General features: G+C 36.7%; 5 protein-coding genes and 1 non-coding gene across 8 annotated transcripts; all 6 read right to left on the bottom strand.

Moving 5' to 3' along the window:
* Positions 1-14,675: 14,675 nt before the first annotated feature.
* Positions 14,676-22,025, bottom strand: Ensa (endosulfine alpha). Its single transcript, XM_047550828.1, has 4 exons — positions 21,829-22,025; positions 19,696-19,821; positions 18,019-18,185; positions 14,676-15,255 (listed from the first exon to the last, which is right to left on the bottom strand). The coding sequence occupies exons 1-4, from the start codon at positions 21,883-21,885 to the stop codon at positions 15,240-15,242; spliced, it is 366 nt and encodes a 121-aa protein (XP_047406784.1). The 5' UTR covers positions 21,886-22,025; the 3' UTR covers positions 14,676-15,239.
* A 14,549-nt stretch (positions 22,026-36,574) lies between these two features.
* Positions 36,575-73,882, bottom strand: Golph3l (golgi phosphoprotein 3 like). 3 transcript variants are annotated; one of them, XM_047528569.1, is made up of 6 exons: positions 73,726-73,881; positions 73,144-73,280; positions 71,161-71,355; positions 55,647-55,778; positions 53,028-53,142; positions 36,576-39,707 (listed from the first exon to the last, which is right to left on the bottom strand). In XM_047528569.1, exons 3-6 carry the CDS (start codon positions 71,341-71,343, stop codon positions 39,280-39,282), a joined length of 858 nt encoding a protein of 285 aa, XP_047384525.1. In that variant the 5' UTR covers positions 71,344-71,355; positions 73,144-73,280; positions 73,726-73,881; the 3' UTR covers positions 36,576-39,279. The 3 variants fall into 3 exon arrangements, with proteins under 3 accessions (XP_047384512.1, XP_047384525.1, XP_047384517.1); XM_047528561.1 differs by lacking the exon at positions 73,144-73,280 and having other exon boundaries at positions 36,577-39,707; positions 73,726-73,882; XM_047528556.1 differs by lacking the exons at positions 73,144-73,280; positions 73,726-73,881 and having other exon boundaries at positions 36,575-39,707.
* A 1,306-nt stretch (positions 73,883-75,188) lies between these two features.
* Hormad1 (HORMA domain containing 1) lies at positions 75,189-104,733 on the bottom strand. Its single transcript, XM_047517885.1, has 15 exons — positions 104,677-104,733; positions 103,412-103,471; positions 102,487-102,631; positions 100,750-100,813; positions 99,707-99,743; positions 88,769-88,789; positions 88,480-88,506; positions 85,951-86,018; positions 85,082-85,233; positions 82,846-83,105; positions 81,112-81,178; positions 80,798-80,874; positions 79,961-80,044; positions 77,791-77,859; positions 75,189-75,430 (listed from the first exon to the last, which is right to left on the bottom strand). The coding sequence occupies exons 2-15, from the start codon at positions 103,442-103,444 to the stop codon at positions 75,350-75,352; spliced, it is 1,185 nt and encodes a 394-aa protein (XP_047373841.1). The 5' UTR covers positions 103,445-103,471; positions 104,677-104,733; the 3' UTR covers positions 75,189-75,349.
* Positions 93,683-94,336, bottom strand: LOC124959428 (grpE protein homolog 1, mitochondrial-like). Its single transcript, XM_047517895.1, has one exon. It carries the CDS (start codon positions 94,334-94,336, stop codon positions 93,683-93,685), a length of 654 nt encoding a protein of 217 aa, XP_047373851.1.
* A 6,274-nt stretch (positions 104,734-111,007) lies between the features above and the next one.
* Positions 111,008-136,805, bottom strand: Ctss (cathepsin S). The gene is made up of 8 exons (XM_047517892.1): positions 136,648-136,805; positions 134,641-134,767; positions 130,730-130,852; positions 127,926-128,075; positions 126,186-126,413; positions 124,631-124,796; positions 120,612-120,714; positions 111,008-111,217 (listed from the first exon to the last, which is right to left on the bottom strand). The coding sequence occupies exons 2-8, from the start codon at positions 134,764-134,766 to the stop codon at positions 111,118-111,120; spliced, it is 996 nt and encodes a 331-aa protein (XP_047373848.1). The 5' UTR covers position 134,767; positions 136,648-136,805; the 3' UTR covers positions 111,008-111,117.
* Positions 136,200-136,268, bottom strand: Trnaa-ugc (transfer RNA alanine (anticodon UGC)). Its single transcript has one exon. It is a non-coding gene; the product is annotated as a tRNA-Ala (tRNA).
* Positions 136,806-144,179: the final 7,374 nt, after the last annotated feature.

Raw genomic sequence — 144,179 nt, 5'->3', positions numbered from 1 at the left:
CAAACATGGAATATCTTATTCTAATTAGGATCCCAGTCTTGTGGATGTACATGATATTAAGATTCACTGTGCTGTATTCATATATGTACAGATGAAAGTTATGTTAGTTTTGAGACTGGCTTTGAACTTGCACTCTTTCTGCCTCAGCCTCCTGAGCCACTGGAATTACAGGCATGTGCCATTGTGCCCAGGTTATATATTTAACTTCATTTTAACAAATTCTATATAAAGTTTGTTTTGTCATTATTCCCATATTGCAGATGAAGGAACTGAGGTTCAAAAACTTAAATAATTCTGTTCTTAAACTGTGACTTCTGAGGAAAAGGAGATGTTTAAGAGTATCACTGGTGGGTGGGAAGTGGCAACTGGGAGCAGGAATGAGAAACATAAAAATGTGGAGTGAATAGAAGAGACAGGGAAACATCAAATTAAGAGAGAGGGAAAAAAAATGCAGGTCCTAGGAAGAACTGCTGTTCACTCCAAAACACTCAATCGAAACATATTCTAGATGTGTTTAAATTATTTAATCTCCATAGCAACCATCTGTTGTCTTGTCTTTCTATGACAATATAGTTTGTGGTGCCTAAATTTAGGCACTGGTGAGGATGGTATGAGTATAGGCTAAGGGAAGTAAGTGGGACCACTAAGTTAAGAGGAAATAATACTGAAAATACAGAATCCCTTGGTATGCCCTCATTTATCGCTTCCTTCAGCACATCCTCAAGGTAGGAAAAATCTTTTTTTTTTTTTTTTTTTTTTTTTAGGTGCTGAGGATTAATTGCAGGGCCTCACACATGCTAGTCAAGCACTCTGTCACTGAGCTGAACCCCAGTCCAGAAAGGGCTTTAGGCCCTGATTCATAGCTAAGCCTTGCACATATTTTGTCTTATTTTTACCAGTTATGTAAATTCCTATCCAACTGGGGGATCCCCTTAGTGCAAGAGGGGAAGGGTAGAAGCTTTTGCTTCCCATTTTCACCCCAGGTGCCACTTTCAGGGCTACTGAGAGTAGAGAGAGGTTGGAGGATCTGATCCAATGCAGGTGTGGTAGCCTCAGGGGGAAAGGTAGGGAAGAGAAGCAAGGTACAGGGGTCAGGAATAATAGCGGTGCTATATGAACTAAATGGGTCCAGGCCTGAGTTAGAAGAGTCAGCCTTAGTGGTTCTCAAGCAGGGAATTCCATAGAGCATTTGGCAATACCTGGAACTTTTTGTTTGCTTTTGTGGTACTAGGGATCAAACCCAGGACCTTGGCATATGCTAGGTAAGCACTCTACCACTGAGCCACATCTCCAGACATCCCAGGAACTTTTTTGATTGCACCAACAAAGCAACTCATGGGTAGAAGACAGAGATGCTGTTAAACATTCTGAAATGCATAGTGCAGCCCCCACAACAAAGAATTTTCTCAAGAATGAGAAACCCAGGTGGTGGCACACACCTGTAGTCCTAGTAGTTCTGGAGGCGGAGGCAGGATTGCAAGTTCAAAGCCAACCTCAGCAACTTAGTGAGACTTCCCTTTCCGCCCCGCTCAAAAAAAAGAAAAAAGGAGGCCTGGGGATGTGGCTCAGTGGTTAAGTGCCCCTGGGTTCAATCCCCAGTACCACTAAAAAACAAAACAAAAAAAGAACAATGAGGAAACCCTGAGTTAAGAATGGATCAGGAGATCAGGAGGTCTATCCTTGGTCCACTGTAGGAGCATCATTGGTAAGTCAAACTACAGAAAGGGAATACCAGATGTCTACTTATTTCCCTGGGCTCTGAGTTCCTCTCACACTTCCAAAAGAAGTATGAGAATTCTAACAAAAATAATCTAAACTGGAGTCCAAATTTACTTTGAAATTAGCTTCTAAGGAGGGCCTTAAGTATAGGAAAAGCTACCTAACAGAGCTGTGTAACCACACAGAAGGTATGAACTTTAGATCTTGGTTTCACCATTTGTAAAACAAGTATAAAACTCAATAGTTAGTTCCAAAATTCTGTATTTTTGGATATTTCTTTTCTTTCTTTTTTTTAAAGAGACAAGCCCAGGCTGATCTCAAACTCCTAGGCTCAAGTGATCCTCCTGCCTCAGCATTCCAAGTACTGGAACCACAGGCTTATGCAACCATGCCCATCATTTCCTGTAACTAGCTGTACCCAGTTTGGGTCAATGGAAAAGGAAATGACTCAGAAATGCAATAGCAGCAGCTTGAGGATGACTCAGACTTCCCTAATTATACAAGGCACTTCAGACATGGACCTAAATGTCAAACCAGGACTCATGATCGCTGAATGATGCCAGGACTTCCGTTTGTGTAGTTGAGTAAGTGGTATCCCCATGGAGTGATTTTAGTAACAGTAAGTTGCCTCTGCCAAAAAAATTCCCCTGTAAGTCTGCTGATGTTTCAGTTTCAACTATGAGAGTTTTATATCTGGTTAAAAATATAAATACTCTAAATAATTTGATGCCACGAATTGAATTTGGGACTATACAGCAGGTAAGTGGCACTAGATCAAGAATGATGCTTGAGCTGGGTGTGGTAGCACACCCTTGTAATCCCAGGGGCTTGAGAGGCTGAGACAGGAGGATCACAAGTTTAAGACCAGCCTCAGCAGCTTAGTGAGACCCTAAGCAACTTAGTGAGATTATCTCAAAATAAAAAATTCTGAAAAAGGGGTAGGGATTTAGCTCAGTGAAAGCCCCCCACCCAGGTTAAATCCCCAATATAAGAAATAAAATAAAATAAAGAAAAAGAGGGCTGGGGAGATAGCTCAGTCGGTAGAGTGCTTGCGTTGCAAGCACTAGTCCCTGGGTTCAATCCCCAGCACCGCAAAAAAAAAATAAATAAATAAATAAAAAGAAAAAGAAAAATTATGTTTGTTGGCTGGGGGTATAGCTCAGTGGCAGAGCACTTGATAAGCATGCATAAGGCCTTGGGCTTCAATTCCTAGCAACAGTAAGAAAGAATACCTATCTGTTCTTTAAAAAAAGAAAATTCTTTTTGTTACTGGGGATTGAACCCCAGGGGATGCTCTACCACTTAGCTATATCCCCAGCCCTCTTGATTTCTTGAGACAGGGTTTTGCTAAACTGCCCAACTGACCTTGAACTTGTAATCTTCCGAGCTCAGACTTGCAGCATGCAGCAGAATTTATTCTTTATTGATGGGTATGTGGTCCTAGTATTTAATACATGGATAATATGAGAAAAGTTCATATCTGTGAACTAAATTTTATCAGTTCAGTCTTTTCAATCTAAATATTATAATAAAACTTTAATTACTGAGAGTTCATATTTTAATTTCTATTACCCGTCCATGATAAATGTCAGAACAAGTTTCAAAAAACTCTTACCTAAATACTAAATTCTGTCACTAACATATTCTTTTATGTGGTGCTGAGAATCAAACCCAGTGCCTCACACATGCTAGGCAAGCACTCTACCACCAAGCCACAACCCCAGCCCTGAACTGCAGTTTATTTATTGTTTCCTACCTAAATATGAAGTGCCTCTATCACTAAACTGAAATTTATTTGAAATTTATTATCGTTGTTTGTGGTGCCAGGGATTGAACCCAGGACCTCCTACATGCTAGGCAAGCACTCAACCACTGAGTCACACTCCCAGCCCTTCATTTTCTTTTTTTTTTTTTTTTTGGGGGGGGGGTTGTGTAACTGGGGACTGAACTCGGGAGTGCTTTACCATTGAGCTACACCCCCAGTCCTTTTTATTTTTTGGGACAGGGTCTCTCTGAGTTGCAAAGGTCTGCCTTGAACTTGGGATCCTCCTCCCTCAGCCTTCTGAGTTGGTGTCTGCCACTATTCCTAGCTACTGTATATTTAACAGTAAAAAGAACACAAAAAATTTATCTCATGACTAATGCATGGGAGTATGAGACTGCTAGCTGCAGTTTATACCAAAAATTTTTTTTTTTTTTAAGGATTTTTAAATTATTTTTAAATAGAAACTCTTTTAAAAAAATTTTTTATTAGTTATAGATGGTAACAATACCTTTATTTTATTTATTTATTTTTATGTGGTGCTAAGGATTGAACCCAGTGCCTCACACATGCTAGGCAAGTGTTCTACCACTGAGCCACAACCCCAACCCCTAAAATATTTCTTACTTGAAGAAGTCACAACCACAATGTGGTTATCAGTAGTTAATGCTGTCTCTTTTCCTGTCTTAAGAACTCTTGTTCTTTTGCAGTACTGAGGAAGGTCAAATCCAATTCCTTGCACATGCTACAAGTATACCATGAGCTACATCCCCAGCCCAAGAAGACATTTTAACCTCTATAGAGAAAGCCATCCCTTGGCTGATAATGTGAGCATTTGGCTCATGTAGAAATTTTTCAAAAGGTAGTGATGGCATTGCCTGAAGAGTAATCTTCCTTATTCTCTCATTAAAGGTTTTATTTTCCTGCTTACTTATCCACTGCTATTGCCATCCAGAGACTATTTAAAGAAGTCATACTTTTTTTTTCTTTACTTGGTACTGGGGATTGAACCCAGGGTTGCTTTACCACTGAGCTACATCCGACCCCAAGCCCCTTTTTGAGACCGTGTTTGTCTAAGTAGCTGAGGCTGGCTTGTAACTTTGAATGTTTCTGCCTCAGTCTCTTAAGTCATTAGGATAATAGGTGTGTGCCACAGAGTCTAGTTCAAAGCCTTTATTTTTTCTGAATGTTTACATATTAATCTGAACTTGTTAGTGAGCAATTCATTCTTCCCATATATATTTATTGAGCACTTATATGCTAAACACTATTTTTGTTATTTATTTTTGCACACGCTAGGCAAGTACTCTCCCACTACATGACGTCCCCAGCCCCATTTGAAAATTTGAGTCAGGGTCTTAAATTACCAAGGCTGGCCACCAACTTGCAATCCTCCTGCCTCAGCCTTATGAGTAGCTAGGATTACAGGTTTGTACCACTATACCTGGCCAAACACTATTCTTCTTTTTTTTTTTTTTGGGTACTGGGAATTGAATCCAGAAACATTTTATCACTGAGCTACATCCCAGTTCTTTTTATTTTTTGAGACAGGGTCTCCCTAAGTTGCTGAGGGCCTCACTAAGATTCTGAAACTGGCCATCAACTTGGGATCTTCCTGCCTCAGCTTCCCAAGTTGCTGGCATAGGTGTATGCCACCGTGCCTAGCCAAATACCATTCTTGATGCTGGGATTTTATCAATGAAGAAGACAAAGTTCTTGTTCTCATGAAATTTTCATTCTAGGAAGAAAGCAATGAAGAAGAAAACAACATAATTGTTTCCAATATAATTGTAGCAGAAAGTGATGGGGATAGGATGATTTGATAGCATAATCAGACTGGCCTCTCCAAAGAAGAGTTATTCAAGTAGAGTCCTGAATATAGTGAAGAGGCATGAATCTAGGGGAAACACATTCCAGGTAAAGGGACCACCAAGTGTAAAGGCAGTATAAAGAACAAGTTTACTATATTTAAAGAGCAAGTGTGTTTTGAGCATAGTTTGGCTAAAGCAGAGAAACAAAATATAGGAAGAGGCAGGGACTAAAAGCACAGAAGAGGCCAAGCCAAGGAATTTGGTTTTATTTTGATTTTATCCCAAGTAGAAAGCCACTGGAAGGTGTTTTGTTATTATTGTTTGTTGGTTTTTGTGGTACTGGGGATTGAATCTAGGACCTTGAACATGCTAGGCAAGCACTCTACGACAGAGTTCTTTTATTATCTATCTATCATTTAGTTTATTTATTTGCTGTACTGTGGATTGAATTTAGGACCACTTCCACTGACCTATATCCACAGCCACACCCCCTCACTTTTTTTGCATTGCTCGCAATGCAAAATTGGACCTTGCACACGTTAGGCAAGCACTCTGCCACTAAGCTATATCCCTAGACTTTTTTTTTTTTTTTTTGGAGTGGGGATTAAATCCAGGGGCACTTTACCACTGAGTTACAGCCCCAGTTCTTTTTAGTTTTTATTTTGAGACAGGGTCTCACTAAGTTGCTTCGGGCTTTGCTAATTTGCTGAGGCTGGCCTCCAACTTGCAATCTTCCTACCTCAGCCTCCTGAGTCACTGGGATTACAGGTGAATGCCACAACACCCAGCTCTCCCAGCCTTTATTTTTTGAGTCAGGCTCTTGCAAAATTGCCCAGGTTGACCTCAAACATGCAATCTTCCTGCTTCAGCCTCCCAGGTAGCTGGAATTGCAGTGTACAACACCATACCTGGCTCATTGGAAGGTTTTGATCAGGGAGTGATGTGATCTCGTGTATGTTTGTTTAATTATTACTATTGTGGTACTGGAGAATTAAACCCAGAGGCAGTCTACTACTGAGCTACATCCCAGCTTTTTTTATTCTTTGAGATAGGGTCTTGTTAAGTTGCTGATGCTGGCCTGGAACCTGCTGGCCATTCTTGAATTTGTAGTTCTCCTGTCTCAGCTTCCCAGCTCGCTGAGAATATAGGCATCTGCCACTGCATCTAGCTTGGTGTGTTTTAAAAAGTACACTGTCGGGCTGGGGATATGGCTCAGTTGGTAGAGTGCCTGCCTCGCATGCACAAGGCCCTGGGTTCAATCCCCAGCACCGAAAAAAAAAAAAGTACACTGTCTATAATGTTGACAATAAACTATGTTGGTGTAAGAACAAGTCAGTTAGGAGGCTACTACAGCAATCGAAGTGAGAAGGAGGTAGCAGCATTGGAGACAGTTATCTCCAATAGTTTGTGTTTGAGATTAATGTCTGAATATAGCATGTAAGAGTAAAAAAAAAATTCTTTAGTCAGACATGATGGCATACTACAGTAACCCCAGTGACTCGGGAGACTGAGGCAGGAGGGTCTCTCTGGAAAAGTTAGGTATATGGTAATGACATCGATAGAGACAAGGAAGACTGAAATAAATCAATTTGTTCAAGAAAGAGTACTGGGACTGTGGTTGTAGCTCAGTGGTAGAGTGCTTGCCTGCCATGGCTGAGGCACTGGGTTTGATTCTCAGCACCACATATAAGTAAATAAAAAATAAAGGTCCATCAACAACTAAAAAAATTAAAAAAAAAAAAAAAAGAAAAGAAAGAATACTTCACACAGGGTGTGGTGGCACACACCTGTAATCCCAGAGACTCGGGAGGTCAAGGTGGGAGGATTTCATGTTTAAGGCCAGCCTCAGCAATTCAGGGAAACCCTCAGCAACATAGCAAGACTCTGTCTCAAAAAACAAAAATTAAAACTAAAAAGAGCTGGGGATATTGCTCAGTGGTAGGGCACCCTCGGTTCAATCCCTAATACCACATACACAAGAAAGGGTACTTCAGGGCTATGGTTGTGGCTCAGTGGTAGAGTGCTTGCCTAACACGTGTGAGGCACATCGCCACTGAGTCACATCCCCAGTTGTGTTTCTTTTTTTTTTTTTTTTTGCGGTACTGGGGATCGAACCCAGGGCCTCGTGCTTGCAAGGCAAGCACTCTACCGACTGAGCTATCTCCCCAGCCCCACCAGTCATTTTTTACATTTTATTTAGAGACAGGGTCTAAATTCCTTAAGGCCTCACTAAGGAAGGCCTCACTAAGCTGAGGCTGCTGCTTTTTTTTTCTTTTGTGGTGCTGGGGATTGAACCCAGGACCTTGTGCATGCAAGGCACACATTCTATATCCCCAGCCCCTGAGTCTGGCTTTGAACTCATGATACTCCTGTCTTAGCCTCCTGAGCCACTGGGATTACAGGTGTGTGTCACCACACCCAGCCTATCTTCCATCTTTATAATCATTGAACCCTGCCCCAAATGCAGAACCCTCCCACTCACTTATACTTTCATCCCCTCATTTCTCTGATGTTTACCCCCTACCCCTCAACATATTTACAGTTTCTCCTAGGAAGGACACTGCTTATTGGCTGACCTAAGGATTCTCCCACCCCCTATATCAGAAAGTGGGGGAATTGAGATACACAGCCTCCTGGTATGATTTCTAGACCACTGTTCCTCCAATATGTTTATTTCTATATTTTGTGGTGCTAGGAATTGAACCCAAAACCTTGAACATGCTAGGCAAGACCTCTACTAAATTGCTGAGACTGACCTTGAACTTGTGATCTTCCTGCCTCAGCCTCCTAAATTGCTGGGATTACAGGTGTGCACTACTGGTTCCAGACCACTCAAAATCTTTTTGTTTTTGGTACTGGGGAATGAGCCCAGGGGCACTCAACAACTGAGCCACATCCCCAGCCCTTTTTTGTATTTTATTTAGAGAGGGTCTCAATGAATTGCTTAGAGCCTTGCTAAATTACTGAGGCTGGCTTTGAACTCACAATCCTCCTGTCTCAGTCTCTCAAGTCACTGGGATTACTAGCATACTCCAACATCATTCAATGTCCAGAGATGCTAGCTTAATCACGTTTTACTTCTAAATCATCTGCTTTTTGGCATTATAGACTTCTCTTGAGCATCTTATCATGCTTTCTTTTTTTATTTTTATTCTTTAGTTGTCAATGGACCTTTACTTAATTTATTTATTTATATGTGGTGCTAAGGATCGAACGCAGGGCCTCACACATGCCAGGCAAGTGCTGTACCACTGAGCTACAACCCCATCCCTTATCATACTTTCTTTAGCCTAATTTCTTATTTAAGTTGGAATTAGATGGTTTCCTTAAACTATCTTTCGCCAGCACCTTCTTTCCCTTTTTCTTGTCAGTCTACTTTGTGTGTCTACAAATCATGATCTGTGGTCTAAATGATGTCGTCTTCTTTGCTTTTGAACTCAGGCAGCTGGGTGCTGCTGCAGAAAACAGCACTAGGCGCACTGGCCCATGTTGTAATTCCAGTCTGAGACAGGAGGGTGGCAGGTTCAAAGCCAGCTTCAGCAATTAGCAAGGCCCTTAGCAATTTACAAAGGCCCTCTCTCAATATAAAAATAAATAAATAAAAAGGGCTGGGGGGCTGCAATTGTGGCTCAGTGGTAGCATTGCGTTCAATCCTCAGCACCACATAAAAATAAAGGTATTTGAAAAAAAAAAGGGGGGGGTTTGGGATGTAGCTCAGTGGTAAAGTGGTCTTGGGTTCAATCCCTGGTACCAAAAAAAAAAAAAAAAAAAAAAGGCAGCAACAGCATAAATATATAGATTGGTACTATTACACATAAATACATAGCTTCCAATCGGTTCCCTATCATTTTAATATATTTTTTGTTAGCTGTCTATGTCCTTTTGTTTGTTTGTGGTACTGGGGATTGATCCTTGTACATGTTAGGAAAGCTCTATCCGTGAGCTACACTGTTAACTCTCTTCCTTTTCCTTTTATGGTCCTCCTTGGGGTGTGGGGGATTGAGCTCAGAGCCCTATGCTTACTAGACAAGCACTCTACCACTGAGCTACATCTCCGGCCCTTTCTTCTTTTCTTCCAGAGACATACATTTATTTAGGAAAGCAGATACACACTCAAGGGAGATTGTAGGCTATCTCAAGGGAGATACATCTTTTGGGGTAAACACACAATCACAACATTCAAAGGAAAATGCTGGCTGTCATGAGAAAGTGAGATTTTTGGGCAAAGTAAGGAATATATATTCAAGAGAGAATGCTGGCCATCTCCAGAGAGAGAGGCAGCTTGGCTATTATTCTTAAGCTCCCTGCCTAATTCCTAACCAATAACTTAACATCCTATTACATCCTACAAAGAACAATTGTCAGACAAGGACTCTCATTGATTACCTATCCCCTAATCACAAACATCTGGGAGTTTATCCATTGCTCTATCTTCACCTTCAGTCTCAAGCAGGATGAAGTATAAAGTATACATCCTCCTACTTCAGACTAATTGCTTATTCATCTGGCTTCCCAACCAGTCTAACTCAAATATGGAGGCTGGCACACAGTAGGTGCTCAATAAATGTCTGCTGACCTGGACTATTGTGTAACTGATCCACATTTACCTGTGCCCTTATTGCATTCCCTCCCTTAAGAGTCCTGCTTTTTAATGATTACCATTCTGTATTGAGCTTCAACTTTTACTTATTTGCTCAGCCAACAAATATGCCTAACTCATTCTCCTCCTAAAACAATAAAATCTTCCCACATTACTCATTTCCACCAGCCAGATTCCCTCAACCAGTCTATTGAAATTGGCCTCAAAAAGGTTAAATCAAACAGATACTCTGCGGGGCATGGTGCCACATGCCTATCATCCTAGCAACTTGGAAGGTGGAGGCAAAAGGATCACAAGTTCAAAGCCAGCCTCAGCAACTTAGTGAGGCCCTGTCTTAAAACAAAAAATTAACAAGGACTAGGGATGTGGCTCAGTGGCTAAGCATCCCTAGGTACAATCCCTCATACAAAAAAACAAACAAAAAATCAAACAAATAAAAAACAATTGTTCAAGTCTTCCTAAAAAAAAAAAAAAATATATATATATATATATATATATATTTTAGTTGTAGATGTACACAATACCTTTATTTATTTTTATGTGGTACCAGGGATCAAACTTAGTGCCTCACGCGTGATAGGCAAGTGCTCTACCACTAAGCCACAACCCCAGTCCCCTTCAAGTTCTCTTTCTAAAATTTTGTCATTTTATTCTTTTCAGAATTGAAGTTATCTGCTGGGCATGGAGGCACACACCTATGATCCCAGTGACTTAGGAGATGAGGCAGGAGGATTGCAAATTCAAAGCCAGCCTCAGCAACTTAGTGAGACCCTGTCAGTAAATAAAATACAAAAAAGGGCTGGGCATGTGGCTCAGTAGTTAAGCACCCTGAGTTTAATCCCTGGTACCAAAAATAACCCTTGAGATTTGTTTTCCTTCACTCCCATACTACAGAGCTAGGCAACCCAGGAAAGTGGATTCTACAGTTTCAAATAATCATTCCTACTTGATATATTAGCTAGGTGTTTTCTAAAATCTATCATAGAGTTAAACCAAGGTCTCTTCTACTACTTCAGCATGATTGGGTGGTGATTGTGCAGACAAGCCTCTCAGCTGAGCCATTGTTATGCATTGTTTTAAGCTAGTGTAGTCTGGGCATAGAATAGGCAGACAAAAAAGAAAAATAATAACCGAGTTCTCATTAAGGTTATCTACAGTGAGCCAGTGGCATCTACACAAATAGTTCTTCAATGTACAGTGCACTCTATTGGGATCTAAGCAACTCAGCAAGACCCTGCCTCTAAATAAAATATTTTTAAAAAGGGGTGGGGATGTGGCTCAGTGGTTGAGTGCCACTAGGTTCAACCCCTGGTACCAAAAGAAAAAAAGAAGCTATGTGACTTGGGGCTTGGGAAAAATTATTTTGCCTCTTTGTTTTTTCTTCTCTTTTCTTCTTTTAAAAGGAATTTTTTGTCTTAGTTTTCTCTTTTGTGTATGTAATGGAAATAGTAAAAATACCTACATTAAAAAAGAAAAAGGGTACCTACATCATAGAATTGTTTTAAGGATTAAGTAAGATGATCTAAATTAAGCACTTAGTATGGGACTTGACACATATTAAGTACTCCAAATATTCGGCCAATATATTATTACACAACCCTATTCCTCTACATAGTTACACCTCCACTACCGCAAGTTTAACACTGTAATGAGATTGTTCTTGTGTGAATTTCCCACCGGAGTATAATCTTGAGTATAATCTTGAAGTATCTACATATCACTCACCTTGCGTTTTAGCATAGTGCCTGACATATTGTGGGCACTTATTAAATGATAACTACATTGTTTAAGTACTACCTACCTTTCAAGGACAAGTTCAATTTCTGTTTCCTCCACTAATATTTATCTAGTGAGTCTAAATGGATTTTCCCTTCTCAGAATTCTATTGCTTGACTAATCATATACTATCTTGTATTGCAAATAGTGTCCAATGAGGCTACACGTTCTGATAGGGTAGACAGTACCATCTCTTACTTTATCTACCCAACAACAGCTAACATTTTCAATTCAAAAGTGAGTATTCCAAAGTTATTTATAAATCAAAATATTCACAAGCATGAGAAGTTTTACTTATCTTTACTAACAAGTCATCCATCTCTAAAAACATATAGCTGACAACTCATTTTCCTGACTCTCTTACCTTAGCTTTTGGAACTACATTATTTTCATGCCAATATTTTCCTTTTATCCCTAAGGTAGAAAAGATCCCAATAGAGTGCACTGTACATGGAAGAACTATTTGTGTAGATGCCACTGGCTCACTGTAGATAACCTTAATGAGAACTTGGTTATTATTTTTCTTTTTGTCTGCCTATTCTATGCCCAGACTACACTAGCTTAAAACAATGCATAACAATGGCTCAGCTGAGAGGCTTGTCTGCACAATCACCACCCAATCATGCTGAAGTAGTAGAAGAGACCTTGGTTTAACTCTATGATAGATTTTAGAAAACACCTAGCTAATATATCAAGTAGGAATGATTATTTGAAACTGTAGAATCCACTTTCCTGGGTTGCCTAGCTCTGTAGTATGGGAGTGAAGGAAAACAAATCTCAAGGGTTATTTTTGGTACCAGGGATTAAACTCAGGGTGCTTAACTACTGAGCCACATGCCCAGTCCTTTTTTGTATTTTATTTACTGACAGGGTCTCACTAAGTTGCTTATTAGTGCCTCACTAAGTTGCTGAGGCTGGCTTTAAAGTCACGATCCTCCTGCCTCAGCCTCCTGAGTTGCTAGGATTATAGGCGTACATCACCGCACCCAGCTAGATGTTTTAAACTGAAAGTTTAAAGTGAAATATAGATAGCCACAAACATTTATTGGTACCTAGGATTCCCAAAGCTACAGCTTAAAATTAAGGACCAGGAAACCCAAATAATACAAAAACCTAGATACTAACTCAGGCTCTTCAGCTAATTTGCCTTGTCACTTTACAAACAACTTATTTTTATACCTCAACTCCCTCACATGTATTAGAATGAAATTGCACTATCTGAATGATCCTACATTCAGCTTCTCTGACCTCATTCCCCAGTCTATCCACTTGGCAAGCTTAACCCAGGGATGATGTACTCAGAAAGAAGTCATGGGATTGAGAACATTCACCAACTCCACCATGATAAACAGTAATTTGCATCCTTAAAATATATAGCTTTAAGACTTGTTTATAACTGTTAAGACACTGAACTTTTTCACATAAAATTTTCTTTCAGCTAGACAATAAACTTCACAATGACACAGAGTGCTTTTAATGTATTTTCATGCCACTGGGAGCAATGACACGTACCTGTCATCTCAGCAACTCAGAAAACTGAGGCAGGAAGATACCAAGTTCAAGACCAGCCTCAACAACTAAGTGAGGCCCTATGCAACTTAGCGAGATCCTGTCTTAAAATAAAGGTAAAAAGGGATGGGGATATAGCTCAGAGGTAAAGTGCCCCTGAGCTCAATCCCCAGTACCAAAAAATAAAAAATTAACATATCTTCATACCACCTTGCTTACTCAAGTATCCAGCAAACTGTTTGGAAAGGCAGGTGCAGCCAGGTGTAGTGAGGCACTCCTACAATCCTAGCTACTCAGGAGGCTGAGGCAGCAGGATTGAAAGTTAAAAAGTCTAGCCTTGGCAACTCAGTGAGATAAGATCCTGTCTCAAAAAAATTAAGGGATAGGGATACAACTTAGTGGTAGAGTGCTTGCCTTGCATGAAGCCTTGGAATCAATCCCGTGCTACAAAAACTAACTAAATAATTGACAGACAGATGGTTAGGATGTATCACAATCCCCTGGCTAAATCAGGAAGAGCCAAGCCAGAAACACCCCAAGTAGTTGATCTTCAGTTTACAAGGTGCTCCCCCCACATCCCCAACACTGGTGATTTCTCTGGAATATCTATGTTTCCTAGACCTTGTTTATCTTCCTTGAAGCATAGACACTAGAGAAGCTAATCACAGTTGGGGAAATAACCATGATCAACTCTCCTAATCAAAGTTGGGCTAAATGGGCAAGTGGTTTCAATCTACTTGTGTCTATGGGACAGGTGGTGAGGAGAGAGGGGTGGATGATGTAAGTTTGTTTCTCCCTTGCTAATGTTTTTTCAGTAGGTTACATTCACAAGCATCTTTTAACTCCTTTCAGTGCCAGGATTCCAGAAACGCAGGTTGGGTCATCATGATGAAAGAAGTCACTCTGCCTTCTACTGGCCACAAGCAAAAAGACAATTTCTTTTGGTTTATTACTAAGAGGACACATTTCTCTTTGATAGGCATGGGAATCTGCGAAGGAATGGATAGTTGAAAGGGAAAAGGAAGAGTAGTTTTCTTTTTTTTGCTGAGTCTAGACTAAGCTTTATGTCAACAAGCCATTTGGGTCAAATACCTTACATCCTTCATTTTGTGAACCACAATCTGAGGTTGATGCATCTTAAGGAATGTACAGGGGTTAAGAAAAGTCTTATGCCAGCAGGAATGCACCCTCTTCCTACAGATGGGAACAGGCAGCCCAGCCATCTCCCATACTAAAGGTCCCTGTGTTCCTTAGAAACTCAGGGACACAGACCAGCTTCTCCCCTGAATGGTGTTTTCACTCTGGTTTTCCTCCCACTCCCAAACCCCAATAAACACACCAACTGCTTCAGAGTATTTCTGGGTTGGGTTTTTTCGTGGGTCTTTTTTTGTTGTTTTTTATTTCAAATACTGAAGAAGTCCCCTGGGCTCAGTGGGGCTCGCCACGCTCCTGGCTCCTTTCCCCTAAATTCACTGCCCTTTTCCCTATTGCAAATCTATTTCAAGGACAGGATTTTTTTTTTTTTTTTTAATGAACAATTAACATTGAGTCTTGCTCTGCAGAACCAGAACTGTTTGCATCTGTTCCATGTAGATCAACAGTTTCTTTTATCCAACACTAGGTCTCCAGCCATTTTGAAACAAGGCATTTGTCTATAGAGCTGAATATCATTAGAATATTCCACTTTCTCCCCCTCACATTCACCCCACACCAGCTGCTGGGTTAAGAGGGAGGACTGTCAGGAATGTTTTCATCAACTCTAAACCCTAATTCATAGTCACCCAAATCTTCCACTCACCCTCTCAACCCCACCCATGGGATTTCATTGAGATTTCTCCCAACAGTTATTTGGAAAAAAAGGTAAAACAAAAAAGGTTCAAGGTCTTGGTGCTCAGCCCAAGGGGCTCCATGTGCTTGGGACAGCAATGGGCAGGGGCTTCTGCCTCTCCAGCCCGTGCCCGAGCCACCTCCTGACCCCTGGCTGCAAAAGCAGGGAGGGGCAGGAGCCAGCACAGGACCCAGGAGGGCAGCGTCTCAGGATCTGGCGGAGCCCCAGGCAGCATCATTCAACTTGGCCACTGCGGACGAACACAGAAGGGGGGGAAAAAAACAACAAACAAAAAACACTGTCAAGTAATAGGGGAAAAACCTTGAATTCCATCCCAGTCTCTATCCCATGATTCTTCCACACTTAATCATTAGGCTACCCCATATATGCATTTATCTTACCCATAAGGGAGCTGGGGAAAAAAAAAAAAAAAAGATTTAACCTTCTATCCACATCCTATTCACAAATAGAATGTTTCCTGAATTTTTGGAGATACTCATGGAAAATACAGAACAATAATTCTTCTTTGGACAAGATCAAAATAACTGGTTTCCAGGGGAGTAACAGCCTGGTTCAGAACAGGTTTGGTTTCAGAGGCATGGCCACAGTCACTCAGCTGCAATGGAGATTGAGGCAGCACAGTGAAGAGGTAGTAGCTGTGTGGAGGTCAGGGTCAGAACACACACATGTTGTTCTGAGTGTATTTAATAATCTAGGTTTGACCAAAGCAATTTGCATGTGGGTTGTGAGATGACCCATCCTTACTAAGGAAGCTGTGTACTTCATAATATGTAAACAGGTGTCAAATATAGAAATGTAGCTTTTTAGTTTTCTTAATCTTGAAGATGATCAGTTAGAGAGAGGGTGAGACTAAAAGTCTGTCTGATTTCCCTATTCCTTCTATTCTTTCCTAAAATCCAGACTCATTGTGAACATCAGTCTCGAGGACTCAAACTGACCAATAAAGAAAGCAGCTCAGACAGAAAAGAAAAAAGTACAGAATCCGAGAAGATCGGAGATGAAGAAAACGTACAAAATTATATATATATTTATATATATAATAACATGACATATCTATGTACAACATGGCTGGGACAGTTGAAGGAACTATACAACGATGTTCAGCATTTTCCCCTTCCCACATGGACTTTAGATTAAGAATGACAGCATGAGGAAATGAAGCAAGAGACACAAAAAAATTATATACAATTACAAGTGACAGTCAAGGAGTTTGGGGTCCAGGGAATTCAGGGATCCTGCTCTCTCCCTTCCTTCCTCACCAACCTTTTCCTATCAACCTGAATAACAACCAGAAAACTTAGCAGCCAGTCAGGAGAGCAGTATATACCCACCTCACCCCCATGTACACATCAGCAAGTTCACCAGTTATTCTCAACAGGCCACATGTTTGGCATATTAGAATTTGTGAGGTGAAAGGGCAAGAGAGGATTACAGAATCCTGCTTACTTGAACAGTTAAGTCTCAGCCTCACCCTCTTGGTCACAACTAGCAGGTTGTATTCAGTAAGATTCAGGCTAAGCTATTAATAACCAGATTGAACAAGCTGGTCACCATAACCCTTCCACCTGTTTCTGAATCAGCACTGCTACCTCTCCTTTATCACATAAAAGCTGGGTTTCTGAGCTCTAGGAAGGTCAATTTCAGTATTCCTGCCTTAACCACTTTTCCCAGTTTCCGCCAAGGTGAATCATCTAAGAAGCTGCTGCTCCAGCCCTGCAGTAGAACTAAGTCCTGGGGGAGGGGCTAGCTCAGTTTATCCCTTTTTCTTTCCCTAATAATGCACCTGGCATCTAATTACATCTAAAAACATGGGTCTCCAAATGGGCTTGACTGAACATGTTTCCTCAGGCCCATCAGCTCTGCTGCCAGAGCAGCTTTTAAGCAGCTAAGGCCCAGAGTAGGCAGGGAAAATGGGTGGAATACAGGTAAAAATCTTTTTTTTTTTCCCTCAACCCTCAAGATCATGATACCTATAAAGTTCTGTTGCCTGAATAAAGACCTCAAATCTCAAATTTCCTTTTCATGTAGCCCTGAATAGTTCCCCTCTGTAGTATTTTCCCAGTAATACAAAGCAGAGGTTCACCCATGGGCCTTTCTCACTTTTAGTTTTATGATGAACTAGCATAAAGTTTTTCTGCTGGCAGATACAGAATTTTAGAATCAGAATCAAACTTATACATATTTAACTCTATTTTACAGATGAGGAAACAAATGCAGAGAGGCTAAATGACATTACCAAGTTATATAACAGTACTTCCAAGACTGAGTGAAACTAGAACCCAAATATCTCTGACTCCTGAACCAGTGCTCTTAAATCCTCTATTCAACAAAACTTTCAAAAGTGACATGCTGGAAGAGAGAGAGTAGGTGCCCATTTTCCATCAATAATGTTCATCAATGTTTATATTATTTGCAAGTCAGGGCAAACTGTAAGAGATACTAAATAAAGGAGGTAAAGTGGGCACTGTAGTTTTAGGCAAGCAAATCAGTTTTCCTTTTTGAGGGTTCTCTAAACCTTCCATAATGAAAACATGAAGCAATAGCAGCCTAAGGGACAAAACACTTAGAAGCACAGAAAACACGTCTCATTCAATCTACCTTTCCCAACTATGTCAGGTTAGTCTTGGGATGTTAAAACTGCCACATTATTCCCAAGGCTCAGCCTAACTAATGTGGAGACATTCTCTTTCAAAAAGGAGAAATCATATCTCCCCAGTTTCTCACAAAAGAAAGTTTGCAGCATTTCCAATTCTAGTCTTTCCTATTTCTGGGCCCCTACCTGGGCTACAGTGAGGATATGGAAGTCTGAGACAAAGAAAGAAACTCAGAGCCCCTCTTCAACCTCCATTACCTTTCAGTAACCCCCAGCAGAATCTCAAGTCTTTCCTAGCTAGCAAGCTGAGAAGATCTGACTAGGTGCCCATTCCATCCCTGCCTACAATATATAAAGTCCAGAGGGTGAGGAAGGGGAAGAGAGGGGGACCCAGGTTACCCCGCAAGCTTGCTGGTGACGAGTGAGGACTTTCTCTGGGGCAGATCCTGTGGGGTGGGGATGTGGTCACCAGTCACCAGGTTCTTGTCTGGTCCTGCACTTGGCAGCTGCTTATTCTTCATCTTGGCTTTGGCCATGTTGTAGTCTCCTGAGTCAAAGTACTTTTGCTAAGAGACAAGAGGGAGGTTTAGGTGAGTGAACAGCTCTGGCATTCCTCAAAAGCAAAGAGATTCACATCTTCCATCCATTATAAACTCCCATCCACACTCAGATCTTTTAAAAAAGTCTCCCTTATGCATACACAGTTTAATATCAATAACATGTACTTAGGTCTTCTCCCCAATATGTTCTGACTTTTTTTTTTTTTTTTGCGGTGCTGGGGATCAAACCCAGGGCCTTGTGCTTGCAAGGCAAGCACTCTACCAACTGAGCTATCTCCCCAGCCCTATGTTCTGACTTTTTCAGGTATGTAAGCAGTTTCTCAGCAAGAATATGTATTTTTAGAGCTGAGGGACAGTCCTTCATCCTTTGTACCATAATTAGTACAGGATGGTTCAACCCAAATTACTTACTTCATTCATAAAGGTTGACTGAGGACTTTACTAGGTGCAAAGCAATAATGTGGTGCTAAAAAGAAAGGAATAAGATATATAAAGGGGTCAATCTGGGTTGATCCCAGAGATTAGCAAATCAACCTCAAAATAAAAATTCTCTCAAGCCAAGGATAGAAACAGGATAATGTGTTCCCCCCCCAATTCCCACCACTCCCACACATGTTCCATGGCTGTGACAACCTGCCTACGCCTGTCTTGCCTACAGCAAGGTAAACTGCAAATCAGCATCACATTATCATCTGTGACTAAGACTCAATAACAGGGAGTCTCCACAGGGATATCTTTCACTTTCTATGTCATCTACAGAACACACTCTCATATAATATTGTAATTCCTCAGCAGCTTACGGTACCTCTAAGGGCTAAGAAACCTGGATCAGGAGGTAGATTTTCCCTTAGTGAGAAAGACCACTTGGAACAGAAAAAATAAGTTTCTTGAGGGATTATAGTTGATGGCTGGTCCTAAATTCAAGGTCTATGAACAAATTGACTAATCATTTCAAGTTGATTCTATATGACAAAGGGTTTGATCTTTTCTCTGAATAATGTACCCCAAATTTATTTCTGAACCCTAAAAAGCACACTCCTAAATCCCCTACCATCCAAACATGCAAATGCCCCTACTTTAAGCCTTAATTTCCTATATAGGAGATCAGAAGGGAACTGATACTATATCAGGTATGTACAATATATTTTTTTCCTCTTTTGAAGTTTCTTTTCTTTTTGGTACTGGGGATTTTATATCCATGTGTGCTTTACCACTGAGTCACATTTCCAGTCCTTTTTTTTTGAGTTTTGAGACAGGGTCTCACTAAGTTGCTTAAGGCCTTGCTAAGTTGCTGAGGCTGGCCTCAAACTTGCAATCCTTCTGCCTCAGCCTCCTGAGTCACTGGGATTATAGGTGTATACCACCAAAGCAGCTCTCTTTTGACGTTTCTAATTCCTCTCTTTTACCCCCCAGTGACAAAAATCTCAGGGAAAAACAACCAATAGAACCTCTACAGACAACATCCATAGAACCCCCTTTAGATCCAAGAAAGAGGGTAAAAGATTGTGTTCCATACCCCTTTCTGGAGTCTCTTCATGAGGAAGTCAGAGCCTCCAGGCTTTTGTCCTAGGCTTGGATATTTGGCCTTTAGCTTTGCCTCCTCAGCTCTCTCAGGGAGAATACCTTCTTTCTCTTGTGTGTCCTGAAGAAAACAAATGAGTCAAATAAAACTAAAGACCAAGAAACAACTGTTTCCAATATCTGATAACCCTACACTATCAACTTTTCCTAGAGATCCACCCAGGTATAACCATGCTATCTCTGCCTCTACTCTGTTTTTAAAGCTAGACCTTTGTTCAAACTGCTAAAGCTCAAGATGACTGTATAGTGAGAAGACAAGCTACTTCTCACACTATACCCAGGAAACCAACCTAGTGACCTGAGAGTATTGGGTTAAAGGTAATGTCTAAATACAATACTTGAATAAGAGTGAGCTCACTCAGCACAGATGAAAGACAAAGAAAAAAAAAAGCTGGAGAGAACAGTATGGTGATACAAGATGAGAGGAGGCTGTCCTATAGGACCAATGGGAAATCAAAGGGGTGAGTCTTTGAGATGGTCTCTCCTTATTTAGAGTCTAAGAAACCCATCTGGTAAATCTCCCTGTGGAGAAGGCTTAGCTATGCGGCTTACTCCAAAGATCTCTACCTGAGTAACCGCACAGCATTGCTTCAACATTTCTACAAATATTGTGATAGGGAGGTGACGTTAAAGAGATGAAAACAGCACTGTTTTTAACCTCAAGAAAATTAAGAAACAGTGGGTTCACTAGTACTCATCAGTTTTCACCAAAATAAATAAATAAATAAATAAATAAATAAATAAATAAATAAAAAATAGAAACAGAAAGAGGGGGAAAAAAAGCAATGCCTAACTTAGCAGGGCAAGTAATGAAGTTGGGGAAATGTCGAGAGATCAAAAGCCTCTGCAGAGGCTCTCACTGTTGTCATCTTGTTTTTCTGTGTGCCCTGCTGCTCTTTAGTGACATTTTAAAAGAACTTGAAGTCAGTGTGTGGCTCTTTTTTTAAATTAAATTTAATTCTTTTAGTTGTCAATGGATCTTTTATTTATTTAACTTATTTATCTATATACAGTGCTGACAATGGAACCCAGGGTCTCACACATGCCAGGCAAGCGCTCTACCACTAAGCCATATCTCCAGCCCCAATGTGTGGCTCTTTTTAGAGGATTTTCCCTTAGCTATAACACTAAGTGTATTTCATAAATACTTGAGCCCAGTAGTAAATGTTATAAGTAAAATACAAACTCCAGCACTAGTGTTTTCATCACAGAATCATGGATGGACTAAGTCCCACTGCCTTGGAAATATGGAGGAAGTCTTACAAAGACTCTCATCATTTCTTCTAGGTTTAACTTAGTACTCTTTTCCTTTTTTTTTTTTTTTTTTTTTCTCCTTATACTGGGGATTGAACCCAGGGGCGCTTAACCACTCACTCATCCACATCCTTAGTTTTTTATTTTTTATTCTGAGACAGGGTCTAGCTAAGTTGCTTAGGGTCTTGTTAAATTGCTCAGGCTGGCCTGGATCCTCCTGAGTCGCTGGGATTACAAGCGTGGTTAGTCCTCTTCAATCTTGTTTGGTCCTTACTGAAGGTGAACGACAGACCACCCCCAACTGTCAAAACAGGTCTCTTAAGAAAGTTACCAACTGAACTCGACATGGTAATACTCTTCCCCGCCCCCCATGCTAATTCTTTCTAAACTTCTTTACCTCGACTTGCATCTTTTTGCGGATTGCGGATGCGGGCCTCAGTCTGGCAGCTGGGTCATGTACCTCCACTAACCGAACAACACATTATAATCCAGGACCACCAGCCCCTTTTCATTCACCTGGTCTTTCCAAACACCCGCCTCCTGCCCAAGCTCGACCAAATACAGCAGAGCTTCCACGGTTTGGGACCAAGGAATACTGGCCAATCAGAAAGGGTATGGCACTGACTGACAATGGACCTAACTAACCAACGCCAAAACAGCAGGCCGTACTGAAACTCGCCCTTCGTGACGCAAGATTTGACCAACCCCTGCAGAGTCTGAGACCATGGCGACCAATCCGCACTGGTGGAAGACTGTCTCCCGCCCCATCACTCGCCCCCGGCTCACCCACCCGCATACCCCCGCGCCTTTTCACCTGCTTCTCCTCGCCGGTTTCCTCCGCAGGGTTCTCTTCTTCTAGTTTCTGGGACATGACGGAACCGGGACTGTGGAGTGTAGGGGACCCGGAAAGTCAACCGGAGAAGGGAAGGGGGAGGGGAAACGGGGACAACCTGCGCTGCTGTTTCAGCTCCTGTCACTATGGTTGCTCAGTCAAAATGGCGGCCCTTGCCCGTGACGTTGCCACCGCCCCTTCCTATGAGAGCCAATGAAAATGGTATAGATGGGGCAATGACGTAACGATTTACCAATAGTTACTGGCTAAAGGCGGGGTCTATGGAGGCGACGGGCAAGCTGGAACACCAACCTGGAAAGAGAGTGAGCCACAAGACCCAATTGGAAGCCTGTTGGGGATCTGGGGGTAGGACTGCTATTTCGGCACTTTTGCTTCTTGGGTGGGCTCAGACTTCCTTCAGCTCCAGTCACCCGGTGCTTAGTAAACTGCAGAACGTCAAACTGTATTCTCAATTGGCGAAAATTAAGCTTTACACAATGTTAACAGGAAATTATCGATCTCCAGAAATAAAGTTTAAAGACCAAAGTGAGACTTTGAAATGATACTCAACAGTTTTCGACATGTCACTTAATTCTGTGGAATGGAGAAACTGAATCCCAACCGGAGTCGTTTTGGACCATCCCATGGAATTAAACTCCTTGAAACTGGGAGCAAAGTTCTAGGTACATTAAATATTTAGTGCCGAGCAAGGTGACTGGTGCCTATAATCCCTACTCCGCAAGCGAAACAGGAGGATCGCAAGTTCGAGGTCAATTTGGGTAATTTGAGACACTGTCTCAAAATAAAAATTGAGAAAGGGCTTGGAATGTAGCTTAGTGGCAGAGTTCTTGCCTAGCACATGAAAGGCCCAGCACCAAAAAAAAAAAAAAAAAAAAAAAAGTATATATCATATATAGGTAATACTATAACATATCCAAAATCATAAACAATATCTTGATTGCATCTGTAGATGGTACTGTACTAGTTTTTCAGAGGATACATATAACAATATGGCAGTCCTTGCCTTTAGCAAGCTTAAGTTTAGTGGAGGTGAGGAAAGGCTTTGGAGTATGACACATGTAACACAGATTCTCAAGATTAATAAATAAACATCTTCCTGGAATGTTAATTAAAGTGTGGCATATTTATATTAAAAACAAAAATTGGTCAGTAACACCCCAAGGTTCACACTGTTTTAATTTTGCGGGGGATGGTGGATTGAACTCGGGGCCACTCAACCCCTGAGCCACATCCCTTCCCAAGCCCTATTTTGTATTTTATTTAGAGACGGAGTTGCACTGAGAATCTTGGCCCCTCACTTTTGCTGAGGCTGGCTTGGAACTCACCATCCTCCTGCCTCAATCTCCGAGCTGCAACCCACAAATTTTAATTTTTTAGGCAGCTTCTTCTGACAGCTTTGGGGCTCCCAGTTCATTTTTTTATATAATTAGGTGCACTGCTAATGGAATAATTTGAGAAACACTGGAATACACAAATTATTACCATAGTTTATTATCATAAAGCAAAATCTGGTGAGCACAGCAATAAAAGTGTTTAAAAGTTCTATAGAGGGGCTGGAGTTGTGAATCAGTTGCAGAGTGCTTATCTGGCATGTGAGGCACTGGGTTCAGTTCTCTGCACCACATATAAATAAATAAAATAAAGGTTCATTGACAACAACAAAAAAATTTTTTTTTTAAGTTCTATAGAGGTTAAAAGGAAGGTACATATTCAGTTTAGGGTCCCAAAAAATACTCCCTGACAGAAGTGGTATTAAAAATGAGCTTTCGTTGGGCACAGTGGCATACACCTGTAATCCCCGTGGCTTGGGAGACTGAAGTAGAAGGATGGTGACTTCAAAGCCAGACTCAGCATAAAGCGAGGTACTGGACTGGGGTTGTGGCTCAGTGGTAAAGCCCCTGCTTAGCACGTGTGAGGCACTGGATTCCATCCTCCGCACTGCATAAATAAACAAAATAAAGGTATATATTTTTTTAAAAAGTGAGGTGCTAAGCAACTTGGCAAGACCCTGTCTCTGCATAAAATACAAAATAGGGCTGGGGATGTAGTTCAGTGGTAGAGTGCCCCTGAGTTCAATCCATCAGGACTGAAGTGGGGGGAAATGAGATTTAAAGAATTTAGGCATTTGACAGGTAAGGACAAGGAAGGAAAGAAGGGTATTCCAGGACACAGGTATAGTATGAAGTCACAAAAAAAAAATTGAGGCCAGAACAAGGAGGGTTTAGAATGCCAGGGTAAAGAACTTGTGAATAGTTCAATAATCAATGAAAGACATTTTAAGCCAGAGAGTGGCAAAACAACTGCCCTTTAGGAGGACTAATTTGGTGTAATGAATTTTGAAAATATTCACAATTCCAAGCAGTAAGCAGCCTGGCCTGGACTTTACTGCAAACTTTGGGTGGGAAATAATTTAACTTAGAAATACTGTGGTTAGGAATACAAAACAGTAATTGAGTGTGTCTGCAACAATGGGATCTACAAGATAGCAGTTGATTGAACATAAAAAAGCTGTTTGCCTCAAAGTGATTATTCGTAGAAACAAATTAAAAAGGAGTTAATTTGGGATGGAACTGGAAGCAAAGAGGAAATGAGGTTCTCAGTTTTGAAAGCACTGATTCATTAAAAGACCATGACTTTTTGATGGAGATACTCAGGCAATGAAGACTTAGGATACATGGCCTCTGCAATCTCTTCCATATCGAAAATTTTAGGGTTCTAGGAAATGTAGATGTAGACTTTGGGAGAAAAATAGAGGCTAAATGTGTATAAATTTTGGACTTTCTCACATAAATATTATATGGAAAATGACAAACCACAAAATAGTGTGGCCTGAGAAGAAGGCAACACATTGATAACATTGGTCCTTTCCCAACACATCCTTTCCTAGTGACAGGACAATCCCTGGGAAGGAGATATCCATCAAGCCTAAAATGGTAGTCTCTGGGAGGAGGCCAAAGCATTGATCTTCCTTCAAATAAATCCTTTCTCATGACAGTACAATGGGATCCTGAAGGGAAAGAGATAAGATAAGCACTGGATGCTGACCCCAGATTCTCCATCCTTCCCCAAGTAAAAATATTGCCCAGTAAAAACAAATTTCAAATTCTCACAAACCTGTTTTCTGAGTGCCCAAACTGACATGCTCTGTCAATAATTAAGTTATCGCTCAGTGTAACATATATAAGCTCAGATTCCTCCTTTGAACAGTGGCTCATTTTCCATCAGGATAGTGTGTCCACCAGATGCATGACTCCCCTGCTGAATAAAGGCTTTGCTGATCCATGAAGTTTGCACCCAGCTTGGTTATTTTGTGCTAATGAATATAAATAAAATTGTAGAAATAGATATGATCACAAAGGAGAAAGTTGAAAAAAGATCCCAAGACAGGAAGCCTAGGAAAAGTTGGCAAGTGACACAAAGACAAATGATCAGAGTGCTAGGGAGAGGAAAGAAAACAAACAAACAAAAAACCCCAAAAGCATTGAAAGCAAATGAAGAAAAAGAAGGGAGGCTGTCAGTGTTAATTGACACAGAAGTTTAAAGATGGAGAAGACAGGACTGGGGATAAAACTCAGCAATAGAGGGCTGGGGAAGATAGCTCAGTCGGTAGATGTTTGCTTAGCAAGCACAAGGCCCTAGGTTCAATCCCCAGCACTGAAAAAAAAAAAAAAAACAACAACAACAACAAACCACTCAGCAATAGAGGGCTTGCCTAGCATGTGTGAGGCTCCAAGTTTGACCCCCAGATCATGTCCCCTCAAAAAAGGGAGAGGTGAAAGGTCAATCAAAGGGGTTAAAGAATGAAGAGATGGAAGCAATATTGAACAGTAAATCAAAGGCTGAGTATGTAGCTGAGGGGTAGAGTACTTTGATCCCCAGCACTACAGTGGGGGGTGGGGGGGAAGCAAAGAAAGGAATTGGGCCAATGCTTTGAAGGCAGCAGATTTTTTTTGGGGGGGGGGGGGCTTAGACAGGACTGAAGGATGTTTTCAGAAAAATGAGCTGATTGAGAGAAAAAAACTAAAAATGAAAATGTATCTACTTTAAAGAGGAGATATCAAAATAATTAAAGTCTGAGAGGTCATTGGATAGGTAAGTCAAGAGGGAGAGAGGGAAACAGGTTGAGTTGCCAACTCTAAAGAAAGAGTGGGAAAGAAATATACTGGGAGGTTTTTAAGTGACTAAAAATGCAGGGAAGTCACATTGAATGGTCTTGTTTTCCTATGTAGAGCAATCTTTTGAGAACAACAATTGTGGGGGCAGGGCTTGGGTGCATTACTGTAATCCCAGTGACTTGGGAGGCTGAGGCAGGAGGATTACAAGTTAAAGGCCAGCTTCAGCAAGTCATTGAGGCCCTAAATAATTTAGTGAGACCCTATCTCAAAATTAAAAAAAAAAAAAAAAAGCCACGTGTGGTGGCTCATGCCTATAATCCCAGTGGCTCAGAAGGCTGAGGCAGGTGGATCTCCAGTTCAAAGCCGGCCTCAGCAAAAGCAAGGTGCCACTAAGCAACAGATCAGTGAGACTCTGTCTCTAAATAAAATACAAAATAGGGCTTGGGATGTGGATTAGTGGTCGAGTGCCCCTGAGTTCAATTCCTGATACCCCCTCAAAAATAAAAACATAATAAAAATATATGTTTTTAAAAAGGAATGGAGGTGTAGCTCAGTGGTAGTGTAACAGTGGTCCACTTTGTGCTTTGAATATAACCCTTGCTGTTCTGCCAATGCAAATTATTATTTTTTTTATTTATACATATTTCTTTTAGTTGTTGATGACATTTATTTATTTATTTGTATGTGGTGCTGAGAATTGAACCCAATGCCTCACACATCCAGGCAAGTGCTCTAACACTGAGTCACAACCCCAGCCCCACAAATTATTTTTAAAATGGATATGTTTCTTTCTCTTCCTCTCTTTCTGCTCCTCCTTGATCTCTCCGGCTCCCTAATCTCAGGGAAAACAGGATTACCTTTCTCACCCATCCTAAACAGAGTTATCTGTCCCTGAGTACACACCAATCATAAGTAACCCAGATTTTGGGGATGGTACCACAAGATCTTAGAAATGACTTATGTCACAAATTAACAAATAAATTAAAACTCCAGACATGTGGAATGTAGCCTTTAACTCACCTCTTTAAAAGCCCCCAGTTCCTGCTGATGGGCAGAATCAGCCTCTGGGACAGGAGTCCCCTGTGTTTCTCCTTTGTTAGCAAAGCAATAAACCTTTTTCCTTTTTCTCAAAACTGTGTCCTCATTATTGGATTGGAATCCCGGACAAGGACTGAGCTTTTGACAACAGTAGAGTGCTTCTGGGTTCAATCTCCAGTTAAAAAATAACAATTGTGAGGATAGCCATGCTCAGTGGCATACCATAATCCCAGTGATTCAAATTCAAGGTCAGTCTCAGCAATTTAGCGAGACCATGAGCAATTTAGCAAAACCCTGTCTCAAAATAAAAAATAAAAAGGGCTTGGGATGTAGTTCAGTGGTAAAGAGCCTGTGGGTTCAATCTCCAGTACCAAAATTTTTAAAAAACTATAGGAATGAGTTATTTAGGAACAATTGCTATTAGAAAGAGTCCTATAGAAAAGAAAAAGCTAAGTGACAAGTGCCCCTGGGTTTAATCTCTAGAATTGTTACTGAAAACTAGGTCTTTGTTCCCAGTGTCAATCTGATAATGAGGACATGGTTTTGAGCAGGAGGAAAAAGGTTTATTTGCTTTGCTAGCAAAGGAGAAATGTAGGGGACTTCTGTCCCAGAGGCTGTGATTCTGCCCATCAGCAGAACAGGGGACTTTTAAAAAGTTTGATTCAAAGGCTGCCTTCCACGTGTTCTATGCTGGAGTTGTAAATCACTTGTTAATTTGGGAAATAGTCTTTTCTGAGATCATCTGGTGCCATTCCCCAAATCTGGATTACTATCTTCCTATGGTGGGTGAGTGCTCAAGGACAGATAACTCTGTCTAGGATGGTAAAAAAGGTAATCCTGTGTCCCCTGAGATTAGGAAGTGGGAGAGATTAGGGAAGAGGAGGAGGAAGAGAAGAGAGGGAGAGAGAGAGAGAGAGAGAGAGAGAGAGAGAGAGAGAGAGAGGAAGAAACAGGTCCATTTTAAAAATAAGTTGCAATAGCAGAGCAGCAAGGGCTATATTCAAAATATAAAGTGGACCACTGATATAGAATGAATGAGTGAATGAATGAATGAATGAATCAATAAATTCAAATAGCAAGAAAGATCTATCTGAGATTAGATAGTATGATATTGTAGTAAACCCAATCAACATGGTTTTGTGATTTTGATCAGTAGTTCCTGGCTGCCTTCTAATGGAAAAAGTAGCCTAAACTGATCAGGTCAAAGGACAGGAAAAGAAAGAACAGTAAACAAGTCGTGGTGGCACATACCTGTAATCCCAGCAACTCAGGAAGCTGAGGCAGAAGGTTCTCAAATTCAAGGCCAGTTTTAGCAAGTTAGTAAGGCCTAAGCAACTTAGTGAGACCCTGTTCCAAAATAAAAAATGAGAAAGGGGGACTGGGGTGTATCTCAGTGGTAGAGTGCTTGCCTAGCATGTGTGAGGCACTGAGTTTGCATCTCAGCACTGCATATAAGTAAGTAAATAAATAAATAAATGTTCATTGAAAACTAAAAATATTTTTAAGAAATAAAAAAAAATAAAAAAGGGCTGGGGGGAAGAAAGTAAATAAAAATAAATAAGTAGGGGCTGGGGTTGTGGCTCAGTGGTAGAACGCTTGCCTAACTTGTGTGAGGCACTGGGTTCAATCCTCAGCACCACATAAAAAACTAAATAAACAAAATAAAGGCATTGTGTCCATCTACAACGAAAAATATTTTTTTAATTTTATTTTTATTTTTAGATTTTGCTAAATTGTCTAGGCTACCCTTGAACTTGCAATCCTCTTGCCTCAACCTCTCAAATAGCCAGGATTATAGGCTTGTGCCACTATACCTGCTTCCAATATAAATGTTTAATTACACCTTATATTATGTAGAAATAACCATATGACACCAAATGAGTTGCATTATTAAGTGTTCATGATTAAGGATAATTTCTGGCTGAGGAGGTTAAGGAATGTTTCAGAGGAGACAGAAGCTAACCCAGGACTATTAGGATGAATGGGAAGGTTGGAGATTAGCAGAGAGAAGAAAGGAAACATTTAGAGGACCACCTTATATATAAAAGGTCAGAGGGTGACCCCCGACTGAAGATAATAGGAAAAGGAAAGAAAAACTATGGCAATAATAACAATCCTCTAAAGGAGTGAGATCCTGCTAGCCCAGCAAACTCCTCCTTTTATCCACTAGAAAGAGCACTCATTATGGGTTATTGTACTGGACACTGGTTGCAAAGATAAAGGACAGTGGTTCCTAGATGAGTAAGGATATGATAAGAGATCAAGATGATTTGCATCGGAAAGGAGTATCGAAGGCAGTTTCCTGGAGGAGATGATGTTTGAAGGAAGTAATAGTAATCATTAAGACTAAAAAAAGAGGGAGGCATGGTTGGACATACCTGTAATCACAGCAACTCAGGAGGCTGAGGCAGGAGGACAGCAAATTCAAGGCTAGCCCAGCAATTTAGCAAGTTCCTAAGCAATTTAGTGAGACCCTATCTCAAAATAATGATGATGATGATGGTACTACTACTACTACTAATAATAATGACTGGGGTTGGGGCTCAGGGATTAAGTGTCCCTAAGTTCAAATCCCTGTTGGAGAAGCCCCTTTCAGGCACTCTTTCAGGGCCTGAAATGTCCATGTAATGAATTTTTGCATGATTGTTTTGCATGTGGGGTACTGTACCACTGAGCTATATCCTTAGCCCTGTTTATTTAGTTATTTTTAAATTTTGAGACAGGGTCTCAGTAAGTTGCCAAGGCTGATCTCAAACTTGAAATTCTCCTGACTCAGACTCTGGGATAAGTCATGGGTCACTGCACCTAGTATTGGGTCCCTGATTCACTGATTCTTTTTTTTTCCTGTGGTGCTGAGGATTGAACCCAGGGCCTTGCACATGTATCTAGGCAAGTGCTCTACATTGAGCCACATCCTCACCCCAGAATCCCTGATTCTTAAACTTGATTTATTGAATGCTCTCAGGGAACTTTATAAAAATAGAGATTTCCTTGGCCCTATTTCATTGCAGTAGTATCAACAACTCTTGACTGGGACCTACAAATAAGTATTTTTTCTTTCTTTTTTTTTTTTTTTTTTGAGACCGTGTGTGGCTATGTTGTCTAGGCTGGTCTTGGAACTCCTGGGTTCAGCCTCCCAATTGGTACTACAGGTGTGCACCACCGTGCCAACTTAGAAATATATATATATATATATATATATATATATATGTATTATATATATTTATATATATAATTATTTTTTCTTACAGTGCTGGGGAATCAAAGCCAGGGTCTTGTGCATTCTAGGCAAGTGTTTCCACTGAGCTATATTCCCAGCCTGGAAACATCTATTTTTCAAAAGCTTCATAAGGAAAGTCTGAAGATAAGTCATCTGGAAACCTGTATGCAGTAGCAATACATGAAATTGTTCAGGTTCCTGGGGCCTGAAGAGGTTTGTAAGTCATGCTAAAGTATTAGGGATTTATGAAGGCAAGAGGAAACTCTGCTTTTAAGCAAGGAAATGTTATTCTTAGATTTGGGATTTGGAAAAGTTTAATTGTAGAAGTAGTGCAGAGATTGGACAAGAGTATAAAAGCAGACAGCTAGATCTCTATGACTGTGATAGTCCCCTCAAGACTTGAGCAGCCTAACCAGAGGTGGAGACTGGGGGAATGAAGAAGAACCTGAGCAGACATGATAATGGATATGATAACAGTAAGGGGAGAAGCAATAAATCCTAGATTCCTGGGAGAAGGGTAGTAGTACCATTCACTGAAAAGCAAAGCAGATTGAAGGGTTAAGGAGAAAAAAAGAACCTGAACTTCTTACATTTTTATTTTCAGTCTTTTTGTTTTTTTCTTTTTTGAGGGCAGTGGGGGTACTGGAGACTGAACTCAAGGGTGATTTACTACTGAGATACATTCCCAGCCTCCCCCGCTTTTTTTTTGTTGTTGTTGTTTTTGTTACCAGGGATTAAACCCAGGGTTTGCTTAATCAGGAGTCACATCCCCAGCCCTTTTAAAATATTTTATTTAGAGGCAAGGTCTCACTGAGTTGCTTAGGACCTCAATAAATTGCTGAGGCTGGCTTTGAACTTGTGATTCTCCTGCCTCAGCCTCCTGAGCTACTGGGATTACAGGAAAGCACCACCATGCCCAGCTCCAGCCCTTTTTATTATTTATTTTGAGACAGGATCTCGCCAAGTTGATGAGGGTCTTGCTAAATCGCCCAGGCTAACCTCAAACTTGTGATCCTCCTGCCTTTCAGGCATGTGCCACTGCCTTTCTTAAGTCTGAATTTTTTGAGCAGATTCTAAATTCTTGCAAGGCATAAGATGAAATGTCCATAAAATTCAAGCAACATCCTGCAGAAAAATGGCCATGAAAAAAGTTATGCAGCTTCAGAAATAACTGAATTTAAAACTTACACCATTAGTTCCCTCTGGTGGACTAAACTGAGAATACAAGGAAATTAACCAAGCTCTGTCCTGTCCTTATCTCCGTAACAAATTTACACTTAGATCAGGACTTAAGTGTAGCCTGAGGAAATTAGCTTGCATTAATAATTAGAACAGTACCATATTAAAGATAAATTTCAAAAAAGGTAAAATCATAATTAATACAAATAAGAGAACTAATAACATGTTAAACTGGTTCAAAAGAGAATCTGAAGACAGATGCATACATAGGTAACTTAATGCTGAACTGTGCCATGACTCAGGAGGCTGAGGCAGGAGGACCACAAGTTTAAGGCCAGCTTGGGCTACTTAATAAGACCTTGTCTGAAAAAAAAGTGGAGATAGGGATGGGGATGAAACTCAGTGGTAGAGAGTCCCTGGGGTTCTATTCCCAGAACTGAAAAAAAAAAAAAAAGAAAGAAAGAAAGAAAAGCATAAATTAATTAATTTTCTAATACATGTGAAATTGGTGGATATGTACAAGATATAAAGTGTAACATTTAAGTGCTGGGGGTGTAGCTCAGTTGGTAGAGTGCTTGTCTACCATGCACAAAGCCTTGGGTTCAATCCCCAGCACCGTGCCCCCGTAGCAGCAAAAAAAGTAACATCTTTCACAGAGTGGAGATAAATTGTTTTTCACCTGACAGAATTCATTTGTCACTATGTACAAACATCATTTGCATTGATATCAGTTTTCTAGACAAAGTTAATTTAACTGCTGTTAACATCAGCTTACTCCTTGTTATTGTATTTTAAAAGCATTCAGAAGAGGTAAATATTACTCCCAAAAGTATCAATCACTAATGAAATTAAATGTGCTATCTAAAGGAGATGGAGGGTTGAAGTAAAAAATTTTCCACATTCAAATCGCATTAAATGGGGCTGGAGTTGGTGGGGAGTGGGAGAGAGACAAACCTAAGAAGTGTCACAGTTGGGGTCTGGGGCAACAGTTAACATGATTCTTCAAACTTCTACTTACTCTCCCTCCCTTCCCTTATTCTCTCTCCTTTTCCTCCTTTCTGTTCCTTTGCTTATTTTTTTCCTTTGATTGTTTTCCGTTTTTCTTCAGGTTTCTAAGAAATGCTTTTCCTCAAATGTTTGCCATCTATATCTTTTCCATTTATATGCAAAAACTGTTAAGATAAACTGTGTTAAGGTAAAACTGCCAGTGTTGTTAGAAGTAAGGAGAACAGTTACCATGGAGTGTAGTGACTGGAAGGGAGAACATGGGGTTTCTCAAGTGCTGGTAAAGTTATGTTTCTTTATTTTGGTGCTCATTATGTGGGTGTGTTTAGTGTACACTTTTCTATGTAGATTTCAATAAAAGGCTTAAATGAAAACAATACAATATAAAACAAAAAGCCCATAAGTTTAAATTTCATCTCCTTCAAGGAACTGAGTGGATTATAAAAGGAGGCATAAAAAACTTCATGGAAAAAAATTTTCATATTTTTGCCCAGTATCACCAACTTCTGCTCATTTACCAAGGTCTAGTAACTCACTCCAGTTTTGGTTAATTGACAAGGGCAGTGGCAATGGGAAGGGAAAGGCACAGAAGGATGAGGGATTTTAAGAAAGATTGACAGAACTTGATAACTTGTTGAATGTATGGCAATAGGAAAGGGATAAAAGAAAGCAAGACAAGTTACTTGGTAAAGAAAATGGAAACTATTGATTGAATGCAAATTTAGGTAATTATGGTGAAAACATATTATGAGGGCTGGGATAGGTATAGCTCAGTGGTAGAGTGCCTGCCTTGCACACACTAAGGCTCTGGGTTCAATTCCCAGTTTAAAAAAAAAGTGTTTTTAAAAAAACACACAAAATATGTTTATGAGTTTAAATATCTAAAAAAATTATTTTGTTATAATTTTGGTCCTGGGAATTAAAACCAGGGGTACTTTATCACTGAGCTACATCCCAGCCCTTTTTACTTTTTGAGACAGGACCTCACAAAGTTGTTGAGACTGGCCTTGAACTTGCTATCCTCCTACCTCAACCTCCTGACTCGTTGGATTACAGGTGTACACCAACCACATCCAGCCAGGGCCCAGTTTAAGCTAAGAAACTTCTAATTCCAAGCTCTGCGTAAGAGTAATGTAGGAGGAGTTGGGTGCAGTATATAAGGGATTGGGGATGTAGCCCAGTGGTAGAGCTCTTGCTTAGCATGTGCAAGGTCCTAGGTTTCATTCCCTGCATTGCAAAAAGATAAAATAGAATAATGTGTAACAACTACAATTGCTAAGGGAATGATTTATTTAAATTATATATTTACCCTTTACATAGTTAGGAAAGAGGGAACTTAGAATGTAATAAAGCCAATAAAAAGAGAGTGGAGTTTCACAAAAACTTGCACAATGTCTGGAGTACTGATTATTCTATTTGTGATTAAGTGATTAGAGTGATTAGGAAAGACCTGAGATATGTGAGTCAACATCTGGGTGGTATGTGATTCAAGCAGTTACCTGGAGGAAAACTGGTCCAGGAAGAGGGGAACAGGAAAAGCAAAGCTCCTAAAGCGGAAGCACATTTTTTTAGTGTACAGTTGTCCCCCACCCCGCTTATCTGTAGTGGATATGTCTGAGCCCATTAGTGGATGCCTGAAACTGAAGATTGTACCACACACTATATATGTATGTGTGTGTGTGTGTGTGTGTGTGTGTGTATTCCCATAGATATATATGATAAAATTTAATACATTAGGCACATTGAGATTAATAAGCATTAAAATCAAATAATATACTGTAATGTAATTTATGTATGGCCCTAGGTTCCAGTCCCAGCACTGCAAAACAAAAAACTTATGAATTATTTATTTCTGGAATTTTCCACTTAATATTTTCAGGCTGGGTACAATGGCATCCTCTTGTAGTACCAGTTACTTGGGAGACTGAGGCAGGAAGATTGCTTTGGCTCAGGAATTTGAGGCCAGCCTGGGCAATATAGGGGAACCATCTCAAAAAAAAAAAAAATCTGGACTACAGTTGATTATAGGTAATATGGCAAAACTATGGATAAAAGGGTGGGGCCCACTATTTTTGAGAAACAAAAAGAAAGTCAAGGGCTGGTGAGATAGCTCAGTTGGTAGAATGCTTGCCTTGCAAGCACAAGACCCTGGGTTCAATTCCCAGCACCACAAAAAAAAAAAGCCAATGTAGCTAGCCAGAATAAGAGGAGATATAGCCAAGGATGAGGTTGTTTTTGACATTTAGTCAGAATGAGTTCTTTGTATTTTTCTTTTTGTGTGATGAGTAGCCAGCAGAGGGTGTTGAGGAGGGCAGGGACACAAAATGAATTATGTATTAAATCACTTTGGCCTTTGCAACAGTTCAGGAGAGAGATGACAGTGACTTGGGTTAGGATATAATATCTATGGAGAAGGTTGAAAATGAATGCAAAATCTATTTTGAAGGTACTATCAACAGAATTTGCTGTTTTGAGAGTTGAGGATAATTTGTTTTTGGCCTGAACAACTTGGGGGAATGATATGTGGAGGTTTGAAGTCCAGTATGAGGTGGGGGGGCATATTTTGTTTTGAACACATTACATTTTCTATATAATTCATTTAAAATATCAAGTCCACAATTGATAAATAAAATGTAGTATATCTATACAATGGAATATTACTTGGTAAAAAAAATAAAAATAAATAAATGAAGTACTACATGGATGAATTTTGAAAGCATGCCAAGTGAAAGAAGCAGTCACAAAAGACCACATATTGTATGACTCCATTTATATGTCCAAAATAGTCAAATCTATAAAGAATGTACATTAATGTTTGCCTAGGGCTATAAAAAATTAGGAATGACAGGGAACAGGTATGGGGTTTCTTTCTGAGTTGATGAAATGTATGTAGTGATTGTGTGATGTATAGTGCTGTGAATGTACTAAACGCCATTTAATTATTCATGCTGGACGTAGTGGCACATGCCTGGAATCCCAGCAGTTCTAAAGGTTGATGCAGGAGGGTAATAGTTCAAAGCCAGCCTCAGCAACTTAATGAGTCCCTAAGTAACTCAGTCAGATCCTGTCTCAAAATATGTAGTTTTAGGGTAATAGCTCAGTGATACAGCACTTGCCTTGCACTTGTGAGGCACTGGGATCGATCCTCAGCACCACATAAAAATAGATAAATAAAATAGTTTTTTTTTTTTTTTTTCCTCTTCTCAGGGATGAAGAAGATGGAGCTCAATGGTAAACTGCCCCTGGGTTAAATCTCCAGTAAACTGTCCCCTGCCTGCCCCCCTGTCAATAAATGAACATATTGCTTGGCTGAATTTTATTTCAATAAAGCCATTACAAAATGGCTAGTGCCAGTTATTGTGGCATGTTTGTAATCTCAGAGGCTGAGACAAGAGGACTGCAAGTTTGAGGTCAGCCTCAGCCATTTATCGAGTCTCTAAGAAACTTAGTAAGACCCTGTCTCAAAATAAACAATAAAAAGGGCTAGGGGTTTAGTTCAGTGGCAAAGTGCCTCTGGAGTAAATCTCCAATAGCCTCCACCAAAATAAATAAATAAATCAGACTGGGTGTGTAGCTCTGTGGTAGAATGCTTCTGGGTTTAAACACCAGTATCTTAAAAAATAAAACAACATAAACAAATGGCATCACCTAGCAAAGCCATGCACACCTATAATCCTAGTGGCTTGGAAGGCAAGGCAGGAGGATCCCAAGTTCCAGGCCAGCCTGGGCAACTTAGTGAGATCCGCTCTCAAAATAAAAATATAAATGGGATAGGGATGCAGCTCAGTGGTAGAGTACTTTTGGATTCAATTCCTAGTGCCACAAACAACAAAGTATTTGTTGTTTTAGATGTTCGTAATGTTTTTAAAAAGAACAAAAAAATATTCATAATGTTCTTAAGGATTCAGTCAACTATTTTGTTGACTAAATATATTCTTCCTTCTCCAGTCTCCCTTCCACAATCATAAATACCTCTTCTTTCCTTCTTCATTATAGAAAGAAATCTAATTTGGATTATATAAATCAGTTTAAGATAACTTTTTGGCCTTTATCTGGGAGTTCCAGACAAGCTGAGGAAAACATTTATTAATATTAACCCACAAATATTTTGAGGTATTAAGAGTTTAAATATCCATAAATCTTTGAAAAAGTACTTGTCTTCAGTTCAGGAGGAAAAATTTCAAATATCTGAGATCCAAGAAATCTTTGGTTTTGAATTCCGACCCCCCCATAAAACTCAGTAAAATGATGTCCATCATTGTTAGGTTGACTCTATGTGGCAAACATGTGGATTCATTCATGGAGCCTGTCTGAAGGGGTAGAAACCCCAAGATTAAAGCTAAGTTTCTAAAAAAGTTCAGAAAAAATATACTATTATACTTATGGAGGTCCAATTAGGTTAAGAAAAAAATGATGGCCAAATTAGTTATATTCAAAGAAAAAAAATCCCACATAAAATATGTCTATTTGAAGAGCTTTTCAGGAATATTTGCTCCCTCCTCCCTCAAGTTGAATCTCTCTCTTTTTTTACCACCTAGAATGTAAAAGAAAATCAACAAAGCTGAGCTATTTCCTTTCTCGCTTGCTCTCTCTTTTTAAATATTCCAGTAGTGGGGATTGAATCCGGGGATGTTCTACCACTGAACTACATCCCCTTCCCCAGCTCCTTTTTAAAAAAATTATTTTGAGATGGAGATAGTCACAAAGTTGCCCAGGCTGGCCTTGAACTTGTGATCCTCCTGCTTCAGCCTCCCAGGTAAATGGGATTACAGGTATAAAACAGAGACTGGTCTGGTAGTGTAAATGGGGAGGCATTATTACCCTCATGTGAAAAATTATTTTTCTAAAACAAATGAAAATTGCTATAAAACTATGTACAAAAAGACCAGAAAGATAATAATTGATCTTTATTATATAGAAATGTGAAGGCCATATGAATTAAATAAGAAGGTGTTTGGCAATGAACATTATGAAGATTTGAACTGAAGACATCCTCATCATATTGAGATACAAATTAAAATAAACACTAAAGAGTTGCAAAGAAGGAACTCAATCTACCCCACAATCAAACTAAAACTTTGGAAAACCTGGTTTCAATTCATGCCGAATTGTTAAATGGAAAGAAAAGTTACATCAGGTAGCAACAGTACATGACTAGCTTTTGTAATTTTAGAGAGGCTAGACTAAAGCTCTACTTAGCTTCTCATTTAAAATTTGTTTCATGTTACAATTATATCTTTATGCACCTAAGAAGAGCCAGAAGTGAAAACAAAGTGTTGAGTTCGGGACTTTTTATGGAATTTTACGTTTGAGGGAGGGGATAAAGTTAATCATTTAATTATTTCTGATCAAGAGAATGTGATGACAGGTCTGGGTTTAACAGCCTGTTTCTCCACAGTGGTCAACAGGCAGGAGCTAATGAAAGTATAATAAATGCTTGACATTAGTACAACTCAGTGCCTGTCCTTTTCATACCCCTCAATACAATACCTTACATCAGTGTACTCCTGACAAAAAATTGCCCCTTTACATAGGATCTTTATTAATATAGCTTCTCTTTACTCTCAGTACTGAAATGAAAAACATTTTAGAGATTTGGCTAGAATGGTTTAACTCAATGGTTGCATTGAAATAAGACTGAAGACCAGATGGGTACTTGTACATTAAATATAGACAAAACTACTCCAAGAACTCTTAAATATAGGTAGAACTTTTTCAATTTGTGTAGGAACCCAAAAATAGGGAAAAAGAAGATGTGGCATTTAGATATACAGCCTGAACTCAGAGTGCTTTTTGGTAATTGAAACTTACAATTTCCTCAATTCAATCAGAGCAGAGACATATAAATACAAACATTTGTGGTACTGGGGATTGAACCAAGGCAAGCACTCTATCACTGAACTATTATCCTCAGATCATTACTTTGTGACAGAGTCTAAGTTGCCTAGGCCGGCCTTCAACTTGCCATCTTCCTACTTCAACCTCCTCAGCAGCTAGGATTGCAGGTATGTGCTACCATGTCAGGTTTAGAGCAGAACCATTTAAATAGTCTAGAGGAAATAGGACAGTCTTGTGCTAAAGGATGGAAATTCTCAGGCCACCTCTACCCTCTTCAAATTATAATGCTGACTATATGAAGGAGGTTGTTGTGACACATTTTTTCTTTTTCATTTAAACTTTTGTCTTAATGAGTGAAGGAGCATGATGATGCTAAAATGAGTATAGGATATATTTCTGGTTCTAGGAGTGTGAGATCCAGGTAATCAAATCAGGGACATTTTCAGTAGGTTAGAAAAAGAAAGATAAAAAAATCTGTAGCAGGACATACAATCCCAGAGACCATCTGCTTCAAAAATTAATTTTGTTTCCACTGCTGCTCATTTAAGGACAATTAATTCAATAAACTATATTATTCAGCAGAGCCTGAGAGACAAAAGACTCTGTAACATGTACTTAAGATAGAAAATAAACTTAGAAAAATATAATAAATGGTTTGCTTTTCATCTCATTCACATTCTGTTGTAGAACTTGAAACCCCACTTAGATATTCATATTTCTGTTTATCCAAAAGTACAATGGATGAAATTAAACCAAGAAATGGAAGAAAAGTATTTATTGGGTGTGTGTGGGCTCACCCAGTTTATTCATCTATGGAGTGAAAGTATAGGGAAACAACATCTGCTTATAAAGATCAAGGCATATGGAGAAGCCCTAAAATTCCTCTCCCCAAATCATGAGTCTGACCCAAGAGAAGGAATAAAAAATGATGAAAACATTTCATGACACCAAACTCAGTGATGGGGTCTCAGAAAGTCACCAGCCAGCATGTAAAAAGAAAAAACCCATCTGCTGGCTCTAGGATTTATTGAAGGCTGCCAGCACAGCCCAGATCATCTCTGTAGCATTGTGCTTTGTCCCCTCTACTTCAGGGTCCAGTTCTACTAGGTCCTTGGCTCTATTCATTGCCACATCATATTTGTCATCTGTTAGAGAGGAGAAGACATTCTCTAGCACATCAGAGGAGTGTGCTAGCACCAGGAGTGCTAGTGTTCGCCTGTCCATACGCTGAGGGTCATTTACCCACCGCTCTAGTACACTATCTTGAAGTTTTTTCACTAGTCGCTGTTTCTCTGTTGTATTGGTCACTGGATGAGTAGTCATGTCAAACAGCAGGAAATTCTGTTTCTCAGTGGTTAGAATGCCCTTCTCTACTAGGTTCTTTGCAATTCGCTCTCGTACATTTCTCAGCTGGTACTGCAATTTGAAGGGATTCCAGGTCTCACCTATGGGCAAAAGAAATAGGACATAATGACCAGAAAAAGGAAAACAAAATGAAAAAAGCAAATTAGTTATCTGGAACACTGAATGGTTAAAAATTTGGAAGTACAATTTCCACTTATTCATGAAGGAATAATTTTCTTTCCTCAGTCCATTCTATTGTTTGTCCTTTATACCATGGTTTTGATTCCAAGCATATTTCTCATTAAACAACCTTTTAAAAATGTCATCAAGGGGGCTGGGGAGATAGCTCAGTAGGTAGAGTGCTTGCCTTGTAAACACAAGGCCTTGGGTTCAATCCCCAGCACCCAAAAAAAAAAAAAAAAAAAAAAAAAGTCATCAAGAACTTCTTCCATATTGCTAATATTTATGGACTTTCTTTTTTTTTTTTTTTTGTACTGGGGATTGGACCCAGGGGAGCTTTACCACTGAATTACATCCCTATTTTATTTTGAGACAGGGTCTGGATAAGTTGCTTAGGGCCTTGCTAGGTTTCTAAGGCTGGCCTCCAATTTGCAATCCTTCTGCCTTAGCCTCCTAAGTTGAAGGATTATAGGTATGTGCTACTGTACCTGGTTTTAGTTCTGTTCTATATGACTTCTCTGTGACACTGTTAATCATTGTCTTTTTGAAATCCTTTTAGGCTGGGTGCAGGGGTGAATGCCTATAATCCCAGTGACTTGGGAGGCTGAGGCATGAGGATCATAAGTTCAAGGCCAGCCTGGGCAACTTAGCAAGACCCTTTTCAAAATACTACTATCCAGGGGCTGGGGTTGTGGCTCAGTGGTAGAGTGCTTGCCTAACATGTGTGAGGCACTGGGTTCAATTCTCAGCACCATATATAAATAAATACATAAAAATAAAGGTCCATTGATAACTTAAAAAATTATATATAATTTACATATATATATATAAAATTTTATATATATAGAAAAAAATATATATAAAAATTTTTAAAAATGCTACTATTCATCCAAGAATAGCACCTGGTCACCCAAGAGCTCTCACGGAGATGTACTATGAGATTAATGTTGTTTTCATGCTGACTAGGCTAATATAATATCCATTCTGAAAGCCTATGGATCAAAGAGTAACTTTGACTTTTTATTTACGAATTATAATTCTGGGGCTGGGAGTATACCTCAGTGGTAGATTGCTTGCTTATGTGTGAGGCCCTGGGTTTGATTCCTAGTGCTGCCAAAAAAAATGAAATCCATTCCCCACCCCAACCCCTGTTTTTGTTTGTTTGTTTGTTTGTTTGTTGGTACTGGTGATTTGACAAAGGGGCACTTTACCACTGAGCTATATACCCCCAGCCCTTTTTATTGTTTAATTTGAGACAGGGACTCACTAAATTGCTTAGGCCCTAAGTTGCTGAGGCTGGTCTTCAACTTGCAATCCTCTTGTCTCAGTCTTCTGAGTGGCTGGGATTATAGGCATGCACCACTTTGCCCTGCTAGGAAAGGTATTTCATAAGGCTATAGCTGCTACAGATTGTGATTCTTCTGATGATCTGGCAATTTAAATTGAAAATGTTCAGGGAAGAATTCACTATTCTATATGTCATTAAGAACATTCATGATAGATGGGTCTGGTGGTACATGCAATTGGGAGTCTGAGGCAGGAGAACTGATAAGTTTGAGGTCAGTCTCAGCAACTTAGTGAGACCCTGTCTCAATATTTAAGAAAAAAAAAAGTGGGGGTACAGTGGGGGATGTAGTTTAGTGGCAAAGTGCCCCTGGGTTAAATATCCAGTACCACAAAATCAACAAAACAAAAACAACAACAATAAAAAAACAACTGATTCATAGGAAGAGACCAAAATGTCAATATAAACAGAATTTGGAAGAAGTTGATTTCTGTTGTTTTGTTTTTTTGCAGTGCTGGGGATTGAACCCAGGGTCTTGTGCATGCAAGGCAAGCACTCTACCAACTGAGCTATATCCCCAGTCCCTGAAGAAGTTGATTTCTAATGAATGACTTTGAAAGGGTCAAGACTTCAGTGAAGGAAGTTAACTGCAGATGCGGTAGAAATAGCAAGAGAACTAGAAAGTGGAGCCTAAAGATGTAACTGAATTGCTACTATTTCATGATAAAACTTTAATGGATGAGGAGTTGCTTCTTGTGGATGAGCAAAGAAAGTAGTTTCTTCTTTAGCTCCCCTTTATTTTGTGGTGCCGGAGAATGAGCCCAGGACCTGACACATGCTAATCAAGTGTTCTACCACTAAGCTTACTAAACTCCCATCCCTCTTTTTCTGTTTTTTTTTTTTTTTTTTTTTTTTTTTTTTTGGTGGTGCTGGGGATTGAACCCAGGGCCTTGTACTTGTGAGGTGAGCACTCTACCAACTGAGCTATCTCCCCAGCCTTCTTTTTCTGTTCTTATCTTTCTCTGTTTCTTCCTTTCTCTCTCTCCCAATTTCCCTCATTTCTTCTCTCTCTTTATTTTGGTACTGGGGACTGAACCAAGGGGTACTTTAAAACTGAGTCACATTCCAAGCCCTTTTTATTTTTTATTTTGAGACAGGGTCTCATTACGTTGCTTAGGGTCTTGCTAATTTGCTGAAGCTGGCCTCAAACTTGTGATCCTCCTGCCTCGGCCTCCAACGGTGCTGGAATTATAGGGGTGTGCCACCACATCCAGCTCTCTCTCTCTTACATGGGGTCTTGCTGTGTTTCCCAGGTTGGCCCTGCACTTCTGTGTTCAAGTGATCTTCCTGTTTTACCCTCCCAAGTAGCTAGGACTAATATGCCACTGTATCCAGCAGAAAGTGGTTTCTTGAAACTGAATCTAGTCCTGGTGAATATGCTGTGAATTTGTTGACATGACAACAAAGGATTTATAGTATGACATTAACTTAGTGGAGAGTGCAGCAGCCGAGTTTGAGACGACTGACTTCAATTTTGTAAGAGGCTGTACTGTTGATAAAATGCTATCAAACAGTATTATACACTAATAGAGAAATCTTTCATGAAATGAAAAATTAATCAATGGAGCAAACTTTTTTATTGTTTTATTTTAAGAAATTACAACAGCCACCCGAACTTCAGCAATCGTCACTCTGATCAGTTAGCAGTCATCAAGATCCTCTAGCAACAAAAGATTAAGTCTCAGATTATCGTTAGCATCATTAGTGCTTTTTAGTCATATGTACATACATACGTAGTGGTACACACACACACACACACACACACACACACACACACACACACAAATATCCCCCACACCCCTCAGGGCTGAGGGATTGAGTCGAGGGTTTTGCACACGCTAGGCAAGCACTCATTCATCATTTTTTTTTGGACCAGGGACTGAACCCAGGGACATTTAGCCTCTGAGTCACATTACCAGCCCTCTTATTTTTTATTTTGAGACATGTCTTGCTAAATTGCTATGGCTTCACTAAGTTGCTGAGACTGACTCTGATTTGCGATCCTCCTCAGCCTATTCAGTTGCTGGGATCAGAGGCATGTCCTACCATGTCCAGCCCATAAAGTATTTTTAAAATAAGGTACATAATTGGCTTTTAGACACAATGCTAGGGCTGGTGACATAGCATGGCTGTAGGTTTGATCCCCAACACCACAAAATAACAACAAACAGACATAATTCTGCTGCAAACATTTTTGTTTTTTTGTATTAGGGATTGAACCCAGGGTGCTCTACCTCTGAGCTACATCCTAGACCTTTTGATTTTTTTTTTTTAATTTTGTGATAGGGTCTTGCTACATTGCTTAGGGCTTCACTAGGTTAATGAAACTGTTCTTGAACTTTTGATCTTTCTGTTTTAACCTCCTGAGTTGTTGTGATTACAGGCATGTGCCATCATGACTGGCACGACTGCAAACTTACTAGACTATAGTATAGCGCAAACTTTTTTTTTTTTTTTTTTTTTTGGGGTGCTGGGGATTGAACTCAGGACCTTGTGCTTGCGAGGCGAGTACTCTACCAACTGAGCTATCTCCCCAGCCCGGAAGCTTTTTTTTTTTAATTGGTGGTAATGGAGTAGAATCCAGGGCCTTGTACACGTTAGGCAAGTGCACTGCTACTGAGCAATGCCCCCAGCCTAATAAATATAACTTTCCCTATGTGCTGGGAACCAAAATATTTATGTGACTTATTTTATTATAATATTCAATTTACTGTGGAGGTCTGGAATGGAACCTGTAATATCTCTGAGCTAAGCCTGTATTAGAAAATGTCCATCTAATACAGAAAAAGATAGTAACAGAGATATAGAAGAATAGACAGACATATGGGAGGAAAATGGAAGTTGTAAACTGAATCATCTCAGTAATAATATAAGATGTGAATTAAAAAAAAGATGTGATTAAATCAAAACACTCTAATCAGCCAGATACAGAATACAACTCTGCTCAGTTGGCAGAGTGCTTGCCTCACATGCACAAAGCCCTGGGTTCAATCCCCAGCACCACAAAAAGAAAACCAAAAAAACCAAAAAGGTGCTTCTATAGTTGGAGGAATATTTCTTAGCAATAAAAAGGTCAATTCCTCAGAAAGATATAAAAATTATAAATGCAACTAATGACAGTCCATCCCAAAATATATGAAACAAGAATGGATAGAATTCACAAGAGAGATGATTCAATAGTAATCAGAGACTTCGATACCCTACTTTCCATAATAGAACAACCAGGCAGAAGATCAACAAGGAAACAGAAGACTTGAACAAAAGTATAAGCCAACAAGATCTAATGAGACATTTTTTTTTGGTGTATGGGTATGTATGGTGATGGGGATCAAACTTGGGGCCTCACACATGTCAGGCAATCACTACACCACTGAATTATACTCCTAGCCCCCTAGTGAGACATCTTCACAACATTCTACCTCCAACAAGACCTAAGTCTTAAATTGCATAACATTCTAAGCAATGAGATAAATTCTTGTCCCATTCCATTCCATCCTTCTGGGACATAATCATCTCTTTGTCTAGCATATCCATACTCTATATACCACCCACTCTATATACCACTTAATAGCCATTTCAGTTTCAGACTGACTTGAAGTATCACAGTGCTTAATGCTATGTCACAATACCTATGTCATGCACCTCAATTCATCTCATCAGGTGCATACTGTATTATCTCACATGATCATGGTGAATGAAGTAAAAGATTTTTTTTTTCATTGTGCTGGGGATCAAATTCAGGGCCTCAGGCATGCCAGGCAAATGCTCTACCACTAAGCCACAGCTGCAGCCCACAGTAAGAGACACATACCACATGTTCAGCAACTTAGTGAGAGCCTGTCTCAAAATAAAAAATGAAAAGGGCTGGTGATGTAGCTTAGTGGTACATGCCCCTGCGTTCAATCCCCATTTACTGCCAAATAATCCAAAAATATAAAAAACCAAAAAATATCAAAACAAAGAAATGGACAAATTCCTTGAAAAAACACAAATCACCTAAACTGAGTCAAGAATAAAAAATCTCAACAGATCAATGACAAGTAAAGAATTAGTAATCAAAAACCTCCTGACATAGAAAAGTTCTGGACCAGATGGGTTTACCAGTGAATTTTTACCTAACAGTATAGTATGTTAGTCCCTTTTTTTTTAGTTGTCAATGGACTTTTATTTTATTTATTTATATGCGGTGCTGAGAATCGAACCCAGGGTCTCACACATGCTAAGCAAGTGCTCTACCACTGAGCCACTACTCCAGCCCTGTTAGTTCAGTTTTTGTTGTTGGGACCAAAATACCTGACAAGAACAACTTACAGGAGGAAAAGCTTATTTTGGTTTAAAGTGTTTCAGAGGTTCGGTCCATGGTCAGCTGACTCCATTGCTCTGGGCACAAAGTGAGGCAGAACATCATGGTAGAAGGGTATGTGGGAAGAGCATTGCTCATCTCAAGGCTTCCAAGAAGCAAGTACAGTGGGGGTTGGGAGGTACCACAGGAAAGATTAATCTTTCTACGGAAGGCCCCCAATGACCCACCTTCTCCAGTCATACCTCACCTGCCTGTAGTTACCACCCAGTTAGTCCATTCAAACTAGGAAGAACTGATTAAATTATAACTCTCCTAATTCAATCATTTTACCTTTGAACATTCCTGCATTAACACAGGAGCTTTTGGGGAACACTTTATATCCAAACCATATAAAGAATTAACACGGGGGGGGGGTTGTGGCTCAGTGGGAGGGTGCTTGCCTGGCATGTGTGGGGCACTGGGTTCAATTCTCAGCACCACATATAAATAAATAAGTAATAAAGGTCCATCAACAACCAAAAATTATTTTAAAAAAGAACAACAATTTATAGAAATTAATGTTGTATTAAAAAAAAGAAATCACAAGTAAAGGAAAATAAAGATCAATAGGCCTAAAGTCTTATTTTATTAACTCCTTATTAAAAATATTAGCATGTGAAAAGGATTATTTCTAATAATCAAATAAAATTTATCATAGGAATTCAACATAATGAAAGAAAGTAATATATCACATTAATAGAACAAAAGGAAAAAAAACACACACATACACAAAACACCCTTTCTTCATAAAAATTAGGAATGAAAAGAAACTTCTGGGGGCTGGAGATATAGCTCAGTTGGTAGAGTGCTTGCCTTGTAAGCACAAGGCCCTGGGTTCAATCCCCAGCACCTCAAAAAAAGAAAAAAAAAAAGAAAAAAAAGAAACTTTCTCAGCATGAAAAATGATATTTATGAAGAACCCATAGCTGATAGCATACTCAATGGTGACAGAAAGCTTTTCCCAAAGGTCAGAAAGAATACAAGGATGCTTGCTTTTATGACTTACTCAACAATGTAATAGAAGTTTTAGCCAGAGGTATTAGAAGATCAATCAATCAATCAATCAATCAATCAAATATCGGAAAGGAAAAGGTCAAACTAGTTCTATTTGCAGATGACATGATTCTATATATAGAAAATCGAAAAGAAACATGGATCAAAGATTACCAGAGCTAATAAATTCAGCAAAGTTTGCAGGGTACAAGATCAACACACAAACATCAATTGAATTCTATATAAGTTTACAGACACAGTCTCACTGAGTTGCTTAGGGCCTCACTAAATTGCTGAGGCTGGGTTTGAACTCATAATCCTCTTGCTTCAGTCTCCTGAGTTGCTGGGATTACAGGTGTGAGTCACCCGGCCCAGCTCACTTGGTTTTTGACAAAGCTGCCAATGAGGAAAGTACAATTTTTTTTCAATTAAAAAGTGCTGAGAAATCAGAACCCAGCTGATATACACATGCAAAAGAATGAAGATGCACCTTTACCTTGTACCATACATATTAATTTTTATTAACTTAAAATGAAATCAGTGAGTCTGGTGATGTAGCTCAGTGGCATAATGCTTGCCTTTCACACATGAGGTACTAGATGCAATTCCCTAGCACCAAAAACAAAAACAAAAACAAATGAAAAACAATGATCTCAACTTAAATGACTAAAATGTAAAACTCTTAGAAGAAGACAGGAAAAATATTCTTTATACTGAATTTAGCAATGATTTAATGCAGGCAATAAAAGCAAATTTGACTTCATCAGAATTAAGAAGGGTACAATCAAGAAAATAAAAGATTGTCATCCATGAAAATACTTGCAAATTATACATTTGATAAAGGATTGATAAAAGAATTTCTAAACTGAGTATGATGGTGCACGCCTGTAATTCCAGCTACTTATAGGAGGCTGAGGCGGGAGGATCTCAAGTTCAAAGCCAACCTCAGCAAATCAGCAAGGCCCTAAGCAATTTAGCCAGACCTTGTCTCAAAATAAACAATTATAAAGGGCTGGGCTCAATACTGGATAGATCGTCCAAAAAAAATTGAATAAAGAAACCGTAGATCTCAATAACACAATCAACAATTTAGACTTAATGGACATATATAGAATATACCATCCAACGAAGAACGAATACACTTTCTTCTCAGCAGCACATGGATCCTTCTCTAAAATAGACCATATTTTATGCCACAAAGCTACTGTTAGCAAATACAAGAAGATAGAGATACTACCTTGTACTCTATCAGATCATAATGGATTGAAATTAGAAATAAATGACAGAATAAAAAACAGAAACTTCTCCAATACCTGGAGATTAAATAATACACTATTATATGATGAATGGATAACAGAAGACATCAGGAGGGAAATAAAAAAATTCTTAGAAGTAAACGAGAACAAAGACACATCATATCAAAATCTCTGGGACACTATGAAAGCAGTACTTAGAGGAAGATTTATTTCATGGGGCGCATTCAAAAAAAGAAGTAGAAATCAACAAATAAACGACTTAACACTACAGCTCAAAGCGCTAGAAAAAGAAGAGCAGACCAATACCAAAAGTAATAGAAGACAGGAAATAGTTAAAATCAGAGCCGAAATCAACGAAATTGAAACAAAAGAAACAATTGGAAAAATTAACAAAATAAATAGTTGGTTCTTTGAAAAAATAAATAAAATTGATAAACCCTTAGCCACACTAACAAAGAGAAAGAGGGAGAAAACTCAAATTACTAAAATTCGGAATGAAAAAGGAAACATCACAACAGACACGAGTGAAATACAAAACATAATTAGAAGCTATTTCGAAAATCTATACTCCAACAAAACAGAAAACCTCGAAGACATCAACAAATTTCTAGAGACATATGAATTACCTAAACTGAACGAGGAGGACATACACAACTTAAACAAACCAATTTCAAGCAATGAAATAGAAGAGGTCATCAAAAGCCTACCAACAAAGAAAAGTCCAGGACCAGATGGGTTCTCAGCCGAGTTCTACAAAACCTTTAAAGAAGAGCTCATTCCAATACTCCTCAAACTATTCCATGAAATAAAGAGGAGGGAACCCTCCCAAACTCGTTCTATGAAGCCAATATCACCCTGATACCTAAACCAGACAGAGACACATGGAGGAAAGAAAATTTCAGACCAATATCCTTAATGAACATCGACGCAAAAATTCTCAACAAAATTTTAGCAAATCGCATACAAATATATATTAAAAAGATAGTGCACCACGATCAAGTGGGTTTTATCCCAGGGATGCAAGGTTGGTTCAACATTCGGAAATCAATAAATGTCATTCACCATATCAACAGACTTAAAGTTAAGAATCACATGATTATTTCAATAGATGCAGAAAAAGCATTCGATAAAATACAGCATCCCTTCATGCTCAAAACACTAGAAAAAATTGGGGTAGTGGGAACATTCCTTAACATTATAAAGGCCATCTACGCTAAGCCCATGGCCAATATCATTCTAAATGGTGAAAAACTGAAAGCGTTCCCCCTAAAAACTGGAACAAGGCAGGGATGCCCTCTTTCACCACTTCTATTCAACATCGTCCTTGAGACTCTAGCCAGAGCAATCAGACAAACCAAAGAAATTAAAGGGATACGAATAGGAAAAGAAGAACTCAAACTATCCCTGTTCGCTGATGACATGATTATACATTTAGAGGAACCTGGAAATTCCACCAGAAAACTTTTAGAACTCATAAGTGAATTCAGTAAAGTAGCAGGTTACAAGATCAATGCTCATAAATCCAATGCATTTTTATACATAAGTGATGAATCTTCAGAAAGAGAAATTAGGAAAACTACCCCATTCACAATAGCATCAAAAAAAATAAAATACTTGGGAATCAATCTCACAAAAGAGGTGAAAGACCTCTACAATGAGAACTACAGAACACTAAAGAAAGAAATGAAAGAAAACCTTAGAAGATGGAAAGATCTCCCATGTTCCTGGATAGGCAAAATTAATATTGTCAAAATAGCTATCCTACCTAAAGTGCTATACAGATTCAATGCAATTCCAGTTAAAATCCCAATGATGTACCTTGCAGAAATAGAGCAAGCAATTATGAAATTCATCTGGAAGAATAAAAAACCTAGAATAGCTAAAGCAATCCTCAGTAGCAAGAGCGAAGCAGGGGGTATTGCAATACCAGATCTTCAACTCTACTACAAAGCAATAGTAACAAAAACGGCATGGTATTGGTACCAAAATAGACAGGTAGATCAATGGTACAGAATAGAGGACATGGACACAAACCCAAATAAATACAATTTTCTCATACTAGACAAAGGTGCCAAAAATATGCAATGGAGAAAAGATGGCCTCTTCAACAAATGGTACTGGGAAAACTGGAAATCCATATGCAACAGAATGAAACTAAACTGCTATCTCTCACCCTGCACAAAAATCAACTCACAATGGATCAAGGACCTTGAAATCAGACCGGAGACCCTACATCTTATAGAAGAAAAAGTAGGTCCAAATCTTCAACTTGTTGGCTTAGGATCAGACTTCCTTAACAGGACTCCCATAGCACAAGAAATAAAAGCAAGAATCAACAACTGGGATAGATTCAAACTAAAAAGCTTTCTCTCAGCAAAGGAAACTATCAGAAATGTGAAGAGAAAGCCTATAGAGTGGGAGAATATCTTTGCCAACCATACCTCAGATAGAGCGTTAATTTCCAGAATCTATAAAGAACTCAAAAAACTCTACACGAAGAATACAAATAATCCAATCAACAAATGGGCTAAGGAAATGAACAGACACTTCACAGAAGAAGATGTACAAGTAATCAACAGGTATATGAAAAAATGTTCAACATCCCTAGTAATAAGGGAAATGCAAATCAAAACTACCCTAAGATTTCATCTCACCCCAATTAGAATGGCGATTATCAAGAATACAAGCAACAATAGGTGTTGGCGAGGATGTGGTGAAATAGGAACACTCATACATTGCTGGTGGGGTTGCAAATTAGTGCAGCCACTCTGGAAAGCAGTGTGGAGATTCCTCAGAAAGCTTGGAATGGAACCACCATTTGACCCAGCTAGCCCACTCCTTGGCCTATACCCAAAGGACTTAAAATCAGCATACTACAGAGATACAGCCACATCAACGTTCGTTGCTGCTCAATTCACCATAGCCAGATTGTGGAACCAACCTAGATGTCCTTCAGTTGATGAATGGATAAAGAAACTGTGGCATATATATACAATGGAATATTACTCCACAATGAAGAATGATAAAATTATGGCATTTGTAGGCAAATGGATGAAATTGGAGAATATCATGCTAAGTGAGATAAGCCAATCTCAAAAAACTAAAGGACGAATGATCTCGCTGATAAGCGGATGAGGACATATAATGGGGGGTGGGAGGTGTTAGCATTAGGTTTAGGGTTAGGTTTAGGGTTAGGGATAAGGAGAGCGGTAAGAATGAAGGAAAGAAGGACTGTATAGAGGGAAAAGAGGGGTGAGAGGGGGGAGGGGTGGGGGGGAAGGAAAAAAAAATAAACATCATTGCCCTATGTAAACGTATGATTACACAAATGGTATGCCTTGACTCCATGTACAAATAGAGAAACAACATGTATCCCATTTGTATACAATAAAAAAAAATAAAATAAAATAAAAAATAAAAAATAAAAATAAAATAAAATAAAAAGAAGTTGATAGTGATAAATGACTATATTAAAGAGAAGAAAGTTCTCAAACATATAGCCCAACATCACAACTAAAAGAACTGGAAAAAGAAAAATAAAAAAATCTAACAGTAGCAGAAAGTCAGAAATAATAAAGACTTGCAGAAAATAATTAGAATAAAGAATAGAAAAATAAGAGAAAAAATAACAACAGTTAGTTTTTAGAAAAAAAAAATAAAATAAAAAATAAAGGGCTGGGGATGTAGCTCAATGATTAAGGGTCCCTGGAATCAACCCCCAGTACCAAAAAAAAAAAAAAGCTGGGTGCCGTGGGTGGTATATGCTTGTAATCCCAGTGTCTAGGGTGGCTGAGGCAGGAAAATCACAAATTCAATCTGCCTCAGCAAATTAGCAGGGCCCTAAGCAATTTAGTGAGATCCTGTCTCAAAATAAACAATTAGTGGGATGAGATTGTGGTTCAGTGGTGGAGTGCTTGCCTAGCACATGTGAGATACTAGGTTCAATCCTCAGCACCATATACAACTAAATAAAATAAAGTTAAAAAAAAAAAAAACCTGCCTAAAAAAAAAAAAAAAAACAATTAGAAAGGGCTGGGGATGTGGCTCAGTGTCAAGAGCACCCTTGGATTCAATCCCCAGTTCTGAAATAATAATAATAATAATAATAATAATAATAATAATAAAAATAAAAATAAAATAATAATAGGGGATTATAGCTTAATGGTAGAGTGCCCCTGGGTTCAATACCCAGGATCACATTTAAAAAAAAAAAAAAAAAAAAAAAAAAAAGTAAAGTGCCCCTAAAACTCAACAACAACAAAAACTGGAATAAGGGCTTGAATAGATGCTTTCCCAAAGAAGATAGACAAATCCAATAAGCACATGGAAAGATGCTCCATATCACCAGTCATTAGTCAAATGCAAATCAAAACTATAGTGAGATATCACTTTAAGCCTGTGGAATGGCTATAATAAAGGGCGGGGGGAACCAAAAAAATAAAAACCAGAAAAGAACAAGTGCTGACCAGGATACGGAGGAATCAGAACCCTAGTACATTGCTGGTGGAAATCTAAAATGGGACAGTTTGGTGGTTTACCAAAGGTTAAACATACTACAGCATATATCAAAACTTCATTCCTCTTTAAGGCTGATTAATATCCCCCGGTATGTATTCATTCATTTTTGTTTATTCACTCATCAGTTGATGCACATTTGTGTTGTTTTTACCTTTTGGCTACTATGAACATTGGTATTCAAGGATCTATTCAAGTGCCTACTTCCAGTTCTTTTGGATATATAGCTAGCAGTAGAACTGCTGGGTCACACAGGACACAGTGTCCTAATCATCCATCTATCACAAGTATTGTATGTTCATAGCAGCATTATTCACAATAGCTAAAAAGTGAAAATACCTCAAACATCCATCAACTGGTGAACTGATAAACAAATGTGGCATATTCACACAACGAAATACTATTTGGCAATAAAGAGAGTCAAGTTAAAACTGGGAAAAATTCAATATTGGTGGACTGTATCAATGTCAATATTCTGGTTATCTCAATAAAAATATTAGAAAAATTTCTTGTGAAGAACACTGTTAAAGAGCTTTCAGAGGAGGGTGGCAGAAAATAAGATGAAGTTTCGTATGTATTTTACCAGCATTTTTAGTTGTAGATAGACACAATACCTTTATTTTTATGTAGTGTTGAGGATCGAACCCAGTGCCTCAAACACGTGGCTCCTTCTACCACTGAGCCACAACCTCCACCCAGCATGTTAAATTTCTGTACTTCTTATCTCAGACTTAATAGAAGGACAAAGATAACCAAGTGTGGAATTGTGAGTCATTTTGAGTAATTTTACCAGTGAGAAGCTCTATCCATGTTTGGACAGTTTCTGTGGGTTCAGTTGCTTTGATGTGTTTGAGAGTTTCATCCAGTAAAACATCACCTGTTGGGCTGTCTGACTTTAGCAGCACCTTTGAGGAAAGAAGAAACAAAGAACCTTGAGACATTCACTTCATTTAAATTAAAATCTTTTAATATGGTAGTTAGGAGTTTCATAATACACTTTCCTTGTCTTGAAAAAAGTTGTTTTTTTTTTTTTTTGGTACCAGGGATTGAACCCAGGGGTGCTTAACCATTGAGCTATATCCCTAGCCCTTTTTATTTTTTATTTTGAGACAGGGTCTTGCTAAGTTGCTTAGGATCTTGTTAAATTGCTGATGTTGGCTTTGAATTTGTGATTCTCCTATCTCAGCCTCCTGAGTCACTGGGATTATAGGCTTGTGCCACTGTGCCTGGCCTGAAAAAAGTTTAAAATGTAACATGAAGTGAGAGTGAGAAGAAAAAAATAATATTTGAAGTGGGCCCTAGTGACAAAAGGGATATAAATAATAATGAAGGGAAGATTCAATAACTTCCTTGAGTCTGGATAACCACCTGTGAAACTGTTAATAAAGATCAGAAAAAGCCAGGAAAGGAGTCAGTTTTGGGGAAAAGTTGATATGCTTTTTATTTTTATTTTTAATTTTTGCAGTACTAGAGACTGAACTCAGGGACTTGCTCATGGTAGGCAAGCACTTTACCACTGATCTACAGCCCTGGCCCAATAAATTTGGTTTTCTTATTTTTTTGGTACCAGAGATTGAACCTAGGGACCCTTAACCACTGAGCTACATCTCCATCCCTTTTTATTTTTTAAGACAGAGTCTTGCTAAATTACTTAGGGCCTAAGTTATTGAGGCTGACTTTGAACTTTCGATCCTCCTGCCTTTGCCTCCAAAATTGCTGGAATTACAGGGGTACACCACCATACCAGGCTCAATAAGCATGATTTTAACTGATATTGGACAGTCAAGTGGAATTGTCCAGACAAACCAGGCATGGCAGCACATACCTGTAATCCAAACTACACGGGAGGCTAAGGCAGGAGGATTGCAAGTTTGAGGCCACCCTCAGCAACTTAGGAAGGGTGTCTCAAAATAAAATTTTTAAAAATGGCTGAGGGAGACAGGCAAGGTGGCGCATACCTGTAACCCTAGTGGTTCAGGAGGCTGATGCAGGAGGATCGCAAGTTCAAAGCCAGTCTCAGCAAAAGCAAGGCGCTAAGCAACTCAGTGAAACTTGTCTCTAAATAAAATACAAAAATAGGGCTGGGGATGTGACTCAGTGGTCGAGTGTCCCTGAGTTCAATCCTGGGTACCCCAAAAAACAAACAAAACAAAACAAAAAATGGCTGAGGGCCTGGGACTGTAGCTCAGTGGCAGAGTGCTTGCCTAGCATGTGGGAGGCACTGGATTTGATCTTTAGCATTGCATAAAAATAAATAAAATGAAGTCATGCTGACCATACACAACTGCAAAAAAATAAAAAGTTGAGGATGTAGTTCAGTGGAAGTGGTAGAGCACCCCTGGAGGGAGGGAGGGAGGGAGGGAGAGAGGAAAGGAGGGAGGGAGAGAGGAAAGGAGGGAGGGAGGAAGGAAGGAAGAAACAGTTTTGGGGAAAGAAGATGAGGATAAGGAAGAGGAAGAGAAGGAGGTAAAAAAGGAGTGAAGGAGAAGGAAGAAGAGGGAGAGGAGCACGATTTTCCTGGAGGATGAATAAGACATGTCTAGAAATTTGGGAGTTGATTTCACAGAGGTGATAGATACAGTTGTGAAGGTAAATGATATTTTCGAAAGGAAAGAAAATCACATAATTCAAAACTGAGACTTTAATGTTAAGGAATGGAGAAGTAAAGGAAATGGGGTATAGCCAGAGAGTCAAGAGTTACAATATGAAGAAAGACCAATAATGGTGAAAGTTTCAAACAGCAGGACTAAAAAATGTCAAATGCCACATATGGTTTAAAAGAGAAAAAGAAAAGAAGCTGGTGTTACCTAAGTATGTCGTTTCAGAAGAGGACTGAGAAAGAAGCTCTAAGTAGAAAAAATTATTAAGAAAATGAATACAGAAATATAATTCAGAAAGAAAAAAAGTAGTACAGTTCATTTGTTGGAATACCCTTGTAGTAAATAGAAGAACTAAATACAAAATAACCAAGGTTAAGAAAGAAAAACTGACCAACTCAGATGATTCCCTCTGCTATATAAAATCATATTTCATAATGTTATAGCTACAGAAATGAAGAAATAATCAATACCATCTTAAATGTATTCTTTTTAAAAAATATTTTTAGTTGTAGATTGCAACAATACCTTTATTTATTTTTATGTGGTGCTGAGGATCGAACCCAATGCCTCACAAGTGCTAGACAAGCACTCTATCATTGAGCTACAAACCCAGCCCGCTATGACTCTTTAGACTAAGGATAGTTAGGTTACTCCCTCTGCTACAGGAAAATTAAATGTTTGGAAAATGGGATAGCTGAGTCAGAGACATTCATCATGTCATATTGTTCAAATCTTCTTATTCTTCCAAAAGATACTGTTGGTATTTGCCTTTCCATAAATTAAGAAGATGTTCACAGAAGATGCTGTACCTTTCTGTCTAGTAGTCGCTTCTTGCGCATGGTGGGGGGTTCCAGAGAGATTCGACCCCGCATGGCTAGCTCTATCAGGATGCCCCCTCGCAGGCCAGATGATATGCAGTCATTCCAGAAAGATGTATAACCCTAGGAAAGGGGGAAAGAACAGAAACAGTGCTATGAAATGGGTACTGACTTCTAGCCAGCACCCTAAGTATAAGGTGTGGTTTTTGTGAATCATTTCATATCACTTGAACTCAAAGCAGATAATAGAATGTTTCTTTAATCTCCTTAATTTAAACCTCCCCCAATATTATTTTCTGCCTAACTTCAAGCTCTTTGGTGAATTCTTATGGCGTGACTGCAAACTGACTAGCTTGCTAAATTTTAACTTTTGAAAAGAATTTTGGCTTTTTCTTTTTTGTATTTTGCTTTTGATACTGGGAATTGAACTCAGGGGCACTTAATCACTGAGCCACATCCCCAGATCTTTTTATATTTTAACTTAGAGACAGGGTCTTGCTGAGTTGCTTAGGGTCTTGGTAAATTGCTGAGGCTGGCTTTGAACTCAATCCTCCTGCCTCAGCCTCCCAAATTGCTGGGATTACATGTGTGTGCCACCACACCCATGTATTTGTTTCTTTTAGAAGTTACCTGGTGACATTTTAACATGCATGATAATTTAAAATTAAAATAAAATCTAGCCAGGTATGGTGGCCCACATCCGATTCCCAGAGACTTGAAGACTAAGGCAGGAAGATCACAAGTTCAAAGCCAGTTTCAGCAATTTAGCAAGGCCTTAAGCCACTTACTGACACACTGTCTCACAATCAAAAATAAATAAATAGGGGTGTGAATGTGGCTCAGTGGTTAAGGGCCCTGGGTTCAAACTCCAGTACCGAAAAAAAAAAAAATATATATATATGTAATTTAATTAATATAAAACCTAAATGTTAAAAACTAAATATTTTTACCACTCTCCTAACTGCCTAATACTTTATCTTTCTTTACCTCACAAATTAGATATTAATGATCATCATTATTATTTTATATAGGTAGCACTTTAGATTTACTCAGACGATCACCATTTTCTTTGCTCACCATTCCTTCTTGCATCTCAGACCTCCTTTCTCATGCCACTTTCCTTCTTCCTAAAGTAAAATTTCCTTAAGTGAAAGTCTGCTGGAAATGAATTCTACTTTATCTGAAATGTCTTTATTTCACTATCATTCTTTTTTTTTTTTTTTTTTTTTTTTTCAGGGTGGCGGGGGTGAGGGGGGGGAGAGGTACCAGGATTATTGGTGTGTGTCTGGCTCACCTATTGGATTTCAATTTTGGTGTTTTGTTTGGGAGCCCTTGAAGATTACTTTCTACTTTGTAAGGCTCAATAATATATTATAAATTAAGTTTATTCAAGATTTAATGTCTGGGGGCTGGGGGTGTAGTTCAGTGGTAGAGCGCTTGCCTAGCATGTGTGAGGCACTGGGTTCAATCCTCAGCACCATATAAAAATAAAAATAGATAAAATAAAGATCCATTGACAACTAAAAATGTTTAAAAAAAAGATTTAATGTCTGGGCTGGGGATATAGTTCATTTGGTAGAGTGCTTGCCTCCCATGCATAAGGCCCTGGGTTCAATCCCCAGCACCACCAAAAAAAAAAAAAAAAAAAAAAATTAATGTCTGGTCTGGTCTTTCATAATTCCTTTCCCCACATGCATAATTATCTTTCCAATGTTCCTCCCAATCTTCAGGATGAGTCCAAGTGGCACAGTTTAGTATTACACCCGAGTACCTGCTGTGTCCTCTCTTGTCTTTCCTCCATGACACTATGCTTAGATATCCTGAACTATTTTAAGTGCTTTTAATGCATTATTTTGCCTATAGGCCTTTGCACACCCTTTCTCTTTTCTAGACAAAAAAAACTGGTAATCAATACTCTTTGTTCTCCAAGTCCTTCTTGTGCTTAAGGATTAAGTACAGAGGTTACATCTTCTGTGTAACTGTTAGGTTGGGACTTAAGCGACTGCATGTGAGGGAGCAGAACAACTAAGGAAGTGTGCAGCACACCAAAGAGTGACCAATCAAACTCGGACAGATAAACCCCACTGACCCTTACATCTACCTATCACTCAGCAGGACCCTGCACCTATGTCAGCCTATAAAGACCCTGGGCAGCTGGGGTCACATGCGATTTTCTGCGGCTGTCCACCCTGACCTGTACCCTGGGAGGGTTGGAAATTTCACCCGAGAGCTTCCACTGTTTCTGTCTGCTTTTGTTTGGACACCAGCCCTCACCCTCTAGCTTACAGTAACCATTGTTTCTAGCTCTGCTCCACCTTCGAGGTGTGTCTATATATACTTTTCTCTCTTACCATCTATTATATCACCTTGCAATCAACTGTCCTCACTAGACTATAAATTCCTTTAAGAAGAGAGTATCCTTTATGAAGACCCATGGTATCTGCTCAGTAAATATCTTCTCTCCTTTTTTTTTTTTTTTTTTTTTGGTACTAGGAATGAAAACCAGGAGCACTTTACCACTGACCTACATCCCCAGTTCTATTTATTTATTTATTTGAGGTGCTAGGGATTGAATTCAGGGCCTCATGCATACTAGGCATGCACTCTAATAGTGACCACATCTTTAGCCCCTTTATTTTTTGAGATGGGGTCTCACTAAGTTGTCAAGGCTGGCCTTGAACTTGAGATCTTCCTGCCACAGCCTCCTGACATGCCACAGGCATGCACCACCATGCTGTTGTTCATAAAATTATTTCTTGAATATATAAATGTATGACTGAAAGTAAGTGCCAGGTGGGGTGACACATACTAATCCCAGCAACTCAGAAGACTGAGGAAGGAGGATCTCAAATTCGACACAACTTAGAGAGGCCCTAATTGGTGAGATTCTGTCTCAAGATAAAAAAAAAAAAAAAAAAAATTAAAAGGGCTATGGATGTGTTCCAGTGGTTAAGGACTCCTGGTACAACAAAAGAAAAAAAAGAAGAGAAAGAAGTTAAACTGGCAAAAGCTCTGCTTGAGTCATAAGCATCCCTAAGGCATCTCCAAATTTTCCTGAGGGCCTGAACTTAACACTGGGATTAGTTTCCTCCCCTGCCTGCCTCAGGAGCTGCTTGAAGAGTCATATTTGTGACTCCTCTTTCAGGGGGAGTTAGTTGTTTTTAGTTTAATATTTGATTTCATACAATTCAGTTGCCCAATTAAGGTTAAACTATAACTTACTTCAACACACAATTTATTCAGGCATATAACATACATAGTCTGGGTAACTATAAATTTCCACAGGTGTGCAAACATTTCAGTCAGTATTAAAACATTTGGAGGAAATTGTTTTTTCATTTTTTCCTGACATATAAAACTTCTGTTTCACTGATAGTGATGTCAGATTGTCAACAGAACTGTAAATAAAGAAGCAGTGAAGACCAGGATGTAGAAACTATGATTTTGAATATTACCCCTTTGCCATCACAGCATCTTAAAACGTGTAAAACTCTTCAAATGAATTTTCAAACTTCTTTTTGTTGAGTAATAGTCAATAAAAGAAAGAAGTATAACAACACATGTAGAGTTCAAAAAATAATTATAAAACAAATAACTGTACAATTTAAGAAAGAGACAGAATTTAGAAAAAAATAATCACTAAGAAAGAAAGAGATGACAATACATGATAGTAATGTTCCCATGTACTATGGTTACAGATGACCAAAAGAGACTATGACATTGTCATCTAAGGTAACATCTTAGAACAGATTAATGATATGAATTCAGGTATAGAATAGCCTGGAAATAATGGAAGATAAAGAGTTATTTACTTTTCTAGGGTCCTTTTTATTATTTATATGTCTAGCTTATGAATTCTCAAACTATTTTCAGGTACCCAAAACAGTAGTAGTTTTTATCAATTTCTTTCTTACAATCTGTTACTTAGAAGAAGGAATTTTCATTGTTATACATTGTCCAAGGCTATCTCCCTACAACTACTTAAATGATTTAAAATCTATTTAGAATCAATTAAGGGCAATTAAGGAGTCTGTTAAAGGGCCAATAGTTTGGTATATCTGAGCAAGAAGTCCTAGTACATATACATACAAATATTTACCATTCAGTCACTAAATTTCATTATCAGAAGTTATATACATGAGGAAAAAGTATATTTTAGGACCTACAGAAAACAGAATTGCACATATTCTCATGAGCAATAGAGGATCTTGGAAGATTGATAGAATGATATCTTTGGATAATGGATTTTGTTCTGTCCTGATTTTAAAAATATGAATATATAAAACAGAAAAAAAGATCATATTAGAGAATGTATAATTTATAAAGTGAAAGCTCCTGGAATCTTATGCCCTCCAGATGACTATTATAAACAGTTTAGTGGGATTTTTCCTAGATTTTTATATATATAATCTATTATATATTTTTTTCATTCAGATTATATTTAGAAATGAGATTACACATGATGGGTTTGGTGGCACACAGCTGTAATCCCAGCAACTCAGGAGGCTGAGGCAGGAGGAGCACAAGTGAAGGTCAGACTCAGCAAGTCATGAGTTACTCAAGCAAAACAAAATAAAACAACAACAACAAAAACAAACTGGGATGTAGCTTAGTGGTAAAATGCCCTTGATTAATTCGCCAGTACCAAAAGAGATATGCAATTACACTGAGTGACAATATTTTTCACTTACCTATTATTTTGCATATCTTTCTCTTATTTTTACTTCATATTTTTCCCACATTTTTCATTAGTGCATTATAGTTGTACTATATTACATATATTTCACATCAGTAAATACAGATGCACTATATTTTAGATGCACTATAATTTATCTAAGCTCCTGTTTATGTATATTTGTTACTGATAGTTCTTTGCTATTATAAAATATTCTATAAAAAATACTGTGTGTACTTCGATTGAATAAATTCCTAAGAGAAATTTTTTTGTTCAAAGATTATACATATTTAAATGTGTAATAATATCATATTCCTCTTGTAAAATGTCAGGAAATGAAAGTTCTATGAATTGTGTCAGTCAACATTTTATACTGAATGCCTGTTTAGTCAAGCATTCAAAGTGTTCTTCCTTATTCGAACTTCCTTGAAGACACACCTTAGAACAACTGAACACACGATCATAAAGTTGGCTGCTTGGGGTAAAAAGGGGATAAAAAGCCAGGTGCAGTGGCAAATACTTATAATCCCAGTGGCGAGGGAGCCTGAGACAAGAGGATCACAAGTTCCAGGCCAGTCTCAGCAACTTAGTGAGGCTTCTAAGCAATTTAGTGAGACCCTGTCTCAAAATTAAAAATAAAAAGGGCTGGGGATGTGGTTCAGTGGTTAAGTGTCTCTGGGCTCAATAACCAGTACCATTAAAAAAATTAGTTTACTACATTAAAAAACATGATTTTTTTATTGGTGTAGTGCTGCACACATGTAATCCCTGATACTCAGAGACTGAAGCAGGAGGATTGCCAGTTCAAGGCTAGTCTGGGTAAACAAGCAAGATCCTGTCTCAAAATAAAATAAAATGGGCTGAGGATGTAGCTCAGTGGCGGAATGCCTTTATAGCATGCCCTCCTAGGCCCTTGATTCAGTCCCCAGCCGAAGAGACTCCACAAAAATCATTTATTTTGCAGAGACAAAGGGAAGCAAAATCTGGAGAAAGTAGGGAGTTTCAATAATATACTTCAGCAACAAGTTAAAGTTAACTAAATTAAAGACGCAAAAGTAGGAATGGAAAGGAGGAATCAAATGGAAAAGAGTGCAAAACTAAGAGTGCAAGAATCCTGTCATATATTTCCAAATCTGGACTTGTTACCAGAATCTGAAGAGTTATATATAAAAGCAAAATACATTTTCCTTGAGGAAAAGTTTTTTTAGTTAATTAATTATTTTTGTGTGTGTTTTTTCTTCTTCTTTTCTTCCCATGCGAAAGAAAAGGCTTATTAAAAAAAAAAAAGGCAGCAAAATGAACTAGTTCCCTTTCTTTATACCTCAGTAATTCATCTGAATTTTCTAACACTTACAATTCAGATATCAGGTTTTTATCTCCCATATTATATCCTGAAGTAAATTAGTTCTTCTGAGGTACAGTATACCATTCAAGTAAGAAAATTGTGAATCATCTTATTTATATATTTTTTCATTCCATGTGAACTGAAACATAAAAATCAAAGAATACTAAGAATGTAAATTAAAAGCTCTCTTCCAGAAAATAGATTTTTCAGGGCTCTTGTGTTCTGATACTAGTCAGTCTACTGGTTGCTCAATTTTAAGAGCTGATTCAAGTGACCATTTTTAGGTCTAGCAAATTGGAAACTACCGTTTTAAAGACTTATGGCTGGGCTGGGTTATATGGTAGAGTGCTTGCCTAGTACGTGTGAGACACTGGCCTCGATCCTTAGCACCACATAAAGATAAAAAAGGCATTGTGTCCATATACAACTTAAAAAAAAAAAAAAGAAAAGAAAAGACTTAAGGTTAACCTACAATGTTTATTTTAAAGAATGTTAAGAGGCTATTTATGCTCAGCATCCAACTAAGGACTCTCTCTCTCTCTCTCTGGTGGGGGTGGGTAAATCAGGGATTGAACTCAGGGGCACTTGACCACTAAGCCACATCCCCAGTCCTATTTTGTATTTTATTTACAGACACAGTCTTAACTGAGTTTCTTAGCATGCCTTGCTAAGTTGCTGAGGCTGGCTATAAACTCATGATCTTCCTGCCTCAGCTTCCTGAGCCACTGGGATTACAGGCTTGCACCACAGTGCCCAGCTTTCTCTCTCTCTTTTTAAATATCTTTATTTTATTTATTTATTTTTATGTGGTGCTGAAGATTGAACCCAGTACTTCACACATGCTAGGCAAGTGCTCTACCACTGAGCTACAACCATAGCTCCCTAACTAAGGTCTCTTTGACCATAAGAAAATTACCATTTGAGAGCTAAGCTTGAGTTTCAATGACAACGAAATAATAATAAGGTACTATATATTGACCATTTATATTTACAGGTTCTGAGCTTAAAATTCTATATAATTAGTTAATTTAATTCTTATAATAGCACTATAAAATCAATATTATCTCTATTAAATAGGAATAAAGTTTTACAGGACATAAACCGACATACAAAAATCAAATAGCTTTCTTATACACCAATAATGAATTTGCTGAAAAAGAAATCAGGGGAAAAAAAAAAAAAAGCATAGGAGGTGAAACTAAGTGGTTAAGTGCCCCAGGGTTCAATACTAGTACCAAAAAATAAACAAAAAACAAAACAACAATAAAAATCTGCATGGTACTGGCATAAAAACAGACACATAAACCAATGTAATAGAAGACAGAGAGAGCAAACCCACACAGATATACTACGAATATTTGCTAGAGCTGGGTACAGTAGCACACACCTGTAATCCCAGTGACCTGGGAGACTGAGGCAGGAGGATTTAGAGTTCAAAGTCAGCCTCTGCAACTTTGTGAGGTGCTAAGCAACTCAGTGAGACCCTGTCTCTACTTAAAATACAAAAAAGAGCTGGGGTTGTGGCTCAGTGGTTAGGTGCCCCTGAGTTCAATCCCCAGTACAAGAAAAAAAAAAAACACAAAAATATATGTTGGAGAAAAGACAGACCTTTTAATCAATTGTGCTGGGAAAACTGAATATCTACATATAGAAGAATGAAACTAGATCTCTACCTCTTACCTTTCATAAACGTCAACTCAAATGGGTCAAAGACTTAGGAATTAAGACCAGTAACTTTGCCACTGCTACAAAAAAATATAGGGCCAACACTCCAACATATAGGTGCAGGCAATGACTTCAATAAAACTCCTAAAGCTTAAATAATACCAAGAATTAATACAAGGTATGGCATTAAATTAAAAAAGCTTCTGCACAGCAAAGGAAACAAGAATGTGAAGAGAGAGCCTATAGAATGGGAGAAAAGCTTTGTTAGCTACTCTTCTGACAGAGGATTAATATCCAGAATATATAAAGAACTCAAAAATTTACCACCAAAAAAAGCAAGTCACCCAATCAATTAATAAGCAAATGAACTAAACAGACACTTCTCAAAAGAATAAATGAAAATGGCTGAAAAATATATTTTAAAAAATCCAATGTCTTTAGCAACTAGGGAAATACAAATCAGAACTACACTGAGATTTCATCTCACTCCAGTTAGAAAGACAGCCATCAAGAAAACAAATAATAATAAATGCTGTAGAGGATGCAGGGAAAAAGGAACATTTTTTACACTGATAGTGGGATTGTGAATTAGTACAACTAATTAGTACAATTAGTGAAAATGGGTATGGATGTTCCACAAAACCACCATATGACCCAACTAAAAAACACTCTTCAGTATTCATCCTAAAGAATTAGTCTGCATAATATAGTGATACATGTATAACCATGTTTATAGCAGCACATTCACTACAGCAAAATTATGGAACCAGCCTAGATGTCCATCAACAGATGAATAGATAAAGAAAATTTGGTATTTATACTTAATAAGAGTTTTATTTAGGCATAAAGATGAAATTATGCCAATTGCTGGTAAAAGGACAGAACTGAAGAACACCATGATGAAAGTCAAGGGTTGTATGTTTTCTCTCACATGTGGAAGCTAGAGAGGAAAAAAGAGGGGGAGCTAATAAAAGTAGAAATGAGACAGGTGGAGTGGAGGGGAGCAGGAGAGGAGAGGTGCTGGGGAATGAAACTATCCAAATTATACATGCCCACAATATAATAGTATAATTACGTTGTTGGTGGGATTACTGTACTAATTTACAAATCCACCACCAAAATAATTATACTGTTATATTGTGTGCATGTATGAATATGGAACAATGAATCCCATTGTTGTGTATAATTATGATGGACCAATAAAACTTAAAAAAAATAAATAAATAAATTTTTAAAATGTGGAAAGTGAGACCAAGAGATATAGCTGGTAAATGGGATTTGAAAATAAATGTTTGATTCCAAAGCCTATGCTTTTAATCATTGTCTATAAGAAAACTAGAAAATAAAAAATATAAACAGGGCTGGGGATGTGGCTCAGTGGTAAGGCACCTGGATTCAATCCCTGGTACTTAGAAAAAAAAAGTGTTTAAATTAAAATGAAGCTATTAAAATGGACCCTAATCCAATATGACTAGTGTCCTTACAAGGGCAGAAGTTTGTACACAGAAAGATCAGGGATGCATGCATGCAGGGCTAAAAGTCTATAAGGCAAGCAGAGGAGCTTCAGAAGAAACCAAACTGTCATCCTTATCTCGGACTTCTAACCTCCAGAATTGTAAGAAAATTACTTTCTATTGTTTAAGCCACCAACCTGTGGCATTCAGACCTAACCAAGTAATATAATCATACTCCCACAGAAAAACCTAGAAGAGGACAGTTTATTCATTTGGTCTTAAGCTCAAGATGCAGGAAAAAAGGATTGGGGATATAGTTCAGTGATACAGCATTTGCCTAGTATATATAAGACCTATGGCCCTGGGTTCAATCCTCAGCATCACTTAAAAAGAGAGACAGAAAGAGATACCTATCTATCCATATTTATCTTTTTTTAGTTTCCTCCTCATTCCATAAGGAGAATATATGTCATGAGCTCTAATTTATGGCTAAAAGTGAACTGAAGATAAAAATGAATGACTGGGGCTAGGGTTGTGGCTTAGTGGTAAAAGTGCCTGTGTAGTGCATGTGAAGCACTGGGTTTGATCCTCAGCACCACATAAAAAATAAATCAATAAAATGAAGTTATTAAAAAAAGACTTATTTCTATACTAGTCCATCTAAAGATATAGTTATAATTTAAGTACGGTTTACTGCCTCTAAACATATTTCCTTTTGCAAATTGTGTTAAACTTCTTACTTACTTGTCCTGTTGCCCTTTATGATCAGAATATCTTGTCTGAAGAAAGGAGAAAAATAATATATAGAAATTTCATATTTCCTTCTTAATATCCAAAGTAACAGTATGGAATATTTGATGTAAAAATAAAACTAAAAAAAAAAAAATCATTCAGAATTGTTACAATGATGCTTTCCCCCACTCCTCCCTTCCTTTCTACCTACTTTCTTTTCTTCTCCCTTTTTAAAAAAATTTTTTTTAGTTGTTGATGGACCTTTCTTTTATTTATTTTTATGTGGTGCCGAGAATTGAACCCAGTGCCTCACATGTGCTAGGCAACCACGCTCTACCACTGAGCTACAGCCCTAGCCCTCTTTTCCCTTTCTTCTGTACTGGGGGTTGAATGCAGGGGCATCTTACCAGAGAGATATATTCCCAGTCTTTCTTATCTATCTATCTATCTATCTATCTATCTATCTATCTATCTATCTATTGGTGCTGGTGATCAAGCCCAGAGCCTCGTACATGCTAGGCAAGCACTCTACCACTGAAATATATCCTCAGTCCTCTTTTTATTTTGAGACAAGTTCTCACTAAATTGTTGAGAGCCTTGCTAAATTGCTGAGGTTGGCCTTGAATTTGTAATCCTCCTGCCTCAGTTTCCTTAGTTGCTGGGATTACAGGCATGTGCCACCCCATGCTCAACTCTTTTCCTTTTTCTTACATTATTGATGGCCAATTAATATCTTATGGAATCCCCAAATCTCTTTCCAAGAGTGAGCTTTGATAGGGTATTAAAACATCTGAATAAGAAATACATGAATGAGACTTAAAAAAAAAAAAAAACTTGTGATAAATATCACTACAGAACACAATCTTTTAAGTTAAGAGGAGGCATAAATTAAAATCCATATGAAGTCACCCAAAAAGATGAAATTCTTGGGATTATATTAAATAATTAACAATCCTAAACAACTCTATCTCAGCAAGAAATACAGAAAAATATGTAATATCTCTTTTGCAAGCGTGTCCTTTGTTAATCTCAGAGTCAGTTTTTATGTAAATTCTACACATTATTGCCCAAAGAATCATATTATTTTGATTCCCATAAAAAGAGAATGATACTTGCCTTCTAGGATCAAGCACAAAATGGTACAAAATGTTTTAAAAACTCTAAGTTATACAAATATAAAATATGAATAAGGAGACAAAAGAGATGAAAAGGCTCTCAGTTAAGTTTAAAGGCTCAGCAGTTACAGTCAAAGCCCAAATTTAAGTGGGTGACTTTGTCTTGATAATCAGTATCAGATATTTTAGAACATCATACATCTTGGAATTGGGAAGAACAGGGAGAGGTTCTTAATTCTATAGCTTAAATTATGTTTTCCTATTGTCAAAATAGGATTTAGGCCTCCCAATTTATTTTCTTTTGTACAATAGTAAATCATTCTTTGCAGTTATATGTCAGGATAAAATAAAAAACAATACAAATGTTCTTTTTGTTTTTCAACAGTTGAAAAGTTAAATAAAAAAACCTGACAAACGAGTCCTTCTGGTACATTTGCCCAGTCACAATGGCAATAATTACTTATAAGATTCATTATTCATATCATGAAATCAGGAAACTAAAAAGGTAAAACCAGATAGCAACCTAAATTAGACTTTTAATCCTTTAATTTAAATAAAATGCATTAGGACTAACTCAATTTAAGAGGAGCAATTTCTTCATCTATAGGCAATAAGTGAAAACTATACTGACTTATTGTAACTTTTAGAACTTTTTGCTTCACTGAAAATTTTTTACCAGTTTAAAAAAGCTTTTATTTCTAATCTCCCATTGCTAATAAATGATGATGATTTATAGCTGATAGAGGATCATCAGTAGCTTGAAAAAGCACAGCATTAACATACTTTATAATTAAAAGTTTTATTCAGTCTGATTTATCATTTTTTTCTATATATGAGTAGTGGCATTGTTTGAAAAAATGTAACTGGCAAGTCCAAGGATATTATTAACAGTAGTGTTCATAATGGATTCCTAAGTGTCCATTAAGTCATAGAATAAATGAATAGAATTATATAAATATAATGAAACACTGCATCACAGTGAACCAGATTAAATTGTATACTACAATATGGGTGAGTCTCACAAACATACTGACTGAAAGAATATATATTATTAACCTAATAATATAGTTTAAAAATAGGCAAAACTAAGTACATACATTAAAACTACAGGGAGGTGGGCAACATGTGATTAGGGAAGGAAGAAGGCACAAGAGGAGACTGTTCTACTGGTAGTTACATGAGTTACATATTTAAAATATTCATTGTTCATGAGGCAATAACATTTGTATTAAAACTCTCACCAAAACTTAGCAAGACCCTGTCTCAAAATAAAAAATAAAAATAAAGGGCTGGGGATGCAGCTCACTGGTAAAGCGGGGGTGTGTGGGGGGGTGGGATACCCAAAAAACAAAATACCTCTTACCAAAAGCAACAATGATAAATAGGTTCCTGATTTCAACAGGAAATAAATCTATTTTATTTCAGTCAGGCTGGTATTAAATTTTCTCAGTTGAGGTCGGTAATTAAACCAAGATAATACCTAATTTTAAATATGCCTGAAAGGTTAGAGTTTTCAAAGTATTTTTAAGTGAAGGACTATGCAACTAACTATAGGTTCAGAAACAAAAAACTATTAGTATAAGGAAATTCTTCTCAAGCTCCTTTCTTTTTTTTAGTTGTTTTTTTATATGGGGTGCTGAGAATCAAACCCAGTTCCTCACACATGCGAGGCAAGTGATCTACCTACCACTGAGCCACAACCTAAGCACCCCCCCATGCTCCTTTCTATCTCTAACAACCTTTTCCTCTCCCATTCCCTACACAAAAGTAACAACTATCCTAACAACTATATTCATCCTTTCCTTGCTTTTCTTTGTAGTTTTACAACCTAAACATATAATACCAAACATTATAGTTTTTTTAATTTCATATAAATGGAATTATTCACTAAGTATTCTTTTATGTCTGATTTCCTTTACTGAACATTGTGTGAGAAACATAGATATTGTATAACAAATGTTCACTTTCATTCTGTATGGAAAACATATTTATAGGTCAGTGCAGTGGTATATATCTATACTTCCAACTACTCAGGAGGCTGAGGCAGGAGAGTCACAAGGCCAGTCTCAGCAACCTAGTGTGTCAAAATAAGAATTAAAAATAGCTAAGGAGGGCTGGGGTTGTAGCTCAGTGGTAAAGCATTTGACTAGCACGGGTGAGGCACTGGGTTCAATCCTTAGCGCCACATAAAAATAAATAAAATAAAGGTTAAATTCGTAAAAAAAAAAAAAAAAAAAAAAGGGCTGAGGATGTAGCTCAGTGGTAAAGTAACTATCCAGCATGTGTGAGGTCCTGGGTTCAAGTCCCAGTATTGTTTATTTCTATCCATTCTACTGTTGATGGATTTTTAAGTTACCTATTTTAAAAAATATGTACCTTTTGTTTTCCTAGCTAGAAGCAAATTTCTTGTGGTCAAGGACTTTATATTATATTATATATATATATTTTAAATATTTTTGTAGGTGTTGATAGATCTTTATTTTATTCATACCCCCAGTTACCACCCCCAGCTTTACTTTAGTATTTTGAATAATGATAAGCACATAATGGGTATCTTCAATTACATTAAATATTAATTAAGCGAGATGAGTATAAAGTAACTAAATTGGAAATCAATTTAATATATCTAAAGATATAGTTACACAACCGGCATTGTAACTAGTACTACTTAAACAAATCAGAAGGTTTGACCCCTCTTATTCATTTATACTTAAGTGTTTATCACCTCTGTTGGATGTGGTGGTGCACACCTCTAAACCCAGTAACTCAAAGGACTGAGAAAGGATGATCACAAGTTCGAGACCAGTCTCAGGAAATTAATGAGGTCCTAAACAGCTTAGCGAGATCCTGTCTTGAAATAAACATAAAAAGGGTTGGGGATGTGGCTCAGTGGTAAAGCAACCCTAGGTTCACTCCTCAGTGCCAAAAAAAAAAAAAAAAAATCATCTCTTAGTCTTGCTAAGCCAAATGCAAGCTAAAATTTTTTCAACTGTCTACAAAGATAGCTCAGCTGGTAGAGTGCTTGCCTCGCAAGCACAAGGCCCTGAGTTCGATCCCCAGTACCGCAAAAAAAAATAAAATAATAAAATAAATAAATAAAAATAAATAAAATTAGAGCCATTTAAATAGTGGTTAATTATTATCTGCCCATTTTGTTTAATAAATCACCAATATATTAAATAATCGCTATGGTCAATAATAAGTATAAAGTCTAAGAAACAAGGGTATTCCCAAGTCAAGAGATAAACGTAAACATGTCAAAATATATTCTACTGTCAGGTATATACAAAAAGAACAAGTACAGTTTTTTTAAAAAAGAAATAAATGTAAGGACTGGGGTTGTGGCTCAGTGGTAAGGCACTTGCCTAGCATGTGTGGGGCACTGGTTTGATTCTCAGCACCACATATAAATAAATAAAATAAAGGTTCATTGACAACTAAAAAAAAAATTAAAAAACAGAAAGAAATGTAAAAAAGAGCTGTTACTAGACGTATGTAGCATTTTCTAGTTAAGAACAATTATTGAAGCCAAATTTAGTATTTTTCTATGTAAAGTAACATTTTAATTTTTTATAAATTTTCAAAAGTGAGGTCAATAATAAATACACCCATATTTACGGTATTTACTCAAAATTTTCTTGGAAAGGAAAAAATGTTTAAAATATTACACCAAATGCTTCATGAGGGAAGAGTGATGGGAAAACATAGTAAGGAAAACATGGTAAAAAGTTAAATTACAAATGGAGGTCGGTACTAGAATTAAAGCCAGGAAAATTATTTTTTTAAATTTCTTCAATTGTTGACTTAACTTCTAAAGATCCACAGAAGAGAATGAAAAATACTTCCACTATAAAAAAACCTACTAGTCACTTATTTTTGTAAGATATCTAATCATACATGTTCCTTGTCTTTTCATTTAGAAAATTTTCTCCCCAGAGTTCAGAAAGATTTCAGCCAGGGCATGGTGGCACACACCAGTAATCCCAGAAACCTAGAAGGCTCCAGTGGTAAACTGCCCCATACAAAAAAGGGATGTGTAGGGAGGTCCCCCCTCCAACAAAAGAAGAATGTGTGGGTTCTCTTTCTTATTTTAATAAGAGGTTATTATTTCACCAGCAAACTGACTTTTAAAAGTACAAGTACAAAACTTTTTTTTTTTTTTTTTTTTTTTTTTTGTGGTGCTGGGGATTTGAACCCAGGGCCTTGGCCTTGCGAGGCAAGCACTCTACCGACTGAGCTATATCCCCAGCCCACAAGTACAAAACTTTACACTGTATTATCCTCTCCTGTATCTTCTATAATTTTGCAATTAAATTATACTTCAAGTAATTATACTTCTGTATTTTACTCTCCAACTACAGCAGTCATCAACCTACATTCCTTCCTTTCCAAGATGGCTAGAGTTTATTTCTAAGGCCAATTTAGTGAAAACATTAACAAAAATATTACATCAGATTACTTCCTAGCACATTCTAATATTTCAATCTTTGATACAGCCTAGCAAATTTAACTGCATTACCTCTTTATCTTTTAGTCCCAGGAGCAATACTTCTTCCATAAGGGTGAGGCGAATATCCTTAGAGTCTCCAGAATCTTCGTTATCTGGAATCCTCTCTTGGTTATTATCTTCCTCACTTTCTACCTTCTTTTCAGAGTTCTTGTTTATTTCAGTGCGACGGGTCCGGTGAGTTAATGTAGTCATTCTCACTTGTTTCTGGAGGGAATAATGAAAAATATCCAAATATGTGCTTACGTAAATAAATAGATATTCATATACACATACTAAAAATGTATATGAATAAGAAATATTTATAAACTTATAAAGTAATGACCAGAGTAATTGGGTATAAAAACAGTATCTTTTTCAAGACTACAACAGCTTAGACTACACAGATGGCAATGACAAGAGATCAAATCAGAAATTCTGAAGTCTGTGGAAATGATCATCTTTTAAATGTGCTTATTTCTTATGTATAACCTATAACTCAGGAGTGAATGTCCATTGTTACTCTTCTTCCATAAGATGGATTCCCACATTACATAAGTCAAAAACAGCAAAAAAACTTAAGCATTCAGCACCAAAATGAACACAATAATTTAGGTAATATCTGAAAACATTCAATGATACTATATTATAAAACACAAATAAACTGAAAGTAAAAAATAAGAAAAAGGGACTGGAGTTGTGGCTCAGTGGTAGAACGCCTGCCTGGCATATATGAGACCCTGGTTCAGTACTCCTCACCACATGTAAATAAATAACATAAAAGGTCCATTGACAACTAAAAAAAAAATAGAAATATGTGTTTTAATCTAAACTAAAAAAAAAATAGAAATATGTGTTTTAATTTCATGCACTTACTTTGGAGATCACTAGGCTAGAGAATTAACACTCAGGAAATCATGTACAATAATTTCACATAGTCAGTACACTGAGTATGTCTAGCCCTGGTTAACCATCCTAAGAATACACAAATAGCTGCTAACAAAAAAACACTAGCAATCCCAGCAGCTTGGGAGGCTGAGGCAGGAGGATCTCGAGTTCAAAGCCAACCTCAGCAAAAACAAGGCACTAAGCAACTCGGTGAGACCCTGTCTCTATATAAAATAGAAAATAGGGCTGGGGATGTGGCTCAACGGTCAAGTGCCCCTCAGTTCAGTCCCCAGTACCAAAACCAAAACAAAAACAAAGAAAGAAACAAAACCCAAAACACTAGCAAAAATGTTTATAAAGAGGCTGGAGTTGTGGTTCAGTGGCAGAGTACTTGCCTAGCATATGAGGCACTGGGTTTGATTCTCAGCACCATATATAAATAAATGAATAAAATAAAGGTCTATCAATATCTTAAAAAATATTTTTAAAATGTTTAAAAAGATTAGCAAATTCTTTCTCATTTACAAAAAAAGAGGGGTTGGGAGATAGCTCAATGTTAGAGAATACACTAAGTTAGCAAGCTCAAGACCCTAGACTCAATCCCCAGCATTGGAAAAAAAAAAAAAAAATCAAAGCCCATGCCTTTTTTTTTTTTTTTTTTTAATACCTTGCACTATAGTTGCTTAAGAATTTCAAATCATTTGTGGCAAAGTTTAGTCTATTTTATTTTATACAAATCTAGATTTCAGTTTTTAAGATGACATACAATAAATATTTTAAATCAGGCATTACAAGAAAGTATCTTTCAGATCAAAAGAAAAAATAGTATTTAAGAATTGTTCTGACTAGATCTGGTTCTATCTTCTAGTAATATTTCCCAATACTCTTAATATGTATTGCTGTCAATCTTTTCTCAAATATATCTTATGCTTTATTTCTGCCTCTGCTCCTTTGTCTTGCTGGGATTCTAAACCTTTTCCCTCTCTATATATTTTACCCATTCTTCAAAGGCCTACTGAAGACCCACCAGGAAGTCTTAAGTGAATCTATCTCCATTACCCATATGCCCCATGGCCAGAATTGTTCTTTCCCTCCTCTGTACTTTCACAGAACTTTATTTATACTTACTTCCTTTAAAGTATTTAATATAGTCTTTCTTTTGGTATGGCTGTCTCTCAACTGTAAACTTCTCGAGGGCAGGAATAATGTCTTCTTGTGTTTTTACATTCTCCATAGCAACTAGCACAAAGTCTTTAACGTTGTAACTGCTCAATAAATATATACTGATTAAAACGAATACTCAGAAATCCATGAGAACATTTAAAATAGAAATACAAATGAAGTGACTTACAAAAGATTCTTTGTATAAGAGTATATTTCAAATACAATCTTTGATGGGAGGTGAGAAGAGTAAAGAAGGAAGAGAACCATGAAATAAATGCTTTAGGGCACTTACTCTATCTGGCACTGAATTGGGATTATTAGTTCCTAACCCAATCCAAGAAACTTTAAACCTTCAGGGAAGAAAAATAAAGGGGAATTTTCTTTGAGGAATCAATTTTCCTTGAACATTTACGAGTTAAAAATCCTATATGAAAAAACAAATGGCCAAGAATAAATAAATGAATAAATATTTAAAACCATCCTTTCCCAATAAAATAAAATGAAAAAAATATTGACGTTAAGAAATATAATTTTCCCGTTGCTTACCTGATGTTACTCCTGGGTTACAGTTGGACGCAGGCTGCAGCTTGTGCTCTATTTCAGGAGGACACCTGTTTCCCCCACCCCACCCCCGTCCTACTAGGTGAAAAACTTCTCAGCCACGCAGAGAGCACAAACTTCCTGATCCTTCGATGCAGAAAGGGAATAACACATCAGCTTCCTCGGGATTACTAGGCAACCTACCTTGGTGTTTCTTCATTGGACCAATCAGAAACCATTAAGGTTGAGTCCAGCCAATTGGAGCTTACGAGGGGAGGCTCTCCCCAGGCTATTGTTGCGATCCAGACAAACATCACCAAAAGGAGGCAGGTTTGGGTTCAACCTGACAGCTGGTCAATCCAATGAAGGAACTTTGGTAGAACAGAGGAAAGAGAGCTGCGCTCCCCACAACCCCTAATGCGGCCAATGAAAGCTCCAGTGAGCTAACAAGAGCTGCCAATCGTAAAAGGTTTCTGTTGGTCATTTTCAATGTAGCAGGTGTGTTAGTGTAGCAGCGTATACTGGGACAATTGGATGAACAGCGTTGGTATCCAAGCAATAAAGCTAAAACCAAGTAAAACATTTTAAAATTGGTTGTTTCTGATATCTTAACCCTAACCTGACTGTCCAGAAAAACCAGATTTGAGTCGCCTTGTAGACATTTGTTTTACATTTAACAGGATGGGTACATTCCTACCATCGCTTATATATCAAAATTCCCTACACGGTGCTTGTTACTGACAAGCCCATAGCTAATCAATGTTTTTGGAATATGGCCGCTGAAATTACACTAGTCTAACAGACCTAACTCTTCCTTTTCTAAGGGAAAGGAAATTGCAAGGCTGGAACTAGGTCCCAGATTTCTCATTAAAAAACAGTCTTTCACACTACTACTCAAAAGTTCTATGAAGTGTGATCGACTCTTGCAAAATAATATCTACCGAAATGATCTCAAAATTAGTACATAAAGTAATTTCTAATTAAATAAAAATTGGAGCCATGAAAGAGCCTACGTACTGAGCAACATTTTATTTATGCTGGTAAAAATATAAGTCTTTAAAAACAAGTCATCTTTTTTGTTCTGTAGTAAAAAAATGTAAAAAAAAAATACGTAAAGTACCAAATTTTAAATTGTACATTATATATTATCATGTTAATACACTACATCAAAGTATTGAAGAACACTGTTTAAATAACAACACAATGACAGTTGGTTAAATGGTATAGTTTTTAACATACATAAAAAGTGAATCCCTACAAAATTTTAATATGAAAATAAACATTATTTGCTTCAAAAAATGGCTTCAGAGGCTTAACAGTTAATAAATATTTAAAGACAGTGTCCACTAACATGGAAGATAGATCAATATTGAGTAGATAAAAAACAGAAAAGTTACAACATTTGTACTTTTTGGTTTTATTCAAAAGTTCTCTTGAATTTATCTCAGGTTTACTAAGATTAAGGACCACAATACAATAGTTGGCTAGAACTTCATTTGAGTAAATGAACTTCTGAGAACTACATATAAATGTTCAGAGGTAGGAAAAATACACCTTAAAATACTAATATAGTGTCTTTTAATTTAAATGTTGAGAAGAATTTTGCAAATGTGTAGAAGAAAAATAATTTTTACATATGTTCCTTTGGTTCACTAAATTTCCTCCTTTTTGGCACTGACTCTTGACTGGAAGAATCAAAGTGATGGAGAACCTGTCAAAAGAAAACAACTACTTAGAATACTTTCCAGTTTAAATGTCTTTATCTTTTGTTATGTCTCTAAAAAAAAAAAACCTACCATACCTACCATAACTGTATAAGGATACCTAGGCTCTTTAAAAGTAAGGTAAAATTTATTACTGACATATGTACATCTTTTTTCAGGGGGTTGGCTCCTAGGGATTGACAGTGTCTCTGAGCAGCTCAGGAGGCTGAGGCAGGAGGATGGCAAGTTCAAAGCCAGCCTCAGCAAAACTGAGGCGCTAATAAGCAACTCAGTGAGACCCTGTCTCTAAATAAAATACAAAATAGGCCTGGGGATGTGGCTCAGTGGTTGAGTGCCCCTGAGTTCAATCCCCACTAACCCCTGCCCACCAAAAAAGACAGGTTCTCTCTAAGTTGCTTAGGGCCTTGCAAAGTTGCTGAGGTTATCCTCAAACTTGGGATCCTACTGCCCTAGCCTTTCAAGTTGCTGATATTACAGGCAATTGCCATGGTGCCTGGCTCATATGTACATCTTCTGATGGCTGCTGAAAGTATATACTTTCAAAATATAAGATCTTCATTAGGGTTGTCATAGAGGTTAGAAGATAAATATAACATTATAGTCTCAAAACAAACATTTTGGGGTGATGAGAAGGGAAAATATTTTAATTTACAAATAGAAAAACATTCTACCTTGGTACTTATGTAAGATTTAAATCATGTCTTGATTTTCTGGTACTTAGCAGTGCCTGCTAGAAATTAGACATTCAATATATTTTTGTGTGTGTGTGTGTGTATGTGGTGCTTAAAATTGAACCCAGGAACTCCAAGCAAATACTCTGTCATTGAGCTACATACATACCCTGGCCCTAGTGCACCCTTTTAAGGTGAACTAGGGAATTACTAATAAGAGTCCCCAAGTTATTACAGTTTGATTTTGATGGGAAAGGTTGAACTGACTATGCATAACAAATTTGATTATGATTTTGCAAAAAAATTACTTAATACATTTGGAAAAACTGAAGAACCAAATATATTGATCGTCAGGTTATTCCATTTCATTCTTAAGTTACGTAAGTAATAGAATATTTTTGATATTACCTTTTTTGAGTGTGTGGTACTGGAGACTGAACCCAGTGGTGCTTTTACCACTGAGTCACATCCCCAGTCCTTTTTATTTTTTAGATAGGTTTTCAGTAAGTTGCCGAGGTCTCATTAGGTTGCTAAGACTGGTCTCTAACTTGTGATACTCCTACCTCAAGTCTCCTGAGTTGCTGGGATTATAGGCATGTGCCACTCACTGTACCCAGCCTTTAATATTAGCCTAATTTTAACATTTGATTTTTAAAAAATAGTCTTGGGCCTGCTAGGCAAGTGTTCTACCACTGAGCTACATCTCCAGCCCCTTTAGTTGTCTAATTTTAACCTACTAATACTACTAAAATTTTTAGTTGAAAAAATATTAACAAGTATCTCAAAAAAGACAAATACATTATGTGATTTGGTAAAATAAGGTTCTGAATATGCACAACTATATATAATATAGATCAAAAAAAGTTTTCGTTCTCCAGAGATAATATAAGATGCTATATTTTTGTATCTTTTCTTGTTTCTAGTTTAGTTTTGGCCTCTAGAAAGCTCAGATGAAATTTATGGTCCAATTTCAGTTCCATATAAACAACATGACCTGGATATTCTTATGTCATTTTTTCAATCTATTAACATTTTTCCTGATACAAATTTTTACTTATTTTATAAATTCCTCTAATAACTTTAGAGGAATTCATGGAATGATTTACATGGAAAATATTAATAAACTGACATTGCATCTTATTTGATTATATATATATATGTGTGCATGTATATATATATATATTTTTTTTTTTTCATACTGGTGATTGAACCCAGATGTGCTTTATCACTGAGCTACATTCCCATCCCTTTTTATTTTTTATTTTGAGACGGGTCTCTAAGTTGCTTAGGGCTTCACTAAGTTGCTGAGGTTGGCTTTGAACTTGTGATCCTCCTGCCTCTCTCTGCCTGAGTCACCATTATTGGCTTGCATCTTATTTTAAAATCACCTCATTTTTATAACAAAATATTCTTTTTTTTTTTTTTTTTGCGGTGCTGGGGATTTGAACCCAGGGCCTTGTGCTTGGGAGGCAAGCACTCTACTGACTGAGCTATATCCCCAGCTCCAACAAAATATTCTTGAACAAGATTTGAATATCAAATCTCTGAGGTATATTCAGTGATATGACTGAATTTATTATTTTAATCTATAGTCGTAATATTTTGATAGTTGGCATTTTATTCAACATAGGTTGAATTTTATTCAAAATAGGTATGAACATTACCATAAGACTTACTGTTTTCCCAGATTCAGGTTGACTTCTTTTCCGATTTTCTTTAGATTTTACTGGTTGATTTCCATTTGTCTCCACAAAGATAGAGTAATTATTAATTGGTTATTTCTCAAAGAACAACCAAAAGTTTGATTTTTTTCAACTTTATGTGACTACATGCAGTTTTTTAAAAAACAGCTTTATTGAGATGTAATTAAGATACTATGATTCACCTATTTAAAAGTATACAATTAAGTGATTTTAAGTGTATCCAATTGTGCAAAAGTATCACAATTTTAGAATACTTTCATCATCCCCAAAAGAAGTCCTAATATCCTTCAGTTATTACTCTTCTATTCCTCTATCCTCCCACCAGCCCTAAGACTCTGTCTTAACAGCTTTCCCAATTGTGACTTTCATGTGAATGGAATCAGATGAAATGTGAACTTTTGTGAATGGTTTCCTTCAACTGGCATGATATAATCAAGGTTCATCCAAGTTATTGCATGTATGAGTATTTCATTTCTTTTTATGACTGAATAACATTTCTTTGTATGGATTTAAGATAATTCATTTTATCCATTCATCTGCTGATGAACACTTAAGATTTTTAGTACCTTTCAGCTATTGTGAATAATACTGGTACATAGTTATTAAAGTAAATACTAAATTATTAACTGACATAATACTATTCTCTAAAAGGACATATTTTCTCATGCCTGAAATGCTCTTTCCAATGATAACCTCCTTTATATATATATATATATATTATCAAATATTTTCATTTCTTGACATTTCCTAACCCCAATTCAGCCATGATTCTCAAGATCACAAGTATCCTAAGACTTCATCTCCAAAAACATGGAATTTCAGATATGAATTTATGTCCACAAAGTGTAAAATGCTTGCCTCTCCTTATATCCTAGTAAAGGATATTCATCCTAAATGGAAGTGGGCGAGGAAGAACATTTTGTTGTTGGAAGTAGAAATTCTTGGCATTTTTTTGTTTCTTGCTTTCAATAGCATACTATTTTGAATGTTTGCCTTCTGCCAATTCTAACTTCCTATTGAAAATGTGGGGGAACAAAGACCCCTAAAAAGGGCACCATAATCAGTGGTGTTCTGGTAAAGGTTTAACCACCAACTGTGCCAGAAACAAACCCTGAGGCATTTGCTGATTTCCATTTAGTCAGTACTTCCACCATGTCCAATTTCAAGCTAGCAACATGATATTACCAAATGAGGAGTTGGGAAAAAATGTTCTAGCACACCATTGATAGGGAGAGCAATTTGTTCCCTAATTTTGGATATACTATTTCATATTTTACAAAATGCTTTTTCTTTACCCTTAAGCTTTGTGAGTAACTTAAAGGTATAAAATTTAAATTCAAATATGCATTTTTTTAAAATGGGGTTTTACTAAGTTGCCTAGGCTGAACTCAAACTCACAATTCTACTGCTTATCCTCCTGAGTAGCTGGATTTAGACATACATGCACTTACAGTACCTAGTTCAAATGTATTCCTATTTAGTATAATTTAAACACAATACTAAAATAAAACTGATTTGTTTTGCTTAAGAACATGAGAACCATTTTGTACAAAATATATATGTATATATGATGTATATATACATATATATTTATATATGTGTATATATAATAATTTGTAATGTCATTAAAAATACAATCAATTTACAAGACAGAACATGGGAACATTATGGTATTCTAGGAAATTCCCTTGGGATAGTCTGAATAAAAGTATCACTCTCAAAGCTTTTCTTGGATTTACCTCTCTAATGAACCTTCAGTAAAATTAACTATTCTTTCCTTTGTGCTTCTATGTAGCCTATTAAGACTTCTATAATAGTACTATATCATTTCTTATTTGCTCAGTTACCAAACTTTCTGCTAAAATTATGAACTATGTGTTAACCAGGTTATATCCTGTACATCTAGTGAAGTACCTGCCATATAATAGGTACTTAATAAATATTCCAATAAATGAAACAGTAAAATAAACTCATATATGGGGGAAATTACAAGGTTACAATGGAAAACAAACCTAAAACCTAACAAGGTATTTACCATTTAAAAAAAAATATTTTTAGTTGTTGATGGACCTTTATTTATTTATATATGGTGCTGAGAACTGAACCCAGTGCCTCACACATGCTAGGCAACCCCAATCCTTACCACTTTATTCTGAAAGACTTTTCCACTTCTTGTTTTGCTTTCAGATACATCAAGTTCAGATGTTTTACTAACTAACTGCTCAACCTAGAAAAATAAATTACATAAAATTATATAACATAACATAACAAAATGCTTCCATATCATAATAAATAAAATGGGGTCTAAAATTCAATCACATAAAATTTAGGGTCTTATTATATTAAGTTAATGAAAATCAATAATTTTGACTTGGCTCATACTGTCACAAAGAGCACAAAAGTAGTTAGTAAAACTGATGCTGTGCACAACTGACAATTCACTGAACTGCGACAGTTCAAATGATTGCCAGGTGCTACCCTTCCTGAAAATATGAACTTTAGCTCACTCCAATTTGAGAAAGGAGCTAGACAGAGGAATGTGGATAATTAATCATCAATCCATTATTTCCGAGTTCATATAAATCCATTATTTCAGAATTTCACTGTATTTTACATGGAAAAGAAAATTAAACATGTTCTGCTCCAAAGCAAAAAAAAAAAAAAAAGTATTTTACAGTACATTTGTAAATACAAAGGAGGGTGGAATTTATAATTGCATAAGATTCTACCTAGCTCTGAAATTCTGAGATTCTATGAATAGTATTAAGGTTTATTTAAACAAATTCATGTAACAGCCTCAAAAATTTTCAGCATATAACAGGCAGTTTTTATTAATAATAACAAGTTTTAAATACTTAATTGTTTTCTAAAAGATCCAGGAATAAAATCTGATAAATAATTAAAAATCAAATAGCCTTATAAACATCTTTAAAAATAAATAAGTTAAAAGTTAGATGGAACTTAATTTGTAAGTTTATACCTGAGAATGAGAAATTGAAAGATCTGGACTTTCTTTACACCTCATAATTTCATCTTCCTCACAAACTAAATTTGGTTCTATAAGGGAAAAAAATGTTAAAATGGTATAAAAACAAACTGATAGTTAACCTACACTTTTTTTTTTTTTTTTTTTTTTTTTTTTTTTTGCAGCACTAGGGATTGAACCTAGGACCTTGTGCATGCAAGGTAAGCACCCTACCAACTGAGCTATAGGACCTTGTGCATGCAAGGTAAGCACCCTACCAACTGAGCTATATCCCTAGCCTATAAGTTGCATTTTTGTTAACTTCTTACCTCCAACTTCAGAAGTTCCAGTGTACTTTTTCTGCTCTTCCATTTTAGTTTCAAAGTCAAAATCATCCTACATAATTATGTGAAGAAAAAAAGGGACACATTTCAAAAAGAAATTTTAAAAAAATGAGTGGAAGTATTTATGAACAAATTTATTTTATGTGAAGGCTAAATATAAAAATAAACTACTTTGCTCACTGGAAATAAAAGCAGTCCTAGAATTTATATCATAAGGCACGTTATGATCCAAACAATATATTTTTCTTCACTTTGTACTACTATTTTTATTTTTCTTTACTTTGTAAGATTGCTTTAAGGACAAATGATAAAAGTATGCAACTTTCTCTAAAATGCACTAGATTCTAATAACCTTTGGATTTTTACTTTATGTATTGTTTGAAGGCACTGAATTAGACATGTTGTATAACAAGCTATCACTTCTGTAGTTCTGGAATTTTCACACAAATGTTTGGATATACTCTGAATATGCCTCAACTTTCCTCAGGAAGTTGTTAATGACAGATAAGCTCAGTCATGGTACAGTAGATATATCAACAGGTTTAACATCCAAATTATAATTATTGTTCTCTTTGTGACATATGTGAAAGAGATTCAAATATTTTAAAGAATGCTATAAAAATTCCAGCCATATTTGTGTGTAAAGCAAGACTAGAATTTAGACTTTGGGAAAAAGTTTTCTTCTTTGAATTGGTTGAAAATTTAATTTTCCATTTGTAAAGATGTGGCCACAGAGCCTACTTCAGAATAGTGATCCTTTGTATGTAAGTATGTAAGTACTACAGTCATAATTTTGAATGAAAGAAAACATGAGAGGTGAGATTAGACATATGTTAATTTTTTAAAAGAATAAAGCATTGATGACTTTCACATTTGCTGGGAATAAGGAAACCAAAAAGGCTCTTTTACATTTCTTCCATTCACTGAACTAATACTGAGAATGCAATCTAAGTGCTAGGCACCAAAGGATTATAAAATGTATGACACTTTTCCTGCCTGGCAGGAATTTCCAGGATGCTTCAAGGATTGTGACTTTACATGTTCTGGAGAAATTAAAGTACTGGCGATACAGGTACTTAGTAGAAAGGATTATATCATTAGTTGGGGGACTGGACTAGTACAATGGTTTTGAAATTATGCCCTATAGTCCTGGGGGTTTCCTCAGAGTTAATTTCCAGGGTAGGTGAGGTGGTGAGTGGCTAGGCCTCTAGGACCATTCCTCACTTCAATCAGAATAGTGTGCTTTTAAATTCTAAGAATAATGTTTGGACCAAGGTTAAAAAAAAAAATTAAAACTATAGGCCTAGACTTCCTTTTTTCATTTTTTTAGTTGTCAATGGAAATTAATTTATATGTGGTGCTGAAAATCAAACCTGGTGCCTCACACATGCTAGGCATGTGTTCTACCACTGAGCCACAGTCCCAGCCCTTGACTTTCTTTAAGGTCCCTTCCGAACTTGAGTTTATAATAATAATACAATCCCCAGCACCCAAAATATTAATAATAATAATAATAATAATAATAATAATACAGTATTTATACAAACATTTTTTTGTGGAGCTAGGGATTGAACCCAAGGCCTTGTGCACACAAGTGCTCTACCAACTGAGCTATATCCCCAGCCCTATACAAGTATTAATGAAAGCTATTAAAGTCCTTTCTCAGAATTAAGTCAAACATTTGTTACTATTGTACTTCATAACTCTTTTAACACTCACACTTATATAATGTTCCTGGTCATCTTCTATATCATCTTTGTCCATTAGGATTTTTTGAAGTGGTGTTTTTAATTGTTTTGGTGATAGTATAGCTGAATCAATATTTTCCATTCGTTCTTTCTCAGTGGTCACTTTTACTTTGAAGGTGTGAAAAGGTGTTGGGACTTCTCCCACATTTAAGTACATGGGCTCCCCTTCAAATATTACTCCTTCACAATCACCATCCTTGAAACCAGGAGGCTGGTAGTCTGGGGGTGTAACTGCAAAACAGTTAAGTATAAACTGTCCTGTTAACATAATTGAAGAAATTCTATTACTATTATAGAAACACATGCAGATTAAATTTCAAATAGCAGAGAAGGACATAAGCTGAAAAATAAAAATCACCCTCCTACTGTCCCCATTTTATTCCCTAAAGGTAACTTCTCCTTCCTTTCCTTTCTTCCCGGGACTGAAAGTAGGGGCACTCTACCAGTGAGATAGATCCTTGATGGTATTTGTTTATTTATTGTGCTGGGAATCAAACCCAGGGCCTTATGAAGGCCAGACAAGCACTCTACCACTGAGCCACATTCCAAGCTCTTGTTCTTTTTATTTTTATTTAAGACAGGGTCTCCCTAAAGTTGCTGAGGCTGACCTTGAACTTGTGATCCTTCTGCATCAGTCTCTTGAGTCTCTGGGATCATTGGCGTGGACCACTGTGTCTGTGTGACCTTTAGCAAATTATTTATCAGCCCTGATTTGGTTTCCTTATCTGTCAAATGAGGAAAATAATAGTACCTACCCTCATAAATTCATTGTACATAAAATAAATTAAAGCACTGTACAATGTTCAGAAGAGTACTGGCAGAGTTAGTATTTGCTAAATGTTGTTATTGTAGTTACCTTATGTTCTAGAAAACATTATGCATGTAATAAAATATATAATGTTTCATATTTTCATAGGTTTTAGGAAATGCACATGTCCTTGAAAAACAAATGAGATCATATCATTCTGTATTTAATTTTAATTTTAATTTTTTGGTACTAGGAATTGAACCTAGGGGTGCTTAACCACTGAGCCACATCCCCCAGTCTTTTTTAATATTTTCTTTAGAGATAGAGTCTCGCTGAATTGCTTAGAGTCTAGCTAAATTGCTGAGGCTGGCTTTGAACTCCCAATCCTCCTACCTTAGTCTCCTGAGCCACTGGGATTACAGGTATGTGCCACCGTGCCTTCTACATTTAATAATATCTCGTAGATAATTTACTGGAACATTCTTTTTTAACACTTGCACAGTGTTCTATTATACAGATGTACAACTTATTTACTCAATACTAAAGAAGGACACTCAAGTTAATTACAGTTTGTTCCTATTTTAGCCAATGCTATAATGAAAATCCTTATATAGTATTGCATGTACAAGTATATTCCCCCCAATTTTTCTAGTTATAGACTTCTAAGTTCAATTAAAAATTTTTAAAAAACTATAGTTGTAGTTGAACAGTATGCCCCTATTTTATTTGTTTATTTTTATATGGTGCTAAGGATTGAACCCAGCGCCTTACACATTCTAGAAAAGTGTTCTGCCACTGAGCTACAGCCCAGCCCCTAAATTTAAAATTTTCATACTGCCAAAATTTTCTCTAAAAATGTTGCACCTATATGCATTCCCTCAACAATGTATAAAAGTACCTGCTTTCCCACACCTTTGTCAATAAAGGATTTACAAACTTTACCAATTTGATAAGTGAAAATTGGCATATCACTGTATTATTTCCTTAATTATGAGACAAGTTATACATGAATATGTTCCTATCACTACAGAAGAGTATATTTAAAGACAAAGCAGACAGACAGGAGGATCAAGGCCAGCCTGGGCAACTTTGAGAGACTCTGCCTCAAAATAAAAATGAAAAGGGGCAAGGGTTATGGCTCAACAGTAGAGTGCCTCTGGGTTCAATCCCCAGTACCACAAAAACAAAAAACAAAAACAAGACTATTTTTTCAAATCTTTCCTTTTCAAATAATGATATTAAATGTGAAATTTATCATTTAAAAAAGTATGTAACAGGGCTAGGGAGATAGCTCAGTTGGTAAAGCGCTTGCCTTGCAAGCACAAGGCCATGAGTTTGATCCCCAGCACCACCAAAGAAAAAGTATATAACAATTTAGGTGCTAAAATGGTACCCAACTGTTTTAATAATAGTAAATCACAGAGGTACTGACAAAAACAGGACATATTGCAAATAGTACCTTCATCGTAGTAAAAAAGTTTCATGGTCAAACAAACATCATTAGGTAAAGGTCCCAGATTTTGCATTAGAATATAAATCTTGCGAATGAGGAGAATACTTGCTTTCTTGGTATCAGCAGATGACATGCTTGATTCATTGCTTTGATTTTTACTAGAAGAGAATCAGACATTAATTTCTTTCACAAAACTCATGGCTTCTAATATCATAACTTTACATTTTAACTAATTGAGACTCATTATAGCATCAAATTGTTAAGTTGAAAGTTACTATAAAATGTGTTTTAATGTCACTATAATAAAAATTTTAATATCACTATTAATCTCATTCTTATTATAAAACAAAACTTAATTTTATGTAATATGCATCCTATGTAAGGTGTTTAAGGGAAATTATGGATTTTAATTATATTTCTAATCACTCGAGTCTCTCTTCAAAATTGAAATAGTATATAATTAGAGCCGGGCACAGTGGCACACGCCTGTAATCCCAGCAGTTTGGGAGGCTGGGACAGGAGGATCATGAGTTCAAAGCTAGCCTCAACAACTTACCAAGCAATTTAGTGAGACCCTATCTCAAAATATTAAGGAAGGGCTGGTGGGGATGGGGTTGTAGCCCAGTGGTTAAGCACCCCTGGATTCAATCCCCAGTACATAAAAAAATAGATAAAATAGAAAATAAAAAAGGGAGAAAGAAATAGTATATTATTAACTCCTTGCAGCTACTCCAAGTCACTACTCCATTTTGTATAGCTACAACTTGGTGGCTAATTAGGGGTTTGATGAGTTTCAGAATTAATACCGAAATTTAGTTTTACAGCATTAATGAACAATTAATCTGAAAAATAAAAAGAAAACTACAGAACGGTACCTTATAAAGTCCATGATTGGTCCATTTTTGGTGTACTTGAACTTAAATTGGTAACATTCTGAAATTGTCTTAAATAGAAAACATTGCAATTATGTATCTGATATATAGTTGTGGCTGCCAAATAGTTATATGCTGCTTTTGTATGACTCTTAACATTTAGTTAACAGTTTTTTTTCCCAAAATGTTAACCCCTATTGGTCCATTGAGGCTCTCAAGTCCTCATAGTCAATTCCCAAGATCCAGATTTGGAGTTTCAGTCTCATTCCCCCAGTCATTGCAATGTATGTTATGAGTATCAAGTGTTAAGAACTCCTTAGTAGGCAGGCAAGAGATAATACCTCAGCAGAATGTGTTCCCCAAAGTTCTTGCATTGAACACTTAATTCCCAATACAACAGTGTTGAGTGGTGAGACATTTAAGAGGGAATTTGGTCCAGAGGGCACTGCTCTCCTGAATGGGTTAATGCTGTTATCATAGGAGTGAGTTATCTGTTGTGGCAGTGGGTTCCTGATAAAAGGATGAGTTTGGGCTTTTTCTTCCTTCTCTCTGTCTCTTTGTTCATGCTCTTCTGCCCTTCCACCTTTCACCATGGAATGATGCAGCAAGAAAGCCTTTATCAAATGCCAGTGGCCCCTAGATCTTGGACTTTGCAGCCTCCAGAACTGTAAGAAATTAATCTCTCTGTTCTTTATAAATTTTCCAATTTCAAGTATTCTGCTGTAGCAGTACAAAACACTGCCATGGTCAGGTGAGGTATCATACGCTTGTAATCCCAGTAATTTAGGAGGCTGAGGCTAGAGGATGACATGTTCAAGGCTAGCCGCAGCAATTTAGTGAGACCCTATCTTAAAATAAAAAATAAAAAAGGAATGAGGACTTGGTTCAGTTGTAGATTGGCCCTGGGTCCAATCGCTAGTACCATATTTGAACATCTCTGCTAGAACTCGGAACTCAAACTAAAATTTAATCCTCATCCTGAGGTATTAAGAGTGGGACCAGGAGGGACCTTTAAAAAGGAATTAGATTATGAGGCCTCTGCCTACATGAATAGATTGGTCCATTCATGGGTTAATGGATTAATGGGTTAATAGATTATCTCCAGAGCTAGTCTGTTTGACTGTCTCTTGCATGAGACTCTCTCTCTTCATCATCTGATGCCTGTGCCACTTTAGGATTCAGCACACAGTCTTCAACAGCAGGAAGGCCCTCATCTGATGTGGCCCCTCAATCTTAGATCCAAGTCTCCAGAATCATGAACTGACTAGGCCTTTATTCTTTTAAAATTGCTCTATCTTTGGTATTTCATTATAGCAATGAAAATGAACTAAGACACACTAAGAACAGGGTTTAAATCTTTACCATACTGTAACCATAGGCAACCCATTTGAACCTTGTTTTCCAACCTAAAAAAAGGGTTGGAGACTACCTAGCTAAATGGTGATGGTAAATGTTTATCAAATGGGATAACTGATAGAGCCCTTAATAAAGTTCCTGACATACTATTAGTACATCAATAAAGTTGTTTATTTACTGATAGAAAAGTGTACAACTATAAAACATATGATAATAAACATTTTCTGAACAATTATTTAGTTTTCTGAATAGTCAACTAATTCATAGCCTTTGCCCAAATAATGTGCTTTGTCACTATGGGCATATATTAAATATTGATAGCTAGCATGAGTATCAAAGAAAAGATACATTCCCAGTCCTCCTGAAGCTTGGAATACTTTGCTTTTTTACATGTCAGTGCTCACATAAAGAAAGGGAAGAGTTCCCTCTTTGTTTTTTAAATCAGTTTAAATCTGCTTCTCCATGACTGTGTGAAACATTGTATTTTAACACCTGTAATGTAATAGATAAGCACCCAGATGGTAAACTGGCCTTTCTAGGTTCAAATCCTGATTCTGCCACTTTTGCCACTGAGACCTTAGGCAAGAAAACTTGTACCTAAATTTTCTAGTCTGAAAAGTGGAAATGATAATGGCAATTACCACATGAAAGCTGTGATGAATAAATGAAAGATAATGCACACAAAGTCCAAGAACAGAGCCTAATATAAAATATGTATCAATAATTCCCTCTTGTTTCTTATCTTCTTGCTTCCCCTTTCATTTCTTGTCTTGCCTTCTTTCCCTTAATTATAGTAGATGTGCCTAAATTGGGATGAATACTAAAAGTTTAAAAATGACTTCATTTTCCTCAAACTTGTGTCCTTTGATAATTGCAGATAAGGAATATTGTAATTAATTAAGAGTCAGGCAATATAGGTCATTTATAACAGTTTGTAAGCTTTGTGGGCTAGGATGAGTTACGTAATTTCACATAGTAACTGTATCTGTTTAAACATGATGATACAGGCCCTGCCTCACTTCAGAAGACCTTTACAAGGTTTAAACATGAAAATACATATGAAAGCAGGTTGATTAAAGAACAATAAAAGCATAAAATATAAATATATTGTGGTTTTAGTTATTTTTTATATTAGAAGCATTATTTTTTTTTTTTAACTAACTCAAGAAAACGCACCTGAGGGTCTTCTGGATTGGTGTATACCTATTTAAAAATAATTTACAGTTGAGTTGTCTGAGGCTAAATATTCAAGAAAAACTAAATTGGACATTTAAAATATTAAGTGAACTCAGTAAAGCAAAACAAAAACCAAAATGACCTCCCAAAATATTACTTTTTCCCCATTGAACAGATCAGTTTTGTTTGAATAAAGTGACACAATCAGTTCATAGTTTTAGTGTCATTAATGAAGCAAGGCTAAACTGACAGTCTTTAAAAAAAGAACATACAATTTAACAATACTTACAGCTAGAACGACCATCCTTAGCTGAAATATAACAAAAAACAAAAACCTTATTTGTATCCTATAGTTTTTCAAGATGAATCACAAAAATTCTGTGTACTAATTAGGGACTGGGGATGTAGCTCACTTGTAAAGCAAAAGTTTAATAATGTGAGAGGCTCTGGGTTCAATTTCTAGCATCAAAAAATCCAAATCACAAACAAAACAAAAAAACTGTCCCATTTATTGAAGATACACTTCATATCAGGCATATGGGGCAATACTTTACATATGCTTCCCTATACCCCAAAATATCTTTCTGCTTGACTTACTGATGGTTGAAATTCATGTCGGCATAATATTTCAATGTTTTAAGCAAACAGGACATTACTGCCAGCTACACGAAAAATACATACTGTGAAACAACATGCCAGAAGTTAGCAACATGAGTATGATTTTTTTGGGGGGATGCTGGGGCTCAAACTCATGGCATCACAAATGCTAGGCAAACACTCTACCACTGAACTATAACCCCAGTCCCTAATTAGTGATTTTGAAAAGAAAAAGTAGAGAGCTCAGGGATCTATGCATTTAATAAAGTGGAGAGGCTTTGGAGATCATAGGAACAACAACAACAAAAAAATCACAAAAATTATTCACATAAGTGATCTACCAAAAAATCTAGAATCATCATTCTGATCTTTTCCTTATATTTCATAACCAATTCATCAACAAATCCAATCAGTTCTACACCCATATCTATTCTGAATCTCCTCCATCTTTAGTTCTCATCATTGCTACAGTAATATCCTAAGTGCTATTCCTCTAACTCCCAGCATTATTCTCCTTCCATATATATTCTCTAAATAGTAGACAGATTTTTAAAAAAATGTAAAACATAAATCAAAAGATGTTATATTTCTATTTAAAATCTTCAGTGGCTTTTCTTTGCCCCTGAAATGCAAACTCCTTGCCTACAAAACATCAAATCCTCTGGCTCTACCTATTTTCTTAGGCTCATCTTATGCCATTCCCCCCCATGGAATAATTGCTCTCCAGTTACTATGGCCTTCATTTTGTTCCTGTAGCTCCCCAAATTCCTCTACAACTCTTTGCTGCTCATCTAGGAATATTCTCTCCCAAAATCAATGTATGACTGATTTCTTCTCATTCAAATCTCAGTTCAAAACTCACCTCCTCAGAGAAGTTCCTCTGACTATCCCATCTAAACTTACTCTACCTCTCCTTCTATCACATACTTTTCCTAAAAATTTTAATGACATCTAACACTATTGGAAAGTATCTGACTTATTGACTATTTTCCAACTATAAAAGGGACACTCTTTGTTTTGTTGACCACTGTTACCTTACCCTACTCCTACCTAGAATATGCACCTTGCACATAGTAGGTACTAAATATTTACTATGCCTTCATGAGGAAGGTTAGGGAATATGGATAAATTCACCTTCACAATTTGCTTGAAAGGACCTCTTCATATATGTAGTATAAAATTATATTAAGTATGTAAAAAGGCTTAGTCTACTTTAAAAACTTCATTAAAATTTCACTAATTAGGTGCTGGGGTTGTGGTTCAGTGGTAGAGTGCTTGCCTAGCATGTGTGAGGTACTGGGTTTGATTCTCAGCACCACATAAAAAAATAAAGATATCGTGTCCATCTACAACTAAAAATATTTTTAAAATTTTTCACTAATTCAGAATTTGTGACAACTTAACCTAGAGCATATGGAAATTAATTATTTACAGTACTGGGGATTGAACCCAGGGCCTTGTGCATATGAGACAAGCACCCTGTCACTATATCTTGAGTTCAAGGATTTGTTTCTGAACCCTAATTAAGAAATAATTTAGAGATCCAAGATGGCGAACTAGAGGGAGGTTATGTTCCTTGTCGCTCTGTAACTTGGTTTCAAGCAGAGGAAATCTGTTTCTCTGTGAGGCAGTCTTTGCTGCTTATGATCCCCTGCTGTTTACCCAATCTGTCCATCTCGATTACCCGCAGTCTGCCACCATATGGACTACTGTTTGAGTGCAGATTGCTTACTGACTGCCACCTATCATCTGACATTTGCCTGTTTGCCTGCCTCTTGCCTGCCCATCGCCTGCTTTTCATCTACCCATCACCCGCCACTCCAGGTCCACCGGCTGATCATCCACCAGTAGCCCATAAATCAACTGCAGACTGCCAGCGGATTGCCTGTTGCCTGCTGTTGCCTGGAAGTCCACTGTCACAACACCTGCAAGTTTGGCTACACGTGGCTGCTGCTGTTTTGAGACAACAGTCAGGACCTGCAGGACTCCAGCCCGAATGACTGAGCCCCACCTCCAGGACCCTCAACCAGACTGACCACACCACACCTCCAGGATGCCCTGCCCCACCATGCCCAAGCCCCAAGCTGCTAACACGTTTGGAAGCCAGTATGGCATCTTGGATTATCCTGAAAGTGAAAGCTCCCATCTTTAGGTGGGGCAAATCCCATCCTGAGATGCCTGCTGGAGACTGGAAGCTCATTGTCAGGTACCTCTCATGCATCAGGCTACTGAAGACTGGGACATCTGAATAGTACATGACTGTTACAGTGTAGATTTTTTTTTTCTCTTTTTTGAAAAATTTTAAGTTTTTATTTCTTTATTTTTTTTGCTCTATTTTCCTTCTGTTTACCTGTTTCCTAAGAGTCTCTTTCTCCTTTTCTCATGCTAACAACCAACTTCTTTTGATTACACTTCCACTCTTTCTATGATCTAGAACTTCCGTATACTCTTTTCTTATCCCATTAACAGCTACATCCTCACCCCTCCCCATCCTCTTTGTACTCCATTAGAAACTGCAGACCTTATTGCAAATCTATTTCTTATACTGTAGTTAATAATTGAACTCATCCTCTCTGTTTATTATGACAATATTGTTAACATCTTCATAGGGGCTATTTGGTCTGTACTGGGTGAGGCTAATATCGATCTCCCCTTTAAAGAAGAGGTTTTGGAAACCTGTAGGGTCACTATAAGCCTATAGGGGGTAAAACGCAATACCCAAGATCTGAACTGCTAGAGGGGAAGATACGTGAACAACATGAAAAAACAGGGGAAGAAAATGTTCCAAACAAACCTAGATTCTATATTAATAGAATCCAGTGACAGCATGGAGGAAGAAATGTCAGAAAAGGAGTTCAGAATACACATAATTAAAATGATTTTTGAAGTAAAGGATGAGATAAGAGAGCAAATGCAGGCAATGAATGATCACTCCAATAAGCAGGTGAAAGAGCAACTGCAGGAAGCAAAAGATCATTTCAACAAAGAGATAGAGATTCTCAAAAGAAACCAAACAGAAATCCTTGAAATGAAGGAAACAATAAACCAAATAAAAAACCCAATGGAAAACATCACCAACAGACAAGATTACTTGGAAGACAGAACCTCAGACAATGAGGACAAAATATTTAATCTTGGGCTGGGGATATAGCTCAGTTGGTAGAGTGCTTGCCTTGCAAGCATAAGGCCCTGGGTTCAATCCCCAGCACCGCAAAAAAAAAAAAAAAAAAATTTAATCTTGAAAATAAAGTTGACCAAACAGAGAAGATGGTAAGAAATCATGAACAAAACCTCCAAGAACTATGGGACATCATGAAAAGACCAAATTTAAGAATTATCAGGATTGAGGAAGGCACGGAGATACAAACCAAAGGAATGAACGACCTATTCAATGAAATAATATCAGAAAATTTTCCAAACCTGAAGAATAAAATGGAAAATAAAATACAAGAGGCTTACAGAATATCAAATGCACAAAATTACAACAGATCCACACCAAGGCACATTATAACGAAAATGCCTAACATACAAAATAAAGATAGGATTTTGAAGGCTGTGAAAGAAAAGCATCAGATTACACATGGGGGAAACCGTTAACCGATGTCAGCAGATTTTCTCAGTCCAGACCCTAAAAGTTAGAAGGACTTGGAACAACATATTTCAAGCTCTGAAAGAACATGGTTGCCAACCAAGAATCCAATTTGAAGATGAAATAAAATTCTTCCATGATAAACAAAAGTTAAAAGAATTTACAAACAGAAAGCCTGCACTACATAACATTCTCAGCAAAATATTCCATGAGAAGGAAATGAAAAACAACAATGTAGGTCAGCAAAGAGAGGAACTATAAAGGAAAAACCAATCAAAGGAGAAAACAAGTCAAGTTAAAACCCAAAGATAAGCCCAAATGACTGGGAATACAAATCATATCTCAATAATAACCCTGAATTTTTTTTAAACAGGGAAAAGGGAATTTATTTTGTCAAATTCATTTTGACAAATTTATTTTGTCAAATTCATTTGACAAAATAAGGTGGTGAGAATGTTCAAATTCACATGCTCACTTCTCATCTCCACAGAAAAGCCAATGTTGACCTCCTAGCATCTAGATGCTAATTATAAATGAACTTGTATGTTCTCAAAAGTAGGCATCAAATTTTTTTTTTTTTTTTAATCAAGAAACATGTTTTCTGTTCCAGCCTTTTCTTCACAGAGTGAACCCAGCAGCAGCCAAGTGTGCCAGGACTCAGTGCTGTAGTGAACCGCAGACAATGGCACAGATGGGCGACCAGGCAGCCAGACAGTTCCTGAAGACCTTTTGTTTCAAGTACTTTGCAATCAGGGATTTGAGCAGATACAGTGTTATTCACTATACTCTAGAGGTCCTTTCTGCCCTCTTCTGGAAGAATATGGAGCTACTAAACGCGTGGTACTAAAAAACCAGATTCCTGAACCAGAGATCCTGAATGCAACTGTGCAACCAGCTTGATTCTGTGTTGCCACTTAAGCTTTCCATCAAGGCTGGACTCCCAGATGAGAAAAGACAGACAGGTCTTTCAAGAGTTATAGCAAGTGACTTAAAAACCAAAGACCCTGAGAGAGGCAACTATGCTTCCTTCACCACCCCCACCAGGGCAGGTCTGAGGGTGTGCCTGTGCAGCCTGTACCCCACTTTGCTAACCAGAGCCACTGTACCTGGCTCCCTGCCCTCTACTGGTATGTGGAACAGTGCCTCATGTTCATAAGGGTCAAACTTGGCTCCAAGGGGGTCCAGCTTGAGCAAGCTGTGCTTTGGGAACACCTTCTGAATTTGCACCTTGGTCAGTAGCAGCCTCTTGTATGGGCTTTTCAGGTGAGGGTTGCCATCTTTAATTTCTTCTTTCGGAACACTCTGTGTTACCTTCTCCAGAATGTCTGCAACCCCCAGTAAGTCCTTGCAAAAGCCTTGGATGCCATATAATTTTGCCTCTTCCACTAGTTTTTGGCTCCTCTGCCTCAAGTTCTCAGTATCTGCCAAAGCTCGTTTATATTTTTTCATGGTGTCTCTCAGCTGCTCTTCCAACCTGACCTTCTCTTCTAGAAGGTTCTTGTCTACAGAGGGAGGCTCTGTCTTCTGCTCATTGTGACGTATGTCCTCTTCCAGGCGTTGGTCATTGTTCTTTTGTTTTGTAGCTGTGCACAACAACCAAGGAGAGGGCCTGAGAGAGAATGCCAAAGCCAGGAGATTGTGCTGCACTGGCCTAACACACCAAGCCACCATGACTGCCAATGTCCAACCCTGAATATTAATGGCCTAAACTCATCAATCAAAAGACACAGACTGGCACACTGGATTAAAATGCAAGCCCCAACAATATGCTGCCTTCAAGAGATTCATCTCATAGAAAAAGACAGCCACAGACTAAAGGTGACAGAATGGGAAGAAACCTACCACGCACATGGACTCAGTAAAAAAGCAGGGGTTTCCATCCTTATATCAGATAAAGTGGATTTCAAGCCAAAGTTAGTCAGAAAGGATAAAGACATTTCATATTGCTTAAGGGAACCATAAATCAGGAAGACATAATGATCATAAATATTTATGCTCCAAACAACAGCACATTCATGTACATCAAACAAATCCTTCTCAATTCCAGGAATCAAAAAGAACACAACACAATAATTCTGGGTAACTTTAACACACTGCAGTCACCACTGGATAGATTCTTGATTGGCAACCATGTTTTTTCAGAGTTGGAACTATATTGTTCCAGGCCCAAACAAAAACTAAACAAAGAAGTCATAGAATTCAATAACAATCAATAACTTAGACTTAATAGACATATGTAGAATATTCCATTCATCAATGAGTGAATACACTTTCTTCTCAGCAGCACATGGATCCTTCTCTAAAAAACACCATATGTTATGCCACAAAGCAGCCCTTAGTAAATGCAAAAAAAGAGATACTACCTTGTGTTCTATCAGATCATAGAGGAATGAAATTAGAAATCAATGACAAAATAAAAAACAGAAACTACTCCAACAATTGGAGACTAAATAATATGCTACTGAATGAAACATGGATAACAGGAAACTTCAAGGAGGAGATAAAAAAAATTCTTAGAGGTAAATGAGAATGACAATACAACATATCAAAATTTCTAGGACACTATGAAAGCAGTACTAAGAGGAAAATTCATTGCATGGAGTGCATTCGAGAAAAGAATAAAAAGTCAACAACTAAATGACCTTAACATTACATCTCAAAGCTCTAGAAAAAGAACAGAACAACACTAAAAGTAGTAGAAGACAGAAAATAATTAAAATCAGAGCTGAAATCAATGAAATTGAAACAAAAGAAACAATTAAAAAAATTGACAAAATAAAAAGCTGGTTCTTTAAAAAAGTAAACAAAATAGATAAACCCTTAGCCACACTAACAAAGAGAAGGAAAGATGAAACTCAAATTCTAAAATTCATGATGAAAAAGAAATATCACAATGGACACCACAGAAATACATAATTAGAAGCTACTTTAAAAATCTATACTCCAACAAAACAGAAAATATTGAAGACATCGACAAATTTCTAGAGACATATGATCCTCCCAAACTGAACCAGGAGGACATACACAATTTAAACAGATCAATTCCAAGCAATGAAATAGAAGAAGCCATCAAAATCCTACCAACCAAGAAAAGCCTGGGACCAGATGGTTTCTCAGATGAGTTCTACAAGACCTTCAAAGAAGAACTTACATCAATACTCCTCAAAGTATTTCATGAACTAGAAAAGGAGGGAACCCTTCCAAATTCATTCTGTGAAGCTAGTATCACTCTGATACCAAAACCAGACAAAGACACATCAAGGAAAGAAAACTTTAGACCAATATCTCTGATGAATATAGACGCAAGATCCTTAACAAAATTCTGGCAAATCGCATACAAAAGCATATTAAGAAGATAGTGCACCACTATCAAATGGGGATCATCCTGGGGATGCAAGGTTGATTCAACATCCGTAAATCGATAAATGTAATTCATCACATCAATATACTTAAGGTTAAGAATTATATGATTATTTCAATAGATGCAGAGAAAACATTTGACAAAATACAATACCCCTTCATGCTCAAAACACTAGAAAAAATAGGGATAGTAGGAACATACCTCAACATTGTAAAGGCTATTTATGCTAAGCCCACAGCCAACATCATTCATAATGGAGAAAAACTGAAAGTATTCCCTTTAAAAACTGGAACAAGGCAGGGATGCCCTCTTTCACCAATTCTATTCAAACTTGTTCTTGAAATACTAGTCAGAGCAATTAGACCAAAGAGATTAAAGGGATACAAATAGGAAAAGAAGAACTCAAGCTGTCACTATTTGCCTATGACATGATTCAACAAATGATGCTGGGAAAACTGGAAATCCATATGCAGTAAAAACTCAACTCAAAATGGATCAAGGATCCAAAACACTACACCAGAAAACTTCTAGACCTAATAAATGAATTCAGCATAATAGCAGGACATAAAATCAACATGCATAAATCGAAAGCATTTTTATTCGTAAGTGATGAATCATCTGAAAGGGAAATGAGGAAAACAACTCCATTCACAATAGCCTAAAAAAAAAATACTTGGGAATCAATCTAACCAAAGAGGTGAAAGATCTCTACAATGAAAACTACAAAACATTAAAGAAAGAAATTGAAGAAGACCCTAGAAGATGGGAAGATCTCCCATGTTCTTGGATAGGCAGAATTAATATTATCAAAATGGCCATACTTCCAAAGGCATTATACAGATTTAATGCAATTCCAATTAAAATCCCTATGACATTTCTCATAGAAACAGAAAAAGCAATCATGAAATTCATCTGGAAGAACAAAAGACCCAGAATATCCAATGCAATCCTGGGTACGAAGAGTGATGCAGAAGGTATCACAATACCAGACCTTACACTCTACTATAGAGCAATAGTAACAAAAACAGCATGGTATTGGCACCAAAATAGACAGGTAGATCAATGGTACAGAACAGAAGATACAGAGACATGTCCACATAAGTACAGTTATCTCATACTACACAAAGGTTCCAAAAACATACAATGGAGAAAAGATAGCCTCTTCAACAAATGGTGCTGGTAAAACTGGAAATCCTTATGCAGTAAAATGAAATTTAACCCCTATCTCTCACCCTGTACAAAACTCAATTCAAAATGGATCAAGGATCTAGGAATTAGACCTGAGACCCTTCACCAAACAGAAGAAACAGTAGGCCCGAATCTTCATCACACTGACTTAGGACCAGACTTCCTTAACAAGACCCCCAAAGCGCAAGAAATAAAAGCAAGAATCAATAAATGAGATAGATTCAAACTAAAAAGCTTTTTCTCAGCAAAGGAAAAATCAATAATGTGAAAAGAGAGCCTACAGAGTGGGAGAAAATCTTTTCCACACACACTTCAGACAGAGCACTCATCTCCAAAGTTTATAAAGAACTTAAAAAACTTTACACCCAAAATACAAAGAACCCAATCAATAAATGGGCTAAGGAAATGGGCAGACACTTCACAGAAGATACACTGGTGATCAACAAATATATGAAAAAGTGCTCATCATCCCTAGTAATTAGAGAAATGCAAATTAACACCACCCTCCAATTTCATCTAACTCCAAATAGAATGGCTATTATCAAGAACACAAGCAATAATAAGTGTTGGCATGGATGTGGGGAAAAAGGCACACTCATACGTTGCTGGTGGAGTTGCAAATAGGTATAGCTACTCTGGAAAGCAGTATGGAGATTCCTCAAAAAACTTGGAATGGGCCCACCATTTGACCCAGCTAGCCCACTCTTTGGGTTATAGCGAAAGGACTTAAAACCAGCATACCATAGTGACACAGCCACATCAATGCTCATAGCTGCTCAATTCACAATAGCTAAATTGTGGAACCAACCAAGATGCCCTTCAACTGATGAATGGATAAAGAAACTGTGGTATATATACACAATGGACTATTACTCAGCCATAAAGAAGAATAAAATTATGGCATTTTCTGGTAAATGGATGGAGTTGGAGAATATCATGCTAAGTGAAATAGGCCAAGCCAAAAAAACCAAAGGCTGAATGTTTTCTCTGATAAGTGGATGATGATACATAACGAGGGGGGATGAGGGGGGTAGGGAGAGAAGAATGAAGGAACTTTGGATGGTGTAGAGGAAAATGGGGTGGGAGGGAGTGGAGGAAGGAAAGATAGTAGAATGAGATAGACATTATTACCCTATATATATTTATGATTACATGAATGATGTGAATCTACATTGTGTAGAACCATACAAATGAAAAGTTATACCCCATTTGTGTACAATTAATCAAAATGCAGTCTGTAAAAATAAAAATTAAAAAAAGAAATAATTTATTGTGATGGGTTGACAGATCGGGCTCCATGAGAATGTTATAGGCCAGACAAACTCCATTTTGCTCTGAGACTCCATGTTATGTAGGAAATAAGCTTCTTCCATGGGAACACCCCACCTCTGTACCCATCAACAATTGCTTAGCTTCTCCCATGGGGACACCCCCCCCCAATCATCAGTTACTTAGTGTGACATGTTTGTTTGTTTTTTTTTTATTATTGTAAACAAATGGAATACATGTTGTTTCTCTGTTTGTACATGGCGTAAAGGCATACCATTTGTGTAATCATAAATTTACATAGGGTAATGTTGTTTGATTCATTCTGTTATTTTTTTTCCCCTTCCCCCCCACCCCTCCCACCCCTCTTTTCCCTCTATACAGTCCTTCCTTCCTCCATTCTTGCCCCCCTCCCTAACCCTAACTCTAACCCTAACACTAACCCCTCCCACCCCCCATTATGTGTCATCATCCACTTATTAGCGATATCATTCGCTTAGTGTGACATGTTTAAACAATACAGAAAGACAATTCCTATGTAAAGAAGAATTGCTCTTTTTTGATTCCTATTGCTCCTAAACAATGTACCATGTGACCAGTGACTGTGTGGATGTTAGCAACCATTCTTTAGTTTGTACCTAGGTAAGGTTCATTTTGACCCACTTCTCCCTCTGTTGATCTCATGATGTTAGTTTGTAATTTTGAATCATAGCAACAGACACTTATGATTGATGTGATTTTTGGTATAAGAACCCCTACAATCCTATGGTTGGAGCTATTCTCCCAATAGCCATTTTTTTGGGGCATTGTGTGAGACAGTCAGTCGGCTGGCTTAATAAAGACTCTCAAATTTGGACTTCTCAGTGGTGATCAGTCTGTTCTTAAGTTGTACCCCATAACGTTTATTATATTAGTGTAAAAAAAGATTGTAAAATGCATGTGAAACTAATAAATGAACTATTAGTTCATTAATCTTTTAAAGTTAGTTTGTGCTATTAGTACCAATGAATATTAATTAACAAAAACTAGCTTGGTAAAATTTGTTTAGTCTTAATTGCATTAGACTTAAATAAGTTGAAGATTAGGCTTTAAAATATTCAAAAGTTCAAACTTTTTAGTAACTCTAACTGGCCTATGCCCAAGTTAATTTGTTTCACTACATGTCAATTCCTATTAAATTTGTAGAATATAAAGTATAGAAATAAAAGTTATACTGAAAGACTTACATATTTTTTCTGTAAAGCATCATAGCATCCTAGCATCCTAAAAAAGTCAAAGATTCATTTTTAGATTAAATGCATTTCCAGATAGTAGATCTTTGCTTAAATCTCTGTTATCTCATTACTAGATAATGACCAAATTTCTTATTAAAGTACTCCTCCCTCTTTTTTTGGTATTGAGGATTGAATCCAAGGGCTCTTTGCTACTAAGTTACATCTCTAGGCCTTTATATTTTTTTTATTTTGAGACAGGTTCTCCCTAAATTGCTGAGGCTGGTCTTGAATTTGCAATCCTCTAGAGTCGCTGGGATCAGCCGTGTATGTCAATGTGCCTAGCAAAGCACCCTTCTTATCAACTAGCTTAAAACAAAATAAGAAGCTGGGTGGGTTGGTACATGCCTGTAATCTTAGTGATTCAGGAGGCTGGAGGCAGGAAGACTGCAAGTTCAAGACCAGTCTCAGTAATTTAGTAAGATCCTGTCTCAAAACAAAAAATATAAAAGGCTGAGGATGTGGTTCAGTTATTAAGAGTCCCTGGGTTCAATCCTTGGTACCAAAAAGAAAAAACAAAACAAAACAAAAACAAAAATCAAGATAACATAAGAAACAATATGGCAGAAATATAAAATGATGATGGGGATGGAAGGAAACTATAAACTATCTGACAGCTATTTGTGAGGAGCAATAATGGAAAAATAAAGCCTACTCATTTGAGGCATGAAATAAAGGAAAAATTTAATGCATAAATCCAAAGATCTGCAAAAATGATAGTCAGTGTTGGGGCTGGGGTTGTAGCTCAGTGGCAGAGCACTTGCCTAGCATGTATGAGGCACTGGGTTCAATCCTTAGCATCACATAAAAGTAAATAAAATAAAAGCATTCTGTTCATCTACAACTACAAAAAATTTTTTGAAAAATGATATCCAGTGTTAACAGATGAATCACTAAAATTTTGTTAAACAGTGAAAGGTATTCAGTGTACAAAAAAATGTAATTTAGAAAAATCAGAATTTTCTATCTTGAGGAATTTTTTTTTTTTTTTGACTTACCACTTCACTAACTGTGTAGATCCTGGACAATTTTTATCTTCTCTCAGAATTTTGACACAAAGATCTAAATACAAAAACAGTGAAATAAACTGAGTTACAGTATAAACTGACATGTTATTTTTACTTCCTTAAATAGTGCCAGGCTAACCTTTAACTTATGATTCTCCTGCCTCAGCCTTCCAAATTGCTGGGATTACAGACTTGTATCACTACGCCTGGCCAAAATATTTTTTATCTATTTACTTCATCACTGTAAATGTAATGTCAGGTGAAATTACACTTGAGAAACTGAAGAGAATTTTTACAAGTAAGTGCTTTCAAAGGTATTGAATATACTTCTTTAAAACCCACTTAGAGGGTTTGGGGCTGGAGCTCAATGGCAGAGCAATTGCCTAGTATGTGTGAGGTATGTTCATCCCTGCACTGCAAAAACAAAACAAAAACCATTTAGTTGCTCAAAGAAAAAACTGAACATGAATGTGGTGTTATATAATCACAGCCAAAGAGGGGAAATGACCCACATGTTCAACTGATATGGTTTAGACACTTATAATAACCACTTATATAGCCACTGAATAATGGAAGATTATTCAAGAACTTGGATAAAGTACTAACACATGCTACAACATGTGTGGACCTCAAAAACATTAGGTTAAGTGAAAGAAGTCACTCACAAAGAACCATATATTGTATGATTCCTCTTATAAGAATGTCTAGAATAAGTAAATGCATAGAAACAGAAAGGAGATTGGTGGTTGCCTATGACTGGAAAGGCTGAGGGAAAGACAATAGGGACTTAATGGGTATGGGGTTTCTTTTCAGGGTGATGAAGATGTTCTAATATTGACTGTGGTGATAGTTGCACATTGGTGAATATACCAAAATTAAGAAATTATACAGTTTAAATTTGTGAATTGTTGGATATGTGAATTATATCAATAAAACTTCTACTAAAATCACAATTTGTTTTTTAAAAATATTTTTAGCTGTAGATAGACACAATGCCTTTTATGTTATTCATTTATTTTTATGTGGTGCTGAGAACCGAACCCAGTGCCTCACACATGCTAGGCAAGCACTCTGCCACTGAGCTACAGCCCCATTCCCTAAAATCACAATTTCTAATCAGAAGTTACAGTTATAAGGACTGGGGCTGAAGCTCAGTGATAAAGTGCTTGCTTAGAATGTGTAAGGCACTGGGATTAATCCCTAGGATCAAGAAAAAGTTAGTTAAAAAGCAAGCCAAGGAGACTGGGGTTGTAACTCAGTGCAGAGCGGTTGCCTAGCATGTGTGAGGCACTGGGTTTGATTCTCAGCACTGCATATAAATAACAAACACAGATCCATTGATAACTAAAAAAAATAAAAAGACAAACCAAAACAAAATCTTTTTCTTTCTCTTTTTGGTACTGGGGATTGCACCCAGAGGTGCTTTACCACTGATCTACATCCCCACTCTTTTTTTTTTCTTTTTCTTTTTTTTGTGGTACTGGGGATTGAACCCATGGCCTTGTGCTTGCAAGGAAAGCACTCTACCAACTGAGCTATATCCTCAGCTCCCCACTCTTTATTTATTTTATTTTTTAACTTTGAGACAGTGTCTCACTAAATTGCTGAGAGTCTTGCTGAACTGCTGATGGGGGCCTCAAACTTACAATCCTCTTACTTCAGCCTCCCAAGTTGCTAGGATTACAGGCTCAGTCAACATTTTTAAAGAAAGTCTTAATATTACATTACCATCTAGATATCTTGTTCCATAAGCACATTCTGGAAATATTCCTCTCAAATACGTGATGCAGGATACTGAAACTGCTAAGAGTCTCTTCACTAATACCAAAGACTGCTGCTCAGTTGATATCTTACTGGGAAATACCAATGCACTCTACAATTCAAAGGAAATTAAAACATCTTATTTACATTTATTAAAAATAAAGCTTCCTTGCACTTAAGAGTAATCTAATTTTGCATAAACATGATGTTCTCCCAAAGAATTCCTCCCCATAGTGTTTAGTAATCCTGAGAAAATTGGGAAAGGTTTATAAAATGTGAGGATGTCTTTAGAGTAACAATGCGAAGGTAACATGCAAAAAGTGCTTAAGAATCTCCTTCCAAGTTAACTGTGAATGTATAATACATGGATAGAAACGTTTACTCTTTAGTCAGTGACTAGGTTTAACATATGCTAGCTGTAATACATCCTCAAAATGACAATTTTATATTTGAGTCATGAATATTTTCTAGGAGTGGACTGCTATGAACAATAATTTCATCAAAGCAGTTGAACAGCATTCATTAATACCTAATATAAATTAAATTTGAACCAAAATGTAATGTAATACACCAAATATCTCACAGAATTCTACATTAGTTGAAAAGTTTAGTAAATTTCTTCTTTTTTTTTTTTTTATTTGTAGGTGGACAAAATACCTTATTTTTATGTGGTGTTGAGGATTGAACCCAGGGCCCCACCCTGGCTAGGTGAGTGCTCTATCAGAGCCACAACCCCACCCCTATTTCTTCTAAAAACACAGGGTTTCCTGGTATTATTAATCCCTCAAGCTGTTTCAAAAATAAAGTAGCTAAGATTTTAAGAAACAATAAAATCCATATGTGTTTATGTTTATACACACACACCCACACATAGAAATACAAGAACTCATACCATGGAAGTCCTCTGCAATTGTGCAGTGGCCATCTTCTGACAAAATATTTTAATTCAACCCTGTGACACAAATATTAACTAACTTCAGAATTTTTTTTTATTTCTTACATTCTAAGTCAGAATTTTATTTGAATAAATTTCAGAATTTCTTAACTTAAAAGGAAACGTAGAAATTCATATTGTTGTACAACTATTTTGATTTTGAGAAGATCCTCATTTTAAGACATTTGATAGTAACTCTCACATAAATGGATTATTAAAATAATTTATTTTTTAAATTTTTTTGGTGCTCAGTATTGAAACCAGGACCTCATGAATGCTAAGCACTTGCTCTGCCAGGTGACACCCCAGCCCAAGAACCTAGGTGTTTTTTGTATGCTTGTTTTTTTTAGGTGTGTCTCCCTATGTAGCCCAGGATGGTTCTGAACTCCTGGGATGAAATGATCCTTTTGCCTCAGCCTCCCAAGTAGCTGGGATTATAGGCATACACTGTCATGATTGGCAAATAGAAGGAAAAAAATTTAGCCTTTTTACTTTCTATTTTTGAGACAGAGTCTCACTAAGTTGCCTAGGCTGCCCTTGAGCTTGCGATCTTCCTGCCTCAGCCTTTCGGGCACCTGGGATGACAGGCAGGCGCCACAGCGAACCAACTAGAAAATTTTAAGAAGGTACAAAAATTCTGATTTTTCTTCACTGTACAGTATTCAAGCATTGACGATGTTGCTAAAGTTGTATTAGGTAATGAAAAACTCTCTGGGAAACCTTTAAAGTTTTAAATTTAAAAAATGCATATATAGTTTCAAAATATTTGAAATAGGTGACTCTCTTTCAATAGGACTCTAGAAATAAATATTGTCTAAGGAATAGCTATAAAAGAGCAAGAGAAAAATAGTCTAGATTTTTATGGCTCATTTTGATTTCTCAATTATAATCCTGGCATAAGTATGGAAATTTCAATCTTGTTTGGTTCCAATTTCACTTTTCTTTATCAGACAATTCAACTAGAATCACCAAACTTCACAGAAGGGTCTATTTACTAGAAAAGTTAAAATTTATGCTAATTAAGCGTGGAGTTCAGCCACCAGCGTTCACACTATTTTAGGAACAGCCTCTGAAAAATTAGCAGGTACACATTTTTTCCCTAAGTATTTCGCCATTAAAACCTCAAGAAACTTAAAAGTAGGCAGAAGGCGACAGGAAAAAAGGATTAAAAGGTAAAAACAAAACCAAGAACAAACATATATACATATATATATATATATTACGTAACGTCTGAGGGTAGGGCGCCGGCGACCAGAACTTCACCAAGCGGCATGCGCTTTGACCCATGCGCATGCGCTTTCCTTCAACGGTCGCCCCCAGCCGGGTCAAAAACTCCGGAGAGAGGTCACCTTTCCCGCCAAGAGTTGCGCAAGGCGTTCTGGGAGCTCGGCAAGCCAGAAGTCTACCGCGCCAAACCTCAGTCTCATCAGCTAAATTCCAGGGACCAGTATGGTGAGATTAACTAATTGCAAGTGCAAAGCCTACCCAATATACATAGCTTTAATGCAGTGGTCAAAGTGATCCCGTTTAAGCTACGGTTTAATTCATCCTCTCCATTTCTGATTGTTTTCTGAGTTGATTTTGTTATCAGATTGCATTTCCACCTTCCGGTTTCTTGTGTCTTCAGGAAAACAATTGCCTTACTTAGATTATTTCTACCGTGTTATAACTCTGAGGACGATGGATAGCATTTGACATAATCTGTGTCTCATTTAGAAACAAAATAAAGTCAGAACAGGTAATTGGAGACTTTCCAGTAGTACAAGCTACTTACTTTCAAATTGCTACATATCCAAATAAATTGTGTTGGTATTATAAACATCATGATTTTTCATAAATTTTGATGTCTTCATTATGGAGGAAGTGAGCACCTCAAACATGAAAAGATTTGTACATAGTCATTTAATTAGGAAAAGAAGACTAGAATCCTATTTTCAGGATCAAAAGTAGTGAAGACCTTGGTCAAATAATTATTTTGCATTATATTTCTCTCATATTTATGTATTTGGTACCAGGGATTGAATCCAGGGGTGCTTAACCACTGAGCCACATCTCCAGTCCATTTTTATTTTTTGTTTTGAGTTGCTTAGGGCCTCGCTAAATTGATGAGGCTGACTTTGAATTTGAGTCATTCTATCACAGCCTCTTGAGGGATTACCACTATGCCCAGCATTTTTTTCACATTTAAAGTTTACGAAAAGTTTTAATGGTCACTATCCTATTCTTAACCTTGCTTGTTACAAGAGCCTTGTGAGGAAGACACTGGTATTGTCCTAATTTATTCTTTTTTTAATTTTTATTTATTATTATTTTTTTAGTTGTTGATGGACCTTTATTTTATTTATTTATTTATATGTGGTGCTGAGAATCCAACCCCATGCCTCACACATGCTAGGCAAGAATTCTACCACTGAGCTAAAACCCCAGCCCCTAATTTATTCTTTTCCTCTTTCCTTTGTTCCTTTTTTTCCCTTCCTACCTGCCTTCCTTACTTCTTTTACTCCTCTTTTCTTCTACCCTACCCCTGCTAGGAATTAAACCTCTTTTAAAAATGATAAAACAGATTCAGGCAAATTTGATTTCCCAAGATCACAACAAACTTTGATGTTAGCAGAGGGGGCCACTACACCATCTAAAGATGTCATATTAAATTTAAGATATAGTGCTGCGTATTAAATTTATAGTTTTCATTAATAACTATAGAAAAAAGGAAAAACATTTCAGACATCATTCACAGAATCATAACAATACAATCACTATCTACTGATTTCTATATCATTAACTATTTTTGAGGATGAGAGTGTAGAAATGGGTAGTATTAGTGCAAGATATCTGAAACTTCAGTTATCATAGAGTAAGTCTATACATACTATATAAAACCAAGAGTCAAAAAATGTTTATATACGCCATGTACAGAGAAACAACATGTATCCCATTTTTTACAATAAAAAAAGTTTATATATATATATATATATATATATATATTTATGTATATATATGAAACCTGAAGACGAATTCCAGAAGAAACAGCCAAAAGAATTATTGTTGATTTGAAAAGATTACTGATTTTAAAAATATTGGTTAACAGAATGGGACATCGTACAATAAAGTTATAATATGCTTATACATCATGCAATAAACAACTGTCCATTATGCATAGTTTTAATTATAGTACCATGTTGAATGTGCCTCTGAGTTCTTTAATGACTTCTAGGCACTGTATTGAACATAACATTTCTACTGTATAGAAATCAGTAAATTCTTGGTTGTTTTATACAAGCACTGGCAAGGTGCACATACATCTATTAATTATGGATCACCTCCTCATTTACTATTTGAAATTAGTGTTTAAATATGACATGTTAAGGCCCAGGGTTGTGGCTCAGTTAGTGGTAGAGTACTTACCTGGCATGCGTGAAGCACTGGGTTTGATCCCGGCAACATATAAAAATAAAACAAATATAATAAAGGTATTGCATCTATCTACAATTAAAAAATATTTTTTAAAAAATGTAACATGTTAAAATTTGGTTGAATACACGTAAGAAATTCTAGAAATCTATAGAAAAACTAATAGCAGTGGTTACTTCTAAGGCGTAGGGATCTGAGCCTATAAGGGAAAGTAGTGGGATAGAGATCTTTCACTTTCTTTTCTTTTTTTTTTTAATATTTTTAGTTGTAGGTGGACAAGATATCTTTATTTATATTGTATGTAGTGCTGAGACTCAAACCCAGTGCCTCACACATGCTAGGTGAGCACTTTACCACTGAGCCACAATCCCAGCCCCAGAGTTTTCACTCTCTTTTATGCATACCCCCACACACAGAGACACAGACAATCCATATTATTCACAAATCTCATATTTGTGAATTTACCCACTTATTAAATTTATTTATAAACCCCAAATTAGTAATAAATTCAATGACTTTTTCATCACTTACAGACATGTTCAGAACAGCAGAAAAAATTGAGTCTAACTACATGAATCTCACACAATAAGGTTTAACATGATTATACTCTGCCCTTCTTGTTTCATCTCTTACTGTAAACAAGCATCTTTTCTGAGTGCCAGTTAGTGCCACACATTTTGTATTTTTGTGCTTCGTGCATCATGTGTGTGTGTTTGTGTATGTGTGTGATATTTTGCTGTTTAAAATAGTTTTGTGCTGTGTAATTTTCTTAACTGTAAGGAGGTTGTGATGTGCCTTACAGAGAAAACACGTGTTAGATAAGGTTAGTTTAGGCATGAGTTATAGAGCATTTGACTGTGAATTCAATATTAATGAATCAACAATACATGTTAAATATATTGTTTTTAAATAGAAACACACACAAAATAAGGTTGGATACTGATTCAGTTGATGAAAATGTGGTGACCAGAAGCCCATGAGAATCTATCCCTGTATTATTCCTTGAAGTAATAGTTCAGTATTTGCTAATTCAGTGTTCATGGTTATTTTCTAGACCATGACTAGTGCAAATAATGAGAATTAACTATTATATACTTTTAATTTTTGAGCCATGTGAATATAATAGCAATACTATGAAATAATCAAATTTTAAAAACATTCAGAACTGATAGTGACTTGACTGTTATATAATTTTTTCTTACCATTTTATTTAAGCAATATCATTAGTTATCTTTATCTTAGTGAAGCAGAAAAGAAAGGAACAGGAGTAGTGTGAAGAAAAGGCGAGAACGACCCCGGACCAACTAAAGCCGCTTGCCGCTGCATCCCCGCGTCCAGCGCCTGCGTGCCACCACCATCGCCACCATGCCCAAGAGAAAGTCTGAACCACAGAGAAGATCAGCAAGGTTGTCTGCTAAACCTGCTCCTCCAAATCCAGCAGCCCAAGCGCTGCAAAGAAGGGAGAAGAAGGTACCCAAAGGGAAAAAGGGAAAAGGCAACGCTGGCAAGGATGGGAATAACCCTGCAGAAAATGGAGATGCCAAAAGAGACCAGGCACAGAAAACTGAAGACGCTAGAGATGCCAAGTGAAGTGTGTGCATTTTTGATAACTGTGTACTTCTGGTGACTGTACAGTTTGAAATACTATTTTTTTATCAAGTTTGTTAGCACACAGAATACTTCATTATTGTTTTCAGGGGAAGGAGCATACATCACTAGTAGAATGTCTCCAAAGATGGATTGCTGGGGGGGAAAACACCTTCCCCTGCTAGTTTTGAGAGACTTCCTCTTGGCTCCCAAGAGGAGGGATTCCCTGATGTTGGCACACATAGCCACCTTGGCACAAACGCCTGTGGTATGGAAAAACTCAAATTCATCTATGTTCTCTTCTCCTTCTCGGCCATTGGCATAGACTTAACTCCCCTAAACTCAGACCTGTTGGGACCTGTCTCCCAACAATTGGTTTTTACCAGTGTGTCGGAAATCTGGACTTCCCAGTGACATCATTGAGACATTGTCCCTCAGAGGAGCAACAGTTCCTTTTCTAGATTGTGGATCTTCAGATTAATAATTTTTCCTTTTTCATTTCATTTACTGCAAGTTGGGGTCAGCTTGTGAAAAGTTGTTAAACAACATGCTAAATGTGAAGTGTCAACCCTTACTCTAAACTTTCCCTATTCAGAGCTTCAAATGAAGATTTCATTGGGTTTTATAGTGGCTCTCTGATTTTGGTAGTCCATTGAAGAAGGGAGTTTGAAAGTTGTTGTATACTGTTAATGATTGTCTGCCCATATCCTGCCTGAAATACCATGATTGTTTATGGAAAGTTTCTTTAATAAAGCTGGATACAGTTTGAAAAAAAAAAAAAGAAAGAAAAGAAAGGAACAAAATTCAGATCAAAGTACAGGTCTCCAAGGGACCAGGGAGAGAGTAGGAGAGACAAGTTTTATTTTCTATCTATTTATTTTTTACTGTGGTAAACAAACCCAAAGCCTTGTGCATGCTTGAGGTAAGTGCTCTACCACTGAGCAACATACCAAGCCCAAGAGAAAAGTTCTGCATAATAATAATTTTAAAAGGAGTTTAAAAATAGTATCTAATATTTAGATTTCCATTATTATGAAAGAACTATTAGGACATTTTGACTTCTAACCCTTATAATATGCTTGTCATTGATTTACATTCATTCATTATTTCAATTAATAGTGGTTGACTGTTTATTTTTTTTCTTGTGATGCTGGAACTTTAGCAAAACAAGCACTCTACCACTGAATGATACTCCCACCACAACAAATGAATACTTTAAAGCAGGCAGTATGCTATGTTCTAGGTACAAAGTGGTAAACAAAACTCATGGTTTCTGTTCCCACTGGGTTTACAGTCTAGTGAAGGAGATCAATGTTATATAAATAAGGCATAAATACATAAATAATTACAACCTGATAGGTGTATGGGAAAAAAAGCACTGAATTCATTGAGAAAGTCAAAGTTACAAAAACTAACTTTAGATGGGAAGATGAGTCATGAAAGTCTTCTCTATGGAAATGACATTTGAGTTACAACCAGAGGATAAGTAGGAGTTATTAGAAGAAAATGGAGAAGGGTAGGGAGATGGTGGCAGGAGTATTTTGGACAGAGAGAACAACACTTACAATGGGTCTAAAGTAGAAGTGTTTCAAAAATTAAAGGAAGAACCGAGTACAGTGGTACATGCCTGTAAATCTGACTGAGAAGGTTGAGGCAGGAGAATTGCAAGTCCAAGTCCAGACTCAGCAACTTAGCGGGACCATAAGTAACTTAGCCACACTCTGCTGCCTGTTCAGAACCCACCTATTAGTCTATAGAGTTGTGAAGAAGATTCATCAATTTAGATAAAAATATGAATGATAGAATATTTTTAAAGAAATGCAGTTTGGTTATTTTTTTCACATTGGCTCAATTATTTACCAAAAGAAGGTCTTGGTCAGCTTATTGATGACTAGATAAAAATTATTTGAATTGTTATATTAAATTGTTGATCTTTTGAAGTGCTTGAAAACAGACTATCTTTTAGGTATTTGTCTTCTTTAGTATCATTTAATTCCTAAAAATTTATTGAATCCTGTTATATGCAGAGATAATAATTTGAGCCCTCAGGATATTTGTAACCTAATATTCTCTTTTATGGAAGTTGCCATAACCCATCACCAGCATACCACAATTAACATTCCCACGATAGAGTATGATAATTAGCTAAGAATAATTTGAAAAGAATGATATGTAGTGAAGCCAGGCACAGTGGCACATGTCTATAATCCCAGCTACTTTGGAGTCTGAGGCAGGAAGATCACTTAAACCCAGGAGTTTGAAGCCAGTCTAGGCAACATACTGAGATCCCATCTTAAAAAATAAAAATAAATAAATAAAATGACATGTGGCAGTGATAGAAATTTGAAATAGATTTATTAAGCATTTTTAGACCATCAAGTTTTAAAAGACTGTTAAAAGAAAAAAAAAACAGAGTGTAAAATAAAACAAGGACAAACTTAACAGATTGTCCTTGGTGGATCAATTCTCATACAGTGACATTCATTTACTTTGCAAACTTTCTTCAGAAACATGCAAAAGTTTATAAAGTGAAAAAGCAAACTGTTTTCTAATTAGTAATGGTAAATATATATTGATGATGATACATTTCATCTTTATCTCTACAGCAGACAAAATTAAGAGAAAGCATTTCATCTTCTTCACTTGTTTTAAAACGAAGAGATCCTCTAAATTTCTGGGTAAGAGGAATAACTGGCAATCCCACAGTGATTTTTACTATTTCTTGCCATCCGAATATATCCTTGTTCACCAAAGTAGAGGCCCCAGCTTTAGAAAAAGAAATGACACAAAATTACAAATGAAAACAATCAAATTATATTATCAACTTTTTATCTGATTGTCTTTATCCTAAAATGATTATATGTGAAAAAGTATAAGACAATTAGGATGAAATAATATAATAATTTCCCCTGAGATATTAGGCAATTTTCAAATGATAGTTTGGAAGGCTTTAATTCTACAGTGTTGGATAGACTTAATACTTAAGGAAAATGATAAAAGTTTCATCCTACTTTGTAAATATGCCTTCTGTAGGAAAAGAGTATTATTATCCTTTATAAGGCTCAGTCTCTAAATTTGCATAGTAGGATCATGGGTGATGATTTTCTATCAAATTGAAATTCATCTGAAGAATGTCTTTTAAGAAATACTTTTCAGCAAATACTGTAAAAATGTCAGGACAGGGAATTCTAAAGTAAAAGATAAACAGTGCAATTCTGAAAGAGCTTTTTGGTCTGGAAATGAATGTAAGATAAGATTTTATCATAAGTAAAGCTATAAAAAGTGATATGCTACTCTGTGAGAAGGTGAGCTCCCTGGCACTTGTTCAAGCAGAAGTTTGTTGCCTAAATTAGAGATTTGCAGAGAGAATTTATAAGCTAATGGTTAGAGGAAACCAGTGGTTCACTCACTTTTTGGTTCCATGAAGATAGAGGATTTAAAAATTTTTTTGCAGATTGACATAAAGATACCAATTTTTAAATTGGTGTGTGTGAACAAAAATATAATCTGACCCAGAGTAAGAATTCTATAAATTGTGGCTATTGATATTAATACTATCTTGGCAAGAGTTTCTTGTTACTGCTTTTGCTTATCAAAGTAGATATTGAATAATGCATTCATTTACAAGCGGTGACAATGGGGTTTGAATTTTAGTGTAAAAGGTTTTTAGTGTAAAACCATTAAAGGTTTTTAAGGAGGGCATGACAAATAAGTAAAAGGAAGAAGAAGAAGGAAAAAAAGGAGCCCATGAAAGTATTTGAGAAGGAATAAACAGAGAGACCAAAAATATCAGGACATAGTAATGTCTTAAAGCCAAGAGAGAATTGAGGTGGGAATAGGCTACTGTATTAAATGATACAGAGATTAAAAATAAGACCTGAAAAGTGTCCAGTGAGGACTGATACAAAGGATATTTAAAACCTCTTAAGGTACAGTTCCTTTAAATTATGCTGCTTGTGTTTCAGCAATAAAGAAGCACTTCTTAGTCTCCTCTGCATATAAAAGCATGATCTTCCTTGAATCCCTGAGCAAAAAGTTTGCAATAGCTTCCCTTGCCTACAGAATTGAAGTTTCTCAGTTTGCTATTCTAAGCTATTCACAACATGGCCCCAAATCAACTTTCTATCCCCCCCCAACACTTTCATTGATGATATCCAATTTTCATTTCAACTAAATTTCTTGCTGCTTTCCCAATACATTAGGCATTTTCTCAATTTTATGCATTTATTCATGCCCAAGTTATAGCATTTAATCAACATCCTGTGAGGTATCATCACTTGCCAAAAGTCACATAGATGGTAAATTGGGAAGCCAGGGTTCAAATCTTTAGTTGTTTTATTCCAAAGTCAAGTCTTAACTATACAATCCCTATCCCTGTATTACCACTGTGAGTGAAGTACTATAGGGAATGAAATTGAGACCTGAACATTCAGTGTCTTATGTAATTTGTGCCTTACTATTTGCTGCCTTTAAAACTATGTAAAATAAATCACTTTATATGATCTGAGTTTGGACCCTGCATTCTGGTAGTGAAAATTAGTATATACTGTTATGGTCATATGCCACACAAAAATGTTTCAATGAGCAATGGACCACATATACAAAGGTGGTCACATTGATTGTAATGAGCTGCAAAATTGTATCACCCAGTGATGTTGTAGCTCTCATAATGTTGTAGCACAGGCATTATGTGTTTGTGGTGATGCTAGTATAAACAAACCTTCTATACTGCCACTTGTATGAAAACAGCACAGGGTTGGGAATTTAGCTTAGTGGTAGAACATTTACCTAGCATGTATGAGTCTCTAGGATTGATCACCAGCACCCCGTCACCACACAAACACAAATTATATAGCACATACAATTATGATGATAAAAACAACTATATTACTGGTTTATATGTCTATTAGACTTTTGGGGGGTGGGCATTGGGGATTAGAACCAACGGATGCTTTACCACTGAGCCATATCCATAGCCCTTCTAATTTTTTTATTTTGAGACAGGGTCTCACTAAGTTGTATAAGGCCTCAATAAATTGCTAAGGTTGGCTTTGAATTTGGCAATCCTCCTGCCTCAGCTTCCAGAATGACTGGAATTATAGGTATGTACCACTGTGCCAAGCCTGAGGACAAGCAATTTCTTACCTTCAAAACTCAACAAGGTATGCTCCAAATGTTCATTTCAGTTCTTTCAAGTTATTTTTATTAATTGGGAATGAACAAAATTCAATCTTAAGAGATCTAAGAGAATTTGTTCAAGCGTATCATTTTTGGGGCCTAGAATTCTTGTGCACATTCAGTCTCTTCTTATTAGGACATAGTGCCAGCAAGAATTGTGGACTTTTCATTGTTTGGTCCCTGTGTATATTGCATCTCTCTAACAGGCACCTAATATCACATCCTTTAGAAAAGTACATGCAGTTTCCTTAATTCATCTACTATGTCTTTCTTCTCTTGCACATTTGGCTTTCTCTGCTCTGATTGCCATTGTGCACTTGTTTAACACTTCTTGTCCCTCAATATTTAGTCAAATAACCTAGGTAAAGGACCTTGATGATTACCTAGGCTAGTCTTACTAATCTTCTTTTATGCTTCCTTAGTAACCAGTGTATACCCCTGTTTTAACATTTGTTACATTCTATTGCAATGATCTGTACATGTACATATTTCTTGACTCTATTAGATTATAAGTACTGTGAGGGATGGTAGATAAGCTGTATTTCTTATTGCCAAATACCCAGTTCCTGGTTAAGAACATGATAGGTACTGAGTATTTATTTGCAGAATCAATGTATGAGTGAAGATGCAAAAATGAGCAAAATACATTCCTACCTTTAAGAAGTGTACATTCTGGGTTGCCAAAAATGTTGAATATGTTTTTCTTAAAACATGGAAGATTTTAGAAAATATGTTAAGCCACATGGTGAGGGAAAACTGACTAGTAAGATCTGTGAACTTGATTTTGTGGATTAAACAAAGCCATGTAATTAAAATGATTCATTTATAAAATGCTAATTATGTTATTATAACTTGTTTTTCAGTAGGTGGTGTGAGTGGGGAAAGCCTTCCATCCTTCATTGGGTTAGACATGTATGATGAAGAGCCTAAGAGTTCATCAAGCTCATTATTCTGGAGCCCACTGTGCCTATGTATAATGTCTACTCATGCTTTTAAGACCTCAGCTCTCTAGACATATTTGACCCTTCTAGGGAACACACAGGATAAAGGTATCTAGTGGTATCTACAAATGGCTCATGTTAGAAGAGTGATCATGAGCTAACAGAGCAATCACAACTGTAGTCTGGCTAAAATGACAGCTGTGCATGCCACAAGTTACAGACTTCTAACTGTGATTTCAGAGGAAAGACTGAGCTTCTTTCCCCCTAAATATTTTTTCCATTTGTGTGTAACAGTGCTTGGCACATAGTATACCCTTAATTTTAGTTGGAAGGTATGGTTAATGTTTGGTGAATATGATCACAAAGTTTGAAGATCCAAGAGTGTTGAACTAGGTAGAGATAAGAATAAACTTTTCTTTTCCCCAAGGGAGGGGGAAAAAAGAAGTGTACATTCTAGTGAATGAAGCATAATTTAGAGAAGTGGTTACAATACATTACATACATTAAATACTGTAATAGAATTTGCAAAGCATTATTGCTGAAATTTAGAAATTGGAGAAGCAGCTGGGCATGGGGGTACACACCTGTAATCCCACTGACTCAGAAGGGTGAGGCAGAAGGATTGCAAGTTCAAAGCCAACCTTAGCAACTTAGCTAGGCCCTAAGCAACTTAGCAAGACCCTGTCTAAATAAAATAGAAAAAAGGGGTGGAATGTGGCTTAGTGGATAAGGACCCCTGGGTTCAATCCCTGGTACCGCCCTTGCAAAAAAAAAAGCAAGCAAGCAAGCAATAAATTGTAAATTGGAGAAGCAATTCTGAGTTAATGAATGGGGTATGGAGGAGGTAGCATTTGAGGTAAGTTTTGAAGAATAAATAGGATTTAAATTTTTTTTTTCATTTTCAAAGTAATAACTATTTTTAAGGACAATTTTGAAAATATATAGACAACCATTTGGTATAATCAAATTACACTAAATAGCTTAGCATAAGATTCATGAGAGAAGTTGGATTTACTATTTTAAACTTAATACTTAAAATTATATTTTTCCATTTAAACCTATATCTTGGATATTTTATTAGGTTATAATTATTACAATTATTATTTTGAGGTACTGGAGATTGAACCCAGGGCCTTGCAAAGGTGCTAGGCAAGTGCTTTGCCACTGAGGTACATTCCCAACTCTTTTTTAGGTTGTTAATAATAGTCTTAATAATTCTAATTCATGGAGTTTGTTATATCATAGTTCGTTTAATCTTATTTCTATTGTTAGGCATATTTGGGTGCTTTTAATAGTTTTCACTATTAAAGAATAATGCTATAATATAAATTGGGTGTGAAGGTTTTCCCATATTTGGAATTATTATGTACATATGAATTCCAAGAAAGGAAGATAATGTGAACATTTAAGTTTCTTTTATTCATATCGTCAAGCAGCTTTCAGGAAGAATTGTAACAATTTACTTTTCCATCAGACTTATAAGAGTAAATTCCCACTTCACCATCAACAGGTGGGATTTAAATATAGACAGAAATGGACTTCAAGAACATTTCAGAAGATTAAACAGCATATGTTAAAAAAACAGAGGTAGGTAGTTATCAACTTAGGGGATAATGAGTACATAGTTCATTGAGGTTAGAGTGTGAGTGTGGGGGTGTTAAGAATATAGTGGAAAAAATGTCTAGAAAGCTGTTGTAAGAAATGCCTGGTGAGAAGTTTGGACTTTATAACAATGGTGAACTATTTAGAATTTTTGAGCAGGGGTTGACACAAACTATATTTTAAGAAGATACCTGTATAGTGAGGTTGGATGGAATCTGAATTAGAGTAGGACTACTGGAAATGGAAAAGAGAAAATAAATATAAAATATGATTCAGAGGTTAAATGGAAAGGACTGTGTAGGTTATAGGAGAGAAAAGGGGAGCCCAATTTGATACCAAGGTTTTAACGGTCTAAAGATAGTAATGTAAACCCCAAATGGGGAATAGCTTTCCGTTGAACTTGTTTTAAATCCTTTTTCAGGGATGGGAGATGAAGGAAGAGTTGTGATATATAAAGAGAAGGAATTTTTAGAATTGTTGAGTGTGAGAGTGTGCATGTTGTATTGTGAGCAGTAGTATGTTATATGGGAGATTTGGATTTTTCAAGCAAGCTGCTAAATTGGAAGTGGGATAGAGAAGTCTCTTGTATCGCAGAAAGGTCATTTTAGAGATTGCAAACTAGGAATCATCTACATAATGGCAACTCAAGGAGCAGTTGTGAATTTGCTTTGCTGTAGCAAACTTGTGTAAGGGACAGGCAGAACATAATCTAAAATATGAGGCTTAAGTTGATATACTGAAATGAGTCAAGATAATGCTGTATCATAGATGTTGTAGAGTAAATGCAGTGGAACATTTATAAAGCAGAGAAATCTTATACATTTCTATGCCATTGTATATGTTTTTTGGGTCAGTGGACAACTTCCCTATTTCTAACACACTTTCCTTCTCTAACACGTGAGCATTTCAGTTGTGGAAATTTTAATGCAAATGGTATCCTTCATGTGGAGGTTTAGGTAGTTAAGTATGTCCTCCTCTATAGTCCCACAGCCATTTGGTCATATGTCACTATACCATGATGTGTTGTCTTGTATTATTTTTAAAATATATTGAATTCCATGTTGGGTTGTGAGCACTTTTAGGAAAGAACTATTTATTAATTTTTGTGTCTCTAGTGCCTACATAATGCCCATCACATTGTAGTACTTAATAAATGCTTGTTGAATGAATGAGGGCAGGGAATAGGTTATGAATTCCAAGACTAAAAGATACAGATAATCTTCAAGAAGAACAGATTCAAGAGAGAAGGGAATTTATAACATTTACTAGGGAATCCATAAGAATGTGAGAAAAAATATTGTTTCATTTAAAAGAGCTGTCACTGGCTAGGAGTGGTGATGCATGCCTGTAATCCCAGCTACTGTGGAGTGGGGGTGGGGTTGAGGTAGGAGGATCACAAGTTTGAGGCAGCCTCTTCAAATTAGGGACACCCTGTCTCAAAATTAAAAAAAAAAATTTTAAAAGGGCTAGGGATGCAGTTCAGCAGTAGCTAGAGCACCCTTAGGTTCAATTCCAGTACTACCAAAAAAAATAGCTGTTACTGGTTTATACCCAAGCTGATCAGCTGATCAGGGCTGTGAATGAGCTGTAAATAAACCAAAATATTGAATCCCTCAGCTACTTTCTCAATGGACCATACAAAATATACCAATCTCTAGGTGTGTCACAGCATGAAAAAGGTAAGAGAGCATTTTTTATTTGTTCATTTTGGAATTTTAGACTATGCACTTCCGGGAAAGATTCAAGAAGTACTATGGGTTCAATTGTGTCCCCTCAAAATTCAGGTTAGTACCTCAAATGTGACCTTATTTAGGAATAGGTAATTGTAGACGTCATTAGTCATTAGTTAAATTAATTGTAGACGTCATTAGTTAAATTAAGACTGGTCCCCAGTCCAACTGATATCTTCTGAAAAGGAAAAATTGAACTGGCTGCAGCAGTGCATGCCTGTAATCCCAGCAGCTTGGGAGGCTGAGGCAGGAGGATTTCAAGTTTGAGGCAATAATAATATAATAATAATAGTAACAATAGTAATAAAAAAGGGGAAATAAAATAAAAATGGAATATTAGACATGGCAAACGGAGAATGTCATGTGAAAATGGAGGCAGAAATCAGAGTGATGCTTCTATAGGCCAAGGAAAACCAAAGCCAGCAAACCTTCAGAAACTAGGGGAAAGGTGTTGAGCATTTTTTTTTTTTTTCAGTGCTGGGGATTTGAACCTAGGGCCTTGTGCTTGTGAGCATTTTTTAAAAAAACAAAATATATTTAATTAACAAATATATATATTCAGGGTGTACAGTGTGATGACTTGATGTATGTACACATTGTGCAATGATTATCACAATTAAATTAATTAACACATCTATTACTACCTATACTGTATATTAGATCTCCAGAACTCTTTCATCTTATAACTTAAAGTTTGTACCTTTTGGTCAATATCTCCCAATATTCCACATCCCTACCTCCTGGCAACCACTGTCCTGCTTTGTTTCTGTGAGTTTGACGTTTTTAGATTTCACATATAACTAAAATTATATAGTATTCTTTTTGTGCCTGTGAACGTTTTCTTCCTCATAAACCTTAGAAGTAACTAACCCTGATAACATCTTTATCTCTGACATCTAGGCTTCAGAACTGGGAGACATAAATTTTTGTGGGTTTGTTTTTTTTTGTTTTTTTTTGTTTTGTTTTGGGTACCAGGGATTGAACCCAGGGGCACTTAACCTATGTGCCACATCCCCAACCCTTTTTCATATTTTATGTAGAGACAGGGTTTCCCTGAGTTGTTTAGGGCCTTGCTAATTTGCTGAGGCTGGCTTTGAGCTCACAATCCTCTTGCTTCAGCCTCCCAAGCTGCTGGGATTACAGGGGTGTGCCACTGTGTCCAGCCTGAATTTTTGTTTTTAAAGACAATAGATTTGTGGTACTTTGTTATAGCAACCCTAGGAATCTAATACAAGAAGATACTTCAAGTGTGTGTAAAAGTCTTAACTCTTCACATGCCTTCCCTTTTATCCCTCTAAAAGTCACATTCCTTTTGTTTATAAAGTGTATAGATAAGATTTCAGTATGTGGGGCTGGGGAGATAGCTCAGCTGGTAGAGTGCTTGCTTTGCAAGCACAAGGCCCTGAGTTGGATCCCCAGTACCGAAAAAAAAAAAAAAAAAATTTTCAGTATGTGTACTGAGGGACCATTAGGTGCCATTCATACTGTGCTGAGGGTAAAAGAGAAGATATAATCTCTACCTCAAAGGAATATACAGAATATTGGAACGACAGAGAGGAAAGTTAAACATAACGTACAGCATGCTGTGTTCCACTATCCATTTAGTCAGCATAGAAAAAAGACATTTTACTCAGCACAAGGATTCAAAGATTTTCTGGAATAGATAATGCCTGAGCTACTTTGGAAGGAAAAGGAAGAATTAATCAGAAGACATGAAGACATGAATGATAAAATGGTAGTATGAAAATTATGACTGCATACAGTTCAATGTAACTAGAGTGGGAAGTATGAGACAATAAATGCCAGGACTTGAGACTGGCAAGACAGGTAAGGATTACAACATAGAAGACTTTTCATTATGCCGAGAACATTAATTTTACATTGAATAGTACTAATTAGAAGCATTATAAGTGAAGACTCATATCTTAAATCAGTTTGGCAGCAGTAAGAAAGATGAGTTTACAAGTAAATGAGATGAGTTAAAAGGCTACAACAGTAATCCAGGTAAGAAATGTCTAAACTACAACAGTAATAGAAGTGGAGAAAAGACAGAACCAAGGATATATGCAAGGTAAAATTAGTTTGACTTTTTGCTTGATTGGAACTGTAAGGGTCTAGGATGGTTCCATCGCATCTTATTAGGTGACTGTGACTGTGTTTTGTGATGTTGCCATTTACTGATAAGGGAAATTCTGGAGAGAATAGTATGGTGGAAAAGGTACTGAGTTCTTAGATTGAGTTTGGAGAGACAAAAATATAGGAAAAGTGTATATGACCAGATCAGTCTGAAGTTCTGGGTAGATGTCAGAGCTAGAGATAGAGACAGAATAGCCATCATCACATAGGTTATGGTTAGTCATAAGAACGCATGATGTAGAAAAATGTAGAATAAGAAGAGTAATGGGCAGATGGTGGAGCTCTGAGGGAAATATCAACACTTAGGGGCTAAGTAGAGGAATGGATGTTTATAAGAGGGACTGAAAAATATAATTAGAAAAGTATTTTAGAAGATAAATAATGAAAACAAAGAGATGGCAAGATAGTAAGTGGAGAAATGGCACTAAGTAATTCAGAATATCACTGTGAGAAGCTATAAATGTTCATCATTGTCAGTATCATGATTAGCATCATAATCACAAGAGCACATTTATTGAGGTTCCCTTGAATTCCTGATTTAATTAAATATACATTAATGTGTAAATATATTACCTATTTTTCACAAGCCAGTAGTCTTTCCCATTAAGGTTACCATAGCCAACCACTAGTACACCATGATTCACATTCTGAGTACAGGATGGGTCATAGTAGACACCTGAAAATAAAATATGGGTAGAGAAAGATAGTTAATGATATATTATAATAAAGGGCATTTGAAAATTCTATTATTTTTATTAGACTATGTTGGGTATATGGCAGGGTTCATTAAAACATTAGGAATGGGCTGGGGATATAGCTCAGTTGGTAGAGTGCTTGCCTTGTATGCACAAGTCCCTGGGTTCAACAAGTCCCTGGGTTCAATTCCCAGCTCAAAAAAAAAAAAAAAAAACACATTAGGAATGTATGTTCTCATGCTTCAGCTATGTAGCATGGAATAGCTTTGCAATCAAAGCTGTATTTTTCAGAGTTTTGGCACCAATTCATAGTTCCCTCAGAAACCTTCTCTGATAATCCAGCACCTTTTTCTAATTATTTAAAACTTATATATACAGTTATATTTCTTTGTATATTTCTTTGTATATATGTGTGTGTGTGTGTGTGTGTGTACATATATATATATATACCTAAATTGTTTCATATACTTTGGTTCTTTATTAAATTTGATGTTCTTTAAGATAAGGTTAAAATATATTTTTTATAAATATATTTATATAGATATAAATAGATAAAATTTATTTATAAAATATTACACATTAATATATACATTAATGTATATTTAATTAAATCAGGTTAAGAATATATTTTTAATCTTAAATATACATATTATATTTTAAACCTTTAAATATATATATATAATAATATTAACCCCTAGTCAGATTAAAGTTTTCAAATATTTTCTACTTTGTATAATACAATGTTATACCTTTAGCGGATACTCAGAAAATATGTTATTGAGTTTTGTATGATTGTATATTTTTTTTAAGTATTAACTTAAAAAATAGTGTTAAGTGCCATCCTTATACATTCCTGTGCTACACCCACACTGCAAAGTCTCTGCAGCGATTGAGCACACAGACTTGGGAATGAAGTTGAATAGTTTTTGTTGTTGTTGAAATCCTTTATATTTAAAAATTTAGATTTATTTTAACAGATACATAAAAAATAAAATTGTACATATTTATGGGGAACCATGTGATATTTTGATACACTTATCATTATATAATGTCTAATTAGATTAAATGTATCTGTCTCCTCAAACATTTATCATTTCTTTATGGTGAAAACATTCTAATTCTTTTCTTGTAGGTTTTTGAAATATGTACTACATTATCATTATCTTTTTTAAACATTATCATTACCTTAATGTGTTATCTTATTGTGCAATAGCACACCAGAAACTTTACTTCTATATAACTGTAACTTAGTTCCCTTGGATCAACTTGTCCTCATCCCTCTCACTTCCTGCTCTCTCTAGTCCCTAATAACCACCATTCTATTCTCAACTTCTTTTTTTTTTTCCTTACAATTTTTAAATTTTTTTTTTACTTAAAAAAATTTTTATTCTCAACCTCTACAAGATCAATTTTTTTATATTCCACATGAGTGAGATCAAGTGGTACTTGTCTTTCTGTGCATTATTTATTTTACTTAGAATAATGATTTTTAGTTTCATTCATATTGTAAATGTCAGGATTATATTCTTTTTTATGACTGACTAGCATTCTATGTTGTATATATGTACCACATTTTCTTAATCCATTCATCAGTTCATGGAAACCTTGGTTGTTTCTATTTCTTTTCTATTGTGAATAGTGCTGCACTAAACATGGGAGTGTAGATGTCTCTTCAACACACTGATCTCATTTCCTTTAAATATATATCTGTAGTGGCATTGTTGGATCATATGTCATATGGTAGTTTTAATTTTGAGGAGCCTCCATACTGTTTTTTTTTTTTTTTTTTTCTTTTTGCAGTGCTGGGGATTAAACCCAGGGCCTTGTGCTTGCAAGGCAAGTCCTCTACCAACTGAGCTATATCCCCAGTCCCTTACTGTTTTCAATAATGACTTATTAATTTATTTTTTTTCTGCTACCAGGGCACTTAACCACTGAGCTACATACCCAGTCCTTTTTTAATATTTTATTTAGAGACAGGGTCTCGCTGAGTTGCTTAGGGCACTGTTAAATTGCTGAGGCTGGCCCAATTCTCCTGCCTCAGCCTCCTGAGCCACACCTGGCAACTGTATTCATTTATATTCTCACCAAAAAGTATACAAGGATTTCCTTTTCTCTATATCTTCACCAGCACATGTTATCCTTTGTCTTTTTGGTAATAACCATTTTTATAGGAGTGAGGAGATAGTTCATGTAGTTTTGATTTGCATTTCCTTGATGATTAGTCATGTTGAGCATCTTTTTTCACATACTGGTTGGTTATTTGTTTATTTAGGTCTGTTGTCCCAACCCTCAACCCCCATTCTTTTGAGGCAAGGTCTCCCTGTGTTGTATAGCTTGGTCTTAAACTTGTAGGTTCAAGCAGTCCTCTCTCCTCAGCCTCCCAAACAGCTGGGTGGTAGGAATGCACCACTGGGCCCAGCTTGGATTGCCCATTTTAAAATCAGGTTTATTTGCTATTGAATTGTTTGAGGTTCTTACACATTCTGAATATTAACCCCTTGTCAGATTAAAGTTTTCAAATATTTTCTCCCATTCTATAGATTATCTTTCCACTCTGTTGATTTCACTCCGCTTTGCTGAGCAGAAGCTTTTTAGTTTGATTTAATCCTACTTCTCTATTTTTGCCTTTTTTTTCCTTGTGCTTTTGAAATCTTATCCAAAAAATCTTGGCCAATTCCAGTGTCCACTGGCATTTTCCCTGTTTTCTTCTAGTAGTTTCATAGTTTCAAGTCTCATGCTTAAGCTTTCAGTTCATTTAAAGTTGATATTTGCAACACATTAGAGATAGAGGTCTTGTTTCATTCTTCTGCATATGGATATCCAATTTCCCACCACCATTCATTGAAATGACTGTTTTTTCTCTAATGTTTGTTCTTAGCACCTTTGTCAAAAATTAGTAAACTGTGAATGTGTGGGTTTACTTCTAGGATCTCTATTCTGTTCCAGAGGTCTATGTGTTTGTTTTTATGCCAATACCATGCTGTTTTGATTGTTATAGCTTTGTAGTTTATTTTGAAGTCTGGTTGTATAATACCTCCTGCTTTGTTATTTTTGCTCACGATGGCTTTGGCTATTCTGGGTTTTTTGTGGTTCCATACAAATTTTAGGATTTTTTTTTTTTTTTTTTTAGTTCTGTGAAGAATGACATTGGTATTTTGATAAGCATTGCATTAAATCTGTAGCTCACTTTGGGTAGTATGGACATTTGACATTTCAGCCATATTGATTACTCCAATGAACATGGGAACACCGGATAGCTTTCTTTCTTTCTTTTTTTCTTTTTTTGTATGTTCTCTTCCATTTTCTTCATCAATGTTTTATTTTCGTTATAGAGATCTTTCACCTCTTCAGCAAAATTTATTCCTAGGGTGGTTTTTTTTTTTTTTTTTTTTTTGGTAATTATTGTAAATGGGATTGCTTTCTTGATTTCTAATTCAGATAATTGGCTATTTGATATATAAAAGAGCAACTGACTTTTGTATGTTGACTTTGTATCCTGCAACTTTGCTGGATTTGTTTATTAGTTCTAAATTGCATAATTTTTAAACCAAGTTCAATCACTTTCAGGTTATGTGAATTTAGGCAACCCCCCTAGTGATTTTTTTCATCTGTAAATCTGAGTTATTGTGAAGATTAAATAAGATAATATACATAAATGATTTAATATAGTACCTGGCTTATAGTGTTAATAAGTTTTAATAAATATTCTTTAACTAGATTAAAACTAGATGTAGATATAAAAGACATCTAATTAAAACTAGATGTAGATATAAAAGACATATGAAGTGAAGATTTTGTTTAAGCTATCTAAATACTCAAGAGGTAGAGAGATGGGGAAGAATAATTTTATATAGTACAAGGGCAGCATAAAACAAGAGAATAGCATATCTTTACCACTTTTGTAGAGGAAGAAAGAAGGATGACTTGCATCTATAGCAACAGACACGGGTCCTTTATTGGCCACAGCTTCCTTCAGGGCATCTTCATCACCAAAGGGAAGTTCCGTGTACTTTGAACATGTGGCAGCACGATTTTTTGAGTCATAATGGCACTTTTCATCCTGCAGAAAAGAAAAAAAAATGTATAATTCAGATAAAAAGTATATTTAACTTCCTTTATAAATCACTAATATTCTGAGTCTGGTTTTCACATGTTTTTTTTTTCTCTCTTACTCCGCCCCCCCCCCCCATTTGCAGCACTACCCAGTGCTGAACCTATGGAACACTACTGCAGAGTTATATTCCTAGCCCTTTTTGCTTTTTAATTTTGAGACAGGATCTGGCTAAGTTGCTTAGGACCTTGCTAAATTGCTGAGGCTGGCCTTGAACTTGAGATCCTGCTGCCTCAGCCTCCCAAGTTGCTGAAATTATAGTAATCTACCTATACCCTGTGAAATATGTTTTCTTTGCTCACTTTAACCTTTTAAAGTGTCTGAGACTGCTTCTTATTTTAAACAAAGAAAACCTAAATTGTCTGAGTCCTAACAGTTCCAGATTTCACCAATACAGAGGTAATACAGAATTATTCTATGGTTTTAAATTGTGAACATCTTCGTACATGCAAAACTTGCCAAACAATGTCTCCTTAGACTCTTAGGTGTATTGTAGGATAATACTGCACAGAGATCATAAACTTTAGATTGGAACCTTAAAGTTTTTTTGATGAAATAATGCCTGAAAAATGATCTGCAGTTAAAATGATGGTTTAAAAGAGCATATACTATGGACAACAGTATATTTTAAGTGGGAAAACGGAGGTTACGAATTCATGGTTGTTGTACACACAACTCATTTTTTAAGTGCTTCGCAGGAAAAGAGTTTGAGAGAAATGAACCAAAATAAAAGTAGTTAAGGTAGGATGTTTTTTAGTGATATTTCTCTTTTCCAAATTTTCTGCAATATGCCCATGACTTATTTTAAAAAAATATGTAACAAGCTTGCTAGGAAAAACAGAACATTATTGAGTTTCTTAGTAGGTAGAAGAATGATCTGGTCGATGGTATGAGAAAAAGGTTGACTATGTGAGGCTCCAGAAAAAGAAAGTTTAAATATTAGGCAAATACACAAAGCATTTTTAGGATGGTTTGTTTAAAGCCTGTATAAGTTTAGGAAGACTCAGTGAACTACATTTTTAGGTGTTACCATTAGGTGTTACTATTACTTGCTGTTTAAAAACATTGTGCAACTGAGAAATTAAGAAGGTTACTGCATAAAGGATGGGGATGTAGTACAAGGTCCTGGGTTTGATTCCCAGCATCACTAAAAAGAAAAAACAAAAACAAAATGGTTATTGCATAAGAAAGAGAAGTCTTGAGAACTTGAGGGTTCCTTATTGGAGTTCTCTCTCTTTGACAGCCAACACTGCTTCTCAAGCAGTTGACTTGGTAGTGTAGTCAGTTCACAGATAACATGAGATCATGAGGCAGCACCAATGTTTGCTTGTGACACACCATGGCTTTGTAGGGATAGGAAGCTTCTGAATCAATGCCATTGTTATCAATGATGTATTGGAAAGCCTCTGTCATGAAGCCACCATTGCAGCCTTTATTCCTATATTTTTCAGTTGAACAATCCACCAGATTCTGGGCACTGAGAGATATCAGATTTCCTGTTTTCAACTTCAGTTGTGCTTCTAGGGCTCCCACAGCACTGAAAGCCCAGCAAGCACCACAGGAACCCTAAAACAGAGAAAAAGTCACAAGACAATGATAGAAAGTCAGTAAGGATGGCTTCCATAACACAAATTGGACAACTCCAGGTTGCTCTGTCAGTTAGCTCTGTCAGTTGTTTCCACGAAAGAATTCCCTACTTTAATTTCCTTCTCTCTTAGACAAAACAGGAATGAAGGCTAAATATTTGATTGTCTTCTATGTAAGGATCAACCTTGATGGAGATTTACAAATGTCTGAGCTAAGGACATAATGGAATGAGTATTCAATGAGTATGTGCCAAATTTCACCTATCTTTACCTAAGGGGAAGGGAATAGATGCCTCAGTAAAGTGATTTTGAGAGGAGATGTGATGATTTTCTTGCCTTAGGGTATCTTCCCTACTGCCAAATAATGCCTGAAACCAAGACCTTTAATCCTAAATTAACATTTTATATTATCCCTATAAATTTTTTCAAAAGCTATTTTTTAAGGCGGTATAAACAAACAGAAAAACACAAATCTGCTTTTGTTAACAAAAAGTGTAGAGGGTACAGACTTTCATCATAATTGCTTCTCTCTCTCTTTCTTTCTCCTCCTTCCCTCTCTCTTTCCTCCCTCCTCCCTCCTTGATGTCTACCCAATATAAACAGATTGAAATTGCTTTGGGTTAAAGCTAATTTGGTCATTAAAATGCAAGCACACAGATAAAGGAGCTCATGCTCAGAGTTAACACCTAAAAATGTAGTTTACTGGGTCTTCCCAAACTTCTGTTTTTAGAGAAGTTTGAATATGGAGTCCAAAACTAGTTGAAATGAAAATGTGGGAGAAGTGAATGGGAGAAATACCATTTTCTTCTTGATAAATTTTTACTTTCTTCACTTTTCACTAGCTGGGGCAACTGCTTAGAATACTCTGTTTCTTCTCTTTTACCCTAACTTCTAAGGTGACACGTATGTTCTACCCTTAGTTATCTATGACTAACTTAGGATTTTTGTAGCACTTTTATAAAACAAACTAAAGGAAAATACAACATAGGAACAACAATTTAACAAAACACACATTTCTTAGTTTTAACAACGTAAGCCTAGCTATGAATTAACTTGATTGTACAATTTATACGTCAGTCTAACTCTAGCTCTTCCCTCTCCTTCAACCTGAAATTCATAAGTTAGATGGACAGAGAAACTTCTTGATTTGGGTTTTCTCACACTTATGGTACTTCTCAACCAAATGGCCTGATGGCAGGCCTAGTGCAGTCAGTGGATATCATGAGCACTAAAAGTTTGTCTGATAAATCTAATTATATATTTCATAGTTTTTGTCTAACATAGCTGTATTACTACTGGTGTTTGTGCTGTGGGGACAACAAATAGAGTATAGTAAGTGACCCTTGCCTTCTGGGAGCTTAAATTTTAGTTGGGGAAATAGGAACAAAATTAACTAGGTCACATAAAAGACTTTGAGAGTCACTGCCAGTTTGTGCAACTGGACAGAAAGAGAGATCTCTTGAGGGGCAGAGGCTGGAATGGTAACACTCACCTGGTATTTGACTTCAGTAACACATCCCTTCTCTCTCCAGTCCAGAGAGTCTGGCAATTTCTGATTAGGGTTTGACTTATAAGTGCCATTTCTCTGCCATTGACTGGGAATTCTCAGGGAACTCATTAAAGACACCACTTCTTCACTGGTCTACAAAGCAAACAGATGTCCCCTTTTACTTAATCCTTCTTTTTAATATCCTATAAACTATAAATATGAATGTATTTTCAAACTGATAAAGATCACTAGTAGTAGTGACCAACATAGGTACTGCTGACCAGTAGGGTGAATCATCTGGGTTTTTGGTCTTGCACTTTACATTAGCATCCCAGTTAGCTAAGCACTTGCATTGGGAAGAAGAAAAAAGAAAATGATAAAAACTGGAAGTTACAGAAATCTTAGTTTTGGTTCAAACTAAGGCATAATTTTATAAAAATGCTGTCCAAAAAGTGGGCCAAATTGGTTTTTCTTGTGAGAAAGCATTATAAAGGAAAATTCCTGAATTTAAATAGGAATTTGGTCTATCAAGGGTGTCCTTCCAAAAAGTATTGTGATTCTTAATTCTGACCAAAATGGTAGTCTTCTAAGGTAGAACAGAAGCTAAAAACTAATGGGAGGGCAGGGAAGGTAACTCAGAGTGCCTGCTTAGTACGCACAGGGCCCTGGTTTGGTCCACAGCACCACAAAATATAAAAAATAAAAATCTAATAGGAGATTATTTGTGATATTAAGTTCTCACATGCTCCCACTAAGAAAGCAAGGGATCATATTAAATAGTCAATTTAGACTTTCATAAATATGTTAAGTTACTAAAGAGACTGAACAATCTTTAGAAAATGCTTTCTAGAATCCATAAAAAAAAAAAAAAGCCATAGTGATCTGGGGTTGTAGCTCAGTGGTAGAGTGCTTGCCTAGCATGGGTGAGGCACTGGTTTCTATCCTCAGCACCACATAAAAAACAAATAAATAAAAAATAAAGGTTAAATTCTTTTTGTTTTAAAGGTTAAATTATTTTTATGGTTATATAACTATACAACCATAAAATTTTATTAAAGATCACCAATCAGTGCACTTAAAATGAGCAATTTTTATGTAATATAAGTGGTTCCTAAATACAATTGCTAAAAATTTTGATTAACCTCTCGCAAGACTGACCAAGAATTTTTTAAAAAGAAGAAGTTTATGAAGGAAAGAGGGCTCTCAGCAAGAGCCTACAGTCATTAAAAGGGAAAGAAAATACTATATATAAATAATTATGCCAATAAAAATCAATTATTTAGATGAAAGGAAAATTCCATGTAACAAATTTTAACAAAACTGACACATGAAGAAAAAGAAAACCTCAACAGTCCTATATTTATTAAACAAATTAAATTTGTAATTTTAAAAACCCTCTGCAAAGGAAATTGATAGCTCCAAAGGGCTTCATTGATAAATTCTACAAAAAATTTTAAGGAAAAAAAAAACCACCAAAATTACACAAACTCTATGAAAATATAGAAGAGAAAGGTATACATCCCAACTTATCTTGAGGTCAGTAATATAAACTTCATATCTACATCTGACTAAGACATTAGAAAAAAAGAATATTGTAATTTTCCATGAACTTATCAAAAGCCCTTACAAAATACTAAATTGAATCTTAAAATATATAAAAAGGATAATGCATCATGACCAAATCGTAGTTATCCCTGAAATGCAAGATGAGCCTAATATTTGAAAATCAACATATTTCATTCCCCATGTTATCACAAAAAAATGAGAAAAATGATATGATCAATAGAAGAAGGAAAAGCATCAGACAAAATTCACCACTCATTCATTCATTGTAAATTAGGAATAGAAAGGAAATTATTCAGTCTCATAAAGGGCATGTAAGAAAATTACACCTGATATAATATAGTAAAATATCAAAGATTTTCCTTCTAAGATTGACAAGGTAAGATTTCTATTCTCTTTTCTATTCAGCATTGTACTGGAAAGAAAAATAAGAATTGAAATAAATACATGAAATAAGAAGGTTAAAGTCTTAAAAACAAGAAAGAAAGAAAGAAAAAATCATAGCAGTCTGTGAGATTAAAATTCTTCTAAAGAAGAACTTGGTTACTGAGAGTGGTCAAAGTAGTACTAAATAAGGAATGTCTGTAAAAATTCTTATGTCCTTAAATTCTACTGTTTTCAAACTTTGAATGCATGTGACTATATCTCTTTGGCACTTTTTTTGTTGTTGTTGAAGATTTATTAACAGCTACTACAAACAGTAAGCTAGCTCAATGAGATTACCAAGTATGAAATCAACATACAAAAATCAGTAGTTTACATATATTCAAACAACCTTTTGGAAGGTTTAATGGAAGAAAAGATTTCATATATAACAGTAACAAAAATATGTTTGTCAATAAAAATGTGAGACCTATTAAAAATTAAAATTAAAATACCACTGAAGGCAAAAAAAATAGCCTTTCTACAAATAGGACCATATTATTGTGTAAATTAATTTGTAAATTTAACAAAATCTCAATGAGAACTTAACAATTTTAAACTATATCACCTAATGCTAAATTTAGTGGGGGAAAATGGAAGTGGAACCAGCACTAAAACTCTTTTGCACCTTTTTTTTTTTTTTTAACAGAGCTGGAGATTGAATCAAAGGCCTCATGCATGCTGTGCAAGAGCTCTACCACTGAGCTACACATCCACCCTGGCTATACTCGACGTTGTGATTGTTTACCTTCAAATTGCTTTTGGACAGACAAATTCTGCTTATCTGCACATGAAAGTAGGGTTATTTGTAATTTACCTACCATGTCTCCCAGGTGGTTCATGCCTAGATCATATGAATGCATTCCCATTGAATGCTCCAGGTTGTGAAGCATCACAAACTTGAGATTCTTTTCCCAGATGAGACGTCGTGCTGCTTCTTCATTCTAAAATACAAGGAAAAAGAACATAGTTATACCGCATCCTGGACAAATAAGTGTTCAATAATGAAAACAGAATTTTACAAATCATTATACTAAATGTGGGTCTGTTGAAGAGCACACAAATAAATAAATATATTCAATATAATTGCTAAAATGACTTAATCATAATTCTTGTTTTTATGATTATTAATATTATCTTATGGTTTACATTATGAATTTCTCCTTAATAAAATGAAAATGTTGTTTCTGGAAACTGTTGTTTTTTGAAAAATATCCTTTATAAGATATTTTTATCCTAAGTGGTAAATATTCTTAAATGGTAATATCCTTGAGTGGTAAACTCAATTTATTTTATTTTTTTTATTTGTCTATGGATCTTTATTTTATTTATTTATTCACAGCACTGAGAATTGAACCTAGTACCTCACACATACTAGGCAAGTGCTCTACCACTGAGCCACAACCCCAACCCATCATTTAATCTTTATAAAATATTTTTTTTACTCTCATTCTTGAAAACAAGTTTAGCTGATTATAAATTTCTAGCTACTTCAGCTATTTGAAGGTATTTTTCCATCGTCTTCTGGCATCTCTTGTTGCAAATGAAAGGTCTGTTATTCTAATAATTGTACCTCTGTTTTTGTTTTTGTTTTTTTGTAGATGGACACAATACCTTTATTTTATTTATTTATTTTTATGTGGTGCTGAGGATCGAACCCAGTGGCTTACACTTGCTAGGCAAGCACTAAGCCCCTGAGCTACAGATACAGTCCCAACCTCTATTTTTAACTCTGGTAGTTTTTGTGATTTTTCTCTTTCTTCTGGGTCTAGTCGTGGGCTTCTTCATTTACCTTCTACTGGGTATTCTTGATTTGATGACTTGGGACTTTTTATCATATCTGGAATTTCTCAACCAGTATCTTTTCATTTATTTCTTCTCTACCATTCCATTTAGTTCTCTTCAAAAACACCCATCAGATGTATTTTGGAGCCTCAAATTCTCTTTTATCTCTCTTTCTTGAATTTTATTAGATTTTTTTTTTTTTTTAATTTCTGTGAGCTGCTTCCTGGGTGAATGTTTCAGTATTGTCTTTCAGATTACTGATTCTATCCATCTGTTTCCATTCTGGAGTTAATCTCATTGATTGAGAATTTTCATTCTAAATAACTTTTTTTTTTTTCATTTCTAAGACTTCTCATTTATTTCATAATTTAATGTTTATTAGTATGGTTGTTTTTTTCTTTTACATATAGTTTTAAAAAGTGATTTTTGGCTCTATTATTTAAATTGTTGTTTTTGTTTTTGTTTTTGGTGTAGTGCTAGGGGTTGAACCCCGGGCCTCAGGTAGTTACATCCCCAGCCCTAGTTCTATTATTTTAATTTTATCCAGAGTGAATTGATAAGCTGACTATTGGTTTTCCTGGTTCCCAGGAGATTCACATGCATAGAATAAAATATGCATAAAATACAATATACAATGTACTTCCTAGAATAGGTGACATCCTTCACCATCACCAAAGCCAGAATAAGCTATAGTCCTAGTAAGCGGTCAGTAACACCTGTTATGCCTCATTTCATTGAGTAGGGTAAACCCAAGGCCAGAACTGATTTTAGGCAGCAAGTCTGGATGCAGCTCCGTCTCATTTGGCACATGTTTTTGTTGTTGTCTCCTTCCTACCTTCCTTCTTTCTTTCCTTTCTCTCTCTCTCTCTCTCTCTCTCTCTCTCCCTCTCCTTCCCTCCCCTCTCTCTCTCTCTCTCTCTCTCTCTCTCTCTCTCTCTCTCTCTCTCTCTCCCTCTCTCTCCCTCTCTCTCTCTCTCTCTCTCTCTCTCTCTCTCTCTCTCTCTCTCTCTCTCTCTCTCCCTCTCCTTCCCTCCCTCTCTCTCTCTCTCTCTCTCTCTCTCTCTCTCCTCTCTCTCTCTCTCTCTCTCCTTCCCTTTCTCCCTCCCTCCCCCAACCCCTGCATGTGCGCACTTTACCACTGGGCTATATCCCCACTCCTTTTTATTTTTGATTTTCTGACAGTGTCTCTCTAAGTTGCTCAGGGCCTCACTAAATTGCTGAGGTGGTCCTCAAACTTGCAATCCTCCTGCCTCAGCCTCCTGAATTGCTGGGATTACAGGTGTACATACCATGCTCAGTTTGTCACCTTTAGATTACTTATAATTCCTAATAAAATTTAAATGCTACGTAAATGTTTTACTGTGATATTCAGAGAATAATGATAATTGGGGAATGTTTGCATATATTCATGGTAGATGAAATTTTAAAAAATATTTTTGATTTAAGTTTGTTTGAATCTGTGGATATAAAACCTTTGGCTATGGAGGACCATCTCTACTGAAATCTATAAAAACATTGATTAAAAAAAACTGAGGGTGGGGCTGGGGAGATAGCTCAGTTGGTAGAGTGCTTGCCTTGCAAGTACAAGGTCCTGAGTTCAATCCCCAGCACCGCAAAAAAAAAAAAAAAACCTGAGGGTAACACAGATAAAGGAAAGACGTTATGTTCATGGGTTGGAAGAATTATATTATTTGAATATTCATACTACTCAGAAGAATCTAGAGATATCAATCTAGAGGTAGCAGTTCTTATCAAATTCCAGTGTCACTCTTCACAGAAATAAAAAAGCAGTCCTAAAAATTCATATGGTCAAAGGATACAAAGTTCAGTTAGACAGGAGGAATAAATTCTAGTGATCTCATGCACAGCATGGTAACTATGATAAGGTATTATATATTTCAAAACTGCTAAAAGTAGATCTTCAAATATTCTTACCATAAAGGAGATAAGTACATGAGATGAGGGATATTTTAAACAGCATGATTTAATCATTCTACAATGTATACAAGTATCATAACACCACATTGTAAAACATAAATATCATCATTTGTTAATAGTAAATGAATAAAAGGAGGGGGGGGATGTAGGAGAGTGATATTGGCCAAATTATATTGTTATATTGTGTGCATGTACAAATATGTAACAACAAATCCCACCATTATATACACATATAATGCACCCATTAAAAATGCAGGAAAAAACAGTAAATGAAAAAATAAAAAGAGAACTTAGAATGCATGACCTACTAAGAGTATCATTTTTATACAAAGCAATACATCAAATAAATATCCTAACTTACAGAAATGTTGCATATTTATAGGACTTAGTTATTTGAAGCAATACAACTAAGATTCTAAAATAAATCAACAAATATGCTTTGAAATGTAAACAAAAGTACAAAGTGGGAAGTGAGAGTTAGGAAACATTTACTAGCAATTCTAAGTGCCAGAAACTGGGTAATTGCAGTTTTTAGAACTTTTTGTTCCTCAAACATACCAAACATACTTCTTCCTCAGAATTTTGCATTTATTTTCCCATGACTTGAAACCTTCACTCCAATATCTATTTTACTTGCTCCCTGGCTTCTATATCACGTTATTTGTGAGGATTTCCCTCACCATCCTAAACACACATCACTGTCACCACCCAAGGTCCCTTCAAATCCCCCATGCCTTGCTTTATTTTTCTCTCTGCACTTATCACCATGTAACATACTATATATCTGCTTGTTTATTTACTTATTTCTTGTCTCTCCCACTATAATATAACCTCCATAATAACAGAAATTTCAGTTTGTTTCCTGCTGTATACTACCAAAAAGAGTATCTGGCAAGAAGTAACTGCGTAATATTTATGGGAAACATAGTTTGTAAAGAACATAACTTTGAAAGGGAGAAAATGGGAAACTTGTATAAAAGCATTTTGCTCAAATGACAATCCCATCTACCTTTTCTTTGTATTGTTTGCCATAAGTTTTCTTCCAGAGATCCCAGTGGTGATCCAGGGCAGGATCTTTATGCAGCTGTGCCATTGCAGAGGCGTATACCAGGGCCACACAAACCAGCCATTTCATTCTGTTTAAGGGAAGCCTCTGTGTTAGCTACATATGTTGTGACCATATATTTTCAAAACAGAAAATAGCAATGCAGAGTCTATCAAAGGAACACACTCATATAAATCAAAATTATACAGGCAACTTCCTGCAGTATACAGTCAGAAGGAATACATGTAGAATTATGTCTGAAATACTAGTTCCAATGCTTAGTTGCACTTTAAAAAGTGATTCTCAGAAATTCCCCAATATCTGATAAACCAAACACACTTAGGGGTTAAAAAGCAGGGAATTTTTAGGATTTCCCAACAAAACTAATCAAGACAAAATTTTTCTCTTCCTTTCCAAAACAGATAAGAAATCATGCTTAAGAGGAGGATAAGGGCTGAACACAGTGGTGCACGCCTATGATCCCAGCAGCTCAGGAGGCTGAGGCAGGAGGATTACAAATTCAAAGCCAGCCTCAGCAACTTAGTGAGGCCCTAAGCAACCCAAAGAGACCTTGCCTCTAAATAAATTATAAAAAGAGCAGGGGATTTGGCTCTTTTAAGTACCCCTGGGTTAGATTCCTGGTACCAAACATGAAAGAACCAAACAGAAAAACAAAACAAAAAGAAGAGGATAAGGGCTGTGTGTGTAGCTCAGTAGTAGAGTGTCTGCCTAGCTGCCAAGCATGTTCAAGGCTCTGATTAGATCCCCAGCGCAACAAGGAAAAAAAAAAAAAAGGCTACACCTCCAAAAAATTAATTTATCTTCTAAATTTTTGAATACATGAGCTCATCTTAACTTCTCTATTTAAATATCCACAACCCAATCCAGTGTATATCTGTATCAAAACTTCAGATGGTATCCCATTAATGTGTACAACTTGTATGTTTTTAGTATCAGTTAAAAATGCATTTAATTAAATAAGTCAGGTGCAGTGGTCAGGCAGGAGGATCACCAAGTTCAAAGCCAGCCTCAGCAACTTAGTGAGGCCCTAAGCAACTTAGTGAGACCCTGTCTCTAAATAAAATATCAAAAAGACTGGGAATGACTGGGCGCAGTGGCACACACCTGTAATCCCAGAGGCTCAGGAGGCTGAGGCAGGAGGATCGTGAGTTCAAAGCCAGTCTTAGCAAAAATGAGGACCTAAGCAACTCAGTGAGACCCTGTATCTGAATAAAATACAAAATAGTGCTAGGGATGTGGCTCAGTGGTCCAGTGTCCTGAATTCAACAGCCCCCATAACCCCCCCACAAAAAAAAGACTGGGGATGTGGCTCAGTGTTTGAGCACCCCTAGGTTCAATCCTTGGTAGCTAAATAAATAGTAAACAAAATGCTCAAAACCTTTAGAGATAGGTAAAAGAGCTCTCCCATCTATTGGTTTCACATCCTCAGGGCATTTTCCTTTTTTAACAATCAAATATCTATTTCAAAGAAGTAATTATGTACTCTTTTTTTTTTTTTTTTGTGGTACTGGGGATTGAACCCAGGGCCTCTTGCTTGCAAGGCAAGCACTCTACCGACTGAGCTATCTCCCCAGCCCAATTATGTACTCTTTAAAACACTATTACTGCATTTAATTCAAAGAACTTTAACAAATTCAGTGATTAACTGCCTCAAACTGGATTCTACTTTATTTCTTTTCTTTTTAAATTCAAAACAGTTGGAATTTTAACCACGTGAAACTTCAAATTTTATTCCAAAGAAAACTAGGTTTTAGATTCAAGCTTAGATGTTCAAGCAAATATTAACTTCAAAAACAGATTATTTTACATCAGAAAGACCAGAGGCTGAGCAACATGGTTTTTTAGTTTACTTCCTGAAACCAAAGATTTAAAATCAGGCAGGTAGAGCAAACTAAAAACATAAACGGAGTGTTCAAAGACCAAATGGGAGAAAAAGAACAAACTACATACCTGATAGAATCAGCAGGTGCTCCCAATAGTAAGACTTGTTGAATTGATGTGATTGCTCCAGAGATTTCAAAGGTAGCAAGGAGACTTCAGTTAATTGACTTTAAACAGAAATTGGAACTTGTCACATGATGCATCCACACTGAGGAAGTAAACTTTGATTTCAGTTTCATTTAAAAAATCTGATAAGATCAACTACCTCTAGCCTGCTCCCCATGGTCTTGGGGACAAAATGGGAAGAAAGCTATCAAGAGGAGCCCCGGGCTGGGGATATAACTTAGTTGGTAGAGTGCTTGCCTTGTGAGCACAAGGTCCTGGGTTTAATCCCCAGCACTACAAAAAAAAAGAGCCCCAATAAAGGAGATCAATAAAACAAAACTCAGTAAAGTAAGAAAAGCAGTACAAATTTACCCTTTACTTTTGTTCATGTCAACTTTTCCACATGAATTTTTGAATCAGTTACCAAGTTCCCTGAAAAATTCTGACAAGTAATATGTTTGAGAAGTCTGAACATAATCACAGTATTGAATCTTCTCATTTGTAGTAGACATTTTCATGTCTGTGGCCATCTAGATTTTTCTTTTAAAGATATTTTATTATGGAAAAATGTAAGCATATATAAAAGTAGAGATAATAGCATAATGAACCTCCATGAAACCATATTTTATTTCAACAATTATCAATAAATGACAATTTATATTTATTTATACTCTATTCAGATTATTTTGAAATAAATCCTAGATACCATATCATTTCATATGTGAATGTTCTCATACGTGTGTGTCTCTAAAGGTTAATTCTGTTTTTCAAAGAGCCTCAAACATGATAGGCAAGTACTCTTTAACTGAGCTACATTCCCCAGAGCCTCTAACAGTTTAAGACTATTAAATTTAATCACAATAACATTATCAGATCTAAAATAAATGAACAACAAATTCTTTTCTTTTCTTTGGTTTCTTTCTTTTCTTTTGTACCTGGAATTGAACCCAGGGTCAGTTAATCACAGAGCTACATCCCCGGACTTTTTATTTTTTATTTTGAGACTGGGTCTCACTAAGTTGCATAGGGCCTTGCTAAATTGCTGAGACTAGTTTGGAACTTAAAATTTTCCTGCCTCTGCCTCCCAAATTGCTTACATTACAGGTGTGAGCCACCACACCCAGCTGTCTCTCTTTTGAAACATGGTAAACATCTCAGTTCTCTAAGATACCAACAAAGCACTCAATTTATCCTGTAATATTTCAGAATAACAATAACAAAGCTGCCACCAATAAAATTACTGAGAACAATTTTCAGATTCTATATCCCATTAAGGATGTAAGTCAATAACTATGCTTTAAAGTCACTTAGAATAGTTCCTTGTACATTTATGCCACACCTCTATACACAGGTTATTTTGTTTCCTCTTTATTTTGAATTTTTAGGAATTCTTTTACATGTTGTAACTTTATTATTTTATTTTTTGGTACAGGGTTGGAATCCAGGAATGCTCAACCACTGAGCTACATCCCCAGCCCTTTTTATTTTTTTTATTTTAAGACAGGGTCTCACTGAGTTGCTTAGAGCCTAGATAAATTGCTGTGATTGATCTCGAATTTGTGATCCTCCAGCCTTAGGCTCCCTAGCCACTGGGATTTTTTTTTTTTTTTTTTTTTTTTTTTTTTGCGGTGCTGGGGATTGAACCCAGGGCTTTGTGCTTGCAAGGCAAGCACTCTACCGACTGAGCTATTTCCCCAGCCCTAGCCGCTGGGATTATAGGCATGCGCCACCGCGCCCAGCATTAATTTTATAATTTTGTAAGACATTTATATAGACCTTAATAAAAATCAGCAAAATAAGGTATATTCAAAGAAGTTTTTTCTGTATTTCCATCCTCTCTGCACCTTTCCCTTTCTCCTTTGATAATCTTTTAAATATTCTTCTTTCCATTAAAAAATGCAAATATGCATATGTATTAATATCCCTCCTTTCTTAAATGAATAACATTACACATAATTTTTTCTTGTTTTTTTTTCTTATTTTTTTTCACTTAACATTATGTTAGAAAAATGATTCAATACTTAGAAATAGTCAGAAGAGATTATTAGATATCCTTTTAGTGGAGTGCTGGGGCATTGTCTAGTGGACACCTGGGGGGGTCGTTTTTTGACTCTGAAAGGGTAGAATTAAATTGTAAAACATTATAACTAAGCAAATGATTCCTGTACATAGCAATGCAAACACTTTTGTCTATATTTTACTGAGAATGTAAATCTGTCACTAACTTCTTAATTAAACCAGTTTCAGTCTATCACTGATTCCTTATTAATAAGTTGCATAAAATCTTTTACATATTCATTGTATATTTATACAAGAGTCATATTCTCAAACTTTTTGGAAACTATATTTTAGCAATTAAATCCTGAGATAGCTTTACAATATATATTTCTAATTTATTTTTATGTCCTCCTAGCATCTTTTGAATAATCTTCCTATGTTTGAAGAATTTCCCACATTATAAATTTTGCTTCTCCAAGTTGAAGTCAAAACTCTATCACAAGGTTCCACTGCAGTTAAGGAAAGACATATGTTCAGCCTTTATTAATGAGACACACCTGTAAGACATCTTGGTGGCCAGGTGGTGGCACATGTCTGTAATCCCAACTCCTTGGGAGACGGAGGCAGGAGGATCGAAAATTTGAGGTGAGCTGAGCAACTTAATGAGAACCTATCTCAAAATAAAAAATAAAATGGGGGCTGGGGAGATAGCTCAGTTGGTAGAGTGCTCGCCTCGGAAGCACAACGCCCTGGGTTTAATCCTCAGCACTGCAAAAAAAAAAAAAAAAAATTAAATAAATAAATAAAATAAAATGGCAGAGGATATAGCTCAGTGGTAGAGCACCCCTGGTTTGACTCTAATACTTCCAAAAAAACAAAAGGCATCATTTTGGGAGTGGGTATGTAAGGAACTAGACCCATGTTAGTGAGGAATATCCCCCAGTGGAGATATCCCTTGGCATCAGCGGTAGCACCTGCTGCAGCAGCAGATCTGGCATCTGGTTCCCATGTCACCTATACAAACTACAGTGCTTATGTCAAATATTATGTGTGTTCAGTGATATCATAGGATGAGCAGCCAGTCCACTTGATAAGGTTTGGGTTTCTGGTTTACTAACCTCCAAGCCTGACTGATTCTGGCCTTTCAGAGATTCTGGGAACCTCCCATAAGTTCTAAACAAATTATAGTACTCAGATAAATGAACCCGGTAATGACATGCATGGGAATGTTGAAGAAGTCTATTATAGAACTCTCAAGAACTTCAGATTGTCTTCTGCCTTCTTTTACACATCTGATTTTACACCTAATTTTTTTTTTTTTGCCTTTTAGCCTTGATACCTTAATATGTATTTGTACCCTGAAATATATATGGTTTAACTTCCTTAATGAGGAAATGAACAGGGGCTGGGGAGATAGCTCAGTCGGTAGAGTGCTTGCCTTCCAAGCACAAGGCCCTGGGTTCGATCCCCAGCACCCAAAAAAAAAAAAAAAAAAAAAAAAAATGAGGAAATGAACATAAAACAAATTTTTTTCATTGAGATAAACATTGTAGGACTTCAACAACTAGAGGCCTATCTGAGCAACAAAGAGAAGAGACCCTGTTTCTAAAAAAAAAAAAAGAAGCGGAGACCACATTTATTATTTCACTTTAATATTCATGAATGAATTAATGTCATTAATATACATATGAATTAAACCCAATAGATTTTAGAAGAAATCAATGTTTGATTGTTGGAAGACAGGGAGAATGCAAATAAATTTCCTTTATGGAAAAAAGAACAAGACATTGCATTAGTTAATTTTGTGTCCCTATAATTAAATGCCTGACACAGGCTACTAATCAGAGAGGTTTGTTTGGTTGCTTGGTTTTAAAGACTCTAAGTTCAAGATTGGGCAGCTTCATTAGTTTGGTGGGAGAATGTGTAGAAGCAAACTGTTCACATCATGAACCAGGAACAGAGAGAGAGAGAGGGTGAGTTTCCATAATCCCTTTCAGGGGCACAACCCAATGACTCAAGGACTATGTCCCACCTCCTAAATGTTCCACCACCTCCCAATAACACCACCATGGGAACCAATCCTTTAACACATGGGCCTTTGCGGGACATACTGACTCTGTGGCAGCTTAACAGTGGAAGACACCAGCAATAGAATGTAACTATAAATCTCCATGAAGTGGTAAGATTTTATGGTTCCATTAATTACTCTTAGGTGTGTTCTCTTCATAGAACAAGAGTCTAATGAAATAGTTATTGTTAAGATAGATGGTTATTAAAAAAAAAGATAGATGGTTATGAGCAAGTGCTACTATTTAGAAGACTTATATGAAATAGAAACATTCCTGGCACTCATTTATCCACGCTATCTTGCAGGAATATTATTTTCCTTAACCCTTCAGTGTCTATCTACACGTTAAAAAAAAAAAAAAAAACTGGTATAGTTATTCAAACATCAGTCAAAGTAGATTTTAAAATCAGAAGCATTACTAAAGAAAAGAGAACTTCATAATGCTAAAATAAACCAATAACCCCCGAAGAGATTATAATCCTAAATCTGTGTAATGCTTCTTAAAAGAAGTCCTCAATGTATATAAAGCAAAGATTGACAAAACCAAAAGGAGAAATACACAAATCTGCAATCATAGAGGCTTCAAGAGACCTTTTTGATAGCAGAACAAACAAGTAGAGTAAACCAAAAATGATAACAGAAAATCTGAAGGACACAATTAACAAATTTGAGTTTGTTTTGTTTTGTTTGGTACTGGGAATTGAACCCAGGTGTGCTTAACCCCCCTGCTATACCCCCAGTCTTTCTTTATTTATTTTAAATATTTTTTTGGTTGTCAGTGTTAGGTGGGAATTTAAGCGACTGTAGAGGTCAGAGCAGAGCAGCTGAAACAAAGACCAGTCCACCAAATGGTGACCGATCATGTGGGCTAGAAAATTCCACTGACCCTTAACATCTACCTGTCACTCAGCAGGACCCCCTCCCATTCAGGCCTATAAAAACCCTGGGCAGCCAGGGCCACGTGCAATTTTCTCTAGGTCCCTACTTGAGCTGTACCCCGAAGGTCTGGGAATTTTGCCCGAGAGTCAAATCCCAATAAAGCTTGCTTGGACCACTTTCTGTCCAATTTTATTTGGCCGCTAACTGTCCCACCGAGCTTACAGTCAGTGAACATTTATTTTATTTATATGCGGTATTTAGAATTGAACCCAGTGGCCCACACATGCTAGGCAAGTGCTCTACCATTGAGCTATAGCCTCTCTTTTTATTTTTTATTCTGAGACAGTGTCTCTGTAAATTACAAGTAACAGTCTGGCTTTGACTTCATGATCCTCCTGCTTCAGACTCCTGTGTCACTGGGATTACAAGCGTGCATCACCACACACAGAAACAAATTTATCTTAATTGAGATACATAATGTTCTCAACAACAAAGGTATACTTATTTATAAGGGCACATGGAATATTTACCAAAATTGACTACATATGGTTGGACCATTAAGTGATGAAATTATTTAGTGACCACGGTACTAGGGTACCAGTAACAAAATGATAACTAGAAAATCTCCCATTTAATTCATATACTTCTTAATAACCCATGGGTCAGAGAAGAAATCACAATGGCAATTAGAAAACATTTTTTATTTTAACTGATACATAAAAGCAAAACAATTATACACATTTATGGGGTACTGTATGTTTTGATTCTTGTACATCTTGTGTTAATGTTTAAATCAGGATAAATACATCTATCTCATTTATTATCGCACCCCCTCTGCCCGCAGAGAGAGACACGACAAATGTCTGAAGCTTTGGAAGTTTATTGTGCACAGTCCCTCGCCTACACTTCTCTTACTCCTAGCTTCCGCGCACTCCCAGCTTCCCTTCTCTCAGCTTCTTCCAGCTTCCGCGCACTCCCGGCTTCCAGCTCAGCTTCAGCCTCCGCCTTCGCCGCTTCTGCCGCTTCTGCCGCTTCTGCCGCTTCTGCCGCTTCTGCCGCTTCTGCCGCTTCTGCCGCTTCTGCCGCTTCTGCCGCTTCTGCCGCTTCTGCCGCTTCTGCCGCTTCAGACCCTTTACTCTCCCACCCACCAGGCTTATATACACTTCAACCAATCAGGGGAGAGTACACGAGGTAAACCGCGGACAGCTGCAAACATAGGATAGGTACACGAGGGGGGCATGCTCTAATCACATCGTTAACTAGCCAATCATTGGAATTCGCTGGTTGTTTACTGTATAGCTGGCCGCTTTTGGCTCAGCGTCAGGCGCCATCTTGACCATGCCCAAAGGCTGGGGGTCCCGGAAGCCCCGACAATTTATCATTTATTCATGATAAAATATGAAAAATCATTTACTCTAGCTTTTCAAAATATACATTATTGTTAGAAAATATTTTGCACTGAACAATAAAAATGTAACATCAAAATGCATGTGATACAGCTGAAGTTGTGCTTAGAAAAAATTTATAGCTTTTCAGTACATGTATTAGAAAAGAAGAATGGCTGAAAATCAGTGGTGTAAGGTGCCAATTCAAGAAGCAAAGTTTTTATTGGTTTGTTTTGTTTGTTGACAGTGGAGATTGAACTCAGAGCCTCATTCATGCTAAGTAAACACTCTACACTAAACCACATCCCTAAAGTATATATATTTTTAATTTCTTTTGGATTAAATAAAGATTGTTGAATTACTTTGGCAGTACTCTTTTTAGAAAAGAAATCACAGCAAAATTGATAGTGCTTTCTGGAAACCATATTAAATTGGCTTTCTTCTCTCAAAATGTTATTTTCCCTTCAAATATGAACCTATAAGTGGGAAGTGCCAAAGTGGACATATTTTAATGAATTACAAATAGATATTATGCATCTCCTGTATCAGGCAAAGTACAAGTCACTGAAGCTATTTCCTGCAAACAATTTGATCTTCACAATGACCTATGATGTGGTAGAGGTAGCAGGAATATCCATAGTCTAAGAATGAGGAAACTGGGACTTGGAAAGGCTTAAGTAAGATCATTGTGGAAGGAAGTGGTGGAAAAGATGGACACTATGACAGAGACATTAGAAACAGGACACATGAGCACAGAGTCCCATCCTGAGAAATCAACTTTCCTTCAAATAATTTCTCCTTTTCACATTCTCCCAAAACTGGTAAATCAGTCACAACCAAGAGGCAGAGAGTGGAAAGGTCCTTAAAGTGCTGTTAAGGCTATACATGAATGATAGCAGCTCATTTTATTTGTGAAGTTCAAATGCAGGAATAGTAATACCTTTCTTTAACTCAGTGTCTTTTAGGTCCTATCCATACAGTTTACGACTTTAAAAAAAAATGTGTTCTAAAAGACATTGTAAGGCGGTTGTTTAGAATCAGAATATACTGTCCTAAAAGAAGTATTAGAATGGGTGACTAGTGTCTTAGATACGCCAATAAAAGCCTATCTAATCCATAATGCAGCTGGAAAACTAATACAATGATGAACAGTACAAGAAATACTA

This window comes from Sciurus carolinensis, chromosome 1, assembly GCF_902686445.1.
Source record: "Sciurus carolinensis chromosome 1, mSciCar1.2, whole genome shotgun sequence".
In the NCBI taxonomy this organism is placed as follows: domain Eukaryota; kingdom Metazoa; phylum Chordata; class Mammalia; order Rodentia; family Sciuridae; genus Sciurus; species Sciurus carolinensis.
This window is presented reverse-complemented; position numbering and strand designations above follow the sequence as displayed.

Bases quoted from the DNA above. Each gene is read 5' to 3' on its own strand.
- Ensa (XM_047550828.1), bottom strand. From the start codon at position 21,885: ATGTCCCAGAAACTAGAAGAAGAGAACCCTGCGGAGGAAACCGGCGAG. The intron at 19,822-21,828 runs GTGAAAAGGCGC...TGTTTTCTTCAG, and splicing joins AAACCGGCGAGGAGAAGCAG to GACACACAAGAGAAAGAAGG. The intron at 18,186-19,695 runs GTATGGAACACA...CTTGTCTCTTAG, and splicing joins TGAAGAGACTCCAGAAAGGG to CAAAAGTACTTTGACTCAGG.
- Golph3l (XM_047528561.1), bottom strand. From the start codon at position 71,343: ATGACTACATTAACTCACCGGACCCGTCGCACTGAAATAAACAAGAAC. The intron at 55,779-71,160 runs GTAATGCAGTTA...CCCCTTTCCTAG, and splicing joins TGGGACTAAAAGATAAAGAG to GGTTATACATCTTTCTGGAA. The intron at 39,708-53,027 runs GTAAAATTACTC...TTTTGCCCATAG, and splicing joins ATGGATAGAGCTTCTCACTG to GTGAGACCTGGAATCCCTTC.
- LOC124959428 (XM_047517895.1), bottom strand. From the start codon at position 94,336: ATGGTGGCTTGGTGTGTTAGGCCAGTGCAGCACAATCTCCTGGCTTTG.
- Hormad1 (XM_047517885.1), bottom strand. From the start codon at position 103,444: ATGGCCACTGCACAATTGCAGAGGACTTCCATG. The intron at 86,019-88,479 runs GTGCGTTTTCTT...TTTCTATTTAAG, and splicing joins CCAATCCAGAAGACCCTCAG to ACAATTTCAGAATGTTACCA. The intron at 83,106-85,081 runs GTACTATTTGCA...ACTGTTTTGCAG, and splicing joins ACTTTTTTACTACGATGAAG to TTACACCCCCAGACTACCAG.
- Ctss (XM_047517892.1), bottom strand. From the start codon at position 134,766: ATGAAATGGCTGGTTTGTGTGGCCCTGGTATACGCCTCTGCAATGGCA. The intron at 126,414-127,925 runs GTGAGTGTTACC...TCTCTGTTTTAG, and splicing joins TTACTGAAGTCAAATACCAG to GGTTCCTGTGGTGCTTGCTG. The intron at 120,715-124,630 runs GTAAAGATATGC...TTTTATTTTCAG, and splicing joins TTTCTTCCTCTACAAAAGTG to GTGTCTACTATGACCCATCC.